The sequence below is a fragment of the Dipodomys merriami genome, unplaced genomic scaffold (genome assembly GCF_024711535.1).
Source record: "Dipodomys merriami isolate MVZ:Mamm:240054 unplaced genomic scaffold, mDipMer1.0.p SCAF_823, whole genome shotgun sequence".
NCBI classification, from domain to species: domain Eukaryota; kingdom Metazoa; phylum Chordata; class Mammalia; order Rodentia; family Heteromyidae; genus Dipodomys; species Dipodomys merriami.
The window spans coordinates 262,159-404,288 of NW_027206428.1; the positions used below are offsets into that span (position 1 = coordinate 262,159).

At 50.4% G+C, this 142,130-nt stretch overlaps 2 protein-coding genes and 2 long non-coding RNA genes across 8 annotated transcripts in view; 2 read left to right on the forward strand and 2 right to left on the reverse strand.

The window, feature by feature from the left end:
• Positions 1-9,925, reverse strand: part of Abhd17c (abhydrolase domain containing 17C, depalmitoylase) — a 24,799-nt gene extending 14,874 nt beyond the window's left edge. The window contains exon 1 of the mRNA XM_070011492.1: positions 9,279-9,925. Coding sequence (XP_069867593.1) covers positions 9,279-9,880 — 602 coding nt within the window. The 5' untranslated portion in view covers positions 9,881-9,925. The remainder of the gene's footprint in view (positions 1-9,278) is intronic.
• A 17,718-nt stretch (positions 9,926-27,643) lies between these two features.
• On the reverse strand, positions 27,644-111,268 carry Arnt2 (aryl hydrocarbon receptor nuclear translocator 2). 4 transcript variants are annotated; one of them, XM_070011508.1, is made up of 19 exons: positions 111,179-111,268; positions 91,212-91,326; positions 85,277-85,324; positions 79,456-79,669; positions 76,980-77,193; positions 61,151-61,253; positions 57,928-57,993; positions 54,474-54,559; positions 52,814-52,890; positions 51,190-51,324; positions 48,960-49,034; positions 47,844-47,995; positions 43,198-43,270; positions 42,335-42,458; positions 39,728-39,827; positions 38,481-38,619; positions 37,711-37,876; positions 32,871-33,007; positions 27,644-31,179 (listed from the first exon to the last, which is right to left on the reverse strand). In XM_070011508.1, exons 1-19 carry the CDS (start codon positions 111,207-111,209, stop codon positions 31,081-31,083), a joined length of 2,154 nt encoding a protein of 717 aa, XP_069867609.1. In that variant the 5' UTR covers positions 111,210-111,268; the 3' UTR covers positions 27,644-31,080. The 4 variants fall into 4 exon arrangements, with proteins under 4 accessions (XP_069867609.1, XP_069867610.1, XP_069867611.1 ...); XM_070011509.1 differs by lacking the exon at positions 111,179-111,268 and adding an exon at positions 98,784-98,910; XM_070011510.1 differs by lacking the exon at positions 111,179-111,268 and adding an exon at positions 97,238-97,249.
• On the forward strand, positions 109,105-110,318 carry LOC138819921 (uncharacterized). The gene is made up of 3 exons (XR_011369694.1): positions 109,105-109,426; positions 109,706-109,861; positions 110,197-110,318. It is a non-coding gene; the product is annotated as an uncharacterized lncRNA (long non-coding RNA).
• Positions 110,432-120,108, forward strand: LOC138819920 (uncharacterized). Of its 2 annotated transcripts, XR_011369693.1 has the most exons (4): positions 110,432-110,819; positions 112,361-112,464; positions 115,657-115,741; positions 116,598-120,108. It is a non-coding gene; the product is annotated as an uncharacterized lncRNA (long non-coding RNA). The 2 variants fall into 2 exon arrangements; XR_011369692.1 differs by lacking the exon at positions 110,432-110,819 and having other exon boundaries at positions 111,509-112,464.
• Positions 120,109-142,130: the final 22,022 nt, after the last annotated feature.

The window sequence follows — 142,130 nt, forward strand, 5'->3', positions numbered from 1 at the left end:
ATGCACCCATTACCTTACTCATGTCACTGTAACCCTTTGTACAGCATCTTGACAATACATTTTTTAAAGTGCAAAAAACAAAGAAAAATCTGATTTGCTCCAGTTAACATGTGACATGCTCATTTTTACTTGTTTTATCTAGCCTCCTTACATAAGAAGAAATATGCTTAGAAACAATATTAAATCCGAAAGAGTTTAAGTTGAGAGCGGTAAGGACAGTGGTGGTAGGCAAACACCGCCACCTCTGAACAGCGACTATGACCACAGTATACAACAAATCATGTGAACTCAACTAGCGCACAAAGTTAATTCTGGCAGCAACCTTTGAGTCAACCTATTTATCATTGTGTAGGGTTTTGTTATGTCTGGGATACTAGCGACATCTCGGGGTAAGCTGGGATTCTCCCGATCACTGATGGTCATCACAAGGCTCTGGCCAACACCCAGACACTTGCTCTGTGGCTATGCGCTGAGCACAGGCTTGCTCAACACACTCCCCTCCCCCACCACCCAGGAGCTATCCGGAGCTCACTCTCACCACCTGAAAATTTAACTATAATCAGAACTGTTCTCTCAGCTTCTCTTTCCTTTGAAAATTTAAGCAGTGCTCTGTGAACCAGGAATCCTGGGTGGGAGCCTCTCAGTGATTCAGCAAGTCACTGAGACACAGTGAAGCCCTGAGTCGGAATGATCCAGACTTCCTGGAAAGAGGTGTCTGATTTCACCATGGTGCCCCAGTCCCTTCACACTCTACAGAGAATCAATAGCGTGGAAATTATCAATGCTCCATTAACAGGGTCTCGAAAACTCACTATGAGTCAGGGGTACACAGCACTATGGAAATAGCATTTTAAAAGGAAGTAAGGGTTTGGTTCGGTCAGCTTCAGAGCAAAGGCAGCTGATTCTCTCTGCTGGACGGTCCTGTTAGCACAGCCCCCTAGAGCACCCTGAGGGGCACAGCAGATAGGCGTCCCCCATCTTTCATCCCTGACTCTGCCTACTGCGTTCTCTGGTTCTGGCTCCGTTCCTAAGGGTTAAACCAGGAGTCAACAAAGCAAGAGCAAGAGCTGGCTAAGGAACTGTAGGTGTTGGATTACAGGTGAGGTTGTAGCGATCTCCTCTGGGGATTAAACACCTTGGTAGAAGAAGTGCTATTGGACAGCAGTGCCGCTGTAACGTGCACCACTCCTCACAGCTCTTCAAGCCACAAGTAACAAACCCAGAGAGCCTCTGTCCTCAGCTGCAAGGAAAGCCAAGTCACCCATACCCAGTGCACTAGCCGTGACCGGGTGTTTCTACACAGAGGGGACGCCCAACACTTGAGACCTATTTGTCTGAGCACCAGCACTGGACAATTCTAGAAGCAGTCCTCCACAGCAGCCTCATTGTGTGCAAGGTGTTGTTAAGTGTCAGACACGAGGTAATTGTGGCTCCCATATTACTGCTGTTGCGTTATCATTATTATTTTATCTGGAAAGGTTAGGACAGCAACTAGTCAACAACTGCTCAGGCAGGACCCAAACTCGGGTCTGTCAGGCTCTCAGATCTCCTCTTACTCACAAGACCGCTGACCAGAGTGTGCGTGCGGAGCATCAGGGGACACGGCTCCCAGGTTCCCCTGGACAACCTTGCCTGTGTTGCTGTGACTGAAGAGCTGGAAACAGTTCCTGTGGGAAATCTCCTAAGTGAAGGAAAAACTCAAGCCATTTCACTCGGAAGACACCAAAGTCACCTGTACTGGGCAGTTCCAGCTCCGTCCACCGCTCCCCCTCTCTGACTCAAGGCCTGCCTGGCCCTCCCTGCCCCGCACCTTTCCCCTACTTCCTCCATTCGCTAAGAGAAGGAGAAGCACTGAGAGGGGAGAGGCCCCCACTGTGTGCCCACACACGGCCACAACAGGACAGCGACGCCACCGCTCTCCCGGCCTGGCTCAACGACTTAATTCTTGTCTGTCTTGCCCAGCTGTGTCAGCTCAGGCACTGCAAGCAGGCCCCCACCCCTCAGAAGAGCAGGTGTGACAAGGCCAGAAGGGTCAGCAGAATGGCGTTCCCTGGACATGCTCGCCTGCCCACAGCCCCTTTTCAGGACTGTCTCCTCCTACAGCTCTCTATTCAAGAAGCTGACATGTGAGGATCATTGTTCAAAGCCAGCCTGGGCAGAAGCATGTTTTATCTCCAACTAACCAGCAAGTGAACAAACTATTAAGTAGTTTGCACAAAAGCCTCTTGCTAATCTTCCTTCTGAATGTCCTCCTCTATGCTTCTAAATGCTTCATCTTCATCACTTCTATCAAACAAGGATCAAAGATGACTTCGATGGATGACACCAGTAAACACCACCAACAAAGCAAGTCACAGATGACTGCGTGCCTATTTCTCAGCTAGAACACCCTGCCGACTTGGGTTATCTGCCTGCCTGCTTTCATTCTTGATTTTCACACTGCGCCACAGCCCAGTGTGCCCCGTCTGGAGTGCTCAGGTCCAGGAAGGGTGTGTGAGGAGGCTGAACACGCTCACTCTCGGCCCGAGAGATCCATCACTTCACTTCCTCCAGACACATCACCAGGCTCTGATTAGGCACCCTTTCCAGAAATATTCCTGAGGGATTCCAATCCATGCCCTTTCCAGAAGTATTCCTGAGGGATTCCAATCCATGGCCTCAACTGCTCGTAAGCCACAACATACTCAAAAGTGCATCCGTGTAGCACACGTCAGTGTAGTGCACATTAGTGTAGTGCACATTAGTGTAGTGCACATTAGTGTAGCACACGTTAGTGTAGCACATGTTAGTGTAGCGCACATTAGTGTAGCACACATTAGTGTAGCACACATCAGTGTAGCGCACATTAGTATAGCACACGTCAGTGTAGCACACGTCAGTGTAGTGCACATTAGTGTAGCGCACATTAGTGTAGTGCATATTAGTGTAGCACACGTTAGTGTAGCACACATCAGTGTAGCGCACATTAGTGTAGCGCACGTCAGTGTAGTGCACATTAGTGTAGCGCACATTAGTGTAGTGCATATTAGTGTAGCACACGTTAGTGTAGCACACATCAGTGTAGCGCACATTAGTGTAGCGCACGTCAGTGTAGTGCACATTAGTGTAGCGCACATTAGTGTAGTGCATATTAGTGTAGCACACGTTAGTGTAGCACACATCAGTGTAGCGCACATTAGTGTAGCGCACATTAGTGTAGCGCACGTCAGTGTAGTGCACATTAGTGTAGCACACGTCAGTGTAGCACACATTAGTGTAGTGCACATTAGTGTAGTGCACGTCAGTGTAGTGCACATTAGTGTAGCACACATTAGTGTAGCACACGTCAGTGTAGCGCACATTAGTGTAGTGCACATTAGTGTAGCACACGTTAGTGTAGCGCACCTTAGTGTAGCACACGTCAGTGTAGCACACGTTAGTGTAGTGCACGTCAGTGTAGCACACGTCAGAGTAGCACACGTCAGTGTAGCACACGTCAGTGTAGCACATATTAGTGTAGTACACGTAGGCAACATGTCCCACTGCTGGCCTGCTCTGTGCTTCCTTACGCTCACACTGTCTTCTTCCACACTCCTCCTAGATGGCTCCTTTAAACCACTGCTTTCACTCTTTTCAATCATTTTCCAAATCTTTTAAATAATCATACCTTGTCCACAGAGTAAGTCATCCTTCTTGCCTCCTGAAACTCTTATTCTAGATTTACCTGCACACTAAATACACCAAGAGTTGTGGGTTTATTCTTTTTCTTTTGTTGGTCATGGGGCCTGAACTCTGGGTCTGGGCACTGTCCCTCAGCTCTTCAGCTCAAGGCCAGCACTCTACCACTTGAGCCACAGCACCACTTCCGGATTTTTCTGCTTATGTGGTGCTGAGGAATCAAACCCAGGGCCTCATGCATTCAAGGCAAGCGCTCTACCACTGAGCACTGAGCCACCTTACCCGCCCTGTGGGTTTATTCTTGAGGCATTTCCCTGCCTCTATCCTTGCATGTAGGGTCTGAAAGCTGAAGGGTATTTGTTTCAAGCCCTCTGTTAGTGGCTAAGCTCTGGACATGAAGCAGGAGCCGGCAGATGTGTAATGGATAAAACCAGAGGAGAAATATGAACAAAGGTTATTAGTACTCTTGCTTGATACAGGCACTCCAATATCACAACACCTATACAGCAAATACAGAGTAGAACAGATCTTAAGTCAATATATCTGAGCATTTTTTTTTTTTTTTTTTTTTTTTTGTCGGTTGTGGGGCCTGAACTCTGGGCCTGGGCGCTGTCCCTCAGCTCTTCAGCTCAAGGCTAGCGCTCTACCACTTGAGCCACAGCACCACTTCCTGAACTTTTGTCTATGGTTATACCATACATAATAAACTCTAGAGGCAAAATTAGGACATCTTGTAACTTAGGAAAAACTGAATGCACCACACCTATTGATGAATGACCTAGTATGTCCAAGTTGCTAAACAAATTTTTAATTAGTCTATTATTTGGAGGCACTTTCCAAGTTGCTGGGAATAGAGGAGACAGAGACCCTGTCTTTGCGGAACTTGCAATTTGGTGGGGATGAAGTTAAATACAGTCGTCTTGGGCTGGGAATGTGGCTTAGTGGTAGAGTGCTTGCCTAGCATGCATGAAGCCCTGGGTTCCATTCCTCAGTGCCACATACACAGAAAAAGCCAGAAGTAGTGCTATGGCTCACAAGGTAGAGTGCTAGCCTTAAATAAAAGAAGCTCAGACACAGTGCTCAGGCCCTGACTGGCCAGAAATACAGTAATACAGTCATCCCTCGCTGTGCCACAGTTTGCTTAATCTGGCTTCACTGTACCCCAGGTTTTTTTTAAGAAATACATCGTGATCCCTCACCTATGGCGGGACTTACATTCCAGAGACCCCCCACGGGAGGTGAAAATCCGCAAAGAACCACAATACAGGAGGGACGGAAAATGATCTGGGGCTGCCACTTTGAGGGTTTTCACCGATTGTGGGGGTGGGGTCTTTGAACCAAACTTCTGTGACTGGAGCAGTTACTGCAACACCATGCTGCTCCAAGCAGGGAGACTGACTGCATGTACAGATATGCTAGTCACTCCCCATTGCTGTGAAAAATACTGAGAAAACAATGTGAGGAGTAAGGGTCTCAGAGGCCTATGTCCATGGCTGGCTCCTGCTTTACGTCTGAAACATGGTGGTAGAAGGGCATGGAGGAGGAAAGCTGCTCACCTCATGACAGACAGGATGCCGTCAGGATGGACCCATCAAAAACATATCTCTTCTGACCCAAGGCCTCTAGCCAGGTCCCACCTTCCACCACCTCTACAGCCTCCCAACAGTCCAGTCAATTATGACTTCATCACCCACCGAGGATCTCAGACCCTCATGATCTGGGAAGTGATCCTCATCATCCGAACCCTGAGCTTAGAGCCCTCCTGATCTGGGAAGTGATCCTCATCATCCGAACCCTGAGCTCAGAGCCTTCCTGATCTGGGAAGTGATCTTCATCATCTGAACCCTGAGCTCAGAGTCCTCCTGATCTGGGAAGTGATCCTCATCATCCGAACCCTGAGCTCAGAGCCCTCCTGATCTGGGAAGTGATCCTCATCATCCGAACCCTGAGCTTAGAGCCCTCGTGATCTGCGAAGTGGGCTCATGAGCCGAACCCTGAACTCAAAAGGCTCTCGGGGAGATTCCAAATCTAATCACAACAAAAGGAACACCAGGAGTCTCCTAATACAACTGGTATCATGTCCAGTTTGATATTTTCAGCCCAGAAGGGCTCCTCAAGAGGAGGAAGGGGTCAAGGTTCCCAAAGTGTCTTCCAGGGGAATAACCTAAGCACAGGGACAGAGATGGGTCAGGGAGGGCAGGTCTTCCAGCAGTGTGGCCAGCAGGAGGCCAGAGAAGACCTCACACAGAAGGAGGTCAAGGAGGAGAAAGACCTCCCTGCACCTAGAGGACACGGGGACTGGAAGGGTCTGACCCAGCCACAGCAGAATGAACACATGGGGTGGAACAAGCTACCCCTCCATGAGCAGTGCCGTAGAGAGAATGGCCACACTGGATGTACCGAGGCCAGGGGGCCGGGCGCCCGTGGCTCACCCTGTCATCCCAGCTACTCAGGAGGCTGAGATCTGGGGATCACAGTTCAAAGCCAGACTGGGCAAGAAAGTCCGTGAAATTCTTATCCCCAATAAACCACCAGAAAACCGTAAGTGGCGCTGTGGCTCAAGTGGTAGAGCGCTTGTCTTGAGCTGAAGAGCTGAGGGACAGCGCCCAGATCCAGAGTTCAAGCCCCGCAACCTCCCCCCTTCCCTCCCAAAAGTGGTATGCTAGAAGAAACAGCAAGAAGGAGCAGGAGCTCCAGACCTACGTGTCTGGTGCAGTGCTAAGACTTCTCAATGGAGACCTGTTCCTGGCCAGCTGTGTGAGATTTTCCTTGTTGTCTGACTCTGGGACAGAGTTGTGCCCATGCAGGGACTGGGAAGCACAAGGAACAATTAACAATCACACACTTGTTTTTTAAGAGAAACGAAGTAACACATTCTGCCTTGGGAACTCCCCATGGGGAACAGTCTTGTAGACTTTGACTTTAGATGGCTAACACTAGATGAGTATGTATTTGATAGAGATGTAAAACAGTTGTTACTGTAAGGTCTGGAAAGCTTGAGAAGCACAGGACAAGATGATTTGCAAGGTTTCTTCAAATTCTAAGTTTCTCAGCCGCTACATTCTACCCTGTGTTAGATATGAGTTCTGGCATAACTATAAATAAGTCAGGATTGAATTGTAGATACCCAGGTAACTCAACACTTGGCATTACCCTGCAGTTCGCTGAACCTGAAGGAAGCGCACAGGGAATGTGAAGGATCAGGCTTTCACTGACACAGGGGCAGTGTGTTCATAATTATCCTACACAATCTTCTCAAGCTGGGCCTTTTTATGCTCTACTTTTAAAAAGATCCGATGTCAACCTGATTTTTAATAAGGTTGGCAATTCTACCAACCAACAGATTTTGTGTATGTGTGTAGGAGCGAGACAGACAGACATTTTCCCACAACAGGTAGCTTTTAGCTACTTGTGGCTTCTGACCCCATACCTCAGCATATGGCAGCCCTACCTGCCTAAACCATTTCCCAAGGGGGCCATCCTCGCAGGACTCGAGGAGAGCGTGGACAAATGTCACTACACACGACTCGCTTCCCTCCTGGACAGGCCACTTCCCGGGAGGACAGAGAGGAACCGAGTGCAAGTGTAAGAACGTAAAGAGGAGCAGAGCGTCCGTGTTGGCGGTCAGCTGGGCCCGCAGGCTCCGGACGGGGCTGCGTGAGCTGGAGCGCAGGCGCAAACCCAGCCAGACGGGGACTCCACTTGCTCATTACCAGGCTTCTGTCTGAGCTCGGGTAAATCCCGGCCTTGGGTCTGCTGGGTGTGCCTGGTTGTACCTGGCCTATCCCGTGGGCCACGCCCCCCACGCCTAGCCATGGAAGCCTGGGTAGACTAGGCTTCCTGACTCTTCCTCGAACCTAGCTCAAGGTCACCGGGTTCCCGGTGGTGACAGTGACCCCGACTCCGTGGAGCGCGGGCTGGGCGGCTAACAGCTGCCCCACGGCCCCTGCGCCCCGCGCACCCACCGCCCCTGCGCCCCACGGCCCCTGCGCCCCGCGCACCCACCGCCCCTGCGCCTCACTGCCCCTGCGCCCCGCACACCCACTGCCCCTGCGCCCCACGGCCCCTGCGCCTCACCGCCCCTGCGCCGCACGGCCCCTGCGCCCCACGGCCCCTGCGCCCCACGGCCCCTGTACCCCGCGCACCCACCGCCCCTGCGCCCCACGGCCCCTGCACCCCGCGCACCCACCGCCCCTGCGCCTCACTGCCCCTGCGCCCCGCGCACCCACCGCCCCTGCGCCCCACGGCCCCTGCGCACCCACCGCCCCTGCGCCCCACGGCCCCTGCGCACCCACCGCCCCTGCGCCCCACGGCCCCTGCGCACCCACCGCCCCTGCGCCCCACGGCCCCTGCGCACCCACCGCCCCTGCGCCCCACGGCCCCTGCGCACCCACCGCCCCTGCGCCCCACGGCCCCTGCGCACCCACCGCCCCTGCGCCCCACGGCCCCTGCACCCCGCGCACCCACCGCCCCTGCGCCCCACGGCCCCTGCGCCTCACCGCCCCTGCGCCTCACCGCCCCTGCGCCTCACCGCCCCTGCGCCTCACTGCCCCTGCGCCCCGCGCACCCACCGCCCCTGCGCCTCACTGCCCCTGCGCCCCGTGCACCCACCACGCCTGCGCCCCACCGCCCGGCCCCTAGCTCCCTCGGGGCGGCGCAGGCCCTGCGCGGGCGTCCGTTAGAGGTCACCCCGGCGAGCCCCCCCCCCCCCCCCCCCCCCGCCTTCGCGGAGAAAGAGCGCTGCGGGCTGTGCGTCTGGCCAAGGTCACTCCTGGCTGGGGATCTGGGCCCTGGGGCCCGGGCTGTGTGCGTAAGGTACGGAACAGCCCGGGCAGCCGTTGGCGGGTCCGGAGCCACCAAAGGCCCAGCCGGACCCGGCAGCGCCCCAGAGACTGCGGGGGGTAGGGGGGAACCGGAGAGGCCCGGCTCGGCGGCCCGCCTGCCTCCCACCACCCCCGACCTCCAGCCCGCCCCAGCGGCCCGCCCGCCTCCCGCCACCCCCGACCTCCAGCCCGCCCGGCCTCTCCTTCCTTCCGCTCCGCGCCTCCGGGCCACCCCTCCCTCCCCGGCTCCCCGTCCCTGGCCTCTCCATCCACCCTCCCTCCCCCGGGCCGCCCCCCTCCGGCCCCGGGCCTCCCTCCCCCGGGCCGCCCCCCCCCCCCGGCCCCGGGTCTCCCTCCCCCGGGCCGCCCCCCCCCCGCCCCGGGCCTCCCTCCCCCGGGCCGCCCCCCCCCCCCCGGCCCCGGGTCTCCCTCCCCCGGGCCGCCCCCCTCCGGCCCCGGGCCTCCCTCCCCCGGGCCGCCCCCCCCCGCCCCGGGCCTCCCTCCCCCGGGCCGCCCCCCCCCCCCCGGCCCCGGGTCTCCCTCCCCCGGGCCGCCCCCCTCCGGCCCCGGGCCTTTCTCCCCCGGGCCGCCCCCCCCGCCCCGGGTCTCCCTCCCCCGGGCCGCCCCCCCCCCCCCCCGCCCCGGGTCTCCCTCCCCCGGGCCGCCCCCCCCCCGCCCCGGGCCTCTCTCCCCCGGGCCGCCCCCCTCCGGCCCCGGGCCTCTCTCCCCCGGGCCGCCCCCCCCCCCGGCCCCGGGGCTCCCCCCCCCCCCCCGTCCCGGTCCCCGGCCCGCCCTCACCGCGTGCGTAGCGCCTGCCAGGCGGCGTCGATGTCGGCGTACAGGTTCTTCTCCGAGGGCCGGCCCGAGCTGACGCCGTAGCCCGAGTAGTCGTAGGAGAAGATGTTGCAGTTGATGCGCGAGCCCAGGCCGGTGTAGAAGCTGCACATCTGGCCCAGGTCCACGGCGTTGCCGTGCGAGAAGAGCAGCGTGTAGCGGCTGGCGGGCGCGCAGCGCACGAACATGCAGCCCAGCCGGTTGTCGCGGGCGGTGCGCGAGAAGAAGACCTCGACGGCGTCCAGCTCGCGCTGCGAGTACTGCCAGTCGGCGCGCTCGCTCAGGCGCAGGCTGCAGGCGCCGGGCGCGGGCCCGGGCGCCCCGGGCGGCGGCGGCGCGGGCTGGGCCGCGGCGGGGGCGGCGGCGGCGGCGGCGGCGGCGGCGGAGGCCGGGCCCGGGCCCGGGGCGCCGGGGCCGCGCGGCTCGGGCGCCAGCACGGCGTAGGTGGGCTCGGGCGGCAGGAAGGCCAGCTTGGCGGCGATGCGGCTGGGGCACGGCGGGCAGCAGAAGAGCCAGCACAGCTCGCCCAGCGAGAAGCCGTTCATCCTGGGGCCCGGCTCGGGCATCGGGGCGGCCTGGGCCCGCCGGCGGCGGCGGGGCGGCCCGGCTGGCTGGGGGGGCGCGGGGCGGGCGCGCGGCGCGGGGCGGCGGCGCGGAGGGCGGCGGCGCGGCCCGCCGCGGAGGCGGAGGCGGGGCCTGGGAGGCGGAGGCGGGGCCTGGGAGGCGGGGCGGGGCCTGGGAGGCGGGGCGGGGCCGGCGGGAGCGGGGCGGGGCCTTGGAGGCGGAGGCGGGGCCTGGGAGGCGGAGGCGGGGCCTGGGAGGCGGGGCGGGGCCGGCGGGAGCGGGGCGGGGCCTTGGAGGCGGAGGCGGGGCCTTGGAGGCGGAGGCGGGGCCTTGGAGGCGGAGGCGGGGCCTGGGAGGCGGAGGCGGGGCCTGGGAGGCGGGGCGGGGCCGGCGGGAGCGGGGCGGGGCCTTGGAGGCGGAGGCGGGGCCTGGGAGGCGGGGCGGGGCCGGCGGGAGCGGGGCGGGGCCTTGGAGGCGGAGGCGGGGCCTTGGAGGCGGAGGCGGGGCCTGGGAGGCGGAGGCGGGGCCTGGGAGGCGGGGCGGGGCCTGGGAGGCGGGGCGGGGCCGGCGGGAGCGGGGCGGGGCCTGGGAGGCGGAGGCGGGGCCTGGGAGGCGGAGGCGGGGCCTGGGAGGCGGGGCGGGGCCTTGGAGGCGGGGCGGGGCCGGCGGGGACTGGGCGGGGCCTTGGAGGCGGGGCGGGGGGGCCGGGCCGGCGGGGACTGGGCGGGGCCTTGGAGGCGGGGCGGGGCGGGGCGGGACCCGTCAGCGGCGGCCCCGCGGCCGGGGCGAGGCGGGAGCGGCCGCGGCCCGCGTGCTGCACACAAAGCCCGCGGCGGCGGCCATGGCGCGCGCCCGCCCGCCCCGCACGCCCGGGGTCCCTTCCGGGTTCCCGCGGCGGGGCGGGGTCCCGCGGCTCCCTGCGCCTCTCCCCGGAGGCCGCGGGGCTCCGCGTGCGGGGTCACCGGGCGCCCGGCCCCGCCCGCGAGCCGCCGCGCGGAGGTTTGGGGTTCTCCCGAGGAGCCCCGCGCGGGCAGCGTGCGCGCGCCCGCGACGCCGCGCCGGCCCCCGCCGCCTCCGCGCGCCGCGTTAACCGCCAGCAGACGACCGCCCCGCGCCGCGGCCGTCCGTCCGTCCCCGCGGCCGTCCGTCCGTCCCGGCCGGCTTCAGGATCTGGGGGTTAAAAGCTTTTCTCCACAGACGCTTTGAAGGTTCTTTTTAACCTGGTCCCAAAACCTGTTCACACTCCATGTTTGAAATCTGTGTTAAAGTGCACACGAAGCTGGCACCGCTGCCACGCGAAGCCACGGTTCTGCGCGGGACAGCCCGGCCGGCCCCGCCCGCACCGCGTGCTCGGGACAGCCCCGCCCCGCCCCGCCCGCACCGGGTGCGCGGGACAGCCCCGCCCCGCCCCGCCCCGCCCGCACCGCGTGCGCGGGACAGCCCCGCCCCGCCCGGACCTGCGGGACAGCCCAGCCCCGCCCCGCCCGCACCGGGTGCGCGGGACAGCCCCGCCCCGCCCCGCCCGCACCGGACCTGCGGGACAGCCCGGCCCCGCCCCGCCCGCACCGCGTGCGCGGGTCAGCCCAGCCCCGCCCCGCCCGCACCGCGTGCGCGGGACAGCCCGGCTCGGCGCCGTCGCAGGAGCAGGGCAGAGTCAGAGCAGCTTTGTGTGCACCTTAAAAACGCGAGGCAGAGGATGGGCCTAGATGGCCCCGCGCGAGGCTCGGCCTCCGCCCGGTGCTTTGCTCCCCGAGGCCCAGCAGGAACAGAACTTCCGGACCCAGAGAGCGAGAGTGAACCGCCCCACGCGTGGGAATCCCGCGGGGAGGGCAGCCCCGCACCCCGCTGCCACGCACACGGTGCGAGCTGCAGGGAAGGCCGGGAAGGGGGCGGGCGTGCGCCGATCCCCCGCCGCCGTCCGCCTCGGTGCTGCTGGGCCGGGCTCCTGCTCTGCACCGGGCTGCGCTGACGCCCGACCACTGGTCTGGTCGGTCTGTACTGCGAGATGGCCATGAGGGACTGCGGGAGAGAATGTTTCCGAGCAAAGGCAGAGGTGCAAATGGAGACTGGGACTCCCTGGTTTCGGGGAGTTTTTAGTTAATTTGTGGGTCTCGGTACTAAGTGTTTTTCATCAGAAGGGGTCTAAGCGGCTGGTGCGTGGCATCGTTGGTGGCGGGTCTCCAGTGCCACCGCTTTCCCTTCCTTGGGAGGAGGCGCACTGCAGTGTGTGCCAGGGGCGCTGGTGAGAGCCCACTGCACTTGCTGCGCTGCTGATCGAAGATAGCCTTTGTGTGAGTGCTCTGCTTGCAGTGTTTACATTGTTAGGAAAATGCGAAAGCGAAGTGTTTATTTAGTCTCTGTGTCTGTCCACAAAGGATTTTTGTGGGGTGTGAATCATGTTACCAACAAATAAGGAAGCAAATAAGAGCTTTATTTTCCATAGTACAGAAGTGGGTAAGGGAGCACTAATTCACCTGGAAAGTATATTTGTGTTCATACACATGCTAACAATGAGTCTGTAGCGTTATGGGACCCTGTGCCGTACTGCATAGCTACCGGGTCTCTCCCACCAGGTCCAGCCGTGTGCAGCCAATGGAAACGTCCCTGCGACCACTGAGGTGAGAGGTACTGCTTGGGCCTAACGTTCATGACCTCAGCGTATCTGATCACAAGGCTTTGATAAACCCAGCAGTGTGGGGAGCCTTGGTGTTCAGCAAGAGAAAATCTGCCCTACTAAACACAAAGGTCAGGGGTCACCCTGAGCATGAAGACGTCCCATGTGATTCTTTGTAATTCTCTGAAGCCGTGTGGAGTAAGGTCTAACTTGGAGTTCAGGTCAGCAGATGCATTTGTGAGGTACCATCACAAGCCGGTCACTGAGCAGGCCTGAGGAACACGACCGGACAAGTTCATGGTGTGGTTTTTGCTTGGAATAGCTGTATCCTGCTGAACCATCCAGGACTGATGAGCAAGCAATATGCTAAGTAACTGACTGTGCAGGTTTCTCAGTTAATACTGTGTTTTTACATCTTCCATTTTGTCTTTTAGTCTTCTGGGTGTTGGTCAAGATTGCCTAGATAATAACGATAAGACTATCATTTGGGGAGAGAATGATCTATACATTGTTGGCCATGAAAGAAGAGTATTCATGCTCAAAAATCAAACCTTTGAGTCAGATCTACTCTCCATATTTTGCCTTTTTGTTCGTTTAATCTGGCAGTGGATTATCTGTGAAGTCAGGGGCCTTACCTAGTGTATCTATTATTTCCTGTGACTAGGACATAGTATTTAAATTGATAAAGTTAAATTGATAAAGTGACTGAGATGATGCCTGTTCTTTCTGGTGTAAATAATTTGCATTTGGGCTTTGGGGAGATGGAAGATGAAGGTCGTGCTGAAGCAGGGCCCTGGACACTCCAGGCCTGGCTCACTCCATCTCACCCCCACTGCCCACCCCCGAGTCGTGCTGAGACACCGGGAAGGATAGAAGCATCTTGTGACAAATGACAACATCTCCCCTCTGGCAGCAGTGCCTTCCTTTTATCCTGACCCAACACCCTGGGATTCTGACATCCAAACATCCCAGAGTAATGGTACCTGGAGCACAACTTCCACCAGAGCCACCAACACACACACACCAATGGAACAGTTAACAGTTAACACTTCACAGCCATTTTGGAATCCAGGAAGAACTCATCCCCTGGCCAGACATCAGTGACAGCAAAACAGGACCTCATCTGCCCAACCCTGGGACTGCCACCCCTGGCCACATAACACACCGAGCCTGGGCCTGCTTATGCAAATTCTCACCCCGTCCCCATCTCTCCCCTACTCAAACTTAAAATATATCACCCGAAGGGGCACTGAGCCTCTTTGTCTTCCCAATGCAACTGTGTCTCTTTTACCAGCATTCACCTGTCTAATGGTGTAGGGACAAGTGGCTAAGCCTCTTTCACCTGAGTCCCTGGGTCCAGGGCATTTCATCCAAGAATTCTCCTCTCAGTGCCAGCTTCACACGTAGTATCCCTGTGCGGGTAACATGTCAAATATGCCAAAAAAGGAGGAGGGGGGGGAGGAGGAGAGGACGGAGGAAAAGGAGAAGGGGGAAGAGGAGGAGGAGAGGGAGGAGGAAGAGGAGGAGGAAGGGAGGGAGGAGGAAGAAGGCACTTAGCAATGGTGGTGTGTTTTTTTTTTTTTTTTTTTGTCTTTCAGTATCATTAAGTTATGTGGAAATTAACGTCGACCTGTCTTGCAGTCCCAGCTCTCTGAAGGCTGGGGTTGAAACAGAAAGTTGAGGCCAGCCTCAGCTACACAGCAAGATCTTGTCTCAAAACAAACAATCCCCCAAATAAGATAATTTTCTGTTAACCTAAGAACAAATGTTCTTGATTTTGAGTTAAACACAACTCTACCAATACCTCCTATAAGTCTAAAAAAGTAATTTCTATGGGAAATACAACAATGAATAATATGGCTTGGTCTTGAAGACTTGGTGTCTGCCCACCCTCCACCCTGCTCTTTTTTGTTTTTTTTGGTTGGTTGTGGGGCTGGCCTGGGCACTGTCCCTGAGCTTTTTCACTGAAGACTAGCACTCTACCACTTTGAGCCACAACACCACTTCCAGTTTTCTGGGGGTTAATTGGAGATAAAAATCTCTCAGACTTTCCTTCCTGGGCTGGCTTTTAACCATGATACTCAGATCTAGCCTCCTGAGTTGCTAGGATATCTAACTCTCTCCACCCTTTATGGAAGCCACGTGTTGGTTCTTGCGCTGATGTGTCATCAGAGAGGATGTCAGATAAAATAGCTAGCATTTGAATCAGTAGACTGTGTAACAAAGGTGCAGCAGAATTGTGGAATCAGTTAAAGGCCTCCTCCACCCTGGCCTGCCCAAGGCTTAGGCCTCAGCCTGGGATTACCCCACGGGCCCTGCTGGTGTGCAGACCTTTGAACCGAACCACACCAGTGGCATGCAGACCACAGGTCTTCAGAGTCTCCGCCTTCTTCTCTGTGAGAGCTGTTCCCATAACAAACAGCCAAATACATAAAGAACTGCTCTGTGCTGTATGTTCTGTGGGCTCTGCTTCTTTGAGGACCCCTGGCCCTCTGGCACGGCCTGCCCCCTCTTCTCCTCCCTTCACTGCCTCTGTTCCAGGATGACAGGCAGGGTCTTCAGTGTGAGGACGCCCCAGCGGGGAGCTAACCGGACAACTCTCCCTTGCCACGCCTCTCCTGACCTCCTGCTCCTTCTCTGCTGCTACCCGTAAGCATTCACCTTGTGCTTTTCAATCACCTGACACTCATCCCTCGTAGGTAGCAGGCCTTTCCTGATGACTGCACCAGATTTCTCCAGCTCTTTCCCCTTGCCACTGACCTTGAGACAACAGAATGCTCTCCTGACCTTGGTCCTGGGTCCTGTGGTACACTGTGCAAGGGATGCTCCTGTTGATTTGCCCCATGCTTGAGGTCCTGCTTCAGCCACTTTGCTCATCACCCTGCTGCTTCAAGCGTCTGTTATCTATCACGTAGATCAGCGAAGAGCTGGGATATCCAAGTATCATCATAGTTCTGTGATTAAGGCTCATAAGATGGGAGGCAGCTTGGTTGGCGGAAGCCTCAGTTTAGAGTGAGATCTAGATTTCAATACCAATTTTGCCACGTTAGGCTAAACTTACCTCCCCTAAATCTAAGAGCTTCCATTCGTAAAAGGAGATGACATCTCTCAGGAGAAAATATTTTGTAAACTGGTCAGACCTCATGGGTCATAAATGCAAACCCTCCAACATCTCTCAACTAAGTTCTATTCCCTCGTGAAAGTTCATAAAGATCTATCTTACCCTTTTTAGACCAAGCAGTGACCAAGAGTTGGGATTCTTACCCCGCGGTGCCAGCTACCAGCTGGAGGCCTGTCTGCACCTTGATTTCTTCAGGGCTCTGCTGAGAGGAAAGGGGATAGATAACCTGTGCACAATTTTCAAAACCTAGCATGTGGATATAGCTCAGAAACATCCACCACTATCCTCCTTGTTAGTTGTGACCTATGTAGCAGTCAGAAACGATGGCATCTTGGCCAGAAAATTCTGTACCATTCATTTTGCTCTTTGCTCCATCTGCAAAGCACAGTCTGGCATGTAGTGGTGACAACTATAGAAGCTGACACCAAAAGAAATTATTTGTGCATGGATATTAATAATAAATGTACATAGACTGACTCACAACAATCTTCATCATGTGTGCTATATTATGTTCTTCAATTGGTAGATGCAGAAACTCATCAGGAAATGAGTTAAGGAACTTGTAAGGCCACATAACTAATCAATGGAAAAGCTCAGATTCACCTTTGTTCTTCAACACTATTTCATACTGACTTTCACTGTGTACTCAACAAATATTTGTCAACGAAGCATATATTTATGAATAAATCATAAGCGACATTGTGCCAATAAAATCATAAGAGATAGGCTATAGAGGGCTGACAAGACTGTCAGATAGTGGTGGGTGTCACCAAGATGGTCCTATGAACTTCTCTCCTTCATTAGGGGGTTTATTCTATACCTCAGCTCCCGTAAAATTGGTGTTGCTTAGTCCTGTTTTGATTAAGAAAGCTAGGTAGGGTGGTTCTGGAAGACTTCTACACTTAGATCCTAGGAATATTTGTAGTTTCCTTTTGATGTGTTTCCTTTGGAGGAAGCCAGCTGCCATGCTATCCAAATGCAAGGTGTGAGCCTCCTCAGAGCCTCTGTTTTCTAGCTCAGGTATCAGACATGTGAGAAGCCGCAGGTAGCCTAGTCTCAGCCACCATCTGACCACAGCCTTGTGAGGGGCTTGGAGTGAGAACCATGAGCAGAACTAATCCACAGAGCCCTGAGAAACAGTAATCAATTGTCTATGCCACCAAACTTTGGAATAGTTCTGTATGTAACAGTAGAAAACTGGATTTTATCATGTATACAAAGGCCTCTTTTAAAAATAAAAGCTATAACACACTGTTAATAAAGGCCTGGCTGTTTCTACAATAGCTCACCTCCCCAGTTTCTCTCTCTTGTCTGTGGAGGTACACAGAATGGAGCATGCAGAGACTGGGCAGAAACTCTGAAATGATCTCCAATCAAGGTGCAGAAAACAGAAATTTTTCAGGGTGTAAGAAACAGAGAGAGGCTCTAAGGCCACGGGCTTTGGGGCTTATAAGCCATGTTTTTAAAAACCTGTAAAACAATCTTACCATATTCTCGGTTAGAGCCTGAGCTGTTCCCCAAGTGACTGTGAGCCAAGATGTCAGCAGCAGGCATTGCTGGGGAAGTCTGGAGGCTCCAAACAGAGGACCTATTTGGCAACACCTGCACTTCAGTCCAGATTCTGTCCCTCAGAACAAGAACCTGCTAGAAGTAAGGGAGGTAGCCTGGATTCTAAGGCAAAACTATGAAGTTTGTCCTAACAAAGCCAAAGACCAGTCCAAGTTTCAGCATGATCAATGTGACTCACTGGTAATTTCACTGTGTGGGGGTATAAAACTTCACATTCTCTAAAGGCATGTGACAGAATCTCGCTATGTGTACAGTATTTTAAATGTATCATTAGATATACAAAGGGACAGGAAGAAAAGAGACCATTTAGTAAGAAAGGATTCTGTTAATAGAATCAAATTGAGATGAACCTGGTGATGTTTTTGTTTTGTTTTGTCAGTCATGGGTCTTGAACTCAGGGCCTGAGTGCTGTCCTTCAGCTCTTCAGCTCAAGGAGAGCGCTCTACCATTTGAGCCACAGCACTACTTGCAGTTTTCTGGGATAAGAGTCTCACAGACTTTTATGTCTTGGCTGGCTTTGAACCCTGATCCTCAAATCTCAGCCTCCTGAGTAGCTAGGATGACAGGCGTGAGCCACCGGCGTCTGGCTGATGTTGGAATTCTTGAACAAAGATGTCTTTCTAGTCATATTTCTTACTTTTAATTAAGAAATGTATTATTAATATCCATGCACAAATTAATTTAATTTATCAGAACATAAGGGAAAACAGAATGGATTAAAAAATGAGTTTCAGTAGGTAATAGAGATACTTATGTACATACACATACAAACAACTACATCTCTGTCCCATGTGCATTTGGTAGAACGAGGGTTTGAACTTACGCTTGCTGAGCAGGCACTTTATCACTGACCCAGGCTTCCAACCCCTTTTATGACTGGTTATTTTGAAATAGAGCCTTGCCTTTTCCCTGGGCTTGTGCTTGAACTGCGTTCTTCCTATTTCACACATCCTGGTATACCTGGAATGACAGGCCGGAGCCCCACACTCCAGTCTTGGGAACACTTGCCGAGGCTGGCCTGAAGCCTGCCTTCTCCTGGTCTCAGCTAAGCGTGTGAGCCAGACACCCAGTGCTGAAATGCATTTAAGACAACTAAGTGAGCATTTTAGAAAAAGGAATCATAATATCTGAAATAAGAAATTTACTAGAAGAGCTTAATCACAGAGTGGTCACGCAGGAAACAGGACTCATGTACTTGAAGTACATCAAAGAAAACATAAAAATGGAAGCAGAGGGATTACTAAAGGGGAGAAATGCCTCTTGTCTCTGTGAAGAAGAAACTCCCATAATCAGGGTAAAGGACCAAACTGTGGCAAGGGCCTGTTCACACAAAATGGGGTGCTAACAACACCCATGAACATGTTTTCACTCTGATGAACTGAACTTAATGGCCTGGCAGACAGCTATCATTAAAAAAATAAAAACAGGCAAAAACAACAGGCAAATACCCATCAGACGCCCACAAGGCACAAACAAAGAAGTCCAACATGCCAAGCCGACAATCACTCCTGACGTGATTTATCAACTCATATTCTGAAAAAAGAGAGAAGAAATTGGATTATCATCTATTGAACACTTAGATTTTCCAGTTGTTCCAATTGTAGAACTTATTCTTTCCCAGAAAACCACAGTCCACAGAAGAAGGGACTCAATGAGACATAAGAATAAACAAGCCCCCCGGAGAGCAGCAGGCCCAGGCCTTTGAGGAGATCCGTCAGTTGGTGTCAGAGTGAAGTCAGACAAAATGATTCATGGCTGTTAAGCTGGTCAGAAGAGGGGAAACCCCCACGAGATTGTGGAAACCATGCTAATTACAAGTTATTCCAAGCAGAGTCACCATGCCAGGCATCCTTAGTTTATGCTTTAATGAATAAACAGAAGGAATGTTCTGGTAGCTACTCTGCCTTTGCCAATCCTGAGCTCCGTCTGACCAAACTTTGTCTGGCACATCTGCCCCGAAGCCCAGACTCACACAGGAAGAACAGCACTTTGGAGGCCCGGCTCGGTCTCCCAGCCCAGGCCCACAGAGAACATTCTTTCCAATCCAGTGTGTTGCAACCCACCCTTGGCAGTGTTGTTGCCACGGTCCAGACTCCGGACCCTTCCAGGTTTGTCCTTCGGAGCCCTGCAGGTGGACACAGATGTCTTCCCTTCTCTTTCCAGGCCATTTGCCTTCCTTATCACTCCACAGTCCTCAGTCCAGCTTTTCCATGGTTAAGGGAAGGGAGTGTGATTAGTGACATTAGCAGAAATATAGGAGCCCCAATGTGCGCGGTCAACCAGCTCTGTCCTGCCACAGAAGCCTGGTCCTAGGTTGTGGGAAAAACTGGGTATAGGGTCTCTAGCACCGCACCCAGCACATAGAAATTACTGTATAATATATAACTCATTCTAATGATTTTGCCTTTAGGAGCTGTGTTCCTTGGTCCTAGATTGCACAGGAACAGGCTCCTAAAACACCTGCTTTTCTCCAGGATGATACAGGAGAAAAGGAGTACCACGGCGTCCAGGGCAGACACAGGAAGCCGGCAAGTGCACTCCTTCCTGCAGCCCACAGGGGTCGGGGCCTGGAGGGAACGGGCAGGGAACCCGGGGTGGGGGTGGGGAATGGAGCGGGGACTTTCCTTGTTCCCAGCATCGCTCTGTCCCACCAAGGATACGACATGTCTCCGGTACCTCGTTCTTCTGAGGTGCTCTGCTGTACAAGGCTGGTGTGCTGTGTGCTCAGAAGTCGGACAAAACCCCCAGCTTCACTCTGGCTCTAGTCAAGCTCGGTGCAGGATCTACAGGCCAGGCCTGCGGGCTCCGGGCCGCCAGCTAGACTGTCCTGTCTGGAAGGAAGTATCCACCTAGATGGGTTCAGGTTTGTGCCTCTCCTCAGCACGTTCAGAAACAGTGCTGACGTCACTCCTGATCGCAGCTGGCCCAGTGCTTTGTGGGATCTAGCCAACATTCTTAGCAGGAGAGAAAGGTGATGTGCACATGGCAGAGCCACTGACTTGACATGACTGGCATTAGTGCAGTAGTGGAGAGGCTCAGCAAACAGAGGGTGGAGATGGCTGCACAATATTTTGGATGGATTTAAGGCCACTGAAGCATATACTTAAAAATACACTTCCTTTTTAAAATTATTTACCAATAGTTAAAATGATAAATTGTATGTGGTTCTGGTTGTTTTTAAAAAGATGGAGTGTTGCAGGGCACCTGCAGGTAATCTTGGTTACTCAGGTGGCTGAGATCTGAGGACTGCAGTTCAAAGCCAGCCTGGGCAGGAAAGTCTGTGAGGTCCCTATGGCCAATTAACAACTGCAAAAAAGCTGGAGGTGGAGCTCTGGTTTCAGTGGTAGAGTGCCAGCCTTGGCAAAAGAAACTCTGGGACAGGGCCCAGGCCCTGAGTGCAAGTCCCAGGACTGGCAACAAAAACAAAAAAGGTGAAAGGGTTAGCCTTTCATCCGTCTACAAGAGACGCTTTGCCAGAGGAAGGCTCCAGACAAAGGCACAAGACCCTACCTGAAAAATGACATCAACCAAACAGGCTATGGGCATGGCTCAAGTGGCAGAGCTTCTGCCTAGCAAGCACAAGGCCTTGAGTTCAAACTCCAATACACTGAAACTGGGTGTGGGTGGGTGTGTAAGGTGATCTCAGTGATCTCGGGTGAGCCCGCCCCAGGCAGGGCTCAGAAAACCAGCACCTTCCAGGTGAGAACCTATTGTTCACAGAGTCAGCTTCAGGCTCTGCCTCTCTCCTCCGGTGTGGTCCAGGCAAATCTCTTAACTTTGAGTTCCGATTTGTGTATGTGTAAAGCAAGTAATGACTAATAAGGAACAGTGAAATGAGACTATTAAAGCTTTACTGTCGTGGGTGAAGGGCGACTCCTGCCTAATCTAGCGAAGCACCAGGTGTGTGCTCACGTGCTGTCCACAAGCAGGTCATTCCGACCTTGGCCCCACCCCCAAGGGGAGCCAGGAGAGTGCCCGTGACCTCCAGGAGACCATAGCCCAGACTTTATTTTCCGCTTCCGTTAAGCTCTATATAAGCCCACCCCCAAATCTAGTCCCTCGTACAACCTCCAAACCCACTCACTCAGTCCTGGCCGGCTGACGATCAAGTCAAGCCAATCCCTTCCATCCTCCTCCATTTTCCTAACGCCGGATGTCCAGTCATCCCAGATCACTCTGTACCTTGGGAGCTCCAGGATGCAGGATCCTCACTTCTAAACTCACATCAAATCCAGGCAAAGCAGCTGCTCAGCCTTGCAAGGCCAGCACGTAGGTTCCCAAGAATTGCAGTTATTGGTACATAGTATTACTACTACCCCTACCACATAGAAGCTGGTGTTGTGTGTGTAGGGGTGAGGAGGTTACTATTTGCCAGGCCCTTATCCATGAGTTTGGTATTAATTAGCTCATTTTATCTCCAAAATCAGTGAAAGGAAGGTAGGTATCACCTCATTTTTCCTGAGAAGAAAATAGCCAGGATCTGAATGCAAGACAAGTGAGTTATGATCTATGCTATGCAGTCTTAATCAATGAGCTGTCTTTCCCCAAATGCATTCAGCGCCAGGTCCCAGACATAGTTCTCAATACTTAAACAAGGCTAATTAATTTGTTTCTTACAATTATCCTATTGCCACTATTATAAGAGAAAAACGGAAGGAAGGCTCATCGGGAAAGGGAGGACTTCTTTAGTCACAACCTTCACAGCTTCCAGGACAAGGTAACTAGTCCTGGACAAACCCAGGTTTACCTGCACAGGAGGACACACGCAGTGCAGGCCCAAAGAAGTCACAGAGAACTCGAGCTAACGGCGTAAACAAAACAACGATGCCTGCTCAACCTTCCCCTTAACAAGGAAGTGCAGAACAAGCCGCATGAGCCTCAGTGTCTAAAGACGAATAAACACTCCAAATAGTAGCAGCGATCAGAATACGAGTTACAGGAAACTGGTACACACTCATCCAGTTGGGGCTTGGCAACAGCATCCCTGAGACCTTGTGCAGAGGTTAAGCTGACGAAGTGTGTGCAGCATTCTTGATGCGGTTATAGGCAGCACACATGTGCAAGATGCTCAGCATGTGAGCAGAGCAGCTCACTTTCAAAGAGACCCGAGCTCTGTTTACCATAGTGTAACATTTTCCCATAAATGTCACTGAGACCTGGAAAAGAATTTGGAAAAATAAAAACATCTGATCTGCTAGGAGAAAGACTGTAGTGATTTTCTCCCTTTCCCCAGCCCATTTCCAGCAATGCTATTTAATTTGTTTGTATGAGAACAGCAAAAGACAGGACAACACCCCAGAGTGACCCACTTTTCTGTCTCAGTGGCCTCATTACCAGTCACTATGAGGATCTAATAGGGTAGGTCATGGCATGTGATGACTGGCATAATCCAAAGGGAGAACAGCGCAGAACGAGAGGAGGCGACAGTGCTGTCACACTCAGAGACGTGCGTCTGATGATGAGCACACCAGTCCATCAATGACTGGAAAAGGTGCTTCTGGTTACCCTACAGGAAGATGCCCATCCGCGTGGCTTGTTGCCAGGGTCTGATGACTGGCTGAATGAATAATGAATGCTCTAGACAAGAGAGCTTAGGAACCTTCCATGCCTTCTGTCTCCAACTTTACCACAGACTGAACAGCAGATTTGAAGTCTAGTTTCCCCTGGCACAGGGTGTAGAGTACTAGGACCCAGCATGCAAAATGGAACACTATGAGGAGGAAGGTCAAGGTAAAAAAAGCCATAAGAAAGGAACAGGCTACCACTTTGGCTACCACAGCCATAAAAATGGCTGTCATTAACCAGGAAATCCAGGTGCTGTTTAAAATGCCTTCTGTGAATTAAGCCATTTAATCCTCATGAATCCTAAAACAATCCCATTTTACAGATAAAGAAACTGAAGCCCGGAAGCTTACATAACTTGTCAAGATTCTGAGTCAACACCCGGTTGAACCCGAATTCGCCAACACTTGATAGGGCTGTATATATAGTTGCAACCTGGTGACCCTTGAGAAAGCTCTGGTGGAATAGGTACTGTCCACAAACCGTTATCCGGCAAAATAGCGCTAAAGGAGGTGGCAAAGAATGACCCTGTTCCAGCCCAGCTGGTGGTGTTCTGATGCTCCCAGATGAACACTCGGATATTTCCCCAATCTCAGTTTCCAGGCTGTAAGGTGGAGGGCGAGAGTCTTCACTAGCAATGTGAAGATTTTCCTTAACTTGAGCTATCCAACAGCATTGTGTGGTATCTGTTTAGGTCTATAGAGACAAAACAGAGGGAGTTTAGGCTTCTAAAGCAGAAAAAAAAAGTATTTTGCAAAGTATTTCCAAAGACCAAAAACAAGTGAGGCATTTTCTTTAACTTCCAAAGGAAATGATTCAATCTATCCAAAGGTCTCTAAGGAAAGAGATGAGTTCAATCATGTCATAAACATTGCAGATTCTGCAACTCTTCCCACCTAGTGTGTGTGTGTGTGTGTGTGTGTGTGTGTGTGTGTGTGTGTGTGTGTGTGTGTGTGTGTGTGTGTGTGTGTGTTGCTTTAGGCTTCTTCTCAAAGCTGCCTGTTTTTTTTTTTTAAACTCTGATTCTCAACCTTGACTCCATCAGCTTTACATGAAGAACTTTGAGAGAATCTAATGAGCAGGCCTCCAGGGAGCCATTGAGTCTGGTCAGCCTAGAGGTCCAGGTACTGTTGAGTTGTTTTTGTTTTTGCTCAAAAGAAAAATCTCCTGAGGGAGCCCTTCCAGAGATGAGAATTGAGACGCATGGTTCTGAGCTTGTGCTTCTGGAGAGTCAGCACTCAAAAAGTCATCCGTGGCATTTCTACAAGAGACATGCTGAGCCAGAACAGAAACGCTGTCATTTCTGAACTCCTCTGGGATGCTGATGGAGGCTGGTGCCACCAACCTGCGGCCCCTCAAAGTGTGTCTGTCCTCGGCAGCAGGAGTGGCTTGGTCCAGTTGCTTACGGGAACCCAGCGACTGAGTATCCTGACACTCCCGCACCACCTCAGATCAAACTCTGATTTCCACTTCACAGCAGAATGTGTTTCAGAAAGACAGGCAGGTACTTAGAAAGCAGAAAGCTGGAGCATTAAGCAGCCCTTTCCCGTCTACACCTTTCCGCACCTGCCTACAAACCAGGCTAGATACCCAGACGGTCAGTTCGTTTTGGGTGTGTTTTGATCCCATTGCTGGAGGAAGTTAGCACTTGAATCAGTAGATGGACAAAAAAGGTGAACCGCCACCAGAGAGTCAGTGCCCTCGACACCAATGACTTCCTTCCATGCAGCGTTCCTTTTCCCAGACAGAATGTAAAATGGGAAGAACAGAGTGCATCCGAGGAGGTTGGTGAATAAATCAACATACAGCCAGGAACAAGAGCCCTGGGACTTTCCTAAGACAAACAGAGGCTTTGAAAGAACAATATTTATCAGAACCCAAAATTCCTCCTCCCAGATTAAGAAACAGCTTGCTGTAGATAACCTAAAATATTTAAGAGGAGCTCTAGTTTTTATTATTTAAAAAACAAAATTTCTCCAAGTTTCTCTCATCATAGCATCAGAAAAAGGTACTGATCTGAGAAATGTGGGAATACTGACTTAAATCAGTGGCCAACTCTTCCTTCGTCACCCTAGCTTTCTAGTTGCCTCATTTCCTGTTAACTTGCTGTTGCCCCTAAAGCTCCCAGTTCCTTCCCCTAGGAAATCAATTTTCCAGCAAGAGTGAGTCAAAGCTCAAGGTGATTGCCAAACGTTCCTCTTGTGCAGTCCAGGCCTCTAAGGAATGAACCACAAAGTTAGAGGTGAACAGAGGTGAAGGGCCGTCGGTGCTGCGCTTGGCAGGCATGAGCAGAGGAGAGAGCTGCAGGGGATGAAAGCACTCAGAGCCTGAGTACAGGGTGTCTCCCGGAGAACATCGAGGTTGCAAGTCTCACAGACTTACAGCCCAGCTCCAGACCCTTGGGAGATTGTACAGAATAGTCTCCCACCCCAGTGCATGCTGGGATTAGTACAATTCTCAGACAAGGCTAATGCCAGGCTAGTCCAGACAGATGGTCCGGAGGCTTTCCCTCCAACGAAGGGAAGCTAGGTGTGGTGGCTTGCACCTGTATGCACAGCAATGCTGAAGAGACTAAAACAGGTGGGTTGCAGCTTTGGCCCAGTTATTTTTATCCTAAAAATAATTAGTGAAACCCAGGTTAGAGATGTAGCTCCGTGGTATTGTGCCATTCTAGCAAGCACAAGGCTCTGAGTTCAAATCCCAGAAAAAAGGAAGAAAGGAAGCAAGAGAGAAAGAGAGAGAGAGAAAGGGGGGAAGGAGGAAGGAAGGGAGGGAGGAAGGGAGGAAGGAAGGAAGGATAGCAGGGCTCTAGGGGCAGGATACAAGCAATGAATACAGGAGTTACAAGTGCTACCAAGTGCTAATTACTGTGGTGGAACATTTATCCAAAAAACCATTGGTTGTTGTCAAGTGCACTCAGTCCAAATTTTGTAGGAACCTCTCACCCTTTCTTTTCCTTTCTGTTTCAAAACTACTTGAAGTCAGGAAATGGTGGAAATAAAATGTAAACAGACTTGTTCTTTGAGTATTCACCAATCTCAGAGCAGATGGTGACTGCCCTGTGTATGTGCCTTCAAGGCTGGGGCACCGGTGTGCACACAGCCACAGCAATTGATAGAGTTTATCCTCACAACTCAAGAGGGTTGGGCAAAGAGGAGGCATTTTCCAGATGCCAGAATAGCAAAAACAGCAATATGTTACAGATGATAGCTGACAGGGATTTGGAAAACACAGAACAACACATTAATTTGTCTTGTTTTTAAAGTGTTTTCCCCTAATGTTTTATAAAACCATTAATAAAGAAACCCATTTAACTGAAAAACAAGTGTTGATGATGAGTAATGAACACCAGTTTCCTTCCCATTTTCCCTTTTCTGGTAGTTTCTGAAGTTCTGGTATTGATGGGAGAATTTTAAAGCACAGATCTATCCGCTGCTTTCAAGATTCAGGGCACGGAGGCTATCTCTACATGAGTTAGGACAAGAAGCTTCATCTCGGGAGGAAAGCATCAGGTGCACAAAGATAAAGTGGATCCACCCTTCCAGGGGTCTTCAGTGCAGAATTCTCAATGGTTGCAATGCAATGTAAATTCGCACCAAGTAGGGGTCAGGTGCCAGAGACAAAGGCAAGAAAAAGGAGCCAATTCATTAGAGTAAGTTTGAAGTATACACTAACAATCCTCTGAGCATCGTTTTGTTGTGATGTGTCCTTTTCATCTCTAATTTTGTTAATTTGGCCATTCTACATATTACTTGTGGTTAGTTTGGAAGATTTAGTTGGTTTGTCAATCTTGTTTACCTTTTCCAAGGGTAGGGTTAGGGTTAGGGTTGACGTTCATGTTCTAGGCTGGTGCTCTGCAGTGCCATGCTCCCAGCCCTGCTTTCTGCGGATTACCTTGTAGATGGAGTCTATGAACTTTTCTGCCTGTGCTGGCCTTCAACCATGGTCTTCCAGTTCTAGTCTCCTGAGTAGCTGCAGGGAGCAGCTAGGATTTTAGTCATCAGTCAGTGAAGCATGGTTAAGGACCAGCTTTTGTTTAATCAATTCTTTGTATGCTTTTTCTGGTCTGGTCATTATTTTTTTTCACACTGTTCTTGGGCTTGGCCTATTCTTGTTTTCCTAAAGCTTGAGATAGATCCTCAGGTTATTCAATTGAGATCTCTGTAAATTTTGTTTGGATGTGGGTTTGAACCTAGGGCCTCACATGTGGTCATACTGCTGAGCCATGCCTCCTGTAAGAAATTGCACTAGTTTTTAGACAAAGCACTCATACATTTAGCACTGCTTGTTGTGTTTCGAAGGTTCTGATAGGTTGTTTTCATTTTTATTTGATTGTAGGAAAATTTTTGGGGCATGTATTTCTTCAATAACCCACTAATCATTCAGGATGAACTGTTCAATTTCTGTGTTTGGATAATTTTCTGTTGCTTCTCTTGTTAGTGATTTCAAGTTTTATTCCATAGCAGACTGATAACATATAGGAAGTTCTTTTTAATTGTCTTGTATTTGTCAAGCATTGCTTTGTGTCCTATGCTACAATCTATTTTGGAGGAGGCTCTGTGGCTCCTGGGAAGACTTTGCATGCTGTGACCACGGGGTGAATTATGCTGCAGATGTCTGCTAAGTTAACTTGATCTATAGTATCATTTAATTCTTAGGTTTCCTCATTGACTTTTGTTTGATCTGGACAATCTGTCCATTCTGTTTCACAGAAGCTCAAGAACTATTGGGTTCTGTTCCTATTTACATAGCTAACTTCTGGCAAAGGGGGTCTTTTAGCATGCTTACGTGTACCCTGTTGGCTAATGGGCTCCGATGGGCAAATGAAAACAAAGTCCAACGGAAAGACTCCAAACTTCAGGCTTGACAAGTAAGTCTGTTATGAGTTGGTATAGGTCATTTGTGTTCAGAGGAAAGTCAGCTTTATTGTAACGAAATTTAAAAGGCAATTACATTAGTTACACATATACACAATCCACTTAATAACTGTTAGTCATAAAGAACATTCAAGAAATACAAATGATTACCCACAACACTGGTCACATCCATAAGAAGAAAGGCTAAAAGCGATGATTAAGTGCTTATTGTTCACTGAAGTCTGCTTGTGAAGTCTTTTTTCCCTTGAAGCAAGCATGTTGCTGAAGGAAGCCAGCTGCCCACCTCCATAAAGCCTGCAAAACTTCCACTTGCTAAAGTCAAAGCCCTACAGGCTTTGGCCAGCTGCTTGACCACCAGCCTAGGTCTTCCACAAGCCCTACGCACACCTGTGTGTGCAAGGAGCCAGAGCTGCTCCCAGCAGAAAGGGCAGATAGCCATGTAGCTCAGTCTTTCCTGCCTCAGCTGTCTGAGTAGCTGATGCCACAGGTGTGTGTAACACCTGTTTTGTGCATTGGATGTGATGCACAAAGAAAGGACCCCTGACAAATTAGCACACACACTATGATCGAACCTCTTCCTGGCAATACAAAGAGCCTGGCTTCTGATGAGTGCTTCCAGGTACCTGCCTTGTCCTTTATGTGACAGATTTTAAATGTTAGGGGCAGGTGGACCCAGGCAGGTGCATGCCTCCTCCTTGAGCACAGGTCATTGGATCAAGTACTGCTCAGGAAGAGTTGACCAGTACTTGCTTTTGGAGGCTGCCTCATCTCTGGGCTGAAGATGAAGGACACCGATACCTGCGGATGACCTGCAGAACCCCAGACGTTTTACTGATACAGATTTTGGTTCCTCAGTATAAGTTAGTGGTCAGAGCCCTCATTGCCTGTAATACTCACTACTCATAAAATAATAAAAGGGTTGAACAGAAGTGAGAACAGCCATACAGTTATTGATGTTGGTGCTCTCAACCCCTGAAACCAAAATAGAAACAAAATGAGGGAGGAATGATACACAGGCAGAGTATTCTGGAACCATCCTTGGCTACTGTCACCTCCCCAGCCCGTGGTGGCGGAGCGTCGGTGTGGCTTGCTGCTGTTACCAGTGGCTCGCACGCCCCTCGGGCTCTCTTCTGAAGAACATCATCTGATGGTGGGGTGAGGGTGCCTCAGAGGAAATAAAGGCTCAGCGCCTCTCTCCTGTCCCATGCAGGTAGGACATTTCCAGGCTGAGACCGCCTCGCTAGGTAAACTCAGGACCAGCAGCCTGAGTGCAGGCTCCTTTGCAAACGAGGGTCATTAGACACTACTAGAGCTTCCTCCTCTGGCTTTGAACAAGGACCCTGTCCTGTGTCTTCTGCTGGCCCTTGGAGCCTGGCGTAGCCTAGACACGAGCCAACCCCACGGCCAAGGTGCTCACCTCCAGTGGCATTGCAAAAAAGATACATTTTTCTTCATAAAGAAGGCAACCCCCAAACTCCAAATTCATAAGCTAAAGGCCACCAAAAGCTTATTTTTATTTCACTAAGAAAGATCTTTGTTCCCAAAGTCATTTTTGTGCCTTTAAAAAGCAACACTTACGCTCTCTGTGGAGGGCAAGGTCAAGGCTGCCGAGTCAGAGGTGGCACTCGGGGCAGAGCAGAGGCCTGCCCAGGGCTGCCCCTGCTCGGTCCTACAGCGTTTGGCACTGTAGCAGCGGGAAATCGGAGACTGGAGTGAGCACACTTAGGTTTAAACGCAGCGCTGGGTCAGAACTGTCTACCATAGGCATCAAAGCCTCTCTAGAAACTACATAGCCAGAGTTGTTAGTGTTGGAGTTGGGACCAAGTGAGGAAGGCTGCCAGCCGAGGGCCTTCTACCGAGCAATGCTGGGCTTGCACAGGTGAGGCTCTGCAGGAGCGTGGCCTGTGGCTGCCCCCGGATGCCAGCCAGGGCTTTCCAAACATGAAGGCAGGGTCTCCCCATCCCTCCCACTCTCCCTACCCTCTCAGGCGCCTGGCCAGGGAGGCCTCTGAGCACAGCAGCCACCATGCAAGGTCTGCGTGGCTGTGGGAATGCCCTGGGCATTCACAGAGGGTGAGCTCTCGTCTGCCTCCGGCAGCCAGGTGGCTTCTCTCCCACCCGGGTGGGAGAGATGCATCACTATGCATTGGAACTGGAGATGATGTATATATAAGTAGGAAGAAGAGGGAAGCTTAGCCCTGACTGGAGTACAGGGTGTGGGAGGGGTCCAGAGACATGAGAACAGGAGTGTGGGCCTTACACTCATCTCACATCTGGACAGAACAGCAAGCCAAGCATCCTGGACTCACGGTGGTCCAGGCAGAAGCCTCTGGGTTGGCTGGGAGCCCAAGGCTGGCTTATTGTCATGCCTGCAGACTAGCTGGGATCCAAGGCCTTGGAACATGTGTAGCAGGAGCAGAGTGGTCTGTCCCTCCTTTGCACTGTGTACCCTCTGAGGAGCCACCCTGCCCAGCCAGGGGAAGACAAGCGGCCCAAAGGAAAGTGACTGAGAGCAAGGGTGCTGCTCCCACCATCCAAACCTGTAGAGGGCCCCAGCTACCGTGACCTCCATGTGTGCTGGGAAGGGACAAGGGACCGTGGGAGTCACCTACATGGAATCAGGACATAGATGCTCATAGGCCCAGTGTTTCCACAGGGTTCAGGGTAGAGGAAGGACTGGCTCTTTGAAGAAGAGTATCTGAATCTTTAGTAGGGACGTGGGCCTATGAACTCACTTGTAAAGGACAGGTCACCAGCCCCAACTCAGCCCGGCTCTCCAGCCTTGTTTGTTTGGGTTGAGGGGCTGCTGGATTAGGGTAGGGCTGCACTTTCCTGTTCTCACACACACACACACACACACACACACACCCAAGATAGACACAGCACAGCACAGCCCTGAGGATGGAAGTTCAGGCCTCACTGCTCAAGGACCCTGGACCCCAGGGCACGCTGGGTCCCTTGCAGGCCAGCAGGGCATGGTGGCGGTGGGGCAGGCACTGAGTCCCGTGCACCTTGCCTCAGGCTCTGTATCCCACTTGCTGGTTTTCCCGCCTTGGTGGAACACTATCCAGCAGACGTGAGAAGCAGGAGGAAGCTTGATTTCTGGTCTTAGGCAGGCCTGCCGTACCAATCTGGATCCTAACCGAACTTTGTAGGAGTGTAAATGGTCCGCTAAGAGATTATTCACAACCAAATGCCAGGACTCAACAGGCTCACCTCCTGAGCACACCCAGACAGAACAAATAAATACAACCGGCCCTCCGGTGTCTAGCAGGGCCCCTGGTGGTGGCCAAGAAGCCTTGGCTGACGTTAGAACTGAGGAGGGCAGTGCCTGGGGGTCGCGAGGGCAAAGGTGCTTGTGGTGCGGGGGTCCTGCGTTAGGCAAGCTGGGTGAGGGAGACCTCGTTTACGTGGGTGGCGATGTCACGGAATGGTGGCAGGAGCTCACTCTGCTCACAGCTACTCAGAAAATGGTGGAAACATGCCAAGGTCAGCAAAGTCCTCGATGTTATAGTTGCCAGTCCCCTGGGTTGGATCTCCGGGCATGGGCAGCATGTCCTGCGAAGAGAAAATGCCACAGGGGTCAGCTTCTGCCCTGTGCTGTGTGCATATCCCAGGAGCCCAGCCTGCCACTCACCCTCGTGGCCACCTCGCTAATGGCAGCGTGGGAATGCTCCCTAGCTGAGGGCTGCTCTGCGGGCCTCCGTGTCCAAGGCCCTGAAAACTGCACGCAAGGTTGGAAGCAGAGCCGGGACCCAGGGCAGACAAAAGGCCCAGCTGACACCAGCACGGGAGGCACATGATCAAAATGCAACAGACCTGAACCACACCGCAGGCAGGAGGAGCCCACGCGCCTGGGACCCGTGTGCACATCCGGACAGGATCAACCAGACTAACGGTTAGACTGCAACTGACAAGCCCCTCCGCTGTCTGGGTCCAGACCACTTATCCAGACAGCAGCAGCAGTATTTCAGCTTCTGATCATAATGTCCCATTGTGTGTTTTCTCAAACTCCTAGCTCATATGACAGTCAGTGAGGAAAGAATTCTGTGGACAAATAAATTTGTGAAACAAAACATACCACCTCCTAAAAATCCAGTCCTCATTGGTATAATAGTCTGATAAGTCTTTGCAAGAAATAATCCCAATAACTTGTTTTAGCCAGTGTTTCATAACCTTATTTGACCAAGAATTCTTAGCACCAAGCTTTTGAAGAGTCCCATTGGAAATTCTGCTTTACAGAGCTTCTGTGAGGCTTACGATCGGTGAGCCCTAAGGCCTAAACGAGGTGAAGGAGAGGCAGCCGCTGTGTGGAGGAGAGAGGTCTGAGCAGGGGACTTGGGCACACTGAGGGAGAGCCGTGAGGAAGCCTGAGGGACTCATCTCTGGGCTCTAGGCCTCAGTCTCTGAAGATGTGTTGGAGCCAGGAGAAGGGTGGGGTCAGAGCAGCAGGCCCCCTGAGCAGGAGTCTCAGCAGCCCCACTGGTGTGGCTCCTGCCCCAGCCTTGCTCCGAAGGGTAGGCAGTGCCCTAGGCCTGGCAGCAGAGGCCTGGGTTCCTGTCACAGGACCTGGTAGGAGAGTCAAGCGCTGTGCGAAGGGGGCCTCAGGCTCAAGGCTCCAACCGTCCAGCGGAGAGGACTCTACTGTAAATGTAGCCAGGAACTCAGGGGGCAGTGCCCTGCTCTGTGGGCAGGGTGTGAGCTATCCAGTGGCCCTCAGCTGGTGGGCGGTGTCCCCAGACTCATAAGGAAGGAAGCCAACCAGGGCCTCTCCGGGGCCAGGCTGGCGCTGGGGGAGGGAGCTAGGGATGGGCTTACCTGTCCTGGGGCCCCGGCGAGGAGCCGGGCCAGGCAGCCAGTGACCATGGAGGCCAAGACACCTGCCACTCTTGGGAAGGAGGGAGGGGCACTGCCCCAGAACAAGCCTTGCAGGTGTTCCCAGCACGGAGCCCCTGCCTCAGGGTGACCCATGGCCTTCAGCTCTGCAGGGCTCCCCTGGGCAGCTCTGGAGTTAGGGTGGAGGGTTTCAGCTGCAGGCTCCTTTTGTGTGCATCAGCCCAAAGGCTGCAGGCCCTGCCCCCCAAGTGCACCTGCTTCTCTGGCCGGGCAGGATGGGTTTACTACTGGGGCTCCTCTGGCCTGGGCAGGGAACTCTGGCCAGCTACCGAGTTGGCAAGGAGGAGGGGGACGGAGGCAGAGAGGAGGCGCCGGTGCCTACAAGCAGGCAAGGCGGTGCTCACTGGATTTACCTGGAACACTTCAGTCTGACCGGGCTGCTGGTGGGAGTGCTGCTCACCGCTCTGCTGGCCGTGGTGCTGGCTTTGCCACTGTGCCCAGACTTCCGAGGGCCGCCCCTGGAACTGCCCGCTACTTTGTCCACTTTCAGCTGAAAGATCCGACGTACAGGACACTTCCTTTAAAAGCCATCCGTGGTTCCGGGGGACCTAAGAACCACTGCAGCTGGAAGGGCCCCGTATTTCTGAAAGGCACAACCGCTCCTTCCAGAGCGGCTGAGAGGTCACCTGCCACCTTTCCCTCTGGGTGGCGGGTGATAACTGAGTAGGGAGGCGGTGTGGAGCCCTCTGCAGAAAGGCAGGTGCTCCGCCGGAAGGGTGGCTCGCCCAGCACGCTCCTGCCTCATGGCTGGTGCTGGGAGCCTGGGCCCCTCCGTGCCCTCCTGGAGGTCTCAGTGGACCAGCACTGTTGGCAGTCCTGGTGTTGACAAGAGGAGGGAACCCAAGTGCACAGGCTGCTCTCCGCAGGATGCGGCCCTGCCCTGGGAAAGGCTCACCCCGCCCTCCTGGAGGAAGAGCACCCAGACCTCACCCTCAGCCTGTGCAGAGACCTAGCCACCAGTCACAGAGGCCGAGGGGGGGATGCAGGGCCTGGCCAGGGCCTTCCCGTCCCAGAATCTCTCAGTGTGTGTTAGGAGAGGAAAGGGATTTAGACACTGCTCAGACAGGAAGATGAAGCCCTGTGGGCAGCAGCTAATTTGTTTAAAAAAGACAACTGTTTTGCTTTCATCCAGTTTACTAAAATACCCAATGGAAAAGCAAACTATGAAAAATGAACACAATTGTGTCTAAAATATTTTTAAGATTCAAACAAAGAGAATTCTTAAGAAAAAAATCCTTTAAAGAGGATAATCCTTTAAGGAGGATAAGGTGTAGCAAAGACCTATGCACTGTTTCCTGTTTCACATAATTAACATCAAATACAGAATGAGTTCTCAGTCAAACTGGGTGGAGCCCATCTTACCTGAACCTACTCCTTCAGTAGTTGTGCTGATCACCAGCAGACTTCACCTGCCCATACCCTACCGAGGCACCAGGTTAATCTGAGGTGAGGTCCAGGGAGGGAGGGGGAAGACTCAATCATCTCTGCTTATCTTGATCTCTGTCTCACACACCTACATTTGTTGCCTAAGATACAAAAGGCTTTAAGAAATACTTAAGCTCTGTGTAACAACTCACCACTGGTGATTTTAATACTGAGTGTAAGGAGAATAATTGGCAGAGTTCTAGAAAATCTAGGCTCCTAGCTTCAACACCAGAGGGACTTAAGCCTACTGAGCATGAAGGGATCTGCTGTGGAAATGCTATCTGGTGACGTGAAATGCCTTTTCCTGCCTCTCACACTAGGCCCTGAGGGCCAGGGGGAACTCTCACAGAGTCAGGCCTGGCTAGGAGCTCTAGGGTGCGGCTGAGGCAGAGGGCAGAGGGCAGAGGGCAGACCTGGCAGTCCCACTTGGGAGGCACCTGCCCCATTTCAGAGCCTCAGGCGCCGGGCACAAGACAGCCCACTGTAGCTTGGTGGGAGATGGAGGGGCAAAGGCAGGCTTCAGGGCTGTCCTCACACCAGGCTGATGATGCACACAGGCTTGTGCTGCTGTAACTAGGTCTCCTGCTGGGCACGCCCATCAAGACTCACTCCTCTCCTCCCCATGGCCAGCGGTTCTAAAGGCGACCATAGATACACACATGGCTATCTGAGTTTTCCCTCAGGCCCAAGCACTGTATAATAATCACTCTACCCAAGTCTGAACTGCCAAGAGAAACTCACAGGCACCCATTTCTCCTTCACCATCTCTGAGTCTTCGACACTCTTGACTATTCTTTTTGGAATGTTTTGTTGACTTACAGGACTGCGTTTGATTTGGGTTCCTGCCTCTGACACAACTTCTTCATGTACATGACCAGGTGTCTCTGATCCTTACTGAGGTCTCTCTTAACACATGATGAAAGTGTGTGTGAGTGTGGTGTGCACACACATGTATATAGTCACGACTTCCCTTCTATCAACAGAGAATGAGGAATGACTTTTGATCCCATGAACTGACTCATTCACTTCCTCGTTTTGTAACTATGTCCTGAGTTCATCCTTTGATGCAGGCTCTCTCCTGAAACTGCACAGACGCAGGAAACAGGACTGCTTCTGCCTCGACAAGCTTCTGGCTTGGGAAAGGAGCACGCAGGCCGCGCGCAGGGGGAGCTGCCCGCACAGGGTGAGCAGGGGCAGGATGAAGACTGTGTCAGTCCTGGCCAGCAGGAGACGCTTTGCCAAGGGCCCTGCTGAGTGATGAGAAGAAACCCTGAGCTGAGCAAGTGTGGGGCTGCAGACTAAAGGCCAGTCTGTCCAAAGCTATGTCACTGGGGCTCACGACGAGGAAGCACTGATGAGGACAGCGGATGGCTCTAAGTGGAGTGCAGAACACGGGGCGAGTACAGTAAGCAGTGAGAAGACAGACGACAGAAAGAGATCAGCAGCGGAGGGGAGGGGATGAAAGCTGCGGGAGGTGGGACTAGGTGGTGCCCACAGCTGTGGACTGTTGACTGGCAGGGAGGAGTGTGGCCGTGGACAGCACCAACCAGAGACAAGTGAGAGGAAGAACATCACACCATTAACCCTCGCTCCTCAAGAGGCTGAGACCTGAAGATCACAGTTGACCTGAGGATCGCCAACCCACGCAGGAAAGTCAGTGAGACGCTTATCTCCAATTAACCACTACAAAGCTGAAAGTGGAGTCGTGGCTCACGTGGGAGAGTTAGCCTCGAGCACAATCGCTCAAGGACAGCACCCGGCCCTGAGTTCAAGCCCGGGTACAAGGGCTGAATCTTGGAGATGGGCATTAAACAAGGTCTCCTGGTAGACCTCTCTCCCCATTGCCATCTAGGTTCTAAAGCCAACCACAGATACACACATTGCTATCTGAATTTTCCCTCAGGCCCCTCAGGAGATAAACATTATCAGATATATTCAGATTATTGAAACATGTTGGAGTATCAAAACATTTTATATAGCTGAAATTGCATTCTCCTTGTTCCTCCCTTACTATGCATCCTATTTCTCGCTGAAGGAACTTTGGGAGGATGAATTATTTCCATTCTCTCTCAAGCAAGTCTGGACTGGAGAACCTGCAAGCCATGGGGTATGTTTCTTCCTGGTTCTGGTAGTTGGTGGTTGTACTCCTCCTATAGTGTGCCTCACAGCCCTGTGTGTCTCACGGCAGTGCCAGACGGCTGACCCTGCCAGCCAGTTCACTACTGCCATGCAGCAGTGACACTTGGACTGCTATTCCCAGCTAATGTCACTTCCCTTTGGAGTGGAATTCTCAGGTACCTGGTTGGTCCAGCTGCGTGGTATAGAGATGTTCCCACATCAGCTGCTGCAGCCCTTGGTGTCTGGAAAGCACGCCCTGGTGGCAGACACACCTTCCCCACTGAGTTTGGAGGGAAATACAGGCTTGTGTCTCTTGGTTCTTACATCAGTGGCTGGTATGGTTCCCTGCTCTACCTCTGGACACTGTAGTTCACATGATTAGGTTTTGCTGTGACCTGAGTCAAGATGAAAGTAAAGCTACTACTAGAAACATAAAGATCACAGTTGTACAGCTCAAGAGAGCTCCATGGGAGGGAATGGAGGACATGCTTTGGATTGACTCTTGAAAGCTCCTGAACAAATGAGCACAGGGCTTCCAGATAGGACTGAGACCCAGGAGGGCCCTTTTCTCATTCAGCATGAGGGCTCAGTCTACAAAGCCAGCCTGACAAGTCTGGCTGCCGTGGCAGCATTGTGCAACGTGACCTGTTTTGCTTTCTGGCCCTGATGTCTTCCCCGGCCCCCCGAGGGATGTCCTCAAGTCTGTGTGGCAGGGCTCTGCACCCCACCTGCGCCAGCCAGGTCCGGATCACCTCTGCTACCTCTACATGCCCTGGAAGCTGACTGAAGGCAGCTAGCTCCTTGTCTTGCAAGGAGCTGTCACATTTGGAAATGGTCAGAAAATGCTGTGCCCAGGACCTTGGGCTGCTCGGTGCAGCAGGGGAGGAGAAGCAGGCCAGGGAGAAGCTGATAATCCCACATGGTGGGCGAGGGCTACTGTATGGCATTTTAAAATAAGGCTGACAGATGAACCACTCGATGGAAACTTTCAACTCAACAAATGGAAGCTCAGATATTTGGGCCCCGTTTCATGGCCATCTGAGCACAGTGGGTTCTGAGTAGAAAGGCCCTGGGGCCTCACTGCCCTGGGGCAGCTGGACTCCTCCTTGGAGAGCTCCAACGTGTAGCGTGTCTAGCACAGCCTAGGGAGTGGACGCTGGGCCCTCAGAGCGGCGCTGAGGACCCATGAAAGCCAGAGAGTGAGCAGCTGGCAAGGGCTCCTGAGTCTGCACAGAACCCTTTATGGCCTGAGGCTTTGATAACAAAATGGAGAGATAGGGTCCCCTTGAAATATAAAGGTAAGAGAACTCTCCAGGGCTAGTGACACCACTGGTTGACCCTATATTCTCTAGTTTTTTGAAACAAGAGTACAGGGTTTTAGAATTAGGGTACCTAAAAGCTCCTGCCAAAGGCCATAAGGGGTTGAAATAGCATTCAGAGAACAGAAATACAGTCCTTGTGCCTTGAAGATGATAAAGCCGATGTCTCTAAGTGTCCAGTGTCAGAGCATCGCAGGCCTCCTCCTGTGATACAGAGAGGAAAGGTCCTGGAAACTTCCAGACCTGGCCCAGCCACTTTGGGAGCTCAGCTCCTACATTCAGCATTTTTTTCTGTCTCTCCCAGGAATTCTTTCCCTTGCTCCCCACCTACCGAACCCTGGAGTCCTGTTGGCCAGGCTGGAGTAGGCACTCCCGCTTGGGGAGGAGGTGGCAGGGCTGGACAGAGGGCTGTATGAAGAGGGGTCTGCTGGGTAAGCGTGGCTTGTTCCAATCCCAAAGGGAGATGTCTGGGTCTTGCTGGACTGGGATGGGATTTGCTACAGGTGGGATAAATGAGGGAAGGAAGTATTAGCATCAGACCTCCACACCAACTCCCAGACTGTCCACTCTGCGCTGCTGCTTGTTCGGGCAGGTGCCATAGACAGAAAAGCTCGCTCTGGATTGAGAGGACACACCCTGGCTCTCTTGGCTGGCTGCACAGGGGCCGGGATCAGCCCTGGATTTTCAGGGTGGGTCTGGGTGAAGCTACTCCCTACTCCCTACTCCACGGCTACAGAACTCTGGGTCCCCTGGATTCAGGTTATGCAGCCTCAGTGCTATGAACCAAGGGCCTTTCAGCCAGTGGAGATTTCAGCCAGGAGGGAGCTGGGTGTGTCACATGGCTGGGCTTTTATAGGTACTCCTGGCAATCAGGTAACACGGGACTCCTTCTTTTGGAGTGGCTGAGGATCGGACCCCTCCCTTTACCTCCCTGGGGCAAGCCGCAGGGAGAAAGGGGTGCTGAAATTGGACATAGTGAAAATGCTGGGTCCCTGCTCTCAAAAGGCCTGAACTGTGTGGCTGTTCCTGAGGGAGGCTGGCTCCAGCTGGGAGCACTGAGCCGTCTGCACGGTGGGTGTGCTGCCCCCAGGGAACCCGTACCTGCCCCGGAAAGGGTGGGCGGCTGCCCGACCACGCCACTTGGCTCTGGTTCAGCTGCCGGGAGATCTGGGATATGTTCTGGCCAGTTGAGGAGGAGGACTGAATATCGTTCACCCCAGGCACATGAACCACTGAAGAGCTAAAAAAGAAGAAAACGCGGTTACCCGGAGGGAATGGCTGGTCTGGGCCTTGATGGCCAGCTTGCCCAGCCGCCTGAGGACCATTACCCCCCGCCCCTCCCCCTCCCCCAGCAGTGAAACAATGGAGAACAGCGCCCTCTAGCGCTGCCCAGTAGTTCTGCCACATCCAGGCTCTATCCTCAGCCCGTCTCCCCCACAGCTTGGCCTCTCCTTCTCCCTCTACATCCATCTCTCTCAACAGAAGACTTTGTTCTCCGGAAGAGGGAAGATCTCCTCAGACCAGCTCAGCCTACCCAGGGCCCCTGGGCCACAGCTGTATCTTCAGCAGCCTATTCTCGGACAGTCTCTGTAGGGCCATCTTCCTGGGTGGCCAACCCACTTGCCTACCTAACCTTGGTCCCCCCTGCATCTGGAGGTTCTGCTCAAGTTTGGCAGAGGCTGGGCGTTAGGAGGGGCTCTGTCCTTCTGGCCTGGAGTCTGGGATCTCCCCGGGAGCTGAGGTGTCTGGTGTGGGGCTCTCCTCTGGCCACTCCCCCTAGTTCGTGTTCTTGTGTCCCCAGAGGAAACGAGAACCAGGCCTGGCCTCCAGAGATAGCATTGGGAAGCCTTCCCTGATCTCCAGGGTGCCCCGGGCCAAGTGGCTAGACCCTCTGTTACCCCCTCAGTGATCTTTAGCCAGGACTCCTTTATTCCTCAAATTTGGCCATGATCTCTGTGAACCACGGAACAGGATGCTTCCTACTACTTTGTCAGCTTCTCTCAGCCCTATAGTACCTTGGTCTTGGCTAGAGACCAATGTATCTCCTTCTCCTCAGCTGGTATCACTACAGAAAATACTGATTTCCGTCTCCTTTTTGTCTTAAATCACGTGACACCAAGCTTCTGTGGCACCCCATGGAGACTCTCAGAGCAATGCCGGCCCCTCCAGAACTCTCTGCTCTGCCCAGGAATATAGAATAGGAAACCAGCATCCTGCCTCAGTTCCAAGACCTGACTCTGGGATCCACAGAACAGGAACCAGTGCCATGCCTGCAGGGCCCCGACAGAACTCTGAGATGCCCGCTTCCCTCGGGGACAGAGCGTCTTCTCACAGTTCCTGACGCATACCTGAAGGTCTTGCCCGAGTGTCCGGAGGGGAATGGGCTCCCTTGGGAGTAGATCTGCTGGGTGCCTGCAGCAGAGGCAGAGCTCAGCATCTTCTTCTCCGCTAGGAAAAACAGGAGTCACAGTGAGTCCCCTGCCTACAGACATGGGACGGCTATCCAGAACCAGTACAGAGTGGATGCAGCAAGCCAGAGGCCTCGGACTGCACCTCATCTCCAAGAACCTCCGAGACCCAAAGCTGCAACAGGCTGTTGTTTCCCTAGGGTGGCTCATGCCACTTGAGAGTTGGGGAGATGAGAAAACTGAATGGAAATGTTTCTTCAGACATCGTTCTCTGTGACCCTTACAGCCCGCTGGGAGGCAGCAACAGGTCTCAGTGCATGGGCACGGAGGCTGCTCCGGAGGGCGACACGGAGAGGACCCACTCTGGCCCTCAGCCCCTCGGCCCTGGACCCACGCTCTGTTGTGCATACCACAAGTGCTACTTTAGGCCTGCCTTTACATTTTCTCTGCTCCAAAAAGAAGACGTCCCCACAGGTCTGTGGTGTGGACTGAGTGTGTCAATATGAGCAAAGTGGCTAGGACAGGGCTAACTCAAACATCATCTACATGTCTGCCATCCGTGGTACCATGGGAGAAAACTGATACGTTGCTTGTTCAAGGTCAAAGGGAAACAAAGCAAGACCTGGGATATGCCGAAACCCCAGCTCAGTGCCCGGCCCAGAGGCACACATCCTCTGGCAGGCATCGAAGTACAGCTCAAACTGGCTGACCAGGACCAGTCCTGGGTGGTGAGGGTAGAAAAAGATGGGACTTATTTTAGGTTAAAAACAATGATATGAATGTGGTAGGGTGATGTGTTACTATAAATATTCTGATTTCATATTGCCATTTCAAATAATAGTTCTTTGTTACAGATTAAGTAGTAGTGTCTTTTTTCTTTTAAAATTAATGTACACTAACCAAAGAGAGGTTTCACTGTGATATTTCCATACACGTATATAATGTTCCTTGATCAAATTCACCCTCGATTAATTACTTTCTTGGCCTGTATTTTAAACCATTTTTCACTCTCTATGTTCAATCATATGTACAAGTCCCTTGATCATGTTAACCCACTTTACCTTCACCCTCCTACGGGTTCCCATCCTGAACACTCCCTGTTTTACACGCAAGCCAGTCTTCTAATAATGTCTAGAATCTCCATATGAGAGAGTATGCAACATTTTTCTTTAATTTGGATGACTTCCAGTTCCATCAATTTTCCTACAAATGGAATAATTCTGTTCTTTATAGCTGTCCAATAATCCATCTATCTATCTATTTATCTATCTATACTTTATCCGTTCATCAGCTGATAGGCACCTAGGTTGATCCATTTTGTGGCTACTGTGAATAGAGAGACAACAAATATGGGTATGAAGGTATCTCTACTATTTGGACTTACACTCCTTTAGATCTGTGCCTAGGAGTGGCATAACAGGATCATATAGTTCTACTTTCTTTCTTTCTTTTTTTTTTTTTTTTAGTTTTTTTTAGGAGTCTACCTTCCACACCCTGCCAGACCCCATGCATCTTTCCAGTAGTTGTTTTTGATTCTGGGCTTAAACTCAAGACCTGGGCACTGTGCCTGAGCCTCTTTGTGCTCAAGGCTAGTGATATATCACTGGAGCCACAACACCATTTCTGGCTTTTTCTGAGTGGTTTATTGGAGATAAGACTCTCACAAACTTTTGTGCCCGGGCTGGCTTCAAACCATGATCCTCAGAGCTCAGCCTCCAGAGTAGCTAGGATTACAGGCGTGAGCCACTGGCGCCTGGCTTTAGTAGCTGCTTTTTACTGATGACAGCCATTCTGTTGGGGTGTGAATGATAGCTATCTGAGATGGAATCTTAGTGTCAATTTGATTTATGCTTCCTTTATGGCTAAGATTGTTGAGCAGTTCTTCGTGTATTTATTGGCCACTTGTAGTTCTTTTAAGAAAGCATGATTGATTTATTGACCCATCTATTGATTGCATGATTTGTTTTGGATTACAGTATCTTAAAGGAACATGTCTTTGTTTTAATAAAACTAAACTGCACAACAGATTGAGTTCATTTATCTTAGCCTCTTAAATTTTAAAAATGAGATGCCAGTACTCCATTCTGACCACTTTTAAAAAGTTATTATAATTACAGCAGTACTGTACTGAGCTCAGGGCCTCACACTTGCCAGGCTGGCATTCTACCCCTGGAGCCACACCTCCAGCCCTTAGTAGCATTGTATTTTCAAGGCAGGGCTTCACTTTATACCCAGACCAGCCTGAGCTGTGATCTTATCATCCTCCTACAGAGACTCCGTACATCACCCAGGACGACAGGGCGGGCCACCGCACTATCCAGCCATGGGAGTCTCAGTAACTTCTATGTCTAGGCTGGCCTTGAACCTCGATTCCCCATGCTCTGCTTCCCAAGTAGCCAGGATTATGGGCATAGGCCACTGGGCCTGATCTGCAGTTACTAGAAACTCACCTTTCCCGCTTCTCTCACTGCAAGTGGTTGTCTCAGCATGGCCTGCAAGCAGCTACCAACCTCTCCATCTTAGAGCCTCTGCCCTCTAGAAACTTACATGCACTGATGCCTGCAAACATCTCAGCAAACCGAGGGTCTCTTTCCTGGGAGAAGATTGTATCTGCCTTTTCCACAGATTTCCCAGCCTCGTGAACACCAGCAGGCAGATTAGGGACAGGGACCTGTGGGCGAATTAACACACAGCAGAAAGCCACATGTGAGTACAGTATCATCCCAGCACAGTGCCTCTGGCAGAGCTCCTCCAGCTGGAATCACGGTTGTTCAGGCCTGATGGTGCTCACAGGGTAGAGTTTTCCTCTCTATGATGGCCAAAGACGGCTCAGACAGGGGCTATGCACCAGGAATCACCAAAAGGGTGCCAGAGCTGATGGCCTTCTTGGAAAGACATGGAAAAGGGTCAACTTTCTCTAAGCATCAGAGAAGTTTCATTTGGGAACAAGGCCAAACACAGACATGTTGTGGCATCTCTGTATGGCAACCATCAGAAGTAGGAAGTGTGATTGGGGGAATGCGTGGGAATAAAAGCCCAGAGGAGATGAGAGGAGATGAGATGCGTGACGGGGAGACAGGGCATGGCAGGAAGGGGCATCTGACAAGAATGGGGCGCAGGGCCAACGGCAGTAGAAATGGATGGGAAGCCAGACTACTAAAATGGTCAAGAGTCCACTTTTTGAGTACCAGTGTTCACATTCCAGTCAGCCTTTGCTCTCAGTACTCAGCCGTCCCGGGGCATGCTGTCCAGGCCCCACCTGAGCGCTGAAAAGCCACCGGGGGCCAGGGCACTCTTCTCACTATAGAGAGCGCCACTAAGTGGAGAGGCTCCACCAAGCTCGGGGCTGAACTAAGTCCCGGTCCTCGGGTTGGAGTCCAAAAAGGGGGAAGAGCGTCCCAGAAATTCACCTGGGATAAGTCGTATGATGACAACCCATCTCTCTGGTGCACTTCCAGTTCCGCCTGCTGCTGCTGAAGTTGTCTAAGAAACAAAAGAGGCCAGAAGAGGCCAAAGTCAGAACTCCTCCCCACACCCAAAGTCACCGAGGGCAATGACTTCATTTCACGAAGGATGAAAGATATCACACTGAAAAAGTTACCTTAAAACCAAAATTCAAAAAAGCAGTTGGGTTTAATGCTGAACATATAGCTGGCTTCCGCAGGAGTTTGCATCATCTACTCCAACTTCAGACAAGAAGTTCACGGTGGTTACTTACCCACATGGTAACGTTAAGAACTTGAAGTTCAAGAAGTTAGGTGGTTGTCAAGACCAGCAGGCTGACCCCTGGTTCTGGTGGAGAACCAATGGTTCCCAGCCCCATCTGCGTCACTCTTCTCTCCCATTAACTACCCAAATTGCTGGAAGTAGAACTGTAGCTCAAGTGATAAGAGTACCAGCCGTGAGCAAAATAACTCAGGGGCAGCACTGGGTCTGGAGTTCAACTCCCAGGACGGGTGCATAAAACAAATTGGTACTTAAAAAAGAAACACATAAAAAAGAAGCCATATGATCAAGAGAAAAAGAGTTATCACTCTGTATTCCTTAATCTTAATTTATTGTTTTGCTTTATTTTTTGCTTATATCTTGGGTGTGACATCTTATTTCATTTGTGGGGCTTCTAAAGTTTGAATGCAGATAGATTTCCAGTACTGTGCCAGCATGTTCACATCTCTACAATATTCTTTTCTAACAGATGAAGAAACGGAGGCTCAAAGAGTTTAAATGAGTTTCCAGGCCTGCACAGCTCACTGTGTCACACAAAGGATTGAGTTCCAAGTCCTTCTGTCTGTAGACCTTGTGCTTTCCCTTCTGTCCTTACAGAACCTCAGTTGTTCAACACCTCCCACTTCCCAGGCAGCATCCTGAGCTATACCACACAGTGGGAGAAGAACCTGCTTCTTCGATTTTTTCCTTGTGTAGAATTAGAACAGTCAGCTCACCCTCTTAGCAGGAATACATAAGCTCTCTTGTACCCTTTTTTCAGAGAACTTTCCCAGGAACTAACCACCATTCCTTCCTAGGCGTGCAGAGTCGAGCCCTAGTCTAGAACTTAGAGAACAGACAGGACCACTGTGTGGGCCTATGCCCTGGGATGAGTGGGACACAGGCTAGCCCTTTCCCCTTGTCCAGCACACCCTGGGGCTTCAAGGAAAATGGGCATGCTTCTCATTTGCACGGCTACATAATAGCCTTGACATGAGGCTGGCAAGCTACTTCCATTTCTGCTTCTCTCTGGGCTTCTAGACTAGGAAAAGCCTCTTAAAGCAAATAGAAACCAAGGCCTTAGGTCTTAGCATCTTGACCTAGTTTCTCTGAATCTGGAGGTCAGCATCCCTCTCCGATAGCCTTCGGGTTTCCAATTCTGTAGCTGAGTGAATTTGGAAGAAAAGCTGACCTGAGGCTTCCCCACCCTGAGAAGAGATTTTCACACATTTCATGAACTAGTAGAAAAATAAACCCTGGTGTGCGTGCACATTCCAGAGAGAGAAACAGCTGACAACATCCATGGTCCCACCACAGCAGAGTGCCGTGCTCCATTAGTGGGGGCTGGTGGTTTCTGACTAGAACCACTGCATCCGGCTCAGCTTCCTGCCGGTGAGATGCAGAGTGCTAAGCAGACGCTGTCAATCACCCTGATGCCCCTGCATAAAGGGTTTTACTCACTCCGAGTGAGCAGCAAAAGCCACTAGGGGGCATTCAGAAGCTGTTATGGTTGTACCCCAGGGAGTAACCTGGGTCTGGCCAGAGACGTCTGGGGCTCAGGACGCCTTGCTGACCAGAGAGCAGATAGAAATACCATGGCAGGCATATCTGCCTGCTGTGAAGGACTCGGGTGAGTTCATTTAGCAAAGGGGTCTGAGACTGATTTCATCATGGGCAGGCATAGTGTGGTCCTGGGGCTGTTTCAGAGAAAATGCTTCCTGGGTCTCTTGGCTGGCTCAATGGAGGCCTCCATTAGGACAGGGCAGAAGAGGCAGAGGGGTGTGTCACCAGGAGGTGGCGCTGGCAGCTCTGGCTCTGAACCAGGTGGTCTCTGTGTGGTGAATGAGGTGGCGCTGGCATTCTGATTTTATGCCAGGTTCTTCTGTGCCCGGGAAGGAGAGGCTGGAGCAACTCCCAAGTGTAGGGCTTGTACCTCAGTGGTGTCTCAGCCCCTTACTGACCCTCATCTGTAATACCCTCGTAACTCCAGTTTTCAGAAAAAGAAAGCAAGTCACAGCAGGGACTGGTTTTGGGAGGAAGACATGCTATTTTGTCTCTGGTGTTGCTTCCCTCAGCAGTGGGGCATGGTTTGTCCTCTAACCTCAGCTAGGACCTGGAATGCAATCTTCTTTTCTCTTCTTTCCTCCCATCTTTTCTGTCTGCCTTCCACCTACTACTAACAGGTAACCAATAAATTATCACTAAGCATGGGTAGTGATTGAACAGCTTGAAAAGACTCAAATGTGACTTGGGGCATAGCTGGGCTTTAAGAAAACGCATACTTGCTGGATGTTAGTGGCACATGCCTGTAATCCTAGATGCTCAGGAGGCTGAGATCTAAGGACTGAAAGATCTGAGGTTGAAAGCCAGCCCAGCCCAGGCAGAAAAGTCTATGAGACTCCCATCTCTAATTAATGCGCAAAAAGCTGCAAGAGGAAGTGTGGGTTAAAGTGTTGGCAGGCCAGCCGTTAGTAAAAAAATCAAAGCAAGAACACCAAACCCTAGATCAAGCGCAAACTAGTACTGGCACAAAAGACAGACACACACACACATACACACACGTACACACATGCACACACACGCACATACATGCACACACACGCACATACATGCACACACACGCACGCATGCACACACACATTCCAGCACTACGGGCACTTGTCCTGTGAACATTGAGACCACTTTGGAACAATGTCCTCACAAGAACAGGGACTTGGGTTCAAGTCGCGCAAGGCTCTGACTGGGTCACGCCTCGAAGGGAAGGGGCGCTGAGGGGAGCGCAGGCCAGGCCGGCAGCGCGGGCCTAAACGGGCAGCGCGGGTCTAAACGGGCAGCGCGGGCCTAAACCAGCAGCGCGGGCCTAAACGGGCAGCGCGGGCCTAAACGGGCAGCGCGGGCCTGCCTCAGCGCGGGCCTAAACCAGCAGTGCGGGCCTAAGCCAGCAGCGCGGGCCTAAACCAGCAGCGCGGGCCTAAACCAGCAGCGCGGGCCTAAACCAGCAGCGCGGGCCTGCCTCAGCGCGGGCCTAAACCAGCAGCGCGGGCCTGCCTCAGCGCGGGCCTAAACCAGCAGTGCGGGCCTAAACCAGCAGCGCGGGCCTAAGCCAGCAGCGCGGGCCTAAACCAGCAGCGCGGGCCTAAGCCAGCAGCGCGGGCCTAAACCAGCAGCGCGGGCCTAAACCAGCAGCGCGGGCCTAAACCAGCAGCGCGGGCCTGCCTCAGCGCGGGCCTGCCTCAGCGCGGGCCTAAACCAGCAGCGCGGGCCTAAACCAGCAGCGCGGGCCTGCCTCAGCGCGGGCCTAAACCAGCAGCGCGGGCCTGCCTCAGCGCGGGCCTAAACCAGCAGCGCGGGCCTAAACCAGCAGCGCGGGCTTGCCGGGCCTGCCTCAGCGCGGGCTTGCCGGGCCTGCCTCAGCGCGGGCTTGCCGGGCCTGCCTCAGCGCGGGCCTGCCTCAGCGCGGGCTTGCCGGGCCTGCCGCAGCGCGGGCTTGCCGGGCCTGCCGCAGCGCGGGCCTGCGGGGTCCGGCACACCGAGGGCGCTGCACGCTCTGGGCTCTCTCCGCTCGGCGGGGGAGGTCAGGAGCACACAGGCGCTCCTCACCACAGCAGCCCCTCCCCTCGTTCTGGCTCCTTAGCTCCAGGCGACTCTTGCCCGTGGGTGGGGACTGGGAGGACAGCGCCCCAGAAGACCCACCGTTCTCACACAGCAAGGGAAGAAGCCTGCCAGCGGAGGGCGGGGCCGGCGGGGAGGGGCCTGCGGGGGCGGGGCCGGTGGAGGGCGGGGCCAGCGGAGGGCGGGGCCGGCGGAGGGCGGGGCCGGCGGGGAGGGGCCGGCGGGGGCGGGGCCGGCGGAGGGCGGGGCCGGCGGAGGGCGGGGCCAGCGGAGGGCGGGGCCGGCGGAGGGCGGGGCCAGCGGGGAGGGGCCGGCGGAGGGCGGGGCCAGCAGGGAGGAGTCGGCGGAGGGCGGGGCCGGCGGGGAGGAGTCGGCGGAGGGCGGGGTCAGCGGGGAGGGGCCGGCGGGGGCGGGGCCGGCGGAGGGCGGGGTCAGCGGGGAGGGGCCGGCGGGGGCGGGGCCGGCGGAGGGCGGGGTTGGCGGGGAGGGGCCAGCGGATGGAGAGGAGCCGGAGGGGGCGGGGTCAGTGGAGGGCGGGGCCGGCGGAGGGCGGGGTCAGCGGGACGGGTCGGTGGAGGGCAGAGCCGGCAGGGGCGGGGTCGTCGGAGGGCGGGGCCTGCGGAAGGCGGGGCGGCAGAGGCGGGGCGTTGGAGGGTAGGGCGGCGGAGGGCGGGGCCTGCGAAGGGCGGGGGCGGGGCCTGCGGAGGCCGGGCGGCGGAGGCACAGAGCCCGCACGTACTTGACGTTGGTGTTGGTGCAGATGATGTACTCAATCTCGTCCGAGTAAGGGTTCTGGAAGGTGAAGCTGCTGGTGCGGATCAGCATCCACTCCCGGTTCTTGGTGCGGAAGCGGTACATGACGGACAGCACTTGGCCTTTCAGCTTCACCACCTGGGGAGACATTGGGAGGTCCGGGGCTGAGCGGGGGAGTGCCGGGCGGAGCGGCCGCCGGGCGGAGCGGCCGCCGGGCGGAGCGGCCGCCGGGCGGAGCGGCCGCCGGGCGGAGCGGCCGCCGGGCGGAGCGGCCGCCGGGCGGAGCGGCCGCCGGGCGGAGCGGCCGCCGGGCGGAGCGGCCGCCGGGCAGGCGCCCCCTGCGCCCGAGGTAGCTCCAAGGCTGTCCGTCTGCAGCGCTACCGGGGCGGCCGGCGCCGGCTCGCTGCCTGGTGCTGGGCCTCCGGTCACACCCGACCCCCGGGCAGCGCAGCCAGGGCAGGCCTCCCTGACAGACCTTCCGTGGGAACTTGTAGCCTGCCTGGCACACCCTAGGACTCAGGCCCCTCGGGCCATGTGCGCATGCACACGCACGCACACACAGGCCTGGCACACCCTAGGATGGGCCCCTCGGGCCATGTGCGCACGCACGCACGCACACGCACACAGGCCTGGCACACCCTAGGATGGGCCCCTCGGGCCATGTGCGCACGCACGCACGCACACACACACACAGGCCTGGCACACCCTAGGACTCAGGCCCCTCGGGCCATGTGCGCACGCACACGCACGCACACACAGGCCTGGCACACCCTAGGACTCAGGCCCCTCGGGCCATGTGCGCACGCACACGCACGCACACGCACACAGGCCTGGCACACCCTAGGATGGGCCCCTCGGGCCATGTGCGCACGCACACACACACACACACACACACAGGCCTGGCATACCCTAGGACTCACGCCCCTCAGGCCATGCACACACACGCGCGTGCGCACACACACACGCACACAGGCCTGGCACACCCTAGGACTCACGCCCCTCAGGCCATGCACACACACGCGCGCGCACACACACGCACACAGGCCTGGCACACCCTAGGACTCACGCCCCTCGGGCCATGCACACATGCAGCAGTCAGTACCTGCTGGAAACTCTCACGCAGATGGCTCTGATCCTCAGGGTGGCAGAATTCCAAAATGTCCTTTCCCAGAAGATCCTAAATAAAAAGAGAGGTGTCAATAATCCCATTTTTCATCTATTCACCAAGGGACAAATATGTTCATTTTTGTGTCCATCTTTTTAAATTTGCCCCACCACAAGTTTTTTGTGTGTGTTCCAGGCCTGGAGCTTGAACTCTGGGCCTGGGCACTGTCCCTCAGCTCTTCAGCTGAAGGCTAGCGCTCTACCACTTGAACCTCAGCCCCACTTCCGGCTTTGTCTGCTTATGTGGTGCTGACGAATGGAACCCAGGGCCTCATACATGCAAGGCAAGCGCTCTACCACTGAGCCACCTTCCCAGCCCCAATCCCATCACACATTTTTAATAAAGCAAAGCCCACTGGTTGTCCCCGGGAGTCACCACCGTGCTGGCTTCTTCTACTCACATTCCCTAACAGTTACTAATTTTGCTAAGGCACTAGGATCAGCGGTTTCAGAATGCAATTTTATTTTTGTTTGCCTTGGAGAGGCAAACTGCAATAGATATATTTTAATAAACATCAAAAGAAAGCCCAAGCATTGCATGTGGACAGATGTGTGCCCTATAAAAATTGAAATTGTTTAAATGTGGAAACTAGCTGTCTGGCAGCTGAGGAAATGAGGTTGTCATCAAATAACCATAGTATTGAAAGCCTGTTTGCTATCTACCTGTACTAATCTAATGCTTTACTTAACCTTACCCCAAAACTAGCGGCAACAGAGACTGTGAAAGGGCAACTTCGTGTGTGACGGGGAAGTGGTCCACTCAGAGTGTTGGACAGCAAAGATATATTTTAACTTGTCACTGGAGCCCACAGAAGCACACACTGTCCAAGTGTAAGCTGACCCAACAGCAAAGGGAAGTCCCATGAACAGGTCCAGAGCATCCAGACACAAACATGTCCACAGCACCCAGACACTCAGGGAGAGTCTGACTGGCAATACAGCGCCAACACATCAACTTCCCCTTACTCCATCCTAGAATCCTCAAGATTTGCACGACTAGAAATGTAGGATAAAGGGCTCTAATAGTATGGGTCTGGATTGTTTCTAGCGTGAAACATATATGTAGGACTGGGTATATCTTAGTTGTAGAACAGATACCTAGTATGCGCACTCTTCTCTTCTCTGTTTGAACCCCAGCACAGTAAAAAAACAAAAAAAAAAGAAAATATCTATGTAATTAAAACATTCATATCCACATTCCTCAAAGTTGGTTCCTAAGAATACAGATCTTTTTCTTTTTTTAAAAAAGATTTTTTAAAAATTGCCCCCAAATTTAGGTCTCTACAGACCTAAAGTATAATAAATACTTGTATGTTCTTTGTGTAGAATGAAGAACTGTCTGCATTTGTCATGCTGGCATTCTATTGCTCTCCACGCATGTAAGCGTGTGTTGTGCAGCATCCATGTTTTTCTCACACATGTAAGCGTATACGCTCACAGGTCCACACACACTCAACAGGTTTCTTGCTGAGCCACTTGGCTGTTAGTTGCAGTGATCATAGCACTTCTCCCCAAAATATTTTAACATGCATTTCACAAAAATGATGCAGTCTTACAAAACTGCAATGTACAGTGCTATACCTAAGAAAACCAATCCTTGTGTGGTAGATTCACCCAATATTCCATACTTGTTGATGCTCAGCTTGCCTCCTAAGGGTCTTCCTGGCTTGGTGGCATCAAGCCTGGGACAGCTCAGCAATCCTGCTGCGTGTTGTTGTTTCGGCTCCTTGGTACTAACTACTCTTGCCTTTTCCTGTTTCTCAGGTCACCAAATTGCTAAAACGAATCTGCAACAAAGACCTGAAAAGGTGCCTCAGTGTAAAAAGGGGATTGGGCAAAAATCCAGTGGGCATCTTAATAAGATTCTGCAGACTGCTTCATGTTGGTAAACTTGGTGATTAAGATTGATTGACCTGAATGCTGGTGTGTAAAAATAATCAGCTGGAGAGCCAGAATGGTTAGGAAAAAAGATAGCAAGTTAATCTGCAGTAGTGCAGATGTTTACAGTGAACTTTGTTGCTTTGGAGAGGTGTCACTCTCTCCAAGCACCTGGACCTTTATCATGTGTCATCACAATGTTACTGTATCATGTCTCAAAGGAGATAAAAACATTTTAAGAAAAGCTAAGTCTCTAACCAACTGCCAAGAGCTTGAAATTACCTACTGACCTGGGGTTGGTAGCCAATCACGCTAATACATCTTGGATCCACAAACGTGATGATCCCATCAGAGTTATGCCGGGACAAGAACTCGGTGGGCACTGACATCCCGTTCATATCCATGCACACAGGAGAGCTGGTCACCTGGAACAGGGAGCCCACAGCTGAGCGCGGACGGAGATGGCGACGGAGGCACGCCACAGGCAGGGAACGGGACTCATGCATGTGGCTTGACCTTCTGGGTCATGGGCCAGAGGGTGTTGGAGAGCTTCCAAGTGTTTTGGAAACTCCCGTGGATGGGCCACTGAAAAATTTACATTTCTAGCTAATGGGAATAATGGGACGTATAACTTCATAGAGTGGTTGTGAGGTTAAAACCTTGTCACTGTGCCTGGCAAATCGTTGGTGCTCAATGCATTTTATACCCTCCCCTTCTCTTGCCTTTCCTTTCACTAAAAGTGGCAAATGAGCTGATGTAACTGGTTAAAATATTTGGAAAGCATAGGTTTTCAGACAAAATTTACCCACATATGCTTTTCTTCCCTTTTATCATCATCTTTAAGTAGTTGTACAAAGGAGTTGCCACTTAACAAAGCAGTTTATGAATATAATGCATCCTGATCAATGTTAACCTTTTCAAGATTCTTACCTATTCCTCTCCTACCCACCCCTCACTCTCCTTAACTTTGTAGGATATTCATAAGCTTGGTGACTGCATTCTAGCCCTCTTCTCCTCTTCATTCATCTGTCCCTTCCCCTGTGGCCCCCCACCCCCACAACTTTTGAATACCTGCTCCCTGGTCCAAATATTCTTATTTCACCCATCAGTGAGGACTACCTAGAAGCTGTCTTAATGGGATTGCTTGTTCATGCGTCTAAAAATGGTCAAGCATGGGAAGGCAGGAGTGGAAGACTGGACTGTTCATTCTACTCCACTTGTCAGTCTGGGGAAGGTTCTCCAAGTCACAAGGAAAACACGGAATGATTCAGTAGACTGCATGAATCAGATTCTGAGTGTATTGGGTTTCCACAGGACACACAAGGCCCACTCTGGACTTGAGGACCTTGCAGGGAATGAGCAAGCACTCCATCAGCTATGGCAAACACACAGGGAGGCCCACCGGAAGGGGGTCAATGACTTTGATTAAAACATGGGAAGTTATTTTTGATGAGTTTTGAAGAATGAGTAGGCAAAAGTACACCGGAGGAAAAGGAAGTTTAAAAGAAGGACAAATAAATGACAGGAGAAGAAACATTCCCTGCCCACAGAGGTCGGGAAGTGCGGGTTAACCGGGGAACAGTGGTTTGGCGACAGGGTGTGGTGACAACGGAAGAAGGGTGGACGCCATTGACGCCATTGCAGGGGAGCCTGGGGAGCCACTCCGCTGAGTAAGCAGGGATGTGCTGGGGACAAACTGGACTGCAGTAACCACCTGAGACAGTGGTGGACTCATAAGAGCACCAGTGCAGGAAGACCTCCACCGCCAACCGCTCATCATCTGGCTCAGCCTATCCCAGAGTGACGCACAAATCCCAATGACTACTGAGTCCACGGGCATCAAATGTACATTCCTTGCCCTTAGCCATCAGAAGGCTGAATTTGAGATGGAAAGACCCAGAAGGGTTACCTTACCTGGAGCCTCCCAATTGCCACGAGGCAGTATTTACTGCCTTGTCCCACATCAGCATCTTCATCAGGGATGGTCATTCCTATAACGAGAGATGCTGGCCTCATCAGATTGCCCAAACCAAGTGGAGAAGAAGGGAGGTGCTCATACTTAAGTTTGTGCAACCAAACCCCAGATTCCCTGCGGCTGTCCTGGGAGGGAAGCTAGCTGATGACCTCAACAGCCCGCACCCACTTCCTGCTCCTCACTCTGCGGGAGGTCTTTCAACAGTTCCGAGGTCACCCTCATTGCATCTGTGAAAGATGCAGAAACAAGGAAGGAAGATGTCATTAAAGTTGTTCATCTATGTTTTCACAATTTTGTCCAAATATTTAGTTAGGAAGCCTAAGTGGTTCTTCCAAGTCATATAAACATTTTACTTTCCTGTTGACAGAGAATAAAAAAATGCCATCAGAGGCAAAAGAAAAAGGGAGGGGAAAAAAGCCAAAGAACTACGGGCGGTAAAGGGTGCCTACAAGTCTATAAGAGAAGACAGCCTGTGGTTTGCCTTGTAGAGGAAAGTAAGGGCTTACAAGGCTCAGAAGGAGAGAGGCGAAAACCAGTACTCAGGGTAGGAAGGAAATGGTTAAAGCAATCTTGTTTACCAGTCTGAAAAGAGTCTTCCTTTAAGTGCAGAGGGACTGGCCTCTGGATCCTCTCAGAATACGAGGTTCTTGGACATCTGCAGCTAGAACTATTTCAGAGAAACAGGTGTTCCATTTTCACAGACCCTTGGCAAGTGCTGACTAAGGAGAAGCCTTCCAGCCAGACATGGCTCTCTTTCCCTTGTCAGGCATGAGAGGGCTATGACTTTATTTCACCCACCTCATCAAGGCCAGATGAATGTCTCAGCCATTTAAAAAGATCTCTCTCTGGGAAAGGAGACTCTACAAACTCCTCAGAAATTCTGGCGACAAATTCTTTCACCTACCCATCCCTCTTGGTTGACCGTTTCTTTAGTCAGGGCAAGAGACCCTCTTTTCCTCCATCCTATTCCTTGGTCTTGTCTTTGTTTTGTCAGTCTACGCATGTATCCATTGTCTAGTCTTCCTGGATACATACTGTGTGTCCAGTTTGAGCTACCTACTGGGGTAGGAAGATGAGCACAATGTGTCCTTGGTCTTGTCTTTGTTTTGTCAGTCTATGCATGTATCCATTGTCTAGTCTTCCTGGATACATACTGTGTGTCCAGTTTGAGCTACCTACTGGGGTAGGAAGATGAGCACAATGTGTCCTTGGTCTTGTCTTTGTTTTGTCAGTCTACGCATGTATCCATTGTCTAGTCTTCCTGGATACATACTGTGTGTCCAGTTTGAGCTACCTACTTGGGTAGGAAGATGAACACAATGTGTCCTTGGTCTGGAGGGTTCTCAGCAGTAGGCACAGGACAGTGTTAGGTATGCTTAGAACATCAGGAAACATTAGCCACAGAAGAAGTGGCATTAGGTAGGCTCTTTTTGGAAATCTTAGCTTCAGGCAGCAGGATTTTTTCCACTGACATAGATGATTAAGTTCTAACTACCACAGAAAATAAGAGTCATTTCTGGCCTCTCCTAGGAGCACACATCCTTTGGTCAGATGTAAGCAGCCGTCAGCCTCCTGGGACTACGCCTGCCAGTCTCTCACCTGCCGGCGGCCAGGCCTTGATGTACCCTGTGCAGTGGACCACAGCATACTGGGCTTCACCCTCTTTCACAGGGCCAAGTCCGTTCCTAAAGAAAGAACGTTTGTGAAACTGTTTTCGCAGACGAGGGGAAGCACGATGCCAACAAGCCCCTGGGCTCCCGTTTGTCCCTGTACCTCGGAACCCTAACCTCTCCTCACTCTGCCTCCCGCAGAGTCTGACAGTCACAAGTAATTCCATCCAACTTGACTTTTTAAATCTATGTATCCGTTGTTATTGTAAAGGTGATGGATGGGTGACCGTTACACAGCCAGGTAACGAGTGCACTTCTTTGAGAAAAGTGCCTCTCCTCCCATAGATCGCTCCCAGTTTTTCCCTCCTGTCCTCACCACAGGTTGTACAGTTCATTTTCAACATTGCATCTAGAGAGCATCACTGCTGCATCTGTCTGCACTTTGTCCCTCCATTTCTGTGCCCCCTTGCCCTCCCAGAGACAGATAAATGAACTAACGGGACAAAAGGAAAAGAAAACAAAAACATCATTTCTTAGAGTTCATTTTGATAGCTATTATTTTATATGCTCATATGCACATAAGTGTGTTGAGCCTCTGCGGTCCTTCCTGTGGTCTCACTGTGTGACTATCTGGAGACCTGTCTAGTTTATCATGTCTGGGTGCATTTGTTGGTCTTTTACCATCCCGTGTGTTTCCGTGTAGATTTATAGGCACATTCTAGTCAGCTTCATATTCTTGCCTGGAGCACAGTCCTGGTTCTCCCTAAACTCAGCTCCCTCTTCAGGCTGGGCCACTTCCCAAGTAAGGCCACCGACACTACAACCCTGCACAACCCCAGCGGACACACAAGAGAGTGCTGACCTGAACCGACACTACCACCCTGCACAACCCCAGCGGACAATCAGAGAGTGCTGACCTGAACCAACACTACCACCCTGCACAACCTCAGCAGACAATCAGAAAAGTGCTGACCTGAACCGACACTACCACCCTGCACAACCCCAGCGGACACACCAGAGAGTGCTGACCTGAACCGACACTACCACCCTGCACAACCCCAGCGGACAATCAGAGAGTGCTGACCTGAACCGACACTGTCGCCCTGCACAACCCCAGCAGACAATCAGAGAGTGCTGACCTGAACCGACACTACCACCCTGCACAACCCCAGCGGACAATCAGAGAGTGCTGACCTGAACCAACACTACCACCCTGCACAACCCCAGCAGACAATCAGAGAGTGCTGACCTGAACCGACACTACCACCCTGCACAACCCCAGCGGATAGTCAGAGAGTGCTGACCTGAACCGACACTACCACCCTGCACAACCCCAGCGGACACACCAGAGAGTGCTGACCTGAACCGACACTACCACCCTGCACAACCCCAGCAGACAATCAGAGAGTGCTGACCTGAACCGACACTACCACCCTGCACAACCCCAGCAGACAATCAGAGAGTGCTGACCTGAACCGACACTACCACCCTGCACAACCCCAGCAGACAATCAGAGAGTGCTGACCTGAACTGACACTACCACCCTGCACAACCCCAGCGGACACACCAGAGAGTGCTGACCTGAACCGACACTACCACCCTGCACAACCCCAGCAGACAATCAGAGAGTGCTGACCTGAACCGACACTACCACCCTGCACAACCCCAGCAGACAATCAGAGAGTGCTGACCTGAACCGACACTACCACCCTGCACAACCCCAGCAGACAATCAGAGAGTGCTGACCTGAACCGACACTGTCGCCCTGCACAACCCCAGCAGACAATCAGAGAGTGCTGACCTGAACTGACACTACCACCCTGCACAACCCCAGCAGACAATCAGAGAGTGCTGACCTGAACCGACACTGTCGCCCTGCACAACCCCAGCAGACAGAGAGTGCTGACCTGAACTGACACTACCACCCTGCACAACCCCAGCAGACAATCAGAGAGTGCTGACCTGAACCGACACTACCACCCTGCACAACCCCAGCAGACAATCAGAGAGTGCTGACCTGAACCGACACTACCACCCTGCACAACCCCAGCGGACAATCAGAGAGTGCTGACCTGAACCGACACTACCACCCTGCACAACCCCAGCGGATAGTCAGAGAGTGCTGACCTGAACCGACACTACCACCCTGCACAACCCAAGCGGACAATCAGAGAGTGCTGACCTGAACCGACACTACCACCCTGCACAACCCCAGCGGACACACCAGAGAGTGCTGACCTGAACCGACACTACCACCCTGCACAACCCCAGCAGACAATCAGAGAGTGCTGACCTGAACCGACACTACCACCCTGCACAACCCCAGCAGACAATCAGAGAGTGCTGACCTGAACCGACACTACCACCCTGCACAACCCCAGCAGACAATCAGAGAGTGCTGACCTGAACCGACACTACCACCCTGCACAACCCCAGCGGACAATCAGAGAGTGCTGACCTGAACCGACACTACCACCCTGCACAACCCCAGCAGACAATCAGAGAGTGCTGACCTGAACCGACACTACCACCCTGCACAACCCCAGCAGACAATCAGAGAGTGCTGACCTGAACCGACACTACCACCCTGCACAACCCCAGCAGACAATCAGAGTGCTGACCTGAACCGACACTACCACCCTGCACAACCCCAGCGGACAATCAGAGAGTGCTGACCTGAACCGACACTACCACCCTGCACAACCCCAGCAGACAATCAGAGAGTGCTGACCTGAACCGACACTGTCGCCCTGCACAACCCCAGCAGACAATCAGAGAGTGCTGACCTGAACTGTCACTACCACCCTGCACAACCCCAGCAGACAATCAGAGAGTGCTGACCTGAACCGACACTACCACCCTGCACAACCCCAGCAGACAATCAGAGAGTGCTGACCTGAACCGACACTACCACCCTGCACAACCCCAGCAGACAATCAGAGAGTGCTGACCTGAACCGACACTGTCGCCCTGCACAACCCCAGCAGACAGAGAGTGCTGACCTGAACTGACACTACCACCCTGCACAACCCCAGCAGACAATCAGAGAGTGCTGACCTGAACCGACACTGTCGCCCTGCACAACCCCAGCGGACAGTCAGAGAGTGCTGACCTGAACCGACACTACCACCCTGCACAATCCCAGCAGACAATCAGAGAGTGCTGACCTGAACCGACACTGTCGCCCTGCACAACCCCAGCAGACAATCAGAGAGTGCTGACCTGAACCGACACTACCACCCTGCACAACCCCAGCGGACAGTCAGAGAGTGCTGACCTGAACCGACACTACCACCCTGCACAATCCCAGCGGACAATCAGAGAGTGCTGACCTGAACCGACACTACCACCCTGCACAACCCCAGCGGACACACCAGAGAGTGCTGACCTGAACCGACACTACCACCCTGCACAACCCCAGCAGACAATCAGAGAGTGCTGACCTGAACCTTTTCCTCATGGTGGTTATTCTGTTCAGGGGCAGGTGATCCAGAGGTGCATTTCCACACCTAAGATTCGACAGACAGATGAGAGTGAGCAGAGATCCAAGCAGGTTTATGAAACATACATTGCTGCTACCAAGTTCATGGACCTTTATGGGTGCTTATGCATCCATTCAGATGAGACCTGTGGCCAACACCCTGCAAAGTGAAGGAGCAGGCTTGCAGGCCTTTTAGTTTTGATTGCCATCAGGGAAGGTAAATGGATCTACTTCAAAATCCACTTGGAAAATGTTTCAGGGCCCAGCCTATTGCTCTCAAACAAAGACTGCAGAGAGGCCTGACTCTACGGAGTCCCACAGCCCATTTCAGTCACATAGTTGCTGACAAGCCTGAACAAAGAGATGGCTCAAAACAGCGGCTTCTAGTTGATGAACGGTAGCATCTTCTGATGCTTGGCATCACAGCTGTGGAACCTCTCGCTTCCTTCGTGGGTGTGCTGATTCTAGAGCTGTCTGGACAGCTGCAATCCTACTGATGGCAGAAGAGAGAATGGGCGAGGGCAAGGAGGGGCGGATCTTTCTGTGAGTCCTTGGCAGGAGCTCGGGGAGATGAAGCAGCACACTTGTGCTCTGGTAGGACCGTCTCATGCTAACCTTTCTGGCGTCCCAGGTGCCAAACATCCAAAGCCTGCGCCGAGGCCGGGCTCTGGCCAGTGGTGGTTATGCCCACTTAGTAAATTAATTTCCATTTTCCGACTACATGGCATGTTACAGCCTAGGTATCTTAATTTGCAACACAACAAAGGCAAGAGTGGAATCACATTCTGGGACCCTGGAAAGCTGACAGAGTCTGAAAGGTTTCACAGCAGGCTCAGTCTGTGGCACTGTTGCCCAGGGATGCTGGCAGGATCTCTGTCCTTGTCCCGCAGACTGCGCCCAGTGTCCTGCTGAAGTTATGTTGCTTTATCAGCAGAGAAGGCTGCTTTCAGCAGATCAGGCACTCCAACAAGCAACGTGGAGGGTATCTACCGACACGTCACGGCAGAGGGAGGACTAAGTGAATTTGATTGGTACAGGGCAGGCCTAATAGCGGTGAATGCAGCCAACAGAAACGTCTACATGACACTGCCAAGCAACTGATCCGCGAGGGAATTGCTCGGATGATGCCATGAAGAGCTTGCTCCTGCCGGGTGGGGGCTCACGCCTGTGACCGTAGCCACTCAGAGCTAAGGTCAGAAGGACCACCTCAGCAGAAAGCTCACAAGGCTCCACTTCCACCAGCAGCCGAGCCTGGCAGCACATCACACAGAGGCTGGGCTCCAGGCAGGCATAAGAAAAAGAAACTCTGCAAGACCCATCTCAACAACCATGATGGGCATGGCGGTATATACCTGTCATCCCAGCTATCACAGAAATTGGAAACAGGAGGAACAGGTCTAGGCTGGTCTGGGGCAAAAAGGGAGGCCTTATCTCAAAAATAAGGAGGAGGAGGAGAAGGAAGAAGAGAATCATTTGCACTGCCAGGGCACTATTGAATGCTTCTGAGCAAGGACAGGCACTGGCAGCCTTCGCCAGGCACTGCAGGCCCACCCTGCTTGACGTCCCTGGCTGATGGCATAGTGCCCCGGGGGAGTGCTGTGACTCTAAGACCCAGTGCCCCTGCCGGATGAACAGGAAGCAGGCCGTGAGGCTCCCCCCTAAATAGAGGGGCTCAGGTGCTGGAGCCCCAGTGCTGTCCTGTGACATGAGGGGTGGTGAAGGGGGCTTCAACTACACCTTCTGGACAAATTCCAGCTGCTGAGAGGACAGGTGCAGGGCAAAGTCGACTAACCCCAGGTCCTGAAGAGCCCTCAGTGCCGCTGCCGGCTCGGCAGGCCTAGCCAAGGGGTCAAGGAGCAGATCAAGGAAAGCATCCTCTGTGGACAGCTTAAGTGCAGTCGCAGGCCGCACAGCAAATGCACAGACTGACTGGGCTGGTGGGTCACAGTGCCAGGCCTCCTGCAGCCCTCTGGGGGTCAGGCAGCTTCACAGAAAGGAGGGGTCAGGCAGGGAAGGCTGACTTTGGGCTGTACTAAGACCAGTTCAGAATCTTCCAGCTTTGTAGAGAGGAGCTCAAGAAGAACCTGGGTACTATGTGCCAGGGAGGCCTGGATAGGCTCCTCCTGGAGCAGGGGGAGGAGCAGGAGGAGGAGCAGGAGGAGGAGGAGGAGGAGCAGGAGGAGGAGGAGGAGGAGGAGGAAGAGGAGGAGGAGGAGGAGGAGGAGGAAGAAGAGGAGGAGGAGGAGGAGGAGGAAGAGGAGGAGGAGGAAGAGGAGGAGGAGCAAGAGGAGGAGGAGGAAGAGGAGGAGGAGGAGGAGGAGCAGGAGGAAGAGGAGGAGGAGGAAAAGGAGGAGGAGCAAGAGGAGGAGGAGGAAGAGGAGGAGGAGGAGGAGCAGGAGGAAGAGGAGGAAGAGGAGGAGGAGGAGGAAGAGGAGGAGGAGGAGGAGGAGGAGGAAGAAGAGGAGGAGGAGGAAGAAGAGGAGGAGGAGGAAGAAGAGGAGGAGGAGGAACAGGAGGAAGAGGAGGATGAGGAGGAAGTAGAGGAGGAGCAGGAGGAGGAGGAGCAGGAGGAGGAGGAGCAGGAGGAGGAGGAGGAGCAGGAGGAGGAGGAGGAGCAGGAGGAGCAGGAGGAGCAGGAGGAGCAGGAGGAGGAGGAGGAGCAGGAGGAGCAGGAGGAGCAGGAGGTGGTAGAAGTTGGTCTTGTTCCTTTGCTAGTGGTTGCAGTTCCTGCTCAGCTCTCCTCTGAGGTCAAGTTTTGCAGCCTCAGTCTTTACTTTCTGAGTTGTTCTGGTTCAGATATAAACTATTCCCCACAAAGCTCAGTGTCTCTAAAAGGCTGGGGTCCTGGTTCTGATCGTAGGGGTATGGGAGTGATGGATTGAGAGGGCTCTAGTGATGGACACATCATCTGGTAGCACTGCTGGTGGTGGTAGGAGGCAGGGGTACACCCTGGTAGGACAGGCCGGACGGGTAAATAGTCAGGAGAATCGTAGGACAGTGAGGTGTGAGTCTAAGAATGGGCGGAAAAGAGGGGGACAGATAGATGGGAACACTTCCACAGACCCAGCAGGCTGCGGTCACTGGAGAGAAAGCAAGTCAGCCCCTGTGACCTTAGCAGCGCGGCTGCAGGCTCTGATGGCAGATCAGAGGGCGCACCCGGCCCCAGCCCCGCGGCCCCGTCAGACCTCATCCTGCAGATGAAGGAGCGCCGCGAGCCCATGCACATCCGCATCGAGGACTGCTGCCCCTCCTTCTTGACCGTCCCCGTCTTCAGGTCCAGGATCCGGCCTGAAAGAGAGAAGGTCGTTAGGACCAGCTTCTGCCTGGGACCCAGCGACGGGACAGGGCAGAAACACTCCACGGCTCTGCCAGGAGAAGCAAGGCTGCACCAGCTGTTTGCTGCTTGGCATTCCCAACATTCTTTGGCAGAAAATTTGCAACGGGAAGACATCCACACAATTCAAAATGTCTTGTTTTCTTCCGAGCACTCCACACTCGCTGGGTCTGCTTTGTCAGATTCCAGAGCCTCAGGTCACTTAATCCGGCTGTTTCTTCCCCTACTCCATGCAGTGATGCCAAGGTCACCAATGGCTTCCTCATGGCTAAATCCAAAACACATTTTTCCTTAACTTTATCCAACAGCTTTGCTGGAGTGTAGTGTCCACACGGATCTAAAACCTCCGTTCTAAAACCTTCTCATGACCAGTAGTCACGCCACACTCCACTAGTGAGTCCCGTGAAACCACATATCCTGCGGCCCAGCACAGACGTACAAAATCTGGCCTCTGTTCATCTCCACTGATTCCTGAAATCCCACCCCTCCCTGCTTCCCTGGCCACTGTTGGAACAGTCACCTCTCCCCAGGTGCCATCTCCTCTCTGCCCGCCTCCCAGTGCCCCCGTTCTCAGGCTACCATACCAGCTTACCCAGGGTGTCATCAGAAATGTCCACTCCAGCACCCCTGATAGGTGTGCAATAGGATTGGTCTGAGCCAAAGAAGTAAACAGGCAGAGACTATTCTATCCTAGGCAGCGAGAGATGACAGAAAGGAAGAACAGGATGGAATAGAATAGAACGGAGAAGCATAAAACATAAAACAGAGAAATGTGGGAGAGTGACCTGAGACCTATCCCTTTGAAACAGGTAGCCAAGTGGGTCTCTATCACCCAGATAAAAGGCCCTCACAGAAGACCCTCCCAGGCCTGGGCTCTTCTGCAGAGAAGGCCTGTGCAGCGCAGGGCCGGCCCCTCCTGGACCGTGTCTTCATCGCATGTTGTGCTGTCCTAGGCTGGTTCTCCCACCCTGTCCTAGGATAGCTGGCACTTGTGATCTTGGACAGGGCTCCCTAGCAGCTGCAGCGGCCGGAGGCACGTACCCATCCCTGTGCACATGAGCTAGGGTTCTGTAGGGTGCAGTTCTCTGCCATCACACCAGTGTGCCACCCTTAAGCAGGATGTGTGCAGAATTCAACTCTGTTACAAGGCCTGGCATAAGCTGAGGGCTCTACAGCTCCAGAGAGGAGGCCCTGAGAGTCGGTTTGACACCTGTCTGTCTCTTTCACAGACGGCTTCTTTTACAGCCTTTTTAATGTAAACTGTCACTTGCTTTATCATCTACCAAATGGCAAATGGTTTCAGCTGTGAAGTAGACCAGCATGAGAGTCTGTCAAATTCCAACATGTGCTGGAAAATAAATCACAGATGCACAGCAGTGGAACATGGGAAATGAAAGAACACATTTCCATGACCGGCTGCTCAGTTCTGTTCCTCCCAGGCTTCTCTGGCTCCCTTGGGCACCCCAGGCCTCTCTCCAGCTCCTCTGGAATGCATGTAACCCCGACTTCACCTAGTAGGTGTAGGGCTTTTGTTTTAATCTTTAAATTATCTTTAAGTAGTTGTACAAAGGAGGTGCCATTTAATAAAGCAGTTTATGAATACAATGTGTTTGATCAACATTTCACTTCCCTTCAACCTAGGCCTTCCCTCAGTTTTCTTAATCTTGTAGTATATACAGTGAATGCTTTCTACTGCATTCTCAGCTCCTTCTCCCCTTCATTTGTCTTTCCCTTGCCCCCCTGGCCCTATGTACCCATTTCCTGGTTGGTGTACCCATTTCCCAGTTTACCCATTTTCCGGTTGGTGTACCCATTCCTGGTGTGCCCATTTCCTGGTGTACCCATTCCCGGTGTACCCATTTCCCTGGTGTACCCATTCCTGGTGTACCCATTCCTGGTGTACCCATTCCCAGTGTACCCATTCTTGGTGTACCCATTCCCAGTGTACCCATTCCCAGTGTACCCATTCCCGGTGTACCCATTTCCCAGTGTACCCATTCCCAGTGTACCCATTCCTGGTGTACCCATTTCCCAGTGTACCCATTTCCTGGTGTACTCATTTCCCAGTGTACCCATTCCCAGTGTACCCATTTCCCGGTGTACCCATTCCCGGTGTACCCATTCCTGGTGTCAGGTTTGTTGGGCTTTCACTTAGTCTTTCTAAAAGATTATTGTATATTATTTGAGCTTTCTATAGAGTCTATTATACTTTGGTTAATTCATTTGTGTGAGGTGAACGTGATAACCGCTACACTACGGAAACCGGCATAACTCATTTGTAAACCACCTGCATGTGGCCCAGTGTGTTCACTTACAGATCTGTAGGTGGGCTCTATCTACCACAAATGAAGGAAACTATGCAGCTTTGTTTTTCTTGGTCTGGCTTATGTCATGTAGTATAATTTGTTTCCATTTCCTTCCAGCAGTAGGTGTGTTTTTAAAGGGCTTATGCAAATAGATTTTGGACAAATTCAGTAGTAGTGGAGGTTCACTATGGCAAGGGGCTGTGTTTCTGCCCCCAGACCACAGGTGGCTTGCAGTAAATCCGCCACTGGGTAGCAACGTCACTATTGTTTACACTGGTGCAGATCTGTGCTGGGTCGCCGTTTCCCTTTGTGTTAGGCATGCCTTCCCTAGTCTTTCTCTCCCATCCATCTGAGGTAGGACAGTTTCTGCTAGACAGGTAAGCAGTCCTCAGCTTTTCCACATAGATCCACACCATATATGTGTGCATTCTACAAAAAACGTACAGATACATGCACAAAATCACTTATGTGTAACTGTACCATTGCTGAGCAGGTTCTCGCGGTGGAGCATGGCATGCAATAAGGAAGTATTTTATTCCAATGCCCTAATCGATCTCCACAGCTCAGTGATCCCCCCTTCAGCACCTTGTCTAAATACAGTTCATTTTTACTCCATGAGAGGGATAAAAATTATGATACATTCACCTCAAAGTCTTCAACTCCAGTTTTTCTAAGAGGGTTCAAAGCAGAAGATGCTTTGGAGCCACAGTCAGCAGCTATGGCTTCTGGCACAGGTCTGAACCATCACCTGTTTCTGAAAATGCAGCTTTATTGGGAAACACTTATTCATGTGTTCATTATCTACGGTTATTTCTATATGGCAATGGCAAAGTTGAGTAATACTGATAGAAACCATATGTACAAAGTCTAAAGTATTTATTATTTGGCCCTTTACAAAAAAAATTAAAAACTTCCATAGCAGTGCAACTTTTTCTATGGGCAAAGGCCTACATAACTTTTTAGTAAGCTGATTTTTAAGTTTCAGTTTGGCTAGTAGTAACTTTGAGAAAAAGAAGAACCTGAAGTTTGTCTTGGATAAGATCACAAAAGAAGACTTTGTGCACATAAAAATGCTCCCCAGGCTACAAGAGAAATAAAAATATAAATTAGAATTATTTCATCAAAAGAATCCTTAAGAAAACTAGAAACATCTTATCTTGGTTTAAAAAGGAAGAAAACTAAGATAGCAACAGAGGAAAAGAAGAAAAGAATGTTCAGAAAAAAAAAACTCAAACCAAAAAACAAAACAAACAAAACCAACCAATAAACAAAACCCAAAGCAGTGGCCTCACGATGGACAGTATTTGATGTGGTTCCAGAAGAACACGGTCCCCTGCACGGGGGGCTGGGGGCTAGAGGAGGCTTTGAGTGCTGTTCCAGTGACAATGTGTTCTCAGAAGATTGACCCTCACTGTCACAGCTGTGCACACAGGAAAAACCCCGCACCACAGCACAGGGACCCACACGGTGCACGGGGCCTGTCCCTGAACCAACTGGAGCTACAAGCTGTGTCCAGCAAGCCTTGCCACTCCCGGGGGGTTTCATAGTCCATTTGGTATTCAAAATGGCTTCCTTAGCCTAGGTAATTTATAAACAACAGAATTTACTGCTCACAGTTCTGGAGGCTGGAGAGCCAAACATTGGCAGAGTATGCTGTCTTCATGTGCTAGAAAGAGCAGAAGGCCCCTCCAGTCCTCTGTTATAAGGGCTCTAATCCCACGGGGCTCTCATGACATAGGCCCATCTCTTAATACTGCCATACCCAGAATGAACCTTGACCTAGGAAGTTAGGGGGAGTGGCACACCAACTTAAGACCACGGCAGATGGGAACGCCTCCCTCAGAAACTGAGAAGTGGCAAAGAGGCCAAATATATCAGTTTACAAGTTGTAGCCAAACTATTTTTTCTCAAATTGGAGGTGCAGCAATGCTGCTAAGGACTCATTTACCCATCACACACACCTGGGAGTGTTCTTGAGAAATAGTTCTCACTGTTTTCCTTCATTAGGAAAGTCTAAAAAGGAGCTGACATTCTCTTATGGGGGCCACCACCCAGGTGATGGTGATTGGTTGAGGGGTTGGTCACTTGCTACAAGCTGGGCCAATCATAGAACCTTTATAGTGATCAGTTCCAAGACTAGGCACAGCCCAGGTGGGCCAGGCAGTCTTCATCAGGCAAAATGTGACTTTGGCCACCTTTTTTCCTCTTTCAATAGAAGAATCTGGACTTGGCTCTGGGAGCAACAGCAACTTTCTTCATAGAAAACTGGGTCTAAAGGAAGCAAAGTAACTCCACAAGAACAGTGAGAACATGGGGCTGGGAAGTTGGCTCAGTGGTAGAGCGCTTGCCTTGCATGCCTGAGGCCCTGGGTTCGATTCCTCAGCACCACATAAGCAAAAAGAAAAAAGCCGGAAGTGGCGCTGTGGCTTAAGTGGTAGAGCGCTAGCCTTGAGCTGAAGAGCTGAGGGACAGCGCCCAGGCCCTGAGTTCAGGCCCCACGACCGGACCAAAAAAAAAAAAAAAAAAAAAAAGAACAGTGAGAACATGCAACAGAGGAAAAAAGAACACCTTCCTGCTATTGCTGACAATCGTACTGAGCATGCTTTGCCAAGACATCACATACTGAGAGGAAAACTGCTGATTCCCCAGAATGGCCTGTGGGAAATTCACCTGACTTGGATTTTTAAATGCATGAATATTAGTGGTTGTATTTTAGAAACAAAAACTCATAAGGTGGGCTCTGCTCTCCAGGGACACCACGGCTGGAAGGGCAGCCCCCGTGGGGACTGCGTGTCCCCGCTCTCTGGAGAGCACCAGTCCCCAGAGCCACACACTAAAGAAGCCCATGCGTTTGCCGAGCAGTGCCACGTTCCGAGACAAGACCGGTGGAAGTGTGGCCAGATGAGGAACACGACTGTGGGGAAAGCACTCTGTGAACCTTGCTTTTTGGCCAAGGAAGATGGTGCTAGGTTTAGGTTAGGAGTTCAGCCTGTGGCCATGGAACAACAAAAGAAAGAGGCTGGTCAAGCTGTCATGACTTAGACTGGCAAAGGGGACTGGAGTCTAGAACTAACTCCTGCTCCCTTCTCCCTGCCATCTAGAGAAGGCGTTACTGAGCCCTAACGAGGCACGGGGCAGGTAGACATCGTGCTCAGGGAGCATCAGAGATGGCCTCTCATGAGCAGTGAGGAAACCAAAGACAGGAACACTGGGGGGACTGGACATCATGTCCGAGGGACACAGAGCTCTAGTTCTGGGCAGAGCCGTGCCACCTCTTCCACCTCGGCCAACGGGGCCACCTCCGCTCCCAGCAAAGCCCCAGAACTTGCTCCTGCATTCTCATTCCAAACACGACAAGCAACCACAAGCGTGCCTCCGCTCGAGCCTTCTGATCTGCTACTCATTATGGAATCATCACCCCAGCCTCTCCATGATCAGCATCTCTTCAGCTGTTTAATCTGTAGACAAAGTACACATTCTTCATCCTGTTTAGAATATGCTGGAGTGTGATTTAAGAATGCCAGAAATGCCAGAAATGCAAGCCTGAGGGTTTTAATTTTAAGGGCGCGTGTTCCTCTGGGCTGTAGACAGGCCAGGCTGACAGGGAGTTCAGGAACTCACATTCAAGTCATTCCTCCTTTCCTTTGCAATTTGGTAATAAGATGACTTAAAAACAAACAAAAATAGCAGAAAAATCTGTACCTATACAGAACAGTGGCAGCGTCAGAGACCTTAATTAAATGGCAGGAACATTGAAGCTATTCTGAAAACGCAGTGTACATGTAAGGGACAGAGGCAAGACGCACTCCGCATCCATGTCCACGTCTGCACCATGCTCCAACAAATGCAGAAATGCAGCTGCCTCTGGACACTTACAGACACGCTCTGCATCCATGTCCACGTCTGTACCTTACAGACGTGCTCTGCATCCATGCCCACGTCTGCACCTTACAGACGCGCTCTGCATCCATGTCCACGTCTGCACCTTCATGGACCTAAACTATTTGTAAATACACACTTGTACTGCATATGGGAGGACTTTCCTCTTGTCACAATCCCCGAAATACAGTTTAAAAATCATACATAGTATAACCATCAGCTTTCTACCACTATTACAAACACCTGAAACAATCAACTCGTATTTTTGAACATTTCAGGCATAGTTTTTCAATTATTGCTTTTGGGCTATGGCAATACAGTACATCATGGCAAGAGGAGGAAATCTACTCACTCATGACCTGGAAGTAGAGAGCAAGAGTAGGAGACTGGGATTCCGCAGTCCCCTCCAAGAGCATGCTCCTAATGCTCTGAAGATTTTCCTCTCCTTTCCTGTGTGTGTGTGTCCTCTATGTGTGTGTCCTGTGTGTTCTCAGTGTGTGTCCTAGGTGTGCATGTGGGTCCTCTGTGTATGTCTTCTGTGTGTGTGCATGTCCTCTGTGTGTGCATGTCCTCTGTACATCCTCTGTGTGTGTCTTCTGTATGTGTGTGTGTCTTCTGTATTGTGCATGTCCTCTGTGTGTGTGCATGTCCTCTGTACATCCTCTGTGTGTGTGTCTTCTGTGTGCATGTGCCCTCTGCTCTGTGGATGTATTTCCTCTGTGCATGTGTGTTTTCTGTGTGTGTGTGTATGTGTGTGTGACTGAACTCAGGAACTTGGTGCTCTACCATTTCAGCTGCTCACACAGTCCTTCTTGCTCTCACAGTTTGTTTTCAGGTGGAGCTAATTTTACCTGGAGTGGCCTTGGAACAAGACCCCTGTTCCTAAGTGACTGGTCACCACACCTATCTGAGTCCTACATCACCATCCTAGGAGTCAGCCTTCAACACGGTCTCCCATTAAGGGTTACTTAAGATCGATTCAAACGACAGCACATATCACTTACAGTCTATTAGACACTGCAAGTAGCCCAGAGGTGACTTAAAGTATATGGGAGGGTGGTGCAGGTTGTAGCGAATGGGACACCATGTTGGAAGAGGGTGGGGCACTCCCAGAGCCTCTGCAGCTAGCCCCCTGTAGATGCCCAGGGACAACTGTACGAGGGGCTGGACTTTCTGGGAAGGATATAAAACAGTTCCCTAACAAAAACTCCAGATGACAGGCTGGAGACCAAGAACAGAGGATGAAGAAGCCTAAGAGCAGGAAGAAGAGGGCCTGACCTGAGAGAGGCCGCGGGTGGGGGTGGGGTGGGTGTCACAGCCAACCAAGAGCAGAGAGAGGCAGAGGCAAAGCTGCCCTGGGCAACAGTCCAGTGAGAGATGGGGAAATCCTGCCACCTGCAGGCAACCAGGAGCAATGCACACGGCCCCCAGACACCTGGACCCCAAAGCAGTCTGTGTCAAAGAAATGCACTCTACTGAACGCATCTTAATTTCAGGAAACACTAGAAATTCAGGATGAATAAGAGGAGCAAAGATCCAGTATATTAAAAGAAGGGAAGTTGTCTGAAAGATTAGAATGAATACCATTCACTATGCAGATTACAAGGAAGAAAACAATAGAATGAAATGCAAAATTATCAACATCTGAGACTTCTCAGAAAAAGAAAAAAGACATTGATTAACTGTATTGACATTGATTAGGACTGTATGTGCAAAGTGATGTAATAAATACTAATACTCCTGGAGACTCTGTCCATGAATTAAGAGGTTTGAGAAATTCTCCCAGAAATCATAAGCGAAGCAAAAGAACAAGGAGGTAAGCACGATGCGCCACAGGTCAAGATGTAGAGAAGAGCTGAGAACTAGCCCGGGACCTGAGAGGAGGCAAGCCTGCCAGAAGGGCGTCTGCCTCCATTAGAAGCAGAGGAACCGAAACACCCTCTTCTCTGAAGCTACCACACTGTCAAACAGTAACTCCTGATACGAGTCACCAGGATGGTGACCAGAACGGCAAGAATCCCTGACGGTGGAAAAGGACAAGTAGAGGACCATCATTACCCACATTCATAAGGACAAAGTTGCAGTTGTCGAGGATAAATAGAAACGCTCTGGGTCTAGAAACAGACCAACACACACACACACACACACACACACACACACACACACACATGTGCACACACACACGAGTTTGCGCACACGCTACACAAAGGCATGGAGTTGAGCAAGCAGTGACTTCAATGACTGCTAAAACAACTAACAGCATTCCAAAACCAAACATTTTAAAGCCTGCTGGGAATATTAAATAAGAAATATGTGTGAAGTCACTTCACACAGTATATAAACATTAGTTTCCTTCTCCTTAGATTCCGGAAACACATTTTGTTTCCAGCAACTAGAAAGGTCTTTATATATTTAAAGATGACTGCTTCTCACCCTTGAGTAAGTTCTAAGTGCGCAATGGCTCTGGAAGCGCTGGCTGGCTTCTGTCCCCCGCCATGCCTTCTCCTCTCCAGACCCCTTCCTTCCATCTCGGCCAGAACCATCTTGACACCACAAATCGCTAATCCTCATTAGTTCATGTACTTCGGCTCTTATCTTAAAAGCTTTTGCTTCAGAGCTCTTCCCCTGCCCTACTCCACCGCCTCTCACAGATTTAGGGTCTTGTATTCCTGTTTCAAGCTCAGGCTCCTTCCTGAGACCACACCTTTTAATTCTGTGTGCATCACACGGCTATTTGTGTGTCCATGTTTCACAGACACACTGGAAGCTATATTACAGATGGTGACTGTGTCTGTTTCGTCTGCTTCTGCAATCTTCATTTCTAGTATGCAACATGATTTGAGCTGGGGATATTGAGTCAGACAGGTGTCATTACCTCCTGTCAGAGGTTTCCCTCTCGCCACGCACACGTGCGGCCGAGCCCCTCAGGCTGGCCTCAGCTGTGCATCGGGCAGTTGCTGCCCCTGAGTAGAGCAGGGGTCAGGGACCCCCAGCACCCCAGACACAGCTCTGGACATCCAGACCCTTGCTTTGTCAGGCTGTCTTGAGCAAGCTTCTGCTGCTCTTGTGCATGAGTCTGAGAGTCACCAGGGGAACCCTGGGCTTCCCTCACGGTAGGGCGAGGAGACTCTGCATATGTCCCACCAGACCTGCTGGCGACTCCACAGCAGTGTGGCGGGGCGCCCTCCTCTCCCTCCTCTGACTGCTGTGGGGTCTCAGCTAATGGCTCACAGATTTTTCTTCTCCCAGAGTGGTGCTCAAACTCCATATCTGATGCTTTCGCTCACTGGCTGGCATGCCACCACATCTCCAGCCCTGCGGTTCCTCTCTGATCTCCCCCAGAGGGTGGCCTAAGGCTGTCTGAACTACAGACACACGGACGCTCCCCATCCTCCAAGAGCACAGCCTTTGAAATGTGTGGGCCCAACCTCATCCCTGAATGTCAGACCTCTCCTGAACCACACTGCCTGGTTTCTCCTGAGTCCTGTCCTGACCTTTCCATCTTTGTCTCTGCTTCTCCCTTCCAGCTTCTGTCTAGAGAGCTCCACCAAAGACAAAGAAGGGTGACATTGAAGTCATGTACGACATGGTCTCGACTCTGCCTTCATTCCATCTTGAGGAGGAAGTGGAGGACGGAGACATGGTCTTGACTCTGCCTTCACATCATCCATGAGGAGGAAGTGAAGGTCAGCCCTGTGGTCAGAGAGACTGAACCTGCTTCAAGATCATCAGCTGGACAGAAATGTTACCAGGATTCAACGCGAGGGCAAAATCTGTACCAACTCTTTGCTCACCCCTGGGGGGTGTTGAGCCTACAAGTCTGCCTCACAAACAAGGTGAGCTTCACTGTTGAAGACAGTGGCCAGAATGTCCTATAAGAAGAAGTGTCCCCAGGGGCCACTCTGCCACTGTAGAGGCTCAATTTAGGAGGCCGCCTCTCAGCACATCATGAAGGGAACTATGTTACTGAGCAGAGCTGGCCCTGGTGACCCCACAATGTAGAGTTCTTGTGGTTTTAGGCCTTCAAATATGTGCACTCAGCTCAAGGTTACAGAATGACATTGTAAATAGTTCCCTGGAGTTTAATTTATGTCATCACCCAAAAGGGGAAAACTGAAAGCCATCTATTCATCTGAAAGCCATCTATTCAACAGATCACTGCCTGTGCACCGGCCAGGCAGAAGAAGCTTTGTGTTGGATGGAGTAGAAGAAAATAATCTACAAAAATAAAGGCAAACTGGATGCAGATGTTTTCCTCAATTAGCCTCCACTGAAAAGGGAATGAACAGGAAAGTTTGCTGCTATACGAAACTTCTATTTAACCATTTTGGTGTGAGTCATGACATTTTAGAGGGAAATGTCTTTCACTGGCGAAGCTAGAGGGAACTATTTTAATTTTCTTGGTCATGCTGAGGTTTTTGCAATCAAGCTATTTTTAACCAAAGCTTTGCAAAGCATGACTATCACGTGAGACTGTCACTGACTCTAAACCCTACCTCCCGGAAGCAGTGACTCAATGCTTTTTCAAACATTCCAAAGTAATTCAAAATAATTCTATCTGCCTAAAAACAGTACGACTTCTCAGCTGTTTTGCCATAGTTTCCGTTAAACAAGGAGGGAAAATGTCTTTGTCAACTTATTTTTTAAGTATCAAAGGGAAGATAAAAGATACTTCACTAAGAACTAGGAACTCATGCCAACAGACCTTAAATGTTGATGCTGTGCATTCTGCAATTATTTTACTGATACTTTTAATATTCTGCTCATTGGTGTAGCAAGTTACAAAATGCTTTCATCTTTCAGACCTTTTGTCCTAGATATAGAGGAGTTGAGGTTATACCTTATGTGATCTTTCCCTTTCATACCCCTTCCCTTCCTTCAGAAGGGGCTCAGAAGTTCTCAGCCTCTGGGTCAAATTTGAATCACAATGACTGCTTTAAAAAATATAGGTACCAGGATTTCACCAAAGATAGGTAAATTCCGGTAAGTGGGTACATCCCAGCGTCAAAAAACAATTTAAAGGTCTAGATGAATTCTGATGTGCATTGAAGTAGAAAACCACTGTGTTGGGGCCTAGAAATAAACATACTTACAAAGCTGTAATAAATGTTCTATAGCTGCTGCTTAGGTATTGCCTGTTCCAGGGAAAGTCATAATACAAAATGATAATGTAGAAGAGTGATGTGTGCAAAGTCTTAGCTTTTAAAATAAATGCACAGATGGTTTCCTTTTTTTCCCTGGTCTTGGGGCTTGAACTCTGGGCCTAGGTGCTGTCTCTGAGCCTCTTTGTGCTCAAGGCTGGAGATCCACCAAGTGAGCCACAGTGCCACTTCAAGCTTTTTTGATTAGCTTATTGGAAATAAGTCTTTCCTGTCCAGGTTGGCTTCAAACCATGATCCTCAGATCTCAGCCTCCTGAGTAGCTAGAATTACGGGCATGAACCACTGGCACCCAGCTACAAATGGTTCTTTTAAGGTGGTTAAAATTCTGGGAATTTATCTAGGCACTGGTGGTTCATCCTGTAAATCATAACTACTCAGGAGGCTGAGATCTGAGGATCGTGGCTCAAAGCTGGCTCAGGCAGAAAAGTCCCTGAGACCCCTATCTCCAATTAAGGACTCAAAAACCAGTAGTGGCACTGGAGTTTAATTGGTAAGTGCTAGCCTTGAGCACAAAGAGGCTGAGAGACAGCACCCTGGTCTGGAGTTCAAGCCCCACACCCGACACACACACACACACACACACACACACACACAACTCTATGGGAATTTAAAGCAAGAGTCAGCATTTTCCTGCCCAATTCACATACACTTTGGTAGGATGGAAAATGTGTGTATTGACCTCATCAGTTCTCATTATTAAGGACAAACACATTCAGTGCTTCGGGGGTCAGAGGGGACTGAGCCTGGTGTAACTCCCTTAACCTTCTCAGACAGCTTCCGAGCCACCGCCATTCGGCTCCACAGAGCAGAGCCTTCCCAACTGACCACACAGACCTTGCTCCCAGGAAAGCAGCTCACTCTAATGCCAAGGGGCAGAGCCCAGTTGGCTGTCTGCAAATAAAAGGAGCACCATGCTCGGCTTCATCTGCATCTCTGGCTGCCAGGGATGCCCCACACACCCTTCTCGGCCTGACTGCGTACGTCTCCATGACTGCTCTCACAGAGGAAGGCTCAGAATGGATAGAAATGAAGTCGTTCACCGGGCGCTGGTGGCTCACTCCTGTAATTCTAGCTACTCAGGAGGCTGAGATCTGAGGATCGAGGTTCAAAGCCAGCCCGGGCAGGCAAGACCGTGAGACTCCTATCTCCAATAAAACCACTAGAAAACTGGAAGTGGTGCTGTGGCTCAAGTGGTAGAGCACTCGCCGTGAGCTTAAGAGCTGAGGGACAGAGCCCAGGGCCAAAGTTCAAGCCCCACGACCGACAAAAAAAAAAAAAAAAAGAAATGAAATCATTCAGAGATACTGTGAGACAGTTCTCCTCAAAACCCTGCAAAACCCAGATATGTTTACATTCTAGAATGTGCCATGAGCTGAGGCAAAATTTCACCAGTGGCTCATATCTGTAATCATAACTGTTCACGAAGCTAGGATCTGAGGATCGAGGTTCAAAGCCAGTCCACGCATGAAAGTCCTGTGAGATGCTTATCTCCTATTAACTATAAAAAGTAACAGAATCAAACAAACAAAAAAGCCACTGGAACTGGAGTTGTGACTCAAGTGCTAGCCTTGAGCACAAAGAGGCTCAAGGACATCACCCAGGCCCTACGTTCAAGCCCCAGGACTGGCACAATAAAAGGGGCAAAGAAAAAAGAAGATGAAAATCCATGAGCTCCCAGACATATGCTGCGTCCCCTGCACCAACCCTTGGACCGTGGACCATCCCTCGGTGCCTCAGTCGCCACCCTGGCCGCCACCTCAATCCAGCCTCAGCTGTGGCTTGTTTCTTCTACTGCTCTCCACAGAAAATGTGTTTGTGTTTGTTCCAGGCTCTAGATGGTGCCGCTGCTATCCACGCAAACAGAGTGAAGAGGCGGGTCTGGCCAGGGTAGGGAGAAGTAGGCAGAACTCAAGCATCAGATGTGAAGATAAGTCAGAACAAAGGCAGGTCAACTCCACTGTCACCACATGCCCTGGAGATAAGCACCGCCCTCCTCATACTTCACCATCTCTCTCTGGGCTGCCTTCAGCCCCTTACAAGGTCCAGAGGTGTGCGATGACCCAAGGTAGAGGGCCATGGACTGCGACTGTCACCAGGCCCCCCTGACGGTAAAGTCGGGGATCCTACGCTTCCCCTGCTGCCTGTGTCCTCCCATCCACCCAGGCTCACCCTCCAGACTCAGAGCGAAGCTCCTCAGCAGGTGGGAACTCTCAAGTGTTTAAGCCAGCCAGCCCTGCTGGGCACAGCAGAGTATGTAAAAACCCTGCTCTGCTCCTGTACCGGCTGTGATGTGCTGTGATAAAGAACCTGGAGGCCTGGGCTAGAAATCAGTCCAGATCCACGGAATATCTTTCAACACAAAATATGAGAGAAAAACACAAACGTTCTGGGGCAAAACAAGGAAGGTTGTGTAAATATTCAGTAAGAGAAAGAACTGAACTGGCTCCAAAGAGACATCTGGGTTAACAGGTCTCAGGAGGCTGTGGTTTGCAGTGGGAAAGAAAACAACAGCCCTGATTCTCAGATTCCACTCTCACGTGCCTTTATTGGGCACCTCTGGCATCCAACTCTAAATGTTTTCCCTGAAACTGAGAGTTTACTACTCACTTGAGCAATTTGCAAAGGGCCAAATTCAAATAAACTTGCTTTCCTTACCATTAAAGTGTTGCACTTTTATTCCAAACAACAGAAACTCAGCAACAGTGTTCATAGTTGAGATAAAAATCCAGATTTGTTTTCTTCTATGTTACCTAATATGGTAAAAATGGATCACTGACTGTGCCTAGGACTTCAGACTCTGGTATTAATCAAAAGACTAAGTGTTGGTATTCCGAAGAAAACAAGCTATAGATTAGAAAGTATGGATGGCATTGGGAAAAGATCATCTTTTTCCAGACCTGATACCTCAGGGTGGATCGCATGGTTCACAGGACCCCCGGGGGCCAATTATCTGCCTAGAACTCTCCCCTGAAAGGCTTCCAGCAGCCTCGGGAGGCTGGGACTGAGCGTGGACCACCACCAGCCATTTTCCCGTCTGTCTTTTGGAGCAGCCCGCCCACTGGCTTGACCCCTGCTGTCCCTGGGGTGGCGCTGTGGGCACGGCAGGTCCTTCTACAGTCCACAGGACTTTCCTCCATCAGCTTATGCCATCACATAAATGGCAATATGTTCCGAGGTCCATCCCATGGTGTTTAATCATGTTTATCATGTGTAATATTATTTATGAACTTTTAACCATTGAACATGTAAAATCATGCTACTAATTTTAATGTGATTGTTTGCTTTTATCTGCTACTTGATGCATTATTACATGTTGTACTCCTAACCCATTTCCTTTGTTAGCCCTAAAGTTTTTATTATGTGATCTTATATGGCAAATAGATGTTTTTTGTTTTTTTGTTTTGTTTTGTTTTTTTTGGGTCCGGTCGTGGGGCCTGAACTCTGGGCCTGGGCGTTGTCCCTCGGCTCTTCAGCTCAAGGCTAGCGCTCTACCACTTGAGCCACAACGCCACTTCTGGCTTTTTTCTTTTTGTTTATGTGGTGCTGAGGAATCGAACCCAGGGCCTCAGGCATGCAAGGCAAGTGCTCTACCACTGAGCTACCTTCCCAGCCCGAGATGTTTAAGATGTATGTTATGTTAGTGTAGAATGCTGCAATAAGAAATGGCATTTTGGGTAACTAATGGCTGAATAATAAGTGTATGTGATCAGGATTACCAAGAAGCACGCCCTTGCAACAGAAACCTCATTGCAGAGCCCACGAATTTATGTAGGGAGTCAGTGATGACTCCTGGTGGTCATGTCCCTAATTACAGATAAAACATGAAAAAAAGTGATACACATTTCAAGATGGATTTTTAACTGTTATAGCATGAACTAAGCCATTGCATAAGCCAAATACAATGTATCCCTGGCTGGGTGCCAGTGACTCCTGCCTGTAATCCTAGCAATTCAGGATGCTGAGATCTGAGGAATGTGGGTTGAAGACAGCCTGGGAAGGAAGGTTTGTAAGATTCTTATCTCCAATTAAACATCACCCTCACCCACATATATGTGTGCGTATCTCTATCTATCTATCTATTTGTCTGTCTGTCTGTCGTCTGTCTGTCTGTCTGTCTGTCTGTCTGTCTCTATATCTATGTACCTCCCCTCCCCTTTCCTAAGCTTTAGCAGGCTCTAATTTCATGACATGTTCATTGAAAGGGTTTCCCTCCTATAGTCAAAGCAGGAACTATATTCAAACTATAGTCAACTATATGAACTATAGGAACTATAGTCAAAGAAGGAACTCCACAAGCCTGTCCTTGAGCTTTCCTAGAAGGAACTCCACAAACCTGTCATTGAGTTTTCCGAGGTGCACAGCTGCTCTCTCAGCTTCTCCACATCATCAGGATGTACTTGTTCATAGAGGGTGCTTCCAAACCACTCTGACTGGGGTTGGTTCAGAACAGGGGTGACAGAATCTGACACATAAATCACTCGTCCTGTCTCAGCAGCCACTACAAACAGAAATCCATCCGCTGCTTCAAGGATGAGGTGCTTTAGCTCCTGTGAAAAAAAGACGGTGATTAGCACTGAAGTCTTACTACAGAACACAGTAAGGGCCTGGTGAGCAGAGGGAAAGTCCCTGCTGTCTGTTCACTGATCTGTCTGGATCTTGGTCTAGGACCCAAAGCCTGGAAGACGTGAATGTGCTAGAAGCAGGGCCTGAGGAGCCTGTCAATGTTTCCAAGCATTTTACTGGGTATGAGTTCAAATATCTTCAGCCCGGGAAACTGGGGTAAAAGCAGACTAAAAGCATTTTCAAAAGAAAGGTTTGCGGTGCTCATTTCCCCTATTTTGAATTAGTGCTGTCCTGTGTCTTGAGGTGCTTACTCAGATCTAAGGACTGGGTCAGCACTTTTATTCTCAGTGTCAGGAAAATCCTCCCAATAAACCTGTGTGTAAAATAATAGAGCAGTATGTCTGGGAAAGTAGAGAAGTCTCTGTCACGGGAGGAGGTCAGATGGCTTCATCTATGCACTCATGTTCTCATTTGTTGGCAGAGCCCTGCCCCCTTCACAGACCCTCCTTCCACGGTCCATCTTCTGGGAGGATTTCTGTCTTCTTCCTCCAGTTAAAACAGGGCTGAGAGCAGGGGACTGTTAGGGTCTCCTTGCAGAGCAAAGTTAGGCTTGGAGGTTAACGTCCTCCGCCCCTCGTCGTTTTGAGGCTTTGTGAGAGTAAATAAGCGCGTGTATGTGAAGACACACCGTACCAGCTCCACAGTAACACACGTTCCGATCCTCACACATGAAAGCAAGGCAGGATCACTCAGTAACACGACCGCAGTGAGGCTGCTGCTTTCTCCCTCCACTCTAGTTTTGTCCCTCAACTGTAGTCACTTAGAAGCAGATTCAAGTATTGGCCCTGTAGGACTATTTCTAAGGATTAAAGAAATATTGAGGAAAAAAAAAAACTTCTTTCTGATCCTTGCAACAGCAGTGCTTAATAGATTTCTGTCTGGTTGCCTACGGTCTACATGGTGGCCTTCCTCAGCAAGTCTGCTGGAGCTAGAGTCTATCATGACATTGTTTTTGGAGGCAGAAGTCCATGCTCTAAAAGACAATGCTCCATGTCCTTCCAGGGCTTATGTGACCACAGTCATCTTCCTGGCCTCTAAGGGTCACATGTAAGGGTCACATGACCACTGGGAAGGATTTAAAAGAGACCAAGTAGGTAAAGCATTTGCCACCAAACAGACAGCAATAAATACTGGCTCTTCTAACCGGCTCCCATGACCCGTGTGGCTTCTCAGCTCCAGGAGAATAAATGATTCGGCACTGGGCCTTCTTTGTTCCTCCCTGAGGCTCTGCCCCTTCCTTTAATGAACAGTATGTGGCTCCTCTGTGTCCATCTTGAGCAGTACCCTTATGAAACTGGGCCACTTCTGCTCTACATCATTTTGGCCTCACATTCTGTCTTCTTAAACACTCACCACCAAACATTCTGTACTATACACACTTTGCATGTCCTAACTACATCTCTGATGAGATATGATTTCACCTATTCCTTTTCCACCACATGCAAAGTGCTTCAAATCTATCATCTCACTCATCCTAGAAAACGTCTTGAAATCAGGGCTGGGAAGGTGGCTCGGTGGCAGAGCGCTTGCCTTGCATGCCTGAGGCCCTGGGTTCCATTCTTCAGCACCACATAAGCAAAAAGAAAACATCCGGAAGTGGTGCTGTGGCTCAAGTGGTAGAGTGCTAGCCTTGAGCTGAAGAGCTGAGGGACAGCGCCCAGGCCCAGAGTTCAGGCCCCATGACTGGACCCCCCCCCCAAAAAAAGAAAAGGTCTTGAAATGAGAAAATCAAGAAGATTCACATTCATCATACACAAGGGCTAACTGGGACTTGGCACATTGCTGATATGTTCCTATGACCAACACATGGAAGGCCAGACTGAATACAAGGTCATGCACACGCGTGTGCACATGCGTGTGTGCATGTGCGTGCGCACGGGTGTGTACATGTGCATGCACACACGCGTGCGTGCGTGTGTGGTTTCTGCCACTTCTTCCTGGGTCACTGCTGACTGAGCACACCAATGAGTGTGAGGACAGCTTTTAGAGACGCCGCATCAAGGTGTATGGGAATTACAAACTCAAGTGAGGGAAAGGTGCCGCGCTCTGAAGACAGCTTCCTTCTGAGGAGTGGAGGTAGAGCTTCTTGGCTTCATCCCTTCCTTGTCCCTCACCCCACCTACTTCATTTCAGTGTGGTGAGCGGCAGCTTTCCGGCACGGACGTCATCAGAGGGAGTGCGGGTACCTGCTCGGTGAGGAAGGAAGGCTTGTACGCCCCGTCCGTGGACTTGTTCCCTGTGCCTCTCATGGACTTCATGTGTGAGACGGCCATGCGGAGGATGGTGAGCTTGTCCGGTTTCCGGGCCAGCGCGCTGCAGGTGGGGACCATGTCTGAGAGCTCCGTGATGTACTGGGTCATCTTGTTCCGTCTGCGCCGCTCAATCTCACTGTGATTCTCTCTTCCCATAAGGCACACAGTCAGGAGGGAAGAAGAGAGAAGCATCAGGCCAAGGTTACCCTCTAACGGGGATAACACCAAGTGAGCCAGGCGTTAACTTTGCACAGCTCTGTCCATGGACACGGATCTCCACTGCCTTCAGCCCTAGCCTTTCTACAGTATAGTCTTGTAAGTACCTCCATGGACCTATGGATGTTTGAATAGGTATGAAAATTTTATACACCCCCCTTTGCCAAGTGAATACAGTGTGCTCAGTGGGTGCACATGAATCTATACAGGGGTGGGCACAAGTACACATGCACGCAGAGGTGCAATTACTGACTGGCTCCACAGGTGGCTACATACCTCAGGGTCAGAAGCACTATAAAACAGTCCTGGGCTTAAGATCTTTTTAAGCTATAATGCCGTAGAAGTGGTACACACGCAATAAAAATAAAACTGTGCTTGAATGTATATTAACAATACATTGATGGGTGAGAACCCATACAACCATTCTATTTTTAATTTCCAGAACAGTATTCAGTGAGTCACATCAGATACTAGGACTTCATAAATACGTGTTATGCTAGGTAATTTCGCTACGAACCAATGTAAGTATCTAAGCCTGTGACAAGCAGGCTAGGTTACCTGTCATGTCTGGTAGGTCAGATGTGTTAAATGTATTTTCATTTCAATTTAAAATAGGTTTTGCAAGATATACCACATCATAAAACAGGAGCATCCATATAGCCTTACTATTTCCTTTTAGGCATTTAATTACACTAGTAATGGCACAAATTCATTTTACATAATGTAGTAAGAAGGCTTTTTATTCTAGTCCCAGTACATTTTCTAAAGCATAGTAACAGAACAGGTGTGCCTTGGCTTATTAAACAATAATAACCAATTTTAAAAAAGCACCCTTAGGAATTGCTGGACCCAATCTCTGTAATGTATTAAGATGAAAAACTAACAGAAGGGCTGGTAGAATGCTTCCGTCTGAGATTATTGGAAGACAGTAATATCCAACCCTGTTCAGCAGATAAGACTGTTACTTAGGAGAAAAGATTGGTCTAAAAATATGTTCTATGTTTGCCACAGGATGTAGCATGTCACTAGTACTCAGAGAATGAGAATGACAGTACAGAAAACAGAAAAAGGAGCAACCTCAGGCACTGCATGCGTTAACCAACTTACTACCCTCCTCCTTTGTCTAGAGTACAAGCATGCCAGTGAGACCTGACAGCACGCCACTCACAGGTGCTGAGGTCTTCTGTGAACCCAGCAAGGGGCCCTGAGGCGAGCTGGCCTGAATCTCGCGCACTGCATACCATCCATGCAGAGTCTTGAGCCCTGCAGGATCCCGAGGGGCAAGGAGTGGCAGAGAAAACAATGACAACAAAGCAAACACCCACAAACACCAGGCCCTGTCCCTCAGTGCAGGGGCTTCGGTTGGAAAGGTAGAACATATACTTCACACAAAGAAAACCAAAAGCAGGATGTGATCAAGTGCCCCAGATGCACAGGTTAAATGCTAAGAGAAAGAGAAAGAAGGGGGGAAGGGGGAGGGGTGGCAGAGGCTGGAGGACCGTGGGAAAGGCAGTGGGTAGAGAAGCAACACTTTGGGATCAGGAAGATCAAAGAAGAAGCACTGAGAGAGGTGAAGAGCTAGACCTGATGGAAGGGAAAGGCAGCCCAGCGCCCCCAAGAGACAGGGGTTGGGGAAAACAAGGAACACCCAACCCTTGTCCTCAAGCACAAGGAACTTAGTTAGAAAAGTAAAACATGAGCCGTGCTGGGTGGAAACATGCAGCAGAATATGATCAAATGCCTCCAAAGGCACAGAGTAAGTGAGAATCATGGAGTGCCAGACCATAAAGAGAAAGCTGCACCAAGCCGGGCTGAGAGGGGCCTAACGCACCCTGGTGGCTGACTCACGGGAGAAATTCAAAAGGAGGGGGAAGCAGAGGCTGAGACCGAAAAGGAGATCCCACTCTTCAATTTCAGTGAAATGTGACAGAGAAGCCGGAGTCCTACGGAGAGTGTGGTGTGTGACGGTGTCGGCCCATGCCGGCTCTGGATGTCAGCCGTTCCCACACGGTTGGCCGAAGGTCCTGGGACTCCCTAGACAACATATGGACTCAGTGAGCCGTAAAAGCCTGAAGGCAGCGGAGGGCACTGGCCTCTCCTTGAGTCTGGGCTTGTGGGATGTGCTGGCAGGGTGGGCACCGCCCAGGAGGACCTGGGAACGAGAGGTGTTACTACGCCACTTGCAGGGACAGGTGGTGTGGAGAAACAGCTCACCTCCACCCACCGCAAGGACCCTGTGGCGTGGAGCCGGCACTGGCCAGTGCAGGCCAGGTAGGGAAGGAAGGCCACTCTGCCTCTCCACTTCATGTAGTCACTTGGTCAACATTGCCTCCTCTGAAGCTCATGCCCTCTCTCTCTCTCCTTTCCTCCAGGTTCCTTTTCATTGTCACCACTGGCTGCCCACACTGAAACCAAGCTCTTGAGCACAGCTCCAGATGAGCCATCGCGACCCAGTCTTCCTCTCTTCCCTCCTCTCCCAGACCTCAGCCACCCTCCTCCAGTCCTGCCATCTCCACCACTGACCACCACTTCCTTTTCTACCAGTCCTCTCCCCTCAGACTCACACTAACAACTGTTTCTTGACCACATACCCACATAGTCTCTGGCCTCCTTGTCCTTTCTCTCACAATTATCAGCACTTGTGGCTTTCTGGCTCTAGCCTGCTCCCAGCTTCCGCAATTTCCTCTGCAGCTGCATTTCGAGCTTGATCCCTTCAATAGCCTCCTGGTGATCCCTACCCACCAGGGCCTCTTCTTCCCGCTACTCAAGCTAAGATGATAAGAAATCTCCAGGCCCCACCCCTGTATCCAGCAGTGAGGGAGGGAAATGCAATAATGCAGGCCGCTTCGTGTATCACCATCCCTGCAGATGGGGTCCACAGGGTTACTTCTCTTCCTCTAACTCCAGCGCAGGGCTTCCCTGAACTTCTCTCTCAAGCACAGTAGTATTTCACCACTAATAACCTCCACATGCACCCCACTCACCAGCTTCACTCTTAGCCATCATGGAACCTTCTTGCTGGGCTTGGAGCTTTCCTTCCTTTTCCTTCATCTTCTGGCCTCTGTCTGCAAGTGTGGGATGGTAGGGTTCGGGAGTACACGTGTGAACGCATGTGCACGTGTGAAGTGGTAGGGTTCTGGCACACGTGTGTGAGTGCACGTGCATGTGTGAAATCAGCTTCTCCTCTATTACTCTGCTCCATTGGAGGCCCACTGATGGCCCCCACAGTGGTAAGACAGGAACCATGTTTGGGCCCTGTGTGACGAGGACCACTTCTCAAAGCAAACACTGAAACACAGATGTGATGATGGACAGAGCACTGACTTTCCAGAGAAGTCCATGGCAGGCTGGAGTCAATCTAAAGCTGATTTGTCTCTCACTCTCCCCTGGACTTTAGCCACAACCAGCGGCAGCACAGACTCAGTCATCTCTTCAACAAGAGCCTAACGCCCACATATTGGTCCACTGTGTTACCATGTGCAGGGCAGTCCTACCCTATCAGTCACAGCCTACGTGAGGCACAACCTGCCTTTCTGTATTATTTTTAATGTGCAGAGGAAAGGATTTGGGGCATAGAGGCTGAGGTCTGACTGCCTGACCTCTGACTCACCGCCAGGTTCATGCACAGTGGCCGTGTAGGTTTCTGATTCTCACCACGCAGGACCCTTGACAATGAACTCTTTGAAACCCTGCTCTCTTATTTCATCACTGACACTGATCTTCAATGTCAAGCAAATGTCACTCCTTGTCTTTCTTCCTCTTTATGCCCTAGGCCTCAGGGTCATCACTTCCTGAGGTTAGCCGGCAATAGAATGTTATCTCAAGGGGAATTTTGACACAGGAATCAATGTCATTGTTTTCTTATAAAGGAGGGCTGTGTATGGCAAGATCAAGCCAGAGGAGGAAAATAGGTGGCCTCATTTTCAAGGCTAGTGCCTTTTCAGGAACCAAGCATTCGGTGCTAGAAGATGCAGCCTAAGAAAAGGGGGACACTTAGCTGGGATCCTGTCTGCATGGAGAAAAACAGTGCACACTGTGTTGTGTAGTTTTCACTAGAACGTCAAGCTCATTAGTGATAGAAATGTTTTCCATCTCTTCTCTACTGTTTCACCCAAAGCTGAATCAGAAAATGGAAAGACATGCTCTCAGAGGTGAAAGTTCATGGGACGATGAGACATTTACTATGGAGTTGGGACTCTTGGAATTCCCAGAAACCAATGAGGTACATGGCCCTCTGGGAATTGTGGAAGGAAGTGCCACAGTCTCTATGGTTGTGGACAAGAAAACCATAGCCAACCCTAACTTTCATAGGATAGGCTGAGGGCACAGCTCAAGTGATAGGATGCTTGCTTAGAACAAGGGTTAGAGTTGATTGTTTAGAACTAGAAAAAAAGAAAGAGAAGGAAGAGAGAGGAAGAAGAGAGAGGGGGAAAAGAAATGTAGCTATTCAGCAGGCTGAGATCTGGAGGATTGTAGTTTGAAGCCAGTGTGGGCAGAAAAGTCTGAGAGACCACATCTTAAAAAAAAAGCCAATCTATGAAGGCTTGGCTCAAGTGATAGAATAGCAAGCCAGCCAGGAAAGTGGGCATGGCAAGCAAGGCACTCAAGTTCAAACACTGGTACATTAAGCAACAACAACAAAACCCTATTTTTTAAGCAACTAAGGCTCTGGGTGTGAACTGTGGGGCAAGAATGTAGGAGGAGAACCACGTCTCTGCCATCAGTCTTCACGAGCAGCTGAGGGGCAGGAAGGCTGGGAGCTTGGGCGGCGTAGAACCCCAAGGCGGGTCCTTCCATAAGTAAACTGGACGGACGGGAACTGTGCTGAGGATGGTGAGAACCGAGAACGAGAGCTGCGCTCACCTCCCTCTCACCGCTGCCCATCTCCCTGCCACACCTTCAAACAAACCCAAAGGAAGCGGGAGCCTGGGGCCGGGCCCACCACCGGTCCCTGTGTCCAGCAGCTCTTTTGTGAAGTCGACTGCATGCAGAGCAGCCACGGATCCACTAAAGATGCTGTCATGTGCCCACTGGGGGCCTCAAAACTAAGCTTTACTGGTGCACCACTGGTTCTCATATTTTCCCTTATTTTGGGAGAAAAAAGTACTCAATTTGATAGCCTTCTTCTAAATTTGTTTGTTTAAAAGGGACTCCATTAAAGTTGCTATTTAACCTAAAAAGCAAACAGAATTAAGAACTTGTTCTGTTTTTTAAAAAATTGTTTGGAGTTTGTTTTTTCTTGTGAGGCAAAGTCTCCCTATAAAGCCCAAGCTGGCCTCAAACATGGCAAATCCTGGGTCTCTGCCTCCCAGGTGCTGGGATTACAGGCATGTGTCACCATACCTTGCTTGTTACTAAACTCTTTAGGATTTGGCAGGGTTGCTAACAGTTACCTGCCACTAGGCCAAATACTGGCACAACATGAGATACTAGCCAGGGTGTCAAGTACAAGCCATGCCAACACATGATAAGTCCCCTGTGCTCCAATACGGTGAGAGAGCTGCGACTGGATTCATTAGGAAACATAAAATAAACTCACCTTGAAAATTTACTGGGACCTTCACCGTCTTCATCATCAAAGTCCATTCTGAAAAGTCAATGTCACAATTGAGCACTGGTCACAGGGTTAAAGAACAGGTGGTGACAGGAGGTGCAGGCACCGTGCCAGCTTCCTCCCCTCAGACTGAGAGCAGATGCTCCCAGCCTCGGCAAGCGCTGGAAATCTGCATCTCAACACGGTCAGTCTCAAGACAGAAGGAAGCATCATGAAAGGTCTTCATTGTGCACACCACGATTCCCATTGTTGGCAATGCTGGAGTACCAGCTTCTCCCCCAGAACTCCACCCAATGCCAATGGCTCACGCAGGTTGTTCTGGGAATACCAAAGTCCTTGGGGTTACTTGCTTCCCTCCATTTCATTTATTTCACACTGTGTGAGTAGCTCATTGTGAGACTATAGAATGCTGGGCTTCATGGAAAGACCCTACTTCAAACACCAACAACCAAGACCGGAGTGTCTGTTAAAAAGGTGGGGAGCTGCTGGCTTCACTGGGAGACTCCTAGACTCTTGGGGCTGGGTTTTAGTGGCTAGGAGGTGACTTGATGAAGGCACAGGACGCCAGGCAACCAGGGAATCGCCAGGTTGTAGAGGAAGAGCCATCTTTGTATAAGCATGCCCACGTGGAGCTCTGAGGAGCCAAATCGTACTCCCCAGGCATCGGAGAGACTTACGACTGTGATCAGATAGAGCAAAGGAGTGTTTTTTCCCCTCCATGCCTCCCTCCCTTCTTCCCTCCCCTCCATATTTATTCTCTCCATCCTTCTCTCTCTCCCTCTTTAAATACTATCTTTAGTATGAATTTGTCTAGTTTTATGTTTTATCATACAGCCAGAATCTGAATCTAGGCATTATTCAGTTCAAGATCACCTGATGGGGTCCCCTGCCAATTTGGAATTGCTGGTTCTAATACGTAAGTTGTCCTGACTGATAAGACTAAAAGAAGAAGGCATTAGATCATTGGAAAGTGGATAGTACCAGAGGGCAAAAATGACTCTGCACAAAGAGAAGAGGAGGTGGGAAAGAACAGCTTGCCGACCACTACCTACGACTAGGGAAGCCAGACATGTACCCACCCTGTGCAAACCCTTCTGCGAATTCAGACACTAGGCCATGGGTGGCAGTTGTCTAAGTTGTGGGCAAAGTGGAAGCACAATGTATGAGCTGTGAAGAGAGGCAATTACACCCACATTCTGCACGTGGTCCAAGCCAGCACCTCACTTTGCTGAAATTGCCTGGGGGACATAAACATCCAAACTCCTGTAACCCAGCCCAGCCCGCACCTTCTGGATCTGTAGAACCACACTGCCACCCAGTGGTCTTAGTGGGGAAGAGCAATTGTGTTGCTGGCATCAAAACCATTTCAGTGTCAGAAAGAGCACTTAGAGAATTTCATAAAACCCATTCAACTAACCCTTAAGTGGATAGGAAATGTAGAATTATTTTTAAAATTCCATTCAGCTCAAATTGATATTATGACCATGTAGCTCCTGTAGGTTACAAAGTATTGGTCATCCATCCTTCCCTAACCACGGGCCTTCGGGATGTATAGGGTGACATCTGTCTTGATTTTCACAGGACCATGGAGATTGCTAGGATCCAGGACTTTAGTGCTTTAACTAGGAGAACTTCAAGAGGATCAAGATGGGTTGCCATCGTCATTTCAGCAAAGACAGTTGTATTCTTTACTGGCTCTCGCACTGAAGACACATGAAATGAGCTGGCCTCACCAGCCGAGTGCAGGTTTAAGAGTTTTCAGAAGCCCAGTGGAAATTTGGCAACCATGATTTGTTAGAAGAATTAGGAACCAAGGGACTGTGCCTCTCACCTGTGTGTGTTTACAATGATAATGTGCAGCAATTAGACTAGTTTAATTTGGAAAAGCATAAAGTGGGGACAACCCAGAAGGTAAATCAGGAACCTACATAATTGTTAAAATCCTCAGGGTAGTTCCACCCACTCCAAGACAGTGTCACTGACTTGTCGGCAACACACACACACACACACACACACACACACACACACACACACACACACACACACACACACACACACACACACACACGAAGCACCTGAGAACAAAAGTGGTTTTGCAGAGTGCCACTTACCAAGATGCTCACTGAACTGGGTCTTCTGTCACCACGTGCACCTCTCAACTTTAAATGTGCCTACAATAAACTGTGCTTAATTCTCCTGCTATAAAAAGCCTACGTAAATGATCCTGTGTTTTATGTCTTTCTATTATCCTGAAGCAGCTGGATGATAAAAGAGAAACCAAAATATGACTTTAAATCCTAAGTTTTCGCTTTAAAGAATCCAGTGCAATAAAGTAGATAGTTGAAGTCTTCAAAAAATGAACTTAAATTCAAATTGATCTCAGTTCCTGTCAATGAGCCTGAATTCTTATCTTCATAAAAGCCAGGCCAGGGATTTCTGCAGTTAATGAAGAGTATACAGCATGGCTCTCTCCTTGGTTGTATCATGATAAATGTTGTCAGATAATAGTTACCAAGCAGAATTCTCTGGTGCTAACATTAAAGTTAACAAAAGGAAAGAGGAAAAAAGAGGAAGAGGACTGAGAGTAACAGCAGCAGAGGAGTGATCCCACAGTGTATAACTCCCATTAGAAAATGGTGAAGTGACAAGAGTGTTTGAAACACTCTCTTCAGAGCCTAAGCCACCTGCCAGGATTCTAGCAGCAATGGACACACCTGCTTACATAACTACACATTTAATATGATCAAATCCAAGCATCCCACATCCAATTATGTCACTGTGTACAATGGGAATGCATTTTCCCCTCAGTGATGACTGTCTAGAAGCTCAGCACTGGTTCCGAGGCAGTGACAACCTCCTCTCTTTATCTCCAAAAAGAGCTGCCTGGCCTAAGATTAGAAGCAGTGGCGTTATTGGCTGTTATTGGCGACTCCCCATTGCCTCTCCCCCCACTGCCCCTCCCACTCCTGAGACCACAGAGCTCATCACACAAATGCATTTCTGGTGACTTGCATATGTGAAGCAATTCTGGGAAGAATCTGAAACTTCTGAACCTTCACCTTGTCTCCCAATTGCCAGGAGAGCCCAGTGCTGGTAGACACAGTTATAGAGAAAGGTTGTTAGCAGTACAGGAAGTCCAGCCAGGAGGGATGTTCTGGGTCTGGCACATTGCCTGAGGCCAGCAGGACCTGAAATCTATGAGGGGTTAGTTCTATCTGGCTTTGAAACAGTGGAATGGGAAGGGCGACCACCCTAAAATTCTGAGACACGTCTTCCGTGAGAATGATCAGGTCAGAGATCTAGCAATAAACTTGGGGATAAAGATGGGGAAGTCCATGCCCACACCACTTTTCTCTCATCCCCAGCCCCCTTCCTCTTTTCCAACTCTCTGCATCTCTCCAAGTGTGTCCTCCCATCTCAGACATGAAGCACTGGACCACATCTTGTCCATGACAGGGAAGGCAGTGGTCAGTATAGGCCACTGCATAGGGCCATAGTTAGGGTCATCTGCTTTTTGACTACCGTGACTCCACCAGGCTCTCCTTGACTCTGGGCTAAGTGTCTAGGCAGCCATTGAGAGCTGTCATCAAGAGATCCTGAAGCGGTGGTGGCTTCCATTACAATTTCAATCATGTAAGTGTCAGATGTGTTACTATGACCACAGCTCTTCAAAAAGATTCTTTTTGTTAAATACATATTTCTTCAGGAACCTGAAGAAATATTTCATTTACAGTTAAGTACAGCAAAAACAAAAGAGAAAGTTTTATTAAAGCTTAAGGTCTAACTTGAAAAAAAAGAATAATTCTGAATCAGATATGAGGTTATAAATAAAATATTTCAAGAATAAAAACATTAGAATAGCAAAGGAGCTATTTTAGTGATTAGCAAAATTATATTACTTATAATAATTTTATTTCCTGTTGCCTTCTAACAGTTACAGACAAAATGTTTTTGTTTTTGTTTTTTGCTTTGTATTAGTTTTTATTTTTGTTCATAGGGTTTTTGTCATTTGTTTACAAACTGCCCCTCACTCTGGACTTTCTTTCATGATTGGTATTGATGATTCTTTAATTTTTTTATTATCTTTCAGTGGTAGACAAAATGTTATTTAAAATGTTTTAGTAATAGGAAATTGTCACCAGTATGTTTAGAAAATATTGACCTAGATATAGCAATGTACTAAAGTACCCTAAGTCACAGAGGCTTAGCAAATAGAATCTTGGTTTGATCCCTTTGACAGGGAGATGGGAGCAGACACATAGACCCAGGAATGAAGACAGGCTTTCTCAGGAAAGCTGACCTATTGTTCTGCCTTCAGGGACCATACTTCATCCTCACATTTGGTAGGGTGACAGGTTGCTGCCCACCCCTTTTTTCTCTTGTATTGTCACAGAGAGGGAGAGAGCAGAGAGGGAGAGGGAGAGGGAGAGGGAGAGGGAGAGGGAGAGAAGGGAGGGAAGCAAGGAAGGAAGGAAGGAAGGAAGGAAGGAAGGAACAAAGGAAGGGAGGGAGGGAGGGAAAGAGGGAGAGTGGGTGTGTCTCCTTGATGTAGAGAAATTTCCTGGCTAAAAATGATTGACTATTTAAAAATAGACTTAGCCCCTAAGTCTTAAATTGCAAAAAATGTGTTCTGCTATATAACTGGACAGTTGTGTCCCAAGAGTTATGAGTTGATCAAAAATTGCACTGAAAGAACAAACTGATTTGACTTCACGAGTCTTGCTTATCAAGTATTTCGTTGACAATAAAATGGGTTCAGTGAGGGAAAGGGGTTGAATGATATAATAAGTCTAAAAATGTCAGTTATGTCTTTTTCCTATAGGACTTTTCTTGTTTGGTTTGGGTTTACATTCTGTATATAGAGGCAAAAATTAACAATGAATATATGCAGTTTTTGTTTCAACAGTGACAGTGGCCTTATCAAAACCATTACAATCAATAGCACTCATTATTGTTATCAATTTTATTAACTGAGCAGCATCTAATGTAAGCTGGCTGGCTTTAAGGTCCTAGGCCTACACTTGAATTTATTTTTTTATTTTTGGTCAGTCGTGGGGCTTGAACTCTGGGCCTGGGTGCTGTTCCTGTGCTCTTCAGCTCAAGGGTAGCGCTCTACCTCCTGAGCCACAGTGCCACTTCCTGTTTTATAGTGGTTTTATAGGAGATAGGAGTCTCATGGTCTTTCCTGCCCTGGCTGGCTTTGAACCTTGATCCTCAGATCTCAGCCTCCTGCGTAGCTAAGATTACAGGCATGAGCACCGGCACCCAGCTTGAACTTTTTAAAAATGTTTTCATTTCAACCTGCCTAGTCAGGATATTTTTTGATTATCTTTAAGTAGCAGTACAAGGTCGTTCCAATTCAGCATGTTATCTGTGTGTGGGTGTGTGCGCATGACTATCCTGTGGCTTGAACTTAGGACCCTTGGCACTGTCTCTGAGCTTTTTTACTCAAGGTTGGTTCTTTATCATTTGAGCAACAGCTCCACTCCGGGTTTCCTGGTGGTTTATTGAGTAGCAAGGAATACAGGTGTGAGCCACCAGCACCCAGGCTTAACATGTTCATTTATAAGTGCAACGCAGCTTGCATTTCTATCTAGGAAAGAGGAAAGGGAGAGGGCCCCGGGGTAGATCCTTTACAATCACGTGGCTGGAGCTCAGCTGCCAAACACTCGGGCAGGTTATGAATGACCTCTTCCCCCTGAGAGCTGGTCTGCCTGCACACTCCCACCGGGATTCCCAGCTAGGTGGCAGAGCGAAGCAACACATGCTCATATTTAGGAATCTCGGAAAATCTAAACAGGATGCAAACTTTTGAACTTTTACTCTGGGAGGTGGGGGAACACAATTCTTTCTTAATAGGTCAAGAGCATTGCTCAACATTTTCTGGACTCCGGTTCCGGGAGACCCTGAGGATGCTTACCCGGATCGCCGCTTTCCTCCGCGAGCAGGCATGGCCCCTGCCAGCCGCACCTGTCCAGTGGCCGCCATGGAGGCAACAGGCAAGGTCACCGATCCAGGTATGTCTGAGGCCATTTCTGGAATGCAGCAAAGACACACGGTTTTGTCAATGCCAGAAAAATCCAATAACAAAGGCAGCTGTTGTGTGGCCCAGCGTCCTAGCCAAGGTGGGGTGCCCAAGGGTCTGGTGTGCTGCCGCCTGGCCGATCGCTACACACATTGTCTGGTGAGTTTATCATCCTACCCTGGACCCCTTCTCTGGAAAATGAGCCCTCGGGACAGCCCTCCCAAACTCAGTGCTCACACCAGTGTTAAAAAGAATCACTGTAGTTTCGCAGCTTCTGTAACTGGCTCCTGGTCACCTGCAGGCAGGTGGGAGGTCCAAGAATCTGGCTGCCTGAGAACCTGGGAGGGTCAGCGGCACCTGAGCTTCAGCCACCGGCGCCTACGCGTCAGCACCTTGTGGTAGTGCCTACAGATGTCTCACCCTTGCCTTGGCTTTCATATTCAGGCAGAAAGGCTGGTTCCTCCCTTAGTGTACACCTCTGAAAGGCAGAACTCTGTGTGGCTCCTTCACGCACAATGAGGAGAGCAGAACTGGGGGCCTTGAAAGCACCGGACTGGTCAGGGTGTATGGGAACCTGTGACTACACCAGGCTGGGTACCCAGCAGTCCCAAACCAGGCCTCTCCAGGATAGATATTAAACAAGAAAGACAGACAGAGCCATGTACCATGGTTCACATCATGGTTCACACATCAGTATTAGAGCTTTAACTCAAGGCTTCTCCCTTGGCTTTTCTGCTTACAGATGGTGTTTTACCACTTGAGCTATATGTGTAGTTCCTGCTTTTTGCTGGTAATGCAAGCTGAGAATCTCTAGGATTTGTCTGCTACAGATATCAGCCTCCTGAAGAGCTAGTATTAGAAGCAAGAGCCACTGCCTCCTATATTGTTTATTATTATTGCTTACAAGCCAGACACCTCTGGAAGCTCTTTTTTTTATTGGTTGTGGAGCCTGAACTCTGGGCCTGGGCGCTGTCCCTCAGCTCTTCAGCTCAAGGATAGCGCTCTACCACTTGAGCCACAGTGCCACTTCCAGCTTTTTCTGCTTATGTGGTGCTGAGGAATCGAACCCAGGGCCTCACACATACAAGGCAGGCACTCTACCTCTGAGCCACTTTCCCAGCCCCTGGAAGCTCTTTAAGACCATATTAAGCACCTCTGATCTCAAAGCCAGATTCTGGAGAGTTCCTGAACTCTCAAACCATTCATGGCAACATGCCTACCTCAAAGAGCTTCTCTGATTTTGTTTGTTGTTCTGGGGGATAGCTTCCACAATGTTTGTTTTCCTTAGCTCAGTTGTTATTGGGAGTCAAAGGGAAGCAACAGTCTATAAAAGTTTATCACAATAAGATGATTGAAGATACCAATGGGAGTAGTGCTGCTGAATAACGCGGATAGCAATGCTGGTATGGGCGACAGTTGTTTCCTTCCGGCAGAAACTAGGAAAACATGATATCTGTTCCACAGCTACATCCAGGGACATGATGTTTAGCAAACACATGCAAAGTTCAACCAGAATTATTCCTCCCAAAAGAACTGTTGAAGAGGAATTTTACAATAGTAATAAGCAAAAACTTAATTTGGCCACTCTTCTAAGCCACAAGATTTTGAGGACTCTAAGAGCTACATTTCATTTCTTAACCAGTACACACTGAAAAGTTCTCAAAGAAAAAATATTCGGGGCTGGGAAGGTGGCTCATTGGTAGAGCGCTTGCCTTGCATGCATGAGGCCCTGGGTTCGATTCCTCAGCACCACATAAGCAGAAAGAAAAAAGCCAGAAGTGGCGCTGTGGCTCAAGTAGAAGAGTGCTAGCCTTGAGCTGAACAGCTGAGGGCAGCGCCCAGGCCCAGAGTTCAGGCCCCAGGACCGGACCCCCCCCCAAAAAAAAAAAAAAAACAAAAGAAAAAGAAAAAATATTCCCTTTCTGAGACTATTTCTATCCTGTTCAGGCAATTACTGTTCTGAATTTGTGACAGCTAGTCAGTATAAATAGCAATGAATCAACAACCTTATCATCTGCCTATTTATAATAAGAAATATATATATTTGTATTTTGAAATAGATGCTAAAGCTCAAGTCCCACAAGTAAAGGGCAGAATTGTTGCTAGAGCAAACAAGAGGGGAATAAAGGAAAGTCTCCTGGTATAAAAGAAAGGCAGGTCCTGGCACATAAGAGGGAGAGAGCACATAGGAGACACCAAGGGGCTCATTCTGTTGCTAATATACTCCAAGGTTTTTAATTGCATTTTGAAACAAAGAACAGAAACCCTGACCATTACCCTCAGAGTTCTACAGGGTGACCAAGGGGTATTATCTCACCCCACAGCTGGAGTTGACATGGAGGACAACTTAGCAGCATGAATCAGGAGACATTAAAAAGTCTGGGCTTCACAAGAGGGTCTGAGGAAATGTGTGTGTGTGTGTGTGTGTGTGTGTGTGTGTGTGTGTGTGTGTGTGTGTGTGTGTTGTTGTTGTTGTTGTTTATAACCCTTGAGCAAATAACCTGTGTGTCTCCGTTTTTTTTTTTTGCGGGTTGTGTGGCCGGACTCTGGGCCTGGACACTGTCCCTCAGCTCTTCAGCTCAAGGCTAGCGCTCTACCACTTGAGCCACAGCACCACTTCCAGCTTTTTCTGCTTATGTGGTGCTGAGGAATTGAACCCAGGACCTCATGCATGCAAGCCAAGCACTCTACCACTGAGCCACCTTCCCAGCTCATACATATTTACAATGCTGCCTGGAGTTCACAGCAAAGAAGTCAGTCAGTTCTGTGGTTTTTGTCTTTCTGGTCTTAACTCACAGGATGCAGGAAAGATGAAAGTGGAGAACATCTTCCTGGTTCCTCCTAGGGTATTCACAGGGGGTACGGTCACCAAGACATAAAACAGTACCAGCCACACCCACCTCCCACTACCCGTCCTGGAATAAAGGTTGGGCAAGCCACCCACACCCAGGGAGGGCTTAGCAGACCAAGCTCTAAGTCACCCTGACAGAGATGCGTTGAGCCAACAGCCTCTATCTCCACTGACCTCCCCTCAGCCTGCACAATGCAGATTCACACCACACAGCAACGCACACACACACCCCACAAATACACATCACAGAGATCACAAACAATGTACACCATGCAGCAGCACATGTACTACACACCACACTTGTACTACAGAGACACCACAAATACACAATATACATCAACATATCACACTCACAACATACACACACATTCCTGTGTGCTATTGAAAGCTTCACCTGGGCAGGGAAGAGCACACTTTCCTGACACAGTCCTGGGACCCCACTATCCAAACATATGTCAGGAGGTGAAAGTGGGACAGGTAGAGAACCCAACTTTCTAGACAAGGTCTCCATCACCTCTCGATTCCAGCTCCCAAAGAGCAGTGAGCCTGGCAAGGGCTTGGTTGGGATGGGCAAGGGACAGGAGCCTTCCAAGGGTTGCTTGGGCTTGAATGTTTGCCACATTCAGTGAGGAGGGTTGTCTACAGAAACAGGAGTACACCAGAGTGACCCGCCACGTCCAACGCAAGTCCACCTTCAAAGCAGACTTACGCTGAAACTGTGAACCAGCACCACCCCAGGGAGCTGCCTGTGTGTCAGGCCTCCCCCTCTCCCTCCTCCCTTGGCTTCTCTGGTCAGACTTGGTCCTCACTCATTCCAGTACTTGCCAGCCTTGGTCCTCCAAGTACAGCTGCCACTATTGCGAAGGCCGTATTTGGTAATGGTAAATAATCACTCTCCTGCTGCACCTGTGGGCTGTGGGGCCTGCACCTGTGTGTGACGAGGCTCTCCTACTCCACCTGTGGGCTGTGGCGCCTGCACCTGTGTGTGACGAGGCTCTCCTACTCCACCTGTGGGCTGTGGGGCCTGCACCTGTGTGTGACGAGGCTCTCCTATTCCACCTGTGGGCTGTGGGGCCTGCACCTGTGTGTGACGAGGCTCTCCTGCTGCACCTGTGGGCTGTGGGGCCTGCACCTGTGTGTGACGAGGCTCTCCTGCTGCACCTGTGGGCTGTGGAGCCTGCACCTGTGTGGGACGAGGCTCCTATTCCACCTGTGGGCTGTGGGGCCTGCACCTGTGTGTGACAAGCCTCCTATTCCACCTGTGGGCTGTGGGGCCTGCACCTGTGTGGGACGAGGCTCCTGCTGCACCTGTGGGCTGTGGGGCCTGCACCTGTGTGTGACGAGGCTCCTGCTGCACCTGTGGGCTGTGGGGCCTGCACCTGTGTGGGATGAGGCTCTCCTACTCCACCTGTGGGCTGTGGGGCCTGCACCTGTGTGTGACAAGGCTCCTGCTGCACCTGTGGGCTGTGGGGCCTGCACCTGTGTGTGACGAGGCTCCTGCTCCACCTGTGGGCTGTGGGGCCTGCACCTGTGTGTGACGAGGCTCCTGCTGCACCTGTGGGCTGTGGGGCCTGCACCTGTGTGTGACGAGGCTCCTGCTGCACCTGTGGGCTGTGGGGCCTGCACCTGTGTGGGATGAGGCTCTCCTGCTGCACCTGTGGGCTGTGGGGCCTGCACCTGTGTGTGACAAGGCTCCTGCTGCACCTGTGGGCTGTGGGGCCTGCACCTGTGTGTGACGAGGCTCCTGCTCCACCTGTGGGCTGTGGGGCCTGCACCTGTGTGTGACGAGGCTCCTGCTGCACCTGTGGGCTGTGGGGCCTGCACCTGTGTGTGACGAGGCTCCTGCTGCACCTGTGGGCTGTGGGGCCTGCACCTGTGTGTGACGAGGCTCCTGCTGCACCTGTGGGCTGTGGGGCCTGCACCTGTGTGTGACGAGGCTCCTGCTGCACCTGTGGGCTGTGGGGCCTGCACCTGTGTGTGACGAGGCTCCTGCTCCACCTGTGGGCTGTGGGGCCTGCACCTGTGTGTGACGAGGCTCCTGCTGCACCTGTGGGCTGTGGGGCCTGCACCTGTGTGTGACAAGGCTCCTGCTGCACCTGTGGGCTGTGGGGCCTGCACCTGTGTGTGACGAGGCTCCTGCTGCACCTGTGGGCTGTGGGGCCTGCACCTGTGTGTGACGAGGCTCCTGCTCCACCTGTGGGCTGTGGTGCCTGCACCTGTGTGTGACGAGGCTCCTGCTACCTTTCCTTGGGATGTAGCCCTCTGTCCCTCCTTCTCTGCAGATGTGGCTCTCCCTACCCCATCCATCTGTGAGACAGATTTTCCTACTCTTCCTTCTCTGTGGGACACGAGTCTCCCATTCAGCTTCTCTGGGGCTGTGGCTTTCCCACCCCGAAGCTCAGCGCATGCACCGCTCTTCTAGGTGCCGTGCCTTTGCTGCTATCTGATGGCCATCCTTCGAGGGTTCTCGCGCCAGCTGACGCTCCTCTTCCAGACTGCAGAGGCCCTGGGCAGCCTCCTCTCTGGAGTTAGTCCTGTGACCTCACCCAAGTCTGTGATCTCAACATGGTTTCTTTGCAAATGAATCCCAGATCCAGCCATCAAGTCCTGTGGTCACCTCACCGTCTCCTCCCCCTTGGACTGCCTGGCCACTGAACTGGGCTGCCTGCTCCACCTTTGGCCCTCTCATTCATTCCACTTGGAATCTGGACTGGACAAAGCGAATCTTTCTATCCTCTTCCAATATATTCTCTTTGAGCTTCATACACACATCTGTCATGTGACCAACAAACTCCTGAGTGGCCAGCTGCTGCCCCCCTCGCCTGCACCAGCCACACTGCCCCGTCCACTTCCTGACCACACAATGCTCTTCTCCAGCTCAGGGCTTTTGAACATGTTATGTTCTCCATCAAGAAATCTCTCTCCTCTACCCACTACACTCCTCACAAACACAGAGAAGCAATTCAAGTGTCACTCCTCGAGGAGCAATGTTTCCAACTAGCCCCCACCCAACCCCAGTTCACTCCCATGGTACCTGAACTTCTCCCGGGGGAATCAATGAAGGTCATACCTCCAGGTGAAAGATGACAGGGCCAAAGTAGTGGAGCCACAAAGAGAAAGATGATGTCACTGCCTCAAAGTGATGTGCTAGCTCAAGGCCCCAAAAGGGAAAATTCCAAAAAATAAAAAGTGTCACCTGATCCTCCCACACTACCCAGGGCAAAATTCTAGAGAGAGAACTGAAATGGTCTGGTTTGATTGTATATTTATATCTACTGAACACCATGCTAGGCATCAGGCGCTCTGGGGCTGGCTGGTAGCACCCACAGACACACCCTCAGCAGGCCGCTAACGCACGCAGCCTTGGTCCTGGCTCCCAGCTCGCTCGATCTGTCTCTCCAACTAAGAAGTGGGCTGACAGAATGTTTCTCCCTGGTGCTGAGGTTGCTAGAAGAAAATGGGCTCCATTTGGTTTACAAGTAGCATTTGCCAAGCTCTTATTTTGAACCAGAGGCTGTACCAGAAGCTGAACAATAGCCCAAGAAGAAAAACCTCAGTGTGAGTGTCCTACAGATGTGTGGCTAGTTAATCTTACACTGAGCGCTGCCTAAGATGAAGAAGGCTGGATGCTGTTGTGTGAATCAAGGGGGACAGCCAGGGCCTTCCGGACCGGGGGGGGGGGGGGCCATGCCTGGGCTCGCCCTGACAGTAGGTGGCAGAAATGCTGGACTAGAGCACCATGTAAAAGACGCCTTTTCCTAAATGCTTTGCTCTGATTGCCCCCTAAGCCCCGTTGAGGGGTAAGACTTATTTCCACTTCCCATCAAGGAGATTTCTGGCCTTTTACATAATCACAGATCCCTAAAAATGTAGTCATTCCCCCGCCACAAACACAATCATAACAATCTCGTCTCAGGATCCTCCAAACAACCAGTGCCAAGTACAAAAAGAGAAATACCTGTATTCACAGTGGTCAGACACCCCCCATACCTGGGAATCTGTACTTCCCACCTGTATTCACAGCAGTCTGATGTCAAACACAAATGTCTCCCGACCTGGGAAGCTGTACTTCCCACCGCAAACAAGGGACAATGACTGCCCGTGCTTAGGTAAAGTTGTGGTGAGATTCTGAGGTCATTTTATAATCAGTATAAGCTAAGGATTTTGCAAGCTTCACTGTAATACAGAAAATAGATCTGGCTTATGATACAGCATATAGCTACAGACTGCTTCACATTTCAAATTTAGACATATTTTGTTGAGTTTCTATAATATAGCATGGGCAGGAAGAACCTGGGGAAAAATGTGAAGCTGAGAGCATTACGATGAAAGAAAGAGAAAATGAAAACAGACATTTTGTTTTCCCCACTCTTTCCTGTGAATCCAAATAAGAAAGGTACTCTATATTTGCATTTGAAAACACTAATTACAAGCCAACTTCTACAATATCAGCACACAGAATATTTTAATGAGCATCCAAATACATCAAAATCCAAAAGGCTCTTTCTATGCATGGGAGAGGAGGAGGGGCAGCTAGCCGAAGACAAATGCTCTCCCCAATTTCTATCTCTTAGAACAATCTCACCACAGAGAGCACATCAAATATCGCAACCTACCTTTAAGGATTAAACAAAGATGCTTCTTTCTCGTGGCCAACACCTTCCTAGAAGAATATGTTATCCTCGCAGAAGAAATGGCAGGAACCTCTGGGAGGATGTTGCTGCATTTGTATTCTGCTCAGAAAATGTCATCACAGATCTGTTTACCTTAACTGTGGACCATGATTCAGCCGTGACAACTGTCTTGCATACTGATCAATTTATTTGCAGTAAAATTTCAAGCATTAACTGCTTAGGTTCTGAAAAACCAGACACTAAGGTTTTTGTACAACTGTAATAAACATTCTTTTTAAATGTCTAGATTGCTATTCATATGTTTCTATGAGAGAACATGAAGTATTTTTCTTGATGTGAAAGCAAGGAAAAGTCCTATCCTCTTCTAGATGGAGGGCTAGGCTCAAAATTCTCCAACAGCCCCTTTGGGATGGGATTTTGTAGCCCTAAATAGAGAAAAAGCAAGCAAACAAAACATGAGAATAGGAGTTTGGGGCCTGTGAGTCTAAGGCCTCACTAGGCTTTAACAGCCGCGCCAGCCTCTGCAAACACCTTGTCCCACAGGTAGGCTGGATCTGGCCTCAGTAGCGATTGCTGCTGTACCACAGGACCAAAGCCACATGCCCAAGTGACCATGAACCAACACCTCTGGAACTGGGATTCCTTCTGCAAGTTGTTTTCTTAGGTATTTTGTCATAGTGAGGGAAAGCTAACTAACATATTCTGAATGAATGACTGGGCTTTAAGAAGACAAGGGAAAGCTAACTAACATATTCTGAATGAATGACTGGGCTTTCAGAAGACAACAGACAAAACCTCTTCTGAAATAGCTTCTGAATTGGTGTGTGATCAATGATCATATTATGCAAGTCTCCATCAAATCTATGTTTACAGTCTAACAACATCAACACTACAAAGACACATCTCTTCTGCTAAACAAAAATGGATGTAGGACAGTAAATAATAAAGATCAGAATAAAAGATGGTTGTAGCATATCCTAATTCATATCTTGTGGAATTGTTTCTGTTTTAACAGTCCTGGAGCTTGAACTCAGGGCCTGGGTGCTGTCCTTGAGCATTTTTGCTCTCATTCTACCAGTTGAGGCACAGCTCCATTTCCAACTTTTTCCCTGGCTAACTGGAGATAAGAGCTTCATGGACTTTCCTGCCCTGGCCTCGCTTCAGACCCCAGACCTCAGATCTCAGCCTCCTCAGTAGCCAGGATTACAGAACTGAGCCAACCGCACCACGCTGGAATTATTTCTTATACTGGCCTTCACAACAATAAACACCTTTGGGATTTATTGTTATTTCCATTTGCCTCTGCTTAGGCTATGCATCTTTTAAGATGGACCATCCCTTGTTTAAGGCCATTACCCCGAGGCCAAGCACCCCTCCCCTAGTCCTCTTCTTTCTCTTTCCTCGACTGCTCTCCACTTTCCCTGTCAGTCACTGCCCCTCTCCCTTCGCCTGCAGCCTCTCTTGATGCTTTCCTCCACACTTTGCTTTGTGTTTGAATCTCTTTGTCTTCTTGGACATTTTGGATCCCTACAACTTGCCCCACCCCCTCCAAGAAAAGACACTCGGACATTCACACAAACTTCCTTCCCAAGGTCTCTCCTCTTTGCTTCTGTCCTTCTGCACCTGGCTTTTGGCTCCAAGTTTTAAATGTAGCCACATACTGTTGTTTGAGTCTATATAAAGATTAATGTTAATAAATTTTGCTTTGCATGGAATACTTGGTATTATCCTGTTAACCGCAGAAAGAATAATTCTTTTCAGGTAATCTTAGGAAACCAGGACAAATAGCATATTGTTCCGAAACCAGAGTTATTTCTATAAAATGCTTTTTCTATACAAAGAGAAAACTAGTGTGACCGCTCTCCCAGTTTACACATATCCTCCCAGAGATAAAATTCTCCCTAAGAAGTTTTATACAATAAAATGGTTTATTCCTAGATGAATATTCCTAGATGAATATATTCATCCATCATTCAAAAAACGTTTTGTGTTCAATTTTAAATAGTGAATTACTCTACCCATATGAAATAAGCAAACTCGTAAAGCTGTTTACTTGCAAGGTATTAAAATTGCTTTTCTTGTCAAAGTGGTTGAGGTATATCATGCCTCTAGACACCAGAAGGGACCCATATTCCACGGCCCAGTTCCTGCTGGGGAGGCATCCGGTGTTCTGGAGGAAAGGGCACAGTCGCCTAGGGTGACAGGGAGCTGGGGCGGGTGCTGACTGACAGGGAGCTGGGGCGGGTGCTGACAGGGAGCTGGGGCAGGTGCTGACAGGGAGCTGGGGCCGGTGCTGACAGGGAGCTGGGGCGGGTGCTGACTGACAGGGAGCTGGGGCGGGTGCTGACAGGGAGCTGGGGCGGGTGCTGACAGGGAGCTGGGGCGGGTGCTGACTGACAGGGAGCTGGGGCGGGTGCTGACAGGGAGCTGGGGTGGGTGCTGACTGACAGGGAGCTGGGGCGGGTGCTGACTGACAGGGAGCTGGGGCGGGTGCTGACTGACAGGGAGCTGGGGCGGGTGCTGACTGACAGGGAGCTGGGGCGGGTGCTGACTGACAGGACACATCTTGTGGCCACCGAGAAGATTGCGGGCCACCTCTGACTTCTCAGAGACTTCAGCCCAAGCATGAGGGTCACCTCAGCCGGGACTACCTGAGACAGAGATGAGCACATTGTTATGTCGTTTGCCACCCTATGAGGTCTCTGGAACCAGTACCCAGCTCTGCAGCCGGGCAGCGCCATCAGACGCCACACAAATGAGTGGGTATGGCTGCTTCAGTCTCTAATCACCAACATTTGAGTGTCAAGAAAACCTCACCTGTCCTGAAATATTTTTGGTATTAAAAACTGTGAAAATTATTCTGACTCAGCCGCAGAAAAACAGGAGGTATGACAGATTTAGTATATTGGTCATAATTCCCCAAACTGGCTATCCCATCTTTGTTCCCTAGGTTGTTAGTGTGTAACTGAATGTGTGTATGTGTGTATGTACATATGGTCTGCACAGGGCTCACGTCATCATTTGGGTTATATGCTGTGTATGCATTATTACTCTAGAAATATTATTATGCACACCAGTCAGAAGTACACAGCTTTCTCTCTGGCCACCAACATGTATTTATTCGTGGATTCATTGTTTTCTTTACATCAGAGAGCCTCCCCTTGGGGTCACTTACTGTCTTTTACAAATTCTTGTAATGAGGACTTTAATTCCCTATATTTATTGCCTGCAAATGTTTTTATTTAAAAAAATTTCCAGTCAGAAATGCAGGTGTTCACGCCTGTAATCCTAGCTATTCAGGAAGCTGAGATCTGAGGATCACAGCAAAGTCTTCAACACTCTTACCTCTGATTAACCATCAAAGAGCCAGAAGTAGAACTGCAGAGCTCCCCAGTGGTAGAGCAAAAGACTTGAGCAGAAGAAGCTAAGGGACAGTGCCAAGGCCCTGAGTTCACATCCCAGTGTTGGAACAACAACAAAATCCCCTTCTCAATCCTAAGAGATAAGTGACCTAATTACAGAATTCTAGATGTACATTAACTCTTCACCAATGCTTCTACTTTCTTCTTGTTTATCCTTGTGAAGATGTCAACAAGATTATCATAACTGCTATTCTCACGTATGTGATCTGTTTGCTGTTAGGTATTGCTTTCAATTTTTTTTTCTCAGCTGTTTTCTATTTTTCATCGTTTCATTTAGGTTTGGATGTCGTTTTTACTTATCTAGCTTAGCATTTGTAATAGCTACTGGATCTAGGGCTCGATGGTGTTTACTGTGCTCAGAAAATTATGAGCCTCTTTTCCTTAAATATTGCAGACCTCTGCTCTTCACTGTCACTGAACCTCTGCCAGAAGTAGACCTCATCTCTTTGTCTCTTAGTCAATCTTTCATATTTCCTAACTCTGTCTCTCTGCTGAATTCTCTGTAACTTCTTTACCTCACTCTCTAAGTCACTGATTTTCTATATATCAGTGTTTACTGTAAGGTCCGCTCCTGGATGGCGAGCAGACCCCGCCCTCCTCGCAGCCACAACTCCGCCCCGTGCCTGCGTTACCTAGGCAACTGGCACACCTGGAAGAGGCCCCGTCTGCATCCATTCAATCTGGCCACACCTTTCGCCCATCTAGTCCCACCTTCCTTTGCCTGGCCACACCTCCCCCACCCCTACCCTATAAGGCACGGCCTGTGGTCAGATGCTCTTTCCCAGCCTCATGGAGTACCAACCCGGCCTGGTGCCAGCCAGAGAGATGAATAAACCTACCCTTACCTGAATACCACGTGCATGGTGTTGTTCTTACTCGGCAGCTTCTTTAAAAACCTAACATTTACTAATTTTATTTTTCAAAGCTATAATTTCCTGACAGTCTACTTAGATTAAATAACAGCCAGCTAGCTGGCTCTTTTCTGTTTGACCCCAAACAAATGATGACTTTGTTCATTCAAACAGCAAGAGATGAGGTAGATTTATTCTGATGGAGAAAATGAAGTAATAGAATTTGTACTCAGCTATCATCAGATGATTCATTTCAACTACAAAATGTCATTCAGTGCATTGTTTCAGAAGGAGTGGATTATAAGTTAAAAATGGCTTGCTTTGTATTGCATGATAAAATTAATCTAAAATGCTTTGTAATTTTTTAATTAATATAATTTTATCAATTTTAATATATATATTTTTAGGGATCACACAAAAATGTGAGTTAATTTTGAAGAGAAGTTTAAAGAAAGTAGAAAATTAACTTTGTAAAAATACATACATCTCCAAACTTGGATATGCACTAGCAACCCAGAAGACAAAACAGTTAATTATAGTGTGAATGAAGATCCAATTGTTAATTTCTGTGTGTTTCAGGCATTCCACATGAGCAACTTACCTGAAAAGCTTTTCAATTTATATGTCAGGGAAGTTAGTAATTACTTCAGCTCCCTACTGACTTTATTAGAGAAATGATAATCTTTGTATAGTTAGCTTATAATTATTTATCAAGTGAAGTTGGTATTTAATTTAGAAAAATATAAACCCTACAGTCTTAAAACAGCAACAACTGGGATCTATACTCATAAGAAGTGTGTGACACTGCTAATATATAGCATAGAGAACCCTAAGAAGAGGTTAGCTGGGTAAGTGGAGGTGGATTCAAAACCACTAAGCATCTTTCCTTACCTGGTCTACACATACCTGGTCACCAACCGAGAGGCTCACTTTTAAATAGTTCAAAAAGAACCTTGTAGTGCAGTTTCAAGGTATTTTGGCTTAAAAAAATTGAATTCAGGAGGGGGGCAGACAATTACAGAAATGAAGGGTGGGTGAATGCAGTCATAGCATATATGTAAAATATAATACATGAAATATGCATGTCAAAATGGAACTAGGAAAATCGAGATGGGTGGAACTCGGGGAGATGCTGAAAAACTATGATCAAGATGCATAGTAGTTGTAAACTGACAGGTTAACTGTGCAACTATTTAAAGGTAATAATGGAAAAGCTATATTCATAGAAAAGCACAGCCAATTACAATGGTGAGGTCACATCAGGCAAAGTCAAACTGAGTGTCATTCTTCATGGTAACTAACTGTGTGTCATGGAAGAAAAGAGAGAAACACTGCACAAGGGAAGGAGGCACCATAACTTCATGTGTATTATAACCCTCAGTTAAACTTGGGGCCAGAAAATAACCTTTTTGCTATAAAGAACAATCACTCTATTTTCCCTTACTTTAACTATGTTATAATGTAAAATGTAAAGTCAGCCTTTGTCCATTTTCAAGATAAGACAGGTGAACCTGATTGAAAGTTGCTCACACAGTAGCAGGTTACTGACGTGACAATCGTACAGTCCCTGCACTTGGAAGTTCCCTAAGTAAATGTAATAGGCAAATAGGACACTAGAAGGGGGTGGAGGGGTGTGTCTGTCTGTCTGTCTGTCTGTCTGTGTGTGTGTCTGTGTTTAAGAAACAGTAGGGGTAAAGTAGACAACAGTAAAATGAGTATGTGCCAGAAAGCACATACAGAGTCTTCCGACCAGGGGTGGAGACAGGGGTGGGGGTAGAGACAGGACCATCAATCAATCTCCAAAGGTACATATACTAAATTAATGTAAGCTAGGTGACTGACGCTAAGTAAGATTGTACAATCCATAGTGCTCAAATTAACAAGGAAGGGAGGGAGGAAGTGATCTGTACCTTAGGGAATATGTTGCTCCTGGCAATGGCTTGTGGGAGTGCCCGCTACCAGACAATCTTGCAAGACAATTGCAAGACAATCTTGCAACCTTGCAATCATCAAAACCCATAAAAGTCTCATTTCTTCTGTGTTTCTTGTCTCTAGTCCACTCTGTAAGCTTTGGATGGGTGATGTTTCTCACAATACTAAAATAAATCCTTGCTAAAATGTTTACCTCGTGAGACTCTCCTCTTTGCGAGACTCTCATTCTGAAATGCGTTTCATGAGTGGGTCTCAAGGATTTTGCATGGGCTGTGAAACTGTGGCAATCCTCTGCCATCCATTCCTGAGTGACAGTATCTGGTGTGTGTGACCACTTAATAAATGGCTGACTCTATAACCACACAGTAAAGCTCTATGAAAGAAAAAAATGCCTGGGTTAGCACACCACTGTGAGCACACAGTTGGCATTCAATTAATATTTGTTTAATTAGGTGGATAGGCAATTAAAATAATTAATGTCTGGCCTAGTCCAGTGAATGGGGAGCAGAGCCGTTTACAGCCGTGGGGATCTGGTGGGAGGAGTCACGGAGGGAGAGCAAGCCGGCAGACGCAGGAGGCCCCCTCAGACCCAGCAGGCAGCGGGAAGCAGGTCTGCCTTTTGTGATGCTGATCAGGAAAAGGTACACACCCCAAACTATTCCTCCAGCACTCTTTCTTTGCCCACAGGGAAGAACTGGAGTTCACAAACTCTCTGGTTACTAACCAGTGGTTGGTCTTTTGAATAAATTCGCATAGCACTGTCCTAAAGCTTCACAATCCCAGATCACCAAACCTGTTTCCTAATCATGTTACCCCAAACCCTAGCACCAAGCATCAAGCCTTCAGTGCAGACAAATAGACGCTATGTTCAAGGAAGCTGGCTAAGCTAAATTGGACATTTTTTTTTCCGGTGTGAAATGATTAAACAACAACAAAAAAAAGCGAAAACAGACCGAAAACAGACCGCAGCTGTGATCCTTGATCACATCCATTCAGTTTAGTCTTTGGGGAACTTGGAATCCATCAAGCATATAAAATAATAGCAACCAATTTCCAGACTATGCTTCATTTCAAACTGCTGATGCTATAGAAACATCAATGTTATTCTAAAAATAAGGAAAACTTCTTGCAATTGTTATTTCACACTTAAAATAACTTCCACCATAAGTATCTATCTCAAAAGCACTATCTTAGGCTGGATGTGTCACACACACACACACACCACACACACACACACACACACACACACACACACCACACACACACACCTAGAATGTCAGCACTGGGACACTGAGGCAGGAAGAGCCAGTTTAAAGTCAGCCTGGGTACACAGCAATACAAAGCCTACTGTTGTTTTATTTTTTTTTTTAACTTTGATGTTTTATTATGGACCACACGATGTGAAAGAATCCATAGCAGAACCCCTTGGTGTCTTTTGCAGTTGTCATTGCCCCCAGTACTGTAAAATCCTCTGTTCCCTAAATCAGAGTTCACCAACCTCAGCTCAGGTGGCATGACTCCACCAGAGGGGCATCAAATAAAAATCATGGGAGGGGATGCCCATTTACAGAGCAACATATTGGCTTCTGTCCACCCAAGCCTGGAGGACAAGACCTGGAGATGTGACAACGAAGAATGTTCCCAGAGAGCTGAGAAGCACCATTTAGACACACCTGAGCCTTGAAGCTCAGGCTTCTCAGATACCCTGCTAACCTGACACAGAGGTCCATTTACACAGAAAAAGAGATGCCACTGCATACACATGAATTAAAAAAAAATGGAGCACAGTTTCAGGCATGTTGACGGCTACAGTCAAGCTCATGTTCTAATGTCTATACAGGGGACTGCATGTACCTTTCCTGACCTCCCTTCAGTCTTTTAACAAGTACACTGACTTCTTAAGTGGTGTTCCCAAATTTTGGGAGTTCCCAAAGTTCTTGGCTTCAACTCAGGCAAATCTCTATGCTGCTCTTCCCCCTGGATGTGTTCTCCTGATTGCTCCCAGGCCATGCTGCCTCTCTGTCTTTCCTTCGACCACCTAAGCCTTGATAGGTTCCCAGACCCACTTGCAGATGCTCCCAAACTGTTCTAGAGCTGTACAAAGAAATCAGGGATTGCGGGCTGGGAAGGTGGCTCAATGGTAGAGCGCTTGCCTTACATGCATGAGGCCCTGGGTTCGATTCCTCAGCACCCCATAAGCAGAAAGAAAAATGCCAGAAGTGGCGCTGTGGCTCAAGTAGTAGAGTGCTAGCCTTGAGGTGAAGAGCTAAGGGACAGCGCCCAGGCCCGGAGTTCAGGCCCCACGACCGGAACCCCCCCCCCCGAAAAAAAAAGAAATCAGGGATTGCCAAATCAGAAAAGTAAATATCATTCTCCATTATTAAGACTTCTTGAATCCGGAAACAGATTGAGACATGACCTGTCTAATGGCATAAAATGCAGGCAGGAAAGGCTAGGATTACCTGGCCCTAGGTGCCCCAGTCCCTAAAGAGGGTAGGCTGTTTGGCTGGGGACTTGCAGTTCAGTCCCAGGAGGAAGATGAAAGTGTAACAACAGTGACTGATACTGAAGTCTTGAATGCATTCTGCTGGACCACTTACACCTTGCCTGTCTATCACCTCCAGCCACCCAGCTGTCAAGACAGTCTGCGGGTCCTACTTCACCTCTCTCTGTAACACTTGGCTCTAAGGTCAGGATGTTACCTAACAAACACGTGCCCTGCTCAGCTTCAAGGGAGGACAGGACATCACTGGGGCGGTAGAGTTATTTCGCACAGTGTCCCCCCTTCCCCCCCACAATGCATCTACTTCTCCCACGGCACCTTACGGCATCTTGCTACTCCAGAGCCTCCCTCCGAATGGTTGCCACACTATCCACAGGAAGTGTCACAAGTGCATACTGGACCATGATTCTTCCTTGCTCTGTTCTTAAATGGCTTTTCACTGCCTTCACCAGCCAGTGGGAACTCGTAAACCCACACCCAGGGCATTCTATGCGCTAAGCTCTGGCCCACATCTCCAGCTGCTCATGCCTTCTCACGGGGTCACATCTTCTAGCCACATGGCCCTTTCTGGTGGTTCTAGATCGCCTACCTTGTCCCACCTGCAGGCCTCTACAGGATCTCCTCCCTGTACTCGGAATGCTCTTCCTTACATTTCTCTTCATCCTTGAGAGTTTGACTTAAATATCAACTCCTCACACAAGTCTTTGCCGACTTCAAATGGCCTTTACCAAATTCTAATGTAAATTAGTACCTTTGGTTCTGTCTCGGGAATCATTTCTTCATAGGCTTGAGACACTTTATTAATAACATGGTCCTTTTGTGACTACCTAGCTTACTACCTGATAACAGTGGCTGAACCAATTTTTCTATCATCACAAACCCAGAAACAATATCAGTATCTGACACGTGGTAGTTGCTCAGTAAATATTGATCAGTAACAGCTATCATCGCCACAACTTAGAAACAACTGATGTGCCCTTTGTTAAGTACATCAACTGGCAATTTTTTTTTGGCTGGTTGTGGGGCTTGAACTCAGGGCCTAGGTCCTGTCCCTGAGCCTTTTTGTGCTCAAGGCTAGTGCTCTACCACTGGAGACACAATGCCACTTCCGGATTTTTCTGAGTGGTTTATTGGAGATAAGAGTCTCATAGCCTGTCCTGTCTGGGGCTGGCTTTGATCCACAAACCTCAGATCTCAGCCTCCTGAGTAGCTACGATTACTGGCAGGAGCTACCAGCACCCAGTTAATATTAAAATTTTATTCAGCACTAAAAACTGAACCATCAGTTTGCTGAAAGAGAAAATTTACATGCAGATTCTTAAGAGAAAAAATGAAGACATGCTATAAAGTCTGGTACTAGTCCCCTTTTTGTAGTTATAAAATATCTGAAACTGGTAGCTTATTGAAGAGGTTTAAATAGCTCACAATTCAGGAGGTTTTAAGATATTATGCTTGCTGCCGTGTGCCTGGTTGTAGAGAATGACTCATGCATCACGAAGATGGGAGCACACAGGAAGGGGAAGAGTTAACATACAGGACAAGAAGAAAGAGTTCTCTGGTCTAGAATTATCCCTGAACAGAAAGAACAGAGAAAATCTACTAATGTGAAAGGACTGGAGACCCTTGTAAGGACTGGAAATGACCCAGAAGTCAGGAAGTATTTCCAACCATAGGAGGCACAGCAGCAAGACCCATGGGAAGAGCTGGGAATCCATCTCTTTTTCCTCTAGGGACTTCTCCTACCATAAGTAGTTGATAGAATTCTAACCTAAATCCAACACTGGAGACCTAGATGGAGCACATGAGCGAGTTTTGAAACCTGGCTCCCACCAACTAAGAAACAGGAGGCTGTGAGGCCCGCTTCACCTCGGACCATCACCAACTCCCCCGGGAGCGCCGCCACCACCGTACTGCAGAGTAGGGCCCCTGCAATGAAGTTGTGGGTGTGTAGTGATCGGCTAGGGAAAAAACAAATGGGAGTTTGGGAGGTGGCCTTTGCACCCTGAGCTCAAAGTACTAGCAGAAATAAGTCCCGGTGCCTCTCAGTTCATTTAGCTGTGTTTACTAAGCTCTTACTCTGTGCAAAGCAACAGTATCTAGAAAGGAGGTTGAGGAAGAAGTTAGAGAAATGTCATGTGACTCCTGCAGATGAGAGTGAGCGGCTAGCTCAGGTGTCCTGTTCTCCTTGTTGTTTAGGAAATCTGAAATCTCCTTCTTGGAGCTACCCCTTGAGACTTTGTTGCCAAGAAGCTGGAGACTCCCATGTGGCAAGAACAACACATCCCTATCCATGCTGCTGCCATAGGAGCCAGCTTCACCGAAAAGGTGATCACTTCAAACAACTGCCAGCTGGTAAGTACTCATCATGCCAAGATCTCCAGTAGCTCTGTCAAGAGACAAGATGGAGATATCACTGTGTGTCAAGCCCAACAGGCACTGACTTGGATGACAAGTCCCCAGGACGGGGCTTGGAGTGCTGGGCGCCACTGCACCCAGCAGATGCTCCGTCTGCAGCCCACGGCCAGTGGGATGGGCAGAACAGTTTGCAGCAGTGGTGAAATAGAAATCACTTGAAATCTTATTCCTTTTTCCAATGTAAACCTATACTGGACTAAAGTATTTGCATTAACTTTGTTCTTTCCAGCTTTCACTACATTCAAATCTATGTGTTTTCTGTTAATTTCTAGAAAGTGAAGCAGGTTGAAGTTGCTCAGCCAAGTGGCACCTGCCTCTGGTCTCCTTGGCCTCCTCCTTTGTCCTCACACCGACTCTGGACTCCTGTGGCCCATGCTTCTCCCTGGTCTCGTGTTCGCGGCCCTGTCCTTAGGTCTGACCTCGGGTAAGCCCTGCCTCCCCACCTCCGGGCAGGCAACCTTTCGTCTAAGTTGTCTAGAGTGTCTGGCGAATCCTCCGTGATCCTGGGACTTCTCTGCTGTCACCACTGTGGAGAGGCAGTCGAGGCCCCAAGCCCCAGGGCCCAGCCCCTCGGCGACCCCGCCCATGCCTGGAGCCAAGCCCTCCGGACTTGCACCCGCCAAGGTCCTCAGCCAGCCTCGCAGTCCCGAAAGGCCGGGCGGCCACCCGCCTCCCCTGACCGCCGCCGACGGACGGGACGCCGGCTCCTCGGCCTAACGTCTCCAGGTCGCCCCCCGCGTGTCCCGCGCGCCCAGCCCGAGCCTCGGCCCGCAGCACTCGCGCCCACCCGTCTCCGGCGGGCACGGAGCTCCTCTGCTGCGGTCCCTAAGCAGCCAGAAGGCCCGGGCCGCTGCCCGCGTGTGCGGCCTGCCGGGCGGCGGCGGGGCCCGGACAGGTGAGCGCCAGCGCCCGCCGCACTCGCTCCGTCCTGCCCCGGACTTGGGACACACAGCGGCCGGCTGAGGGCGCGGGGGGCGAAGCCGGGTCCCCACCTGTGGGCTCCCGGCTCCGGACTTCTCCGTCCGTCCGCGCGGGACCCACCATGCGCACGGCGGCCCGACCCCGAGCTTCCCGGGACGGGGCCGGCCGGGGGGGGGGGGGCGGCGAGGGGCAAAGGAGGTCGTCCCGAATGCGGCCCGGGCTGCGGGCCGGCCGGGCCCCGCGGGGCCCCGCGCCACGCCGCCCGCGGTCCCCGGGCGCCGCGCTGGACCAGCGCCGGCCGCCGGCGGGGCCGGGGCCGCGGCCGCTACTCACCCGGAGGGTTGACGGCCGCCGGCGTTGCCATCTTGCGGGCGCGGACCGGCGCCCCGGGGCGCGGCGGAGCCCGGCGCGCGGTCCCGCCGCCCGGCGCAGGCCCAGCGCGGCGGCCGCGGCCGCGCACACAAAGGAGGGCGCGGGCGGGCGGCGCCTCCGCGGTCCCCGCCGCTCCCCGCCGCTCCCGGGCGCCCCCCGCCCTCCCGCCCCGCCCCGGCCCGGCCGCCTCCGGCTCGGCCTTTGTCGCGCGGCGGGGGCCGGCCCGCCGCTCCCGGGTCCGAGCCGTAGCACCGCGAGACTTGGCGCCGCGGCCGCGGGGACCCCCCCCCCCCTTCCCGCTCCGACCCGACCGGGCGCCGGAGGCCGGCGGGCCGCGGGCGGGAAGCGGGCGGGCGCCCCCGGAGCCTGCGCAGGTGCTCCCCGGACACACCCCCTCCGCGCGGACGAGCGCCCCGGCGCCGCACCGCTGGCGGGACGCTGCGCGGGGCCGGGCGGCCCGGAGCCCTCCCGGTCCGGAGAGAGGCCGGGAACAAAGGCGCCCGGGCCGCCCACTTAGCACGCGGCGGCCGCGCCGCCGTCCGGGCCGGGACCGGGCGGCCGCCCCCCTCGCCTCGGCCCGCGTCTTTCGCCCGAGGTCCCGGCGAGCCGGCTCCGGACAGCTCGGGCGGCTCCGGCCCGCGCACTGAGGACTTGGAGGAGTTCCCCGCCCCGCCCCGGCCCGTGCGGGAGCCAGGCTTCCGGGAGGCCTCCCGCGCGGGTGCGTGAGACCCGAGGGGAGCGGGCGCGGCGGCCGCACGGGCGCTTCTGCCGGTGCCACCTTGTCCTCGGTCTTCCCAGGGCGAAGGGGGCGCGTGCGAAGGAGCGGCCCGGCCGTGCTCGGCGCCGTCCTCCCGGAGCGCCCGGGGCTGTGGGCGACCCGAGCGCGGCTCTGTGCCCCGCGGGAGGCCGGGCGGGCGCGGCCCCCGCTGGGACGGGCGGGTCCGCCGGCCGCCGCCACCGCTAACCAAGGGGTCCAGAGGCCAGCGTGGTCCCAAAGTGGAGACCGGACGTGGAACGCGTGGACGAGGCGGGACACGCGGAGGACAGAGAGCGCCGCGCATCGGCCGCAGGCCGGGCCGGGCCGCCCGGGCCAGGCCGGCCACCTCTCACCGGAACCGCGTCCACGGGCCACGCTTTCCGCAGGTTCAAGACCAAGGGCGGCTCAGCCTCCCTCCGACACTTCTCGAGGGCAGCGCGCAGAGCACCCCGTGCACCGATTGCGCCGACTCCATGGAAGGCTTCCCAACGTGAGTGCAAGGCCTGTCACCGGGCGGGGACCGTCACCGGCGGGGGACGGTCAGCAGGCAGGGGACGGTCAGCAGACAGGGGACGGTCAGCAGACAGGGACAGTCAGCAGACAGGGACGGTCACCAGACAGGGGACGGTCACCAGACAGGGGACGGTCAGCAGACAGGGGACGGTCACCAGACAGGGGACGGTCAGCAGACAGGGACGGTCAGCAGACAGGGACGGTCACCAGACAGGGGACGGTCAGCAGACAGGGACGGTCAGCAGACAGGGGACGGTCAGCAGACAGGGACGGTCACCAGACAGGGGACGGTCAGCAGACAGGGACGGTCACCAGACAGGGACGGTCAGCAGACAGGGGACGGTCAGCAGACAGGGACGGTCACCAGACAGGGACGGTCACCAGACAGGGGACGGTCAGCAGACAGGGACGGTCACCAGACAGGGGACGGTCACCAGACAGGGGACGGTCAGCAGACAGGGACAGTCACCAGACAGGGATGGTCAGCAGACAGGGGATGGTCAGCAGACAGGGGACGGTCAGCAGACAGGGGACGGTCAGCAGGCAGGGGACGGTCAGCAGGCAGGGGACGGTCAGCAGACAGGGGACGGTCACCAGACAGGGGACGGTCAGCAGGCAGGGACGGTCAGCAGACAGGGGATGTTCACCAGACAGGGGACGGTCAGCAGACAGAGGACGGTCAGCAGACAGGGACGGTCAGCAGACAGGGGACGGTCACCAGACAGGGACGGTCAGCAGACAGGGGACGGTCACCAGACAGGGACGGTCAGCAGACAGGGGACGGTCACCAGACAGGGACGGTCAGCAGACAGGGGACGGTCACCAGACAGGGACGGTCAGCAGACAGGGGACGGTCAGCAGGCAGAGACGGTCACCAGACAGGGACGGTCAGCAGACAGGGACGGTCAGCAGACAGGGGACGGTCACCAGACAGGGACGGTCAGCAGACAGGGACGGTCAGCAGACAGGGGACGGTCAGCAGACAGGGACGGTCAGCAGACAGGGACGGTCAGCAGACAGGGGACGGTCAGCAGACAGGGACGGTCAGCAGACAGGGACGGTCAGCAGACAGGGGACAGTCAGCAGACAGGGACGGTCAGCAGACAGGGGACGGTCACCAGACAGGGGACGGTCACCAGACAGGGACGGTCAGCAGGCAGGGACGGTCAGCAGACAGGGACGGTCAGCAGACAGGGGACGGTCACCAGACAGGGACGGTCAGCAGACAGGGGACGGTCAGCAGACAGGGGACGGTCAGCAGGCAGGGGACGGTCAGCAGACAGGGGATGTTCACCAGACAGAGACGGTCAGCAGACAGGGGACGGTCAGCAGACAGGGGACGGTCAGCAGACAGGGGACGGTCAGCAGACAGGGACGGTCAGCAGGCAGGGGATGGTCAGCAGACAGGGAATGGTCAGCAGACAGGGGACGGTCACCAGACAGGGACGGTCAGCAGACAGGGGACGGTCACCAGACAGGGGACGTTCACCAGACAGGGACGGTCAGCAGACAGGGGACGGTCAGCAGACAGGGGATGGTCAGCAGACAGGGGACGGTCACCAGACAGGGACGGTCACCAGACAGGGGATGTTCACCAGACAGGGACGGTCAGCAGACAGGGGATGGTCAGCGGACAGGGGACGGTCAGCAGACAGGGGACGGTCACCAGACAGGGACGGTCACCAGACAGGGGATGTTCACCAGACAGAGGACGGTCACCAGACAGGAACAGTCACCAGACAGGGGATGTTCACCAGACAGGGACGGTCAGCAGGCAGGGGACGGTCAGCAGGCAGGGGACGGTCAGCAGGCAGGGACGGTCAGCAGACAGGGGACGGTCAGCAGGCAGGTGACGGTCAGCAGGTGAGGATGGTCAGCAGACAGAGGACGGTCACCAGACAGGGATGGTCAGCAGGCCAGCGACGGTCAGCAGGTGAGGATGGTCAGCAGGTGAGGATGGTCAGCAGACAGGGGACGGTCACCAGACAGGGGACGGTCACCAGACAGGGATGGTCAGCAGACAGGGGACGGTCACCAGACAGGGGACGGTCAGCTGCAGGGGATGGTCAGCAGACAGGGGACGGTCACCAGGTGAGGATGGTCAGCAGGCAGGGAATGGTCAGCAGACAGAGGACGGTCAGCAGACAGGGGACGGTCAGCAGACAGGGGACGGTCAGCAGGCAGGGGATGGTCAGCAGACAGGGGATGGTCAGCTGCAGGGGATGGTCAGCAGACAGGGGATGGTCAGCATGTTAGGACGGTCAGCAGGTGAGGACGGTCAGCAAGTGAGGATGGTCAGCAGGTGAGGATGGTCAGCAGGTGAGGGATGGTCAGCAGGTGAGGGACGGTCACCAGGTGAGGATGGTCAGCAGGTGAGGAACGGTCAGCAGGTGAGGGACGGTCAGCAGGTGAGAGTGGTCAGCAGGTGAGGATGGTCAGCAGGTGAGGATGGTCAGCAGGTGAGGGACGGTCAGCAGGTGAGGATGGTCAGCAGGTGAGGGACGGTCAGCAGGTGAGGATGGTCAGCAGGTGAGGGATGGTCAGCAGGCAGGGATGGTCAGCAGGTGAGGATGGTCAGCAGGTGAGGATGGTCAGCAGGTGAGGGATGGTCAGCAGGTGAGGATGGTCAGCAGGTGAGGATGGTCAGCAGGTGAGGGATGGTCAGCAGGCAGGGATGGTCAGCAGGTGAGGATGGTCAGCAGGCAGGGATAGTCAGCAGGTGAGGGACGGTCAGCAGGTGAGGATGGTCAGCAGGTGAGGGACGGTCAGCAGTGCAGATGAGGGTTTGCAAAGCTCCCTTTTAAAAAGCAGGGAATCTTCACTTAGGGTTCTTGGCTTTGATGGCATAATTTCTGGAGAAGCCTCAATGGGAAGAAAACCTGGCAGAGCTTTGTAGAATAAGTAAACAAGCAGACAGACAAGCAGACAAGCTGAAGGGCACAGGCACACTCTACCAGGGTGGGTCTTCTCAGAGGGAGACACACACAATGGGCTCTTTGACATCTGGATATTTATATGATAAAGGGGGTCTGACTTAAAGTCAAGCAGACGGGCGTTTATCTTTGTTTTAATTACTCTTGGTGTTGCTCTGCTACCACTTTGGCTCAGGATCTCTGAGACCAACCTGCACTTTAAATAAATAACCAGTATGTTTGGGCATCCCTTTTAGGAAAGAATGCTTTCTGCCATGTATTTTAAAACTGGTGTTTATCCTGGAGATAGAATGTGTCCTGCCATAGTGTTCGTCCTTTGAGGTAAGCACTTTGTTCCAGGAGTTGTTTTTTTTTTGTTTTTTTTTTTTTTTTGGGGGTCCGGTCATGGGGCCTGAACTCTGGGCTTGGGCACTGTCCCTCAGCTCTTCAGCTCAAAGCTAGTGCTCTACCACTTGAGCCACAGCGCCACTTCCGGCTTTTTTCTTTTTGCTTATGTGGTGCTGAGGAATCGAACCCAGGGCCTCAGGCATGCAAGGCAAGCGCTTTAACCACTGAGCCACCTTCCCAGCCCTGTTCCAGGAGTTTTGAAGGAATCCAAGGGTTAAAACTAAGACGATAGTGCTATATACTTTCTAAATTCTTTTTCTTTTCTTTTTTCTTTTTGTCAGTCCTGGAACTTTAACTCTGGGCTTGGGTGCTGTCTCTTAGCTCTTTAGCCCAAGGCGTTTGTGTGCTCTACTGCTTGAGCCACAGCACCACTTCCAGTTTTCTAGTGGTTTATTGGAGATGAGTCTCACTGACTTTCCTGCCCAGGCTGGCTTTGAACCCTGATCCTCAGATCTCAGCCTCCTGAGTAGCTAGGATTACAGGCGTGGGCCACCGGCACCGGGCTGCTTTCTAAATTCTTAGATGCCGTTTACCTTACTTTCCCTAGTGTATCCTGTTGAATTTTCCCCTAAAATGACTTTGGTCCCTTAATCTTAAGGGAAGTTGATGGGTGAGGAGGATCAGTCTCCTATATTTGCTTTAAACTGAGTTTTTAAATTCCTGCCATTTGCCATACCTCATTTTTCCTAGTCTATCCTGCTTCAGTGTTTCTGCTGCCCAGAGGCCCTTCTTGGAGTTCATTCATATCCACAGCATCCAACATTAATTTTCCTCCCTTTTCATTCTACAGGTTTGTACATCTCTAAGAAGCAAGCAAGTTTCCCCTCGTACTTACTTATCAATTTATCAACTATTTCAGCCACTACCTGTATTCATTCTATCTCCAAATACATTTTAATGTTCTTACTAAAAAATAACATTATTGAACATGACTATCACATGACAGATATTTAGGCCTGCATGTCTGCTGATGAGTTGTATTGTCTGTCCACTTTTCTGATTGTTACTCCATACATATCTTTGGTCTATCATATAGATAACTGCTAGAAATTGGGACAGTTTCTATAGTCTGGCATCTGTCCATTGTTGAGATTTGGGGTAAAGAATAAGATGTTGGAAGTCCACAAGGAAGAAGATATTTTGTCTTAACCCAGTCACTAAACCTCAGCGTTACAAAGGAACTGTGTTGATGCCCAATTCAGAGTTCCCAAGCTCTAAGTGAGGAAGTGACCTTCTCAAGGTCATGCAGCTCAAAGGCCACAAGAGACTTAGTTAAGCGTCATCGTGGGGATGGGTGGGAAGTGTTGAGGAAGGAGCAGAGGGATGGGTCTTCTGGGCCTTCACTCACTCTGTTTCTCAGTACTCAATATGTTAAATGCCCAGAAACATTGATTGTGGATAAATGTCCCCCTTCCTAAGTAAAAATCTGAAATGGATCAGTTAGTCATTGTTGAATACAGAATGGCATTTACACAACACAGTGCTCTTATGCTAATTATGAGAGTTGGCAGACTGTAACCAGTTAACAGGCTTAGGAATTTCACTCAACCTTTAAACAACCTAGAACTTTTAAATGCCAAAGGAAGCTGTTAATTTTGAAGGTGAGGTTTGCATTAAAAAAAAAAATTGACACAGCCAGATGTTGGTGGCTCCCACCTGTCATCCTAGCTAATCAGGAATCTGAGATTGGAGGATTGCTGTTCAAAGCCAGCCGGGGCAGGAAAGTCCACCAGACTCCTATCTCCAGATAGCCACCAAAAACCAGAAGTGGCGCCGTAGCTCAAGTGGTAGAGTGCTATTCTTGAGCTGAAGAGCACAGGGACAGTGCCCAGGCCCAGAGTTCAAGCTCCATGACTGACAAAAACAAAACTAAAACATTGACACATGCATGGAGATTTAGTACAGGGTGAGTGCAAGGTCCCTAGAACTGGCCCAGGGTTGATTCTCTGTTTTCGAGACAGAGTCTCTCTATGTAGCCTAAGCTGGCCTCGATTCTTTGGTGCATGTTGCCTCTGTGCATCAAGTGCTGAGACAAAAGGCTTGTGATTATTTTGATGATCTTTCTAGTAAGATCAAGAATGTTTAGCATGGAGACCTGCAGAACAGCAAGACATTCTTGTGAGAAATGCCACATCATCCATACTCTATATTGTTTGTATGTGTGTCTTCTTGTGCACTGTGGATTGAACACAGGGCCCAAGGAAAGCTAAGCAAGCACAGTATCACTGAGCTATATCTGTAAGCCAGTCATCCTCACCTAATGGTCTGAGTTGAAAAAGGATTCTGAGCAACTGTGAATGCCATCCAGTTTTAATAAAGAGGTCACTAGCGTATCCATTGGAACGTGTAAGTAAATCTAAAAGAACTCTGTCAATACTATGAAATTAAAATTTTAAGTATTAAAGAAGTATCTTGTGATAGTTAATTTGTAAATCAAAATGTTGACTCTGTCTTTTAAGAAATATGTAAGGCTGGGAAGGTGGCTCGGTGGTAAAGTGCTTGCCTTGCATGCACGAGGCCCTGAGTTCAATTCCTTAGCACCACCTAAACAGAAAAAGCTGAAATTGGTGCTGTGGCTCAAGTGGTAGAGTGCTAACCTTGAGCTGAAGAGCTGAGGGACAGTGCCCAGGCCCAGAGTTCAGGCCCCACAACCGGAAAAAAAAAAAGTCAACATACAAAGTAAATGTCTGAGCCAGGTGCTGGTGGCTCACGCCTGTAATCCTGGCTACGCAGGAGGCTGAGATATGAGGATCACAGTTCAAAGTCAGCCCCAGCAGGAAAGTCTGTGAGACTCTTATCTCCAGTTAACCACCAGAAAACCAGAATTGGTGCTGTGCCTCAAGTGGTAGAGCACTAGCCTTGAGCTGAAGAGCACAGGGACAGCACCCAGGCCCAGAGTTCAAGCCCCATGAGTGACAAAATAAAAAAAAGTACTCTTTACCTGACTTATGAAATTGTAACCCCTCTGTACATCGCCTTTGTAACAACAATAAAGAAATTAATAAAGCATTCATCAAAGCCGTAACACTGTAGTGAGGTTTGCAAATGAACACAGCAAAAATCCTGGTAGACAATGTGTAGGCTCTGTCCTTTTATTTTGCACCAGGATGTCTATAAATTTATCATTATCAGTCTTTATTATCAAATACCTGAGCCAAACTGCCTGCATAAGGCCTTTTTCTTAATAGAAACATTGATATGGCTGCAGAATAAAGTTAGGTGACAAGAATTAACTAAGACAAGCAGATCTGAGCAACAAAAGTCTGGTGTATCTTGTGTTTATTTTCTGACCACATGGAGCTTGATAACTAAAACACAGAATACTTGAAAGACAGATACCAGAGCAATTACTTGTGATATCACACAAACCTGCATACTTGCTGCATACCTGCAGCGTGACCCTAAGCATTTTGCTGAACCTAAGCTTCAGTGACCTATGAAAAAAATGGGAATAATGACACCAACTTCATAGCACTACGCTAGAAATCACCTGAGGTGATAGAAGCTATACGGTGTCTGCCACAGCACACACTGCACACCCGATGTTAATTAGCCAGGAAAAGAAGGGGACAGTCAGTGTCTGGGACAGTGAAACTTTCCATCGGGTTTAATTATTTCCCATTTCTTCCACTAACTTCCCTCCCTACTATACCTAAATCACGTATTTCCTTCAACCTTCCACAGCACTTAATTTTATTATTCTCTCACTATCAATTCTGTTTCCCTGTTTCCATGGCTATCTGAAATTTGAGCTACTTCTTATACTAAACAGTAATTTTCTGGATAACAAAAGCTCAGATCTGAGGCCTGGGTTGGACTGAACTGGAGACCATCCTGTTCAGTGAGTAAGCCAAGCTCCAAAAGCCAAATGTCACATTTTGGCTTTTATGTAGAATCTAAACCTAATATGATGATCATGAGAAAACATGAGTGTAAAATAAGGACTTGGTGGGTGAGTCAGCAGGAGGGAGGAGGAGGTAAAGAAGAGGGTGCTGTGCAAATAACACGATCAAAGTTCATGGGGACTCAGAGCATAGGGTGATTTGCTTAAAAAACATACTGTCTGTATCTATGTGACTATCTGCAAGAAACTTTTGTACAATTACTTGATTGATTCAAGGAGGAAGCTTATTGTTTGGATGCTGGAGTGGAGCTAAACAAGATATTGGTAAACTTAACATTTCTCCTTTTTAATTGCGGTGATGTTCACAAAGACAAGCCTAAGACCCAAACCTGAGGCGCACAAGGGAAGAAAACAAGCCTTATCTTCTGTGTCATAAATAAAGGCTATGAAACTGTGATTACAGTTTTTGAGTTAGAATTTGTGAAAATGCTTTTGCTTCTGGGTTTCATGGCTGTCCAGTGAACAGAATGAATGCATTTATAGGACACACAAAAGGCAGTTTCAGAGCTAGGGAAGGATGAAAGACATATTTCTTGTATTATTTGCTCACATCCCAAATGAACAGGGTTTGTCCCTACCACCATAGGCAGTTCCTTACATGGCCACCTGTGGCCAATGTGAACAACTGCACCAGGGCATGCCTCTCTGTTTAGAACTCCATTGTGAGAGCAGAGTGAAGTCTCTCCAGGGCATCATCCCTGTGTGCATTTCTGCAACCCAATTTCCCCCTTTTAGGGGAATAATAATAGTGGGTTAGGGATGACCCTAACAACAGGAACTGAAGTTGTTCACCTGCCAAGAGCCCATTTCCATATAAGGTCACATTCATAGGTACCGGATGATGAGAGTGTCCATGTATGAACTTTGGGAACACAACCCATTACAAGGTTCCTGTTTCTGCCGGCAGCCTCTACCTCCCTATTGACCTCATGGCTCCTCTGGAGACCCATCTCCTTCCTGGCACCCAGCAGATCACTGCTGGGCCTGGGCTGACACTGTGGTAATTCAGTGAGAGCTGGGACAAGACTGCTCTGGGACTCGGGGCACTAAAGTTTAGAGCATGCCCACACAGAGGCCAGTCTGTCTCTGGCACAGAGACATTGGGACACTTCCTCAGGGCTTCAAGTTTTCCTGTGTCCTGGGCAGAAGTAGTTGCAGCTACAGGGTAGTAGGAGGAGCGGAACACTTCAGGGGTGGGGCAGAAGGGAGGGTCAAGAGCACAGAAGTGAGCAGTCCAGGGACAGGGCTTGTGGGGAGCAGAACATGAGAGAGGGGTGGGGCAAGAATGAGGAAGTGAGTGGCCCGGGGGTGGGGCTTGTGGGGGGCAAAGCTTGAAAGGGGGGCTGGGAAGTGGGCTCAGTGGTAGAGTGCTTGCCTCACACGTATGAGGCCCTGGGTTCGATTCCTCAGCACCACATAATCAGAAAAAGCCAGAAATGGCACTGTGGCTCAAGTGGTAGGGGTGCGAGTCTTCACCTGAAGAGCTGAGGGACAGCACCCAGGCCCAGTGTTCAGGCCCCACGACTGACCAAAAAAAAAAAAGCTTGAGAGGGTTGGGGCAAGAGCGCAAAAGAGAGCAATTTAGTGGCAGGGCTTGTGTAGGGACAGAGCACCAGAAGGGAGGAGCAAGGGCGTGGAAATGAGTGGTCCAGGGGCGGTGCTTGTGGGTGGCCTGGGGGTCCTGGGTGCACACAGCTATAGCACCATCTGGCGGGAATCAGTGGTCACTGCACCCCGGGCTCTGAGGAGAGGAGGATGGTGTGCACATGTACAGCACCATCTGGTGGGAACCAGTGGTCACTGCACCCTCTAGTCCTGAGAAAGGGAGCATGGTGCACACCTAGAGCACCATCCTGTGGGAATCAGTGGTCACTGCACCCTCTAGTCCTGAGAAAGGGAGCATGGTGTGCACACCTAGAGCACCATCTGGTGGGAATTAGTGGTCACTGCACCCTCTAGTCCTGAGAAAGGGAGCATGGTGTGCACTCCTAGAGCACCATCTGGTGGGAATCAGTGGTCACTGCACCCTCTAGTCCTGAGAAAGGGAGCATGGTGCGCACACCTAGAGCACCATCTGGTGGGAATCAGTGGTCACTGCACCCTCTCGGTTTGTGGGAAGAGCAGAGCAGGAGAGGGGCGGGGTTAGGAAGAGGAAGTGAGCGGCGCAGGGCGGGGTCTGTGGAATAGAGCAGGAGAGGGGCGGGGTTAGGGAGAGGAAGTGAGCGGCGCAGGGCGGAGTCTGTGGGGCCGAGCAGGAGAGGGGCGGGGTTAGGGAGAGGAAGTGAGTGGCGCAGGGCGTGGTCTCCGGAGCAGAGCAGGAGAGGGGCGGGGTTAGGGAGAGGAAGTCAGCGGCGCAGGGCGGGGTCTGTGGAGCAGAGCAGGAGAGGGGCGGGGTTAGGGAGAGGAAGTGAGCGGCGCAGGGCGGGGTCTGTGGAATAGAGCAGGAGAGGGGCGGGGTTAGGGAGAGGAAGTGAGCGGCGCAGGGCGGGGTCTGTGGGGCCGAGCAGGAGAGGGGCGGGGTTAGGGAGAGGAAGTGAGTGGCGCAGGGCGTGGTCTCCGGAGCAGAGCAGGAGAGGGGCGGGGTTAGGGAGAGGAAGTCAGCGGCGCAGGGCGGGGTCTGTGGAGCAGAGCAGGAGAGGGGCGGGGTTAGGGAGTGGAAGTGAGCGGCGCAGGGCGGGGTCTGTGGAGCAGAGCAGGAGAGGGGCGGGGTTAGGGAGAGGAAGTGAGCGGCGCTTGGCGGGGTTTGTGGGGCCTAGCAGGAGAGAAGTGTGGTATGGGATCCGGCTATCGGAGGGGCCTGGCAGAGGGGTTCCTGAGGCGGGAGAGGCTGGGCTGAGGGACCAGCGGAGGGGCCGGCGAGGGACTCCTCAGGCCAGCGCAGGGACTCAGGCCGGCGCGGGGTCTCCTCAGGCCGGCGAGGGTCTCCTCAGGCCGGCGCGGGGTCTCCTCAGGCCGGCGCGGGGTCTCCTCAGGCCGGCGAGGGTCTCCTCAGGCCGGCGCGGGGTCTCCTCAGGCCGGCGCGGGGTCTCCTCAGGCCGGCACTTGGTCTCCTCAGGCCGGCGAGGGTCGGGCCTGCGGAGAGGCAGAGAGCCTGGAGAGCTGAGGGGCCTGCAGAGAGCTGACACCTGTGGGAAGGAGAAAACAAAGCCTTGTAGGTTGACGCTGCTCCTAGTTCTGACAGAGCTCAGGACGCTGTAGTTGCAGACCCATTAGTAAAACTCCTTTGTGATCTTTCTCTGTGCCTGGAGGACCCTCTCACTGGCAGGGTTATTAGGAGTAAACCATCACTGCCTCGGGCCTGGCCTGAGATCTGTCTCCTTAGGAGCTGGGTCTGGTAGCAGAAGGTGGGAGCAGACAGTGTGGTTGAGATGGCTTTTTCTTTTTCTTCTCAGCCATACTCCAGATCCCGCTCAGCAGCGGAGGGCCTGCAGGACGCTGATTCTTTGTTCTCCCGAGACTGCCCTTGACCTCAGGTGCTGCAGTGAGAGAATGGGACGAGTTCAGAAGCTTGGAGTGGTGAGTGCCGGGTCTGCCCCACACTTGGTAGGCCCCTCACCAGGCTGGTCCCATGCCTGGCCCCACACCAGGCAGGCCCCACCACCGGCAGGCCACACACCAGGCAGGTCCCACACCATGCCCCACGCCAGGCCACACACCAGGCCCCATACCAGGCAGGCCCCACACCAGGAAGGCTCCACACCTAGAGCGCCCTCTGGCCAGAATCAGTGCTCACTGCACCCTCAGGTTTTGTGGGCGGAGCAGAGCTTGAGAAAGGTGGGCAAGAGCCCAGAAGTGAGCAGCCCAGGGGCGGGGCTTGTGGACTGGCAGAGCACTAGAGGGGAGGGGCAAGAGCCTGGAAGTGAGGCAGAGCTTGTGGAGGGTCAAAGCTTGAGAGGGATGGGGCAAGCATGCAAAAGAGCAGATCAATGGGGGCTTGTGGAGGGACAGAGCATGAGAAGGGAGGGGCAAGAGCTTGGAAGTGAGCGGTCCAAGGGCGGGGCTTGTGGAAAAGCAGAGCACAGGAGGGGTGTGGCAAGGGAGCAGAAGTGAGGGGTCCAGGGGAGGGGCTAGTGGTAGGCCCTGGGGTCCTAGGAGGATGGTGTGCACACCTAGAGCACCATGTGGTGAGAATCAGTGGTCACTGCACCCCCTGGACCTGAGAAGAGGAGGACAGTGCACACACCCAGAGCGCCCTCTGGTGGGAAGCAGCCTCACTGCACCCTCTGGTCCTGAGAAGGACGGTGCACACACCCAGAGCGCCCTCTGGTGGGAAGCAGTGTTCACTGCACCCTCTGGTCCTGAGGACGGTGCACACACCCAGAGCGCCCTCTGGTGGGAGTCAGTGTTCACTGCACCCTCTGGTCCTGAGAAGGACGGTGCACACACCCAGAGCGCCCTCAGGTGGGAAGCAGTGTTCACTGCACCCTCTGGTCCTGAGGACGGTGCACACACCCAGAGCGCCCTCTGGTGGGAGTCAGTGTTCACTGCACCCTCTGGTCCTGAGAAGGACGGTGCATACACCCAGAGCGCCCTCTGGTGGGAGTCAGTGTTCACTGCACCCTCTGGTCCTGAGAAGGACGGTGCACACACCCAGAGCGCCCTCTGGTGGGAAGCAGCCTCACTGTACCCCCACCCCCCTCACCCTGTCTTCAGGAGAAGATAACGATGAGCCTGCCTAGACACCTTCTGGGGGAATCAGCTCTCACTGCACCCTGGGTCCCGAGGAGAGCAGCAAGGAGCTCACCTGCCTAGTGCGCCCTCTGGTGGGAATCAGCCCTTAATGTACTCCAGGTCTTGAGAGGAGGAGGACAGTGTGCAAGCCTAGAGCGCCCTCTGGTGGGAATCAGTGCTCACTGCACCCTCTAGTTTGTGGGAGGAGCAGAGCATGGAAGTGAATGGTCCAGAGGTGGGGCTTGTGGAGGGGCAGAGAGTGATAGGGGTGGGGCAAGAACGAGTCCAGAGGCAGGGCTTGTGGGGAGGCAGAGCACAGGAGGGGTGTGGCAAAGAAGTGAGCAGGCCAGGGGCAGAGATTGTGGGAGGCCCCGGGGTCCTGAGGAGGACGGTGCACACAGCTAGAGCACCCCCTGGTGGGAAGCAGTGGTCACTGCAACCCCTGGTGGTGAGGAGGACAGTGTGCATACCTAGAGCGCCCTCTGGTGGGAAGCAGCCCTCACTGCACCCAGTGTCCTCCATGGACGGTGCACCTGCCTAGAGCACCTTCTGCCTAGAGCAGGGAAGTGTGCAGCCCAGAGGCAGGGCTTGTGGAATAGTAGAGCACTGGAGCATTTTGGGTACATGTTAGGGTGCATGTAAGGCTCACTTAGAGTACACGTTAGGGTACTTGTTAGGGTACATTTTAATGTTTACCACAAATTTTAGGGTTGAGGTACATAGGGTGTTAGGGTACATGCTGGCGTATGGATGTCAGTCAGGGTACATGTTAGGGTGTGAGTATGGGCCAGAGTTAGGGTGTGTGATGGGGTATATGTTAGGGAATATTTTAGGGTACATATATGTGTCAGGACTAGGGCCTGTGTCAGGTTACACATTTGGAGTACACATAAGGTTACCTGTATGGTTTAGACAATGTATTAGAATTTAGAGTATTTATTAGGGGATGTGCTACGTTTAGGGTACATGTTAAGTTACAGTTTGTTAGGGTACATTCAGAGTACACGTACAGTTTATAGAATATGTGAATTGGTACTTGTTATAGAGTACGTGTCAAGGTATTGGGGTATATGTAAAGGTCAGAGTTAGAGTATGTTAGGTACATTCAGGGTGTAAGATTACCTGTATGCTTTATAGAGTATGTGTTAGGGTATTTGTTAGAGTATGTGTGTCTAGAGTATGTTTAATGTGTTAGAGTACTATTGGGAAATCTTTTAGGGTTAAAAGACATGTTAAAGTCAGGGCACATATTAGGGTGTATATTGGGTTACTTTTGGGTACAAGTTTGAGTGTATTTAAGGGTATTTGCATGGTTTTGAATAAGTGTTAGGGTCCTTGTTAGGGTATGAGTTAGTGTTTAGAGTACATGTTAGCAAACAGGGTATGTTTTGTCACATGTTTGGATACATGTATGACTTGAAGTACATGTTAGAGTACTTGTTAGGATACATGTAAATGTTTAGAGTGTGTGTTAGAGTATGTGTTTGGGTATGTGTTAAGGTTACAGTTATGGTTTGGGTTAGGCAATATGTTAGGAAGTATGTTGGGATAAGTTTAGGGTACTTGTTAGGGTATATGTAAGCTTTACAGTACATGATAATGGTTAGGGTCTGTGTTAATCAGTAGGGTATATGTTAGAGTATTTGTTAGGGTTTGGCTTAGGGTTAAGGTTATGTATTAGGGTATGTTTGGGCATGTATTAGAGTGCATGTAAGAGAAGTTGTTACCACACATTTTAGTGTTTAGAGTATATGTTATGGCATGTGTTTGAGTTAGGATGAAGTTTATGGTATATGTCAGGGTTTGTGTTAGAGTTTGGGTATTTTTAGGGTTAAGGTATATGCTATAGTGTATATTAGGGTTATAGTTTGGGTTAAGGGCAAGTGTTAGGGTGTGTGTTAAAGTGAATTCGAGGTAGATCATAGGGTGTATGTAAATGTACCTGTATGGTTTACAGTACTTGTTAGGGTACTTGATAGAATGTGACACTGTTTACTATATTTGTTATGGTACTTATTAGGGTATGTGTTACAGTTTAGGGTTTTAGAGTAAAGGTATGTGTTAGGATAACTGATAGGGTACATATTGGAGCATGTGCTAGGGTATGGGTTAGGGTTGTGGGTTAGGGTCAGAGTCAGGGTCATTGTCAGTGTTAGGATTATGGGTTAAAGTTATCGATCTGGTGAGGTTAGGGCTAGCATTTGGATTATGGAATAGGTCAGGCTTAAGGTCAGGAAAGGGTGTAGGGAATATGGTAGACAAAGGGTGATGTTGGGGATGCACTTGAGGAAATGTTAGAGTAAGGGTCCAGGAAAGGTTTAGGGTTAGGGAATGTGTGAGGAAGAACTCTGTGGGATGGGTTGGGGTTATGGATATGGTATGGATATGGAGTAGTCTTCAAAGTTGATTATGGAACAGGTGACGATTAGTGAACTTGTTAGGGTAGGATTGCAGAAAGTGTTAGTTGTGCAGTTATGTATGGGTTGGGGTTAGTAGATGGTTTAGAGTGAGACATAAGATTGGTGAGTAGCTTGGGGTACATATTAGGGTATGAGTTGGGTTAGGGCACATGCTAGGATGTGAGTATGGGTCAGAGTTAGGATGTATGGTGGGGTACATGTTAGGGAACACATTAAGATAGTGTTTGGGTTTAAGGTGCATGTTAGGATGTTAGGTTTTGGCACACATGTTAGGGCATGTATTGGGGTAGGTTTGGGGTACATGTTACAGGGCATGTAATGGTATTGCTATGATTTAGAGTACATGTTAGTGTAGGAAATGACAGGCTTAAGGTACCTGTTAGGGCTAAGGCATGTTAGATATTTGTTAGGGTGCATTTGGGGTACATGTTAGGGTGGTTTTGAGTACTGTTAGGGTGCTTGTTAGGATACATGTTAATGTTGAAATAATATTTTGAGGTTAGAGCACATTTTAAGGTACATGGTAAGATATGTGTTAGTTATGGTACATGTCAAGGTATGGGTTATGGTTAGGTTACAAATTAGGGAGTTAGTATGGGCCAGAGATAGGATATGTATATATGTTAGAGAACATGTCAGGATACATGTTAGGATCACGGCAAGTTATAGGCTACTGTTATGCCATACATTTGGAGTACATGTTAGGCACATGTATCATTTAGAGTATGTGTTCATAGTTAGGCTACATATCAAGATATGTGCTAATGTTAATGGTTCATGTTAGGATATATGATGGGGTATGTGTTAGGTTTAGGACATGTTCCAGGGTATAAGGTTTATGGTTTTGTTAAAGTTAACACATGTGTTAGGGAATATGTTAGATTACATTTGGGGTTAGAGTGCTTGTAAGGGTACCTGCATGGTTTTGAGTATGTTCTAGGGAACTAATTAGGATATGGGTTTAGATGATGTGTTAGGATTAGGGTACATGGCTAGGGTATGCGTTACGGTTAGGGCATGTATTACGGTATTACTTAGGGTTGGAGTTTGTTAGTGTTAAGGTTCATTTGGGTACATATTAGGGTGCATGTGAGGGTATCTGTATGTGTAACAGTATTTGTTATCGTATGTATTAGTGGTTAAGGTACACGTTAGTATACATGTTGGCGTTTGCCTTAGGGCATGTGTCAGGGTATTAAGGTTTGGGTTAGTTTTTGTGTTAAGGTATGAGTTAGGGTACATGTAAGGGTAACTATGGTTTACAGTACATTTTGTTAATATATCTGTTATGTATTGGGGTATGTGTTAGGATATGTGTTGGGGTACATGTTAGGGTATATGTTAGAGTTAGGATAATTGATAAGGGATTTGTTGGTGTTATGGTCTGGGTTAGGGTTAGAGCACACATTAGGGTATGTTACAGAATGTGTTAGTGTTAGGGTACTTAATTGGGGTAGGGTTATGGTTACTGTTAGGGTTAGGGCACATGTTAGGATATGTGCTATGGTACATTGGCGGTACCCATTGGGGTACCTGTTTAGATTAAAATATTTGTTAGGGAATATTAGGGTGTATATTAGGGTATATCTTAGGGTTAAGGAACATGTTAGGGTATGTTGGAGGTACATGTTAGAGTACATGTATGGGCACATGTATTTATTAGAGTATGGGTTAGGATGCTTGTTAGAGCATGTGTTAGTGGCTAGGGTACATGTTAGGGTATATGTTAAGGTCAGGATTAAGGTTTTGGTTAGAGTATGTTAGGGTACATTCAGGGTACATGTAAGGGTTACCTGTATGAGTTATAGAGTATATGTTAGGGTTCTTGTTACCATATGTGTTAGTGTCTAAAGCATGTTTGGTGTGTTAGAGTGAAAATACTATTGGGAAATCTGTTATGGTTAAGATACATGTTAAAGCTAGGACACATATTATGGTGTATATTAGTTTACTCTGGGCTACATGTTATTGTGCATGTAAGGGTTCCTGTATGGTTTTGAGTATGTGCTAGAGTACTTGTTAGGATATGAATAAGTGTTTTGGGTACATACTAGGATACATGGTATGTTTGGCACATGTTAGGGTACATATACTGTTACATGTATGACTTATAGTACATGATAGAGTACTTGTTAGGAGACACATTAATGTGTTAGATATAGGGAACATGTTTGGGCATGTCTCAGGGTTATGGTTATGATTTCGGTTAGGCAACATGTTAGGATGTGCGTTGGCATAATTTTGGGTACTTGTTAGGGTATATGTAAGGTCTACAGTATATGATAGGGTTAGGGTACATGTTATGTCTAGGGTAAATGTTAGCGTATCTTTTAATTTTTATCTTCGGTTAGTGTATACATTAGAGTGTTTGGGGTACATGCTAGGGTATATGTAAGAGTAACTGTATGGTTCAAAGTTCACATAACAGTTACTGCTATGATACATGTTAGTGTTTAGAGTGTATGTTATGGTATGTATTAGGGTAAGGTAAAATTTATAGTATGTGGCAGGGTTTGTGTTACAGTTAGGGTATGTGTTATGGTTTAGGGATGTGTTGTGGTATATATTAAGGGTACATGTTAGGGTATGCATTACGAAAGACGTTGGTGTTTGGGTGTGGTAAGGGTGCCTCAGCACTCAGGCCTGCCGTGGGGACACTCAGCCACCACAGGAACGCTCAGCATGCAGGCTCACTGTGGGGACGCTCAGCCACCACAGGGACACTCAGCACTCAGGCCCACTGTGGGGACACTCAGCACTCAGCCACCACAGGGACACTCAGCACTCAGGCCTGCCGTGGGGACACTCAGCCACCACAGGGACACTCAGCACTCAGCCACCACAGGGACACTCAGCACTCAGGCCCACTGTGGGGACACTCAGCACTCAGCCACCACAGGGACACTCAGCATGCAGGCTCACTGTGGGGACACTCAGCACTCAGCCACCACAGGGACACTCAGCACTCGGGCCCACTGTGGGGACACTCAGCACTCAGCCACCACAGGGACACTCAGCATGCAGGCTCACTGTGGGGACACTCAGCACTCAGCCACCACAGGGACACTCAGCATGCAGGCTCACTGTGGGGACACTCAGCACTCAGCCACCACAGGGACACTCAGCACTCAGGCTCACTGTGGGGATGCTCAGCACTCAGGCTCACTGTGGGGATGCTCAGCACTCAGCCACCACAGGGACACTCAGCACTCAGGCTCACTGTGGGGACACTCAGCCACCACAGGGACACAGCACTCAGGCCCGCAGTGGGGACGCTCAGCACTCAGCCACCACAGGGACACTCAGCACTCAGGCCTGCTGTGGGGACACTCAGCCACCACAGGGACACTCAGCACTCAGGCCCACTGTGGGGACACTCAGCCACCACAGGGACACTCAGCAGTCAGACCCTCCATGGGGATACTTAGCACCTCCCCCCCACATACCCAGCAGCTGTCACCTGGGAGGAATCCTGGGCAGCCTGAGGCACAGGGTTGGGTCCCCAGCACATGCCACATGCCAGCCACCTGCTGTACCCACTCTCAGCCTCTGCTGCTCTTTGGGCAGACACTGACTCCAGACCTCAGGCCGCTGAAGATGACCCAGGAACATTAATGAAACCCCAGAAAGACCTTGACCTCCAGGAGACCCTGACCCCAGGCCGAGGAGACTCTGTCCCCCAGGAGACCCTGTCCTCTAGGAGACCCTGACCCCAGGAGACCTTGACCCTCAGGTCTAGGAGACCTGAACCCCAGGAGACCCTGTCCCCTAAGTCTAGGAGACATCTCTGCTGCCGCCTTTGATCTCAGCCCCTGCCCGGTCCCTTGTCTTCAAGTTCTGACCACCCCACGGCCACTCATCCCTGTCCCTAAATGCCCCTGGGCTCAGAGGAGGGGATCCTGCCCTCTTCTACCATCCCCTGTCCACCTGACCCCTATCTCCTGACCCCTCCTCCTGACCCCTCCACCTGAGCCCTCCTCCACCTGATCTGTCCTCCACCTAACCTCCCTCCACCTGACCCCCTCCACCTGATCCCTCCTCCATCTGACTCCTCCTCCATCTGACTCCTCCTCCATCTGACTCCTCCTCCACCTGACCTCCCTCCACCTGACCTCCCTTCACCTGACCCTCCTCCACCTGACCTCCCTCCACCTGACCTCCCTCCACCTGACCTCCCTTCACCTGACCCTCCTCCACCTGACCTCCCTCCACCTGACCTCCCTCCACCTGACCTCCCTTCACCTGACCCTCCTCCACCTGACCTCCCTCCACCTGACCTCCCTCCACCTGACCTCCCTTCACCTGACCTCCCTCCAGCTGATCCCTCCTCCACCTGACCTCCCTCCACCTGATCCCTCCTCCACCTGAGCCCTCCTCCACCTGAGCCCTCCTCCACCTGAGCCCTCCTCCTGACCCCAGTACCCCTCCCCTCACCCCTGCACTCCTCCCCCCCCTCGCACGGGTGTGCTGAGTTCCAGTACGGGGTCGGATCACGCGGGTTCGGGACTTATTTGTGCTTTTCTTTTTTCCTGTAGGGTCTTGAAAGCAGGCGGTGCCGGCCTGTCCAGCGCTCCGCCCGTGGGCCCTGGCGCCTCTGACTTCCCGCCACTGCCGCTGCACTGCCCGGGCCACCGCGCCCGGGAACTCCTAGCCCCGCCCCTCTCCGCAAGCCCTGCCCCCGCCCCTCAGCCCCTCCCCTTCCCGGCCCCGCCCCACAGGAAATCCAGGCCCTGCCCGCGTGCCACACCCTGCGCCTCCAAGCCTCACAAGCACCACCACCTTGGCGGGAAATCCCGGCCCCGCCCCTCAGCCCACCCTGCTGGCCCCGCCCACGGGCGCTGGCTTTAACCCCGCCTCCTCCCCCTCTGCCACTCCTCCTCCGAGATTGGCCGCGGACCCCGCGGCTGCGGACTCCCATGACCACCACCAGCACATCCTGCAGCGCTGGCCCGCCACCATTGGTTGGCTGCCTGCTGCTGGGTCGCCTCTAGGCGCAGGGTGGGCGGGGCCTCTGCGGGGACCAGGGCGGGGCCTGCGGGGCGGGGTCTTCCGGCTGTGCAGGGCCAGGGCGGGGCCGGAATCAGGGCGGGGCCTGCTGGGCTTTGCCGGACCAGGCGGGGCCTGTGGGGAGTGGAGTGGAGCCAGCGGCGCTTTGCAGGAGCAGGGCGGGGCCTGCGGGGCTCTGCCTGACAAGGCGGGGGCTGTGGGGAGCTGGATGGAGCTAGCGGCGCTTTGCAGGAGCAGGGCGGAGCCAGCGGCGCTTTGCAGGAGCAGGGCGGGGCCTGCGGGGCTCTGCCGGACCAGGTGAGGTCTGTGGGGAGCTGGACAGAGCCAGCGGCGCTTTGCAGGAGCAGGGCGGGGCCTGCGGGGCTCTGCCTGACAAGGCGGGGGCTGTGGGGAGCTGGATGGAGCTAGAGCGGCGCTTTGCAGGAGCAGGGCGGGGCCTGTGGGGAGCGGGGCGGAGCTTGTGTGGGAGGGGGGAGGGGCGGGACTAGAGAGAGGAAGTGAGTGGTCCAGGGGCGGGACTTCGGGGGACAGAGCATGGGAAGGGCAGAACTAGATTGGGAGTGAGCAGGTATGGGCGGGGCTTGTGGGGCAGAGCGCGTGAGGGGCGGGGCAGGAGAGAAGAAGTGAGCGGGGCGGGGGCGGGCCGGAGGGCTGGACTAGTCTGGGCCGGTTCTTTCTGAGGCGGCAGACCCGCGGGCAGCTCCTTCCTCCGAGCGCGCGCGGTGGCATGCGGGCCTGCGGAGCTGGGCGGGCGCGCTGTGGTCTTGTGGCGGGCTGGGCTTCCGACCCGGTCCTGTCAGGCGCCAGCGGCTTTTCTACGGGGGAAGCGCCTGGAGGACGCGGGCTCTGCGCGGTCAGCTTGTCTGTGGAGAAGGCGGGACGCGGGGCCTGAGCAGACTGTGAGGCGGCTGCGGAGGACGAGCGGAGCTGAGCGGACCGTGAGGCGACTGCGGAGGACGAGCGGCCTCCAGCCAGGTGCGGACGGGGCCTGGGGTGGTGCTGGTGGGGCACAGGGTGGAGCAGTGCGGCCTGCCTCTCCTGGTGTGTCATTTGTGCACTTCCTGAGGTGACTGAGCCAGGCGTCCGGAGCTGTCTAGGCCCAGACCTGGGTGAGGGTGTCTGTGGAAGGGTGATGAGTGCGGCCTGCCTCTCCAGGTGTGTCATTTGTGCACTTCCTGAGGTGACTTCGGTGCGTTTAGGCCCCAAGCCAGGCGTCCGGAGCTGTTTTCCATGATTTTCAGACTTTGATGCATGTTGTCTTTCTCTGACTATAGGCATTTTGAGAAGAAAACACGCAGAGTGTCTGGATAAAATGGGGAGATCCTGGAAACTTGGAATCACGAATATAGGTTCATGGTGTATAGACTAATGTGGGATGGTCTGGACGGATCGGATCCCATCAGAACTTGCTCTTGCCGCTGGCATTTCTCGGAGTCTGCATCAAGTCTTCACCTATACTTTCATGTCTACACTTGGGCCTGGAGAACGAGGTGAAGCCTCTCCCTTCCTGCTTGGTAAGTTGATACCTGTCAGAACAAATTTGACCACATTAGGCTCATCCCAGGCCTGTATCCATGGCACCAAGTCTTTATTGAGCTTTCAGCTATGTCCTGCATAAGGTATGGTGGTTAGGGGGTGAGAGGATGTGTGACACGTTTGTTTTCATTACATACACCTTACAGACATTTTTTTTTTTTTTTTTTTGGGTCCGGTCATGGGGCCTGAACTCTGGGCCTGGGCGCTGTCCCTCAGCTCTTCAGCTCAAGGCTAGCGCTCTACCACTTGAGCCACAGCACCACTTCCGGCTTTTTCTTTTTGCTTATGTGGTGCTGAGGAATTGAACCCAGGGCCTCTGGCATGCAAGGCATGCGCTCTACCACTGAGCCACCTTCCCAGCCCACCTTACAGACATTTTGTCAGGCATTCCAAGGTATTTCAATTTGCTTTGCTGAATTCTGGTGATACTATGTTTAGGGCTCTTCACAGGCTAGGGCAACATCTCAACACTAAGCTCTCCATTTTATGCATTAGAAGCCAGTCAGTTTCTGTAGACTGGAGTCATGTCCACATTCTGATAAGGATTTTTTGAGGGAAGCAGAAGGCATAACCTAGCCTTTTTCTTTTCCTTGTCAGACATACCAGGTCCCCCTTGTCTGTGACAGGGCTCCTGGATGCCTATCCTTTGTTGCTGGTTGCCTGCCTCTGCCTGTAGGCACTGTGAGGAGCAAATGTACTGAGTGTCAGGAGAAGCTGGGGAGAGTTCACACACTTTGAATTATGCATGTAGAATCTTAGTCTACAACTCAATGTATGCTTTGGCAGACTGAGACCCAACTTAGGTCTGCATCCTCATCTCTACCGTGCTTTCATCTGTGCTTATGTTACCTGGAGAAGGGGTGAAGGCATTTGTGAGGAAGGGAGGCCTACTCCTTCCTGCTTGTAAGTTGTTACTTGTCAGAACAACTTTGATGACTTTAGGTCCCAACCCTGCCCTCTGTCCTGTGCTGTGAGCTAACTCAGATCCATTCACAAAGTGTGTACCTAACACATTCAGGAGCTTTGACCAAATTCCCAAAGCTATGAGAGGCATAAGGTTATGAAAGAATTGTTGAGGAATTGGTTATAGGTGTAGGGTTGTTGATGCTAAGGGCAGGGTTAAGTTTGGGTGTTTTAGGGCTCCTCAGCGTGGAAGTTAGAATTAAATTTTTTGTTATGGATCAGAACTAGGTTAGATCAGGTGCTGGGTTTTCAATTAGCCAAACAGAGCAGGTTTGTATGAAGAGCTAAGTTAGTGTTAGGGTCAATGTTACCATATGATAATGGATTAGTTAGAGAATGGGTTAGGGATCTGGTGAAGTTAGGAGTTATGGAAGGGATTAACATTTGGATTATGGAATGGGTCAGGCTAAGGTTAGGTTTATAGAGTACATGTTTGGGTACTTATACATTTGGGGTATATGTAAGGTTACCTGTGTTGTACACGCTTCAGGGTACATGTAATACTTGAAGTACATGTTAGAGTACTTGTAGGATACATGTAAGTGTTTAGAGCTTGTATTAGAGTATATGTTTGGATGTGTGTTAGGGTTACAGTTTTTTAGAGTGCTTGTTAGAGTACATGTTAGGATATATGTTAAGGTCGGGGTTAGAGAATTCTAGGGTACATTCAGGGTACATGTAAGGTTACATGTATGGTTTACAGAGTATGTGTTAGGCTATTTTTAACCATATGTGTTAGGGTCTAGAGTATGTGTAATGTATTAGAGTGCTATTGTGAAATCTGTTAGGGTTAAAATACATGTTAAAGTTAGGTTCAGAGTTATAGTTTGGGAACGTGCAAGGAAGAACTTTGTGGGATGGGTTAGATATTGGATATGTTATGGAGCAGTCTTCATAGTGGGTATCGAACAAGTGAGGATTAGGTAATTTGTTAGTAAAGGATTAATGTAGGTTTGGGGAGTTGTAGAAAGTGTTAGTCAAACAGTTATGGATTTGGGTTAGCAGCTGGTTTAGTGTGAGGCCATAAGATTGCTGTGTGGCTTAGGGTATGTCTTAGGGTATGAGTATGAGTGTGGGATAAGGCACATGTTAAGATGTGAGTATGGGTTCAGAGTTAGGGTGTATGGTGGGGTACATGTTAGGGAACAAGTTAAGATAGAGTTTGGGTTTAAGGTACATTAGGGTACATGTTAGGGCATGCATTTAGGGTAGGTTTGGAGTACATGTTAGGGTGTACATAAACCTTTATGGTTTAAAGTACATGTTAGGGTACTTGATTCTGTACATATTAGTGGTTAGGGTATACATTAGGGTACATGGTACAGTTATGGTAAGTGTTTGGGATTGTTAGGGTTAAGCTATGTGTTAGGGTTAGGTATGTGTAAGGGTACATGTTAGGGTACATGTAAGGATACATGTTAGGGTGCATGTAAGGATCACTTGGAGTACGTGTTAGGGTACTTGTTAGGTACGTGTTAGGTATGTGTAAGGGTACATGTTAGGATGCATGTTGGGTACATGTTAGGGTGCATGTAAGGATCACTTGGAGTACGTGTTAGGGTACTTGTTAGGATACATGTTAATGTTTACCATACATTTTATGATTGAGGCACATTTTAAGGTACATAAGGTGTTAGGGTACATGTTTGTATGTGGATTTAGGTTAGGGCATATGTTAGGGTGTGAGTATGGGCCAGAGTTAGGGTGTATGATGGGGTATATGCTAGGGAACATTTTCGGCACATGTTAGGGTTTAGGTACGTTAGGACTAGAGCCAGCACTAGGTCATGTGTCAGGTTATACATTTGTGGTACATGAAGGTTACCTGTATGGTTTAGACCATGTATTAGTGGTTAGGTTATTTATTAGGATATGTGTTTGAGTATGTGTTTGGGTTAGGACATGGATTAGGACATATGTTAGGGTATTGGTTAAGGTTATGGTTTTGGTTATTTTTCGGGCACGTGTTAGGGTATGTGTTGGGTTACATTTCGAGTACATGTTAGGGTGCTCATAAGGGTACCTAGGCTTAAGAGCACATGTTAGGGAACTATGCAGGCTATGATGTTTCAGGGCATAAGTCAATATTGTGTTAGGGTATTGCTTAGGGTTAGTGTTAGGGTACATTTGGGGTACATGTTAAGGTGCTTGTAAGTATACCTGTATGTGTCAGGGTACTTGTTACTGTGTGTGTTAGTGGTTGGGGCACATGTTAATATACATGTTAGGATTAGAGTATGTGTAAGGATATTAAGGTTTGGGTTAGTTTTTGTGTGAAGGTGTGAGTTAGGGTATATGTTAGGGTAACTATGGGTTAGAGTACATGTTAGGGTCCTTGTTACCATATTTATTAGTAGAGTATGGATTATATTTTGTTAGGGTACATTCAGGGTACACTTGCGGTTTATAGAGTACATGTTTCAGTACTTGTTACCATATGGGTTAGGGTCCAGAGCATGTTTAGTGCATTACAGTGCTATTGGGAAATCTGTTAGGTTTAATATACATGGTAAAGTAATGGCACACATTAGGCTATTTGTTTGGGTCAGAGTGTGTCTTAGGGCAGATACTATGGTATGTGTTAGGGGATCTTTTAGGGTTAGTGCACATGTTAGGCTGTGTTATGGACCATTGGGGATACATGTTAGGGTGCATAAAAAGATACTTGTGTGGTTTACAGTACTTATTAGGGTATGTTAGGGTACCTGTTAGGGTACATGCTAGCTTATGTTTGAGTCATGTAAGGGTACATGTATGGATATTTGTATATTTTACAGTACATGTCAAGGTACTTGATAGAATACATGTTAGGGTCAGGGTTAGAGTATATTAAGTGATTTCAGGGTACATGTAAGGTTACCTGTATGCTTTATAGAGTACGTGTTAGGGTACTTGTTACCATTTATGTTAGTGTCTAGAGTATGTTTAATGTGTTAGAGTACTATTGTGAAATCTGTTAGTGTTAAAATACTTGGTAAAGATAGGGCATATATTAGGGTTTATATTAGGTTACTTTGGGGTACACGTTTGAGTGAGTTTAAGAGTACTTGCATGGTTTTGAATAAGTGTTAGGGTGCTTGTTAGGATAATATGTTACCATTTGGAGTATATGTTAGGAAACGGTATGTGTTGTACACTTATGACTTGAAGTACACATGAGATTACGTTGTAAGATATGTGCACATGTTTAGAGTGTGTGTTTGAGTACATGTTTGAGTATGTTGGGGTTACAGTTATGGTTTGGGTTAGGCAACATGTTAGGATGTGTGTTGGCATAAATTTAGGGTACTTCTTAGGGTATATGTAACGTTTACAGCACGTGACAGTGGTTAAGGTACATGTTATGTTTAGGTTACATGTCTGAGTATCTTTTAATTTCTATCTTAGTGTATACATTAGAGTGTTTGGGGTACATGCTAGGGTACATGTAAGAGTAACTGTTTTGTTCAAAGTTCATGTAAGAATAATTGTTACCATACATGTTAGTATCTTGAATATATGATATGATATGTGTTAGGGTTAGGGTAAAATTTTAGTATGTAGCAGGTTTGTGTTAGAGGTCGGGTATGTGTTAGGGTTTAGGTATGTCATGGTTTAGGTTTTAGGTATGTTTGGTAGGATTATGGTATATATTAGGAGTACATGTTAGCGTATTGTTAAGACACATTGTTGTTTGGGTGTATGTAATGGTGCGTGTATGGTTTAGACTGCGTTAGGTTAATTGTTACTGTACGTTAGTAATTAGGGTACATGTTAGGGTTAGAGTATGTGTTAGGATACATGTTAGGGTTATGTGTTAGGGAACATGTTAGAGTATATTGGGGGGTTCATCTTAGGGTACATGTGTGGTTTACTGCACGTGTTCAGGTATGTGTTAGGGTTTGGGTACATGTTAGGGTTCAGGTACATGTAGGGGTTAGCACACATGTTAGGGTATTTCTTAGGGCTATGATTGGAGTTAGGGCATGTTTGAGGCACATGTTAGTGTTCAGGATTCCAAACCTGTATGGTTTAGAGTGTATGTTAGGCCACTCCCATGGCCTCAGCCGTTGTGGGGTTGGTTTGCTCGGAGTCCTTGCCCTACCCTATTTAATGATGTGGGCCCTGCTATGCTCAACTTTGTGGGAGACTGGAGACTGGAATGAGCAGTCAGCTGTGCTTTCACTCTGTTCACACACCTGCCATGTGTATACATGTGAGGGTATGGATGGGGATTGAATGCTATGTATCTCTGTGTGAAAATTGGACCCAGCTTAAGCAGGTTTGATGAAAGAAGGCCATCTACCTCCAAGGATGCAGGTAAGTTTGTTAAGTATCAGGGTGTGGGTGGGGTTGGGATTAGGTTAAGCAACTTGGGTTGCCAGGAGTCTGGGGTGGTGACAATAGGGGCTAGTGTTACTAGGGCTACTGTTGTTAGGATTGGTCTGGTTTGGGTTTGGGTTCATGTATAGAGTTGTTTGTTTATGTTAATGGTAGGTTCAAGTTTTGCTTAGGGTACCTGTACCCTTAATATATACACTAAGCCTTTCACCAATCTTAGGCCTAACCCGAAGCCATTTGCCAACTCAAATGCATACAATAATGGTGTACCTAATACATTCAGCAGCCCTAACCCATCCCCCAGAGCTAGAGGAGGAATAGGGTTAAGCACTTGGGTTGTTGAGAAATAGGGTAAAGGAATAGGATTGTCATTGGTCGGGGGTGATGTTAATGTTTAGGGTTATTAAGGCTACTGTTTTTAAGGTTGGTATGATTGAGGTTAGATTTAAGTTGTAGGGTTTTTGATGTTATGGGTATATTTAGGGTTCATGTTAGGGTACTGAGTATGTTAGAGTACTTGTTATTATACATGTTAGTGGTTAGAGTATATGTTAGGGTTAGGACATGAATGTGTTATGGTATGTGTTAGGGTACATGTTAGAGTACCTGTATGGTTTAGAGGATGTGTTAGCATACTTTTTACCTTATATGTTAGGATTTAGAGTACATGTTAGGATATGTGTTAGGATACGTGTTAGGGTTAGGGTATATGTTATAGAATATGTTAGGATTTGAGTTAAGGTTAAGGCACGTGTTCGGATATGCATTGGGGTACATTAGGGGACATGTTAGAGTGCATGTTAGGTTTAGAGTACTTGTTCAATATGTGAAGAGTGAGGCTATGTGTTAGGGTTAAGTTACATGTTGGGGTTAGGGCACGTATGAGGGTACAGTTTAGGATTAAGCTGTGTGTTTGGTATGGTTCTGTAAGTATGAGGTACTTGATAGGGCGCATGTTAGGTACAGTACGTGGTAGTAGTGAAGATATATGTTGTGGTTAGGATATATATGTCTTATTATTTGTTAGAGTTTGCCTTAGGGTTAGAGTATATGTTAATGTACATGTTTGGGTACTTGTTAGGGTGCATGTAAAGTTTGGAGCACATGGTAGTGTTAGGGTACATCTTAAGACACACATTATGGTTTGGGTATATGGTTAGGCTTTGGGTATATGTTAGGGTAATGTGCCTGTTCAGAGTATATATGAGGGTACTTGCTATGGTATATTGAGTGTTTGGAACATGTTATGATATGCATTAGGGTAGGCATGTATTAGGGTATGAGGATTTGGGGTACATGTAAGAGTATCTGCATGGTTTAGAGTACTTGTTAGGGTACTTGCTAGGGTGCATTAGTGTTAGAGTACATGCTAGGGTTCATATTAGGGTACATGTATGTTTAAAAGTACCTGTTAGTGTTCTTGTTAGGCTGTTAATACTTTGAGTATGTGTTTGGGTTCAGATTAGACTGTATGGTAGGGTGTGGGTTAGAGTTATTGTTTTGGTTAAGGTTAGCACACCTGTTAGGGTATATTAAGGTTTATGTATGATAAGAGTACATGTTAGGGACTTCTATTAGGGTACAATTTAGGAAACATGTAAGGATCCTTGCAGAGTTACAGTTCATGTTGGGGTACCAGTTGGGATAATTGTTAATGATTAGAGTACATGTTTAGGGTATGTGTTAGGGTTATGTTACTTGTTAGGTTACATGTTAGAGTATGTGGTAAGGTTTGTGGTAGGGTATGTATGTTAGGGTATGTATTAAGGTACATCGGTGGTACATATTAAGGTGCATGTAAAGGTACCTGTATGGTTTAGAGCATGTGGTTGGGTAATTGTTACTGTATGTCTTAGTGATTAGGGTATTTGCTAGTATAGATGTTAGGGTTCTGTGTTAAAGTACACATTAGGGTATGTTTTAGGTTTAAGCTGTCTGTTAGAGTACATATTAGAGTATGTGTTGGAGTACATTTAGGTGTACATGTTAGTGTGCATGTAAGGATACTTGTGTGGTTTACAGTACTTGTTCAGGTAGTTGTTAGGGTTTGAGTACATGGTAGGGCATATGTTACTGGTAAGGTATGTGTTAGATTAGCACACGTGTTAGGGTATCTCTTAGGGTTATGATTTGGTTTAGAGTTAGGCATGTTTGAAGTCCTTGTTGATGTTCATGATTCCAGACCTGTAGATTTACAGTGTGTGTCCAGTCAGTCCAGTGGTCTTCAGCAGTCATGGGGTTTTACTCAGAGTTGCTTTCACTCTGTTTACACACCTGTCATGTATGCACATGTGAGGATATGGGTGGGTATTGTGTGCTATGTATATCTGTGGAAATTGGACACAGCTTAAGCAGGTTTGATGACAGATGGCCATCTACTTCCAAGGATGCAGGTAAGTCTGGTAAGTATCAGGGTGTGGGTGGGGTTGGGATTTAGATTAAGATGCATGTAAGGGTACCCATATGGTTTGGAGTATGTGTTAGCGTACTTTTTACCTAACATGTTAGGATTTAGAGTACATGTTAGAGTATGTGTATAGAATATGTTAGTTTTAGGATTTGAGTTAAGGTTAGGGTATGTGTTAGGATGTGCATTGGAGTATGTTAAGGGACATGTTAGAGTGCTTGTAAGGTTTAGAGTGCATGTTAAGGTACTTGTCGCTGTACATGTTAGGGTGTGTGTTAGGATATGTGTTAATAAACAAAAAGCTGGTTCTTTGAAAAAATAAAATTGATGGACCGTTGGCAAGACTAATTAAGAAAAGAAGAGAGCAAACCCATATTAACAGCATTAGGGATGCCACAGGAAAAATCACAACATATACCCAAGATAACCAAACAATCCTAACGGACTACTTTCAAAAGTTATACTCTCTAAACGAAGAAAACCTGGCAGAAATGGATGCATTTTCAGAGAAATACAAGTTCCCCAAACTGAGCAAAGAAGTAGTAAATGAATTAAATAAGCCAATATCCTACAACGAGATACAGGAATCTATTAAAAGTCTTCCAACAAAAAAAAAGCCCAGGTTCAGATGGATTCACAGCAGAATTCTATAAGACCTTTAAATAAGAACTAATACCCATACTCCTCAAGCTCTTCAGAGAAATAGAGAAGGAGGGAGCTATCCCAAACTCATTCTACGAAGCCAATATCACACTCATCCCCAAACCAGGCAAAGACCCAACCAAAAAGGAGAATTACAGGCCAATTTCCTTGATGAACACAGATGCAAAGATCCTTAACAAGATTCTAGCTAACACAATCCAGAAACACATAAAAATCATACACTATGACCAGGTAGGCTTCATCCCAGAGATGCAGGGATGGTTTAACATACTTAAGTCAATAATTGTAATTCAACACATCAACAGAGCCAAGGTCAAGAATCACATGATTATCGCCACAGATGCAGAAAAAGCCTTTGATAAAATTCAACATTCATTCATGCTAAAAGCTCTGGAGAAAATAGGAATAGAAGGAACATTTCTTAAAACAATA

Coding starts and splice junctions, on each gene's coding strand:
- Arnt2 (XM_070011508.1), bottom strand. CDS start 111,209: ATGGCAACGCCGGCGGCCGTCAACCCTCCGG. Junction 91,327..111,178: donor GGCGGCCGTCAACCCTCCGG/GTGAGTAGCGGC, acceptor GCTGCATTCCAG/AAATGGCCTCAGACATACCT. Junction 42,459..43,197: donor CATCATACGACTTATCCCAG/GTGAATTTCTGG, acceptor ATTCGCCCACAG/GTCCCTGTCCCTAATCTGCC.